Source organism: Phyllostomus hastatus, unplaced genomic scaffold (genome assembly GCF_019186645.2).
Source record: "Phyllostomus hastatus isolate PE091 unplaced genomic scaffold, TTU_PhHast_1.1 phas_contig_495, whole genome shotgun sequence".
Lineage (NCBI taxonomy): Eukaryota > Metazoa > Chordata > Mammalia > Chiroptera > Phyllostomidae > Phyllostomus > Phyllostomus hastatus.
Window position 1 is genome coordinate 3,240,105 of NW_025333895.1, and position 140,130 is coordinate 3,380,234.

Genomic DNA, 140,130 nt, shown 5'->3' on the forward strand with positions numbered 1-140,130 from the left:
CTCCAGTTCTGGAGAACAGGCCGACCCTGACACCGCAGCGGTGAAGGGCCACCCCAAAACCTCACCCTTCTCTGCGATTGATTTCACTTCCCCAAGAATACCCAGAGGACGGTCATCAAAAGGCAGCCGAAAAGCCTTCCTAGAATCTGGAACTCACAGAGCCTGCCTCCCAGCCCACAGCTCCACGCAGCAAGCCCCACGGGTGCAAGCCCAACAGGCAAGCGTGCAGCTCCACCCCCCGCCCACGAGCCCATGAGCCCCAGTCAGAGGGGTGGGGGTCCACAGGGAGGCTGCCCGGGTCCGCCCCTCTGCCTGGTCTGGATACCCTGGTTTTATTTTTATTTTCACTCTCATTCTTTTCTTGCTGGGGGCCCACAGAAGGCGCACACGCCTCCTGTATAAAGCGGCACCAGCCAAAACAAACGCACATCAGATGCATTTATTTGCACAGACACTCATAAAAACTTTACTAGACACCAAATAATTACAGGAAGGGGCGAACCTCCAGCTCCGCGGATCCCCAGCGTTTTGAAGTGGATTGAAGATAAAGATCAAATAGACAGGCGCTAGCCGGCGTCACACCCGGCCAGCCCCCCTCTCCTGGCCTGGACCCTCCCGAGGAAGGCCGGCGAACTTTCTTGCTTTTGTGAATTTGTGTTCAATTCATATAAAATGTCTTTCTGTGAGTTATTCTCGGTCCCCTAATGGGGCTTTTATGAGTCCAAATATCGTCCCCGGCCGTCTCTTTGTTCTGGAGCAAGTCCTCTGCCAGGGAAGCCCCTGGTTGTACATGGGCTGTTGAAACAACCCAGCGCCTCCATTTGGTAAGAAATGCAAAAATTCTGGAGGAAAGTGCCCTTTAAAAATATACACGTATATATAAACGGCGCCATGAGAGTCCCACACAGCTGGTTTTGATGCAATGTGCTGCACCCCTGATTCTGCTCCCTACCCAGGGTCCGGCTTGGGCAGCCCTGGCCTGGGGTCCCACAGGTTATCTGTGCAGGAAGACTGGGCACCGCCTGGGGAGGGGGGCAGTCTCCCGGGCCCAGCCCGCAGCGGCTGGGATCTGAACCTCACGTGGCCTGAAGGAAGATAGACGGCCACGCTCAGAGTGGTCTGCTTCCCCTTGGGCTCTGGTTGGAGGAGAGCTGCGGTTTCCCCAAGTCCTGGGGACTCTCTTTCATTCAATTATTTGCCAAATATTTTTAGAGGCCCACTATGTGCCAGGCACTTTGGTGAGCACTTACATTCCCCCCCCCCGTACACACACACACACACAACCTTGTAGGATAAATGCTACCCTTGTGCCCACTGTGGAGATGAGGCAGCTGGGGTGCAAAGAGAGAGCAGGACTTCCCTGAGGTCCCACAGCTGGATCCTGAGCCAGACCTGGGTGACTTTCAGGGACCTGCTCCTGACCGCTCCTGAGCCCTGGCTGGCCAGAGGAAGACCCTAGCCCTGGGCCACCTACCTAGGGCGCTGTCCCTCCCTGAGCACCACCCCGGAGCTGGCTGCACTGTTTGGATCTAAGGGATCCGGTCTCCTGACCCACCAGGGAGGAATCTCATGACTAATGACCCAGACCTTGTGCTGACAAGTCATGGGTCTGTGGCCAGAGACCCCACCGGCTGGTGGCGGGCGGGGCTGAGCTGCAGAGAGCAGAGGAACCGGGCGGCGCTGCACGTTGCACACAGCCTCCGTCACAGTCACCCACACGGTGCCTCACCAGCCAGCTCTGCCTAAAATCCTGGCCCCTGCCACCAGCCTAGAAAAGCCCAGAGGGGAGAGCGCCTGCCCCAGCCCTGAGTCACAGGGACCTCAGCTTGGACCTCTCTCCACTCACGCCTCTGGACCTCCTCCCAACTCAGGGTCTCTGAGCTCCCCGAGAGCACAAGGCCAACGCAGACACTCCACCCTGGGCTGTGGGGAGGGGACAGGGTTACTCATTACACACGGCCATCTCTTTGCTGAGAAGGGGCCTGAGCCTTTGACCACATGTGCTGGGGCCAAGCACCCCTGGGTCTGAGGAGGGGAGCGTGGGCACCTCTCCCAGGGCCACCCAGCTCCACCTCCAGCACTCCCAGGTCTCCGGACCTGGGGCTGCCTCCCTGGAAGAGCAATTCCCAACCCAGGCCATGGTTCGGAGCAGTCTGGGTCCAGTCTGGCTGGCCCTCCTGAATCTGAGTGGCTCTTGCGCAGAATGGAATTGTGGACCCATGCGGCTCATCATCTGCACCTTCGTTCCCCACCGAACTGGCGGGGCAGCACCCTCCACTCCATCCTGGCCCAGGATCTAGCCTCCAGCTAGGATTGTAAACCAAGAGGGGACGCTGGCGCTAGGCTCTGGGCAGAAAGCATTGGTGGGGGTGGAGCGTGCACCAGCCCCATGCAGGGAGGGGGCTGTGGAGCACAGGACGCTGGTCCCTCTGGCATGTGGGGAGGGCTGCAAGGCCCTGAGAAAAGGAGCAAGGAGGACTGGGGAGGTCTCAGTGAAGATGGGGCATCCACCGGATCCCGGGAGCCCAGACGCCCGCCCTGGAGCTTGTCTCTCTGGTTTTGCTTCTTCCCAAGCGGTCCCGCACGGCCGAACAGGTCTTCCCTTAGGTGAAGAAAAGCTGAAGCTTTTTCTGCCGCTGAAGTCCGAGCCGGAAGGAACCCCCTATCCGCCAGGGTCAGGGCGCGGCATCGTGGGTCCCGCGCCGCTCAGGCCAGTGGTGGGTACCGGCTGCCCCTGGCTGCTGTGGGGAAAAGCAAGGCCTCGCTCCCACGGGTTGTATCCAACTCCGGACCTAGGCCCCGGTTCTAGCACCCAGTTGGTCACATCTTCAGCAGGGGAGGAAGTCCGGAGGCGCAGGAGTTGCGATTGTGATAAAGGGCGACCGGGCCCCTGCGCGGCTGTGTGCGAAGGATCCGGGACCGCAGACTCGGCTGGGGAACGAGCGACGCGGGGAGTAGGGACAAATGGCAAGGATCAGGACCTACAGGGTGACCCGAAGTGGGGGTGGACGAATGGGTAGTGAGCAGAAAGGACAGAGAGAGGGAACTCCGGATTTCTGCACTAAGCAGCTCGCCTCCCGGACAAGGGAGGGCAGCCCTGGCCGGACTCAGCCGGCGCGCACCTCGGCAGCTGCGGGGAGTCTCTGAGCGCCACCCCTGGCCCTCCCGGCGGCTGCTCTGGTGGTGTTGACTGTGACGCCGGCAAGGGTGCGAAGTGACCTGCCAAAATTCTGTGTGCCCCAGGATACACCAGCCACCCACACCCGACGGGGCAGCCGGCACGACCCCCAGCGCAGAGCGCCAGCCAGCCGGTGGCCCCGGGGATGCGACCTGTACACGGCCGGCTGCCCCGACTCGGCTCTTGACGCGTGGCCGAGGGTCAGAGAAGTGTAAGAGGCCCCCATTCCGCCGAAAGGGAGAAGAGGTGTGGAGAGGAAGAGGCCGGGCACAGGGAAAGGGGTTAGTGAGCGATGGGGGAGGAGGATGGGACGCTGCACTGGGAGTCCGGGGTCCCGGGTGGGTCTGCAGGGACTGTGGTGGGAGAGGATTTCCAAGTGCGCTCTGAAGAAGACAAGGGTCCGGACCTGGAACCAGGACCCTCTCACCTCCTCACCCGACAGCAGCTGCAAGGACGTAGTGCTACCAGCAGAGGGCAGAATATGCCCGATCGGTCCGACAGCCCTGCGCCCGGCTCTGCGAGGCCCAGCAGCCCGCTTCTCCTGGCAGGGGCCGGCCCCCCGCCCCAGATACCAGGAGAAGGCAGCCCTGGCCCAACCTCGGTAGACCGAGGCCTGGTGTTTGCGAGGACCGAGGATCAAGGACTGACCGTATGAGAAAAACTCCACACCCACTCATCCACTGTCTTGGATATAGACCCAAATAGACCCAAAGAAACCGAGAAACACACGGAGGCTGAGAGAAACACACACACACACACCCCAAACCACCCCCCCCCAAACTCTGAGACACCCGAGCACACAGAATCATTCAGAAACTCAGAGACCCACACATACAAAAGCAACGAGATGACCCAGATACAGAAAAGGCTCCCAGACACAATACAGAGGCTGAGAGACAACGCACAAAGGCAAACATGCCCGCACAGTGACACAGACACGGGATACACACAAAGACCTCCAAAACCACGGAAGAAACAGAGGCACGGAAGGACCAAGGACCCTCGGATTCACACGCAAACACACATAAGAGGACGCAGGGAAACCAGACTCAGGGTCACACATTCGGTGCCCAGGAAGTCTGGGGACGCAGAAATACTGTATTATGTGCACGGAAACCCGGGTGTACCCGCGCGCCAGAGCCTCCGAAGCCAGACGGTCGACAAGCACAGGCGCACACAGACACACACGCGGGTGCTGGGGTGGGGCGGGAGTCCCTAATCCTCCACAAAGCCTGGCCCCTCCGCGGGGCCCCACGGCACAGGGGGCCACTTCTGACCAAGCCTCCCGCAGGCTCCAAATCCGATCCGCCCTCTCGCCTCCAGCGGGGTCAGGGGACCCGCCTCCCGTGCCCTCCGCCCCCGCCCGGCTTCGCGCCGCTGCCCCGCTCCTCCGGCAAAGCCGGGACCGCCCCACCACAGCCCTCGGGCTTAGCCCGCGCCTGCCCCAAGGTGGCTTCCCCCCTGCTAGCCAGCGAGCCTCGCCTCCGTGGGGCCCCAGAAGCCGAAGATGAAGGAAGCCGGTGCGGGCGCTGTGCGCTGCAGTCCGACGCGGCGGCCCGAGCGGCCAGCGCGGGTGCCAGGCCCGGTAGGTGTCAGGCCTCGAGAGCTCCCGGATCGGCCGCTGGGTCTTGCCGACCTTCTGCTCCCCGGTGCAGAGGCCCACTTCGCCCAGCCTCTCGTGGCGCTGTCCCTGCCGGGCGCGGCCCACGGACCCCTAGCCGGGTCCCTCAACCGCCAAAGGTCGCCTAATCTAGCGTCCAATCCGGTTTCCTTCCAGCGGCTGAATGCACGTCGTCCCCGACTTTCTGCCCCGACCTGGAGCTAACAGCCCCTGCCCTTGTTCCTCACTCCGCCTCCTTCGAGGCCAGGTTCCCGTCCATTGCCCCCACCCGTTCCCAGGGACCCCCTTGCCCAGACCTAATCGTCCTCTAAACTTCCCGTCGCGTGAACCCGGCCTCACCTTCCTCCCCTGTCCAGTGTCCCCTGTTTTTGATCCTGGGGCCCCTGCACGACGTTCGCCCACTTCTCCACCCAATCTCTGCCCTGTCTGAATGCTTCCCGGACCCCGCACCCCGATTCCGGGGCCCACCCCCTCTCCATGGGCTAGGGCCCCCCTTTGGCCCGTCCTGGGTCAGCAGCTGTCCCCTCCTGCAGGTCCACGTCCATCGGGCCCGGTAGTCAGCTCTCTCAGAGGACCAAACCCGCCCCGAGACGGCGCCGCGGCCCGGGGACGCCAGCTCAGCCCGGCGCGACCTACCTCGGCCGACAGGACAGTCTGGGTCCCCGGCTGGCGCCGTCCCCTGGTGCAACCGCTGCGCTCCCCGCGGTCCGCGCAGTCTGGCCGCGTTCGGGGCCACTCCTCTCAGCAATGAAGCTTTACAAAATATTAATAATAAAGAAGGCAAGAAAGAAAAAAGAAAGCCTTCATTCCCCAACTCCCAAATCAATTTTTCAAGGGGGTGGGGCAGAAGGATTTGTTTGCAAGGCAACCCAAACTTCTGAGAGGGGCCAACAGGGCGTTCGTCCTGGCCGGGCCTCCCGAGCCGGTGCCCTGAGCCAGGCGCCGCGAGGGGCGCAAGCTGGGGGCGCGGGGAGCCCTCCTGCAGGGAGGGGGGGCGGCGACGGCACTATTTGACGTGGAGCCGCCGGCTCATCCCGGCGCAGGGATACGAGGCGCTCCAATGAGTTCAAATGTCAGGAAGTTTGAGGAGGGGTGAGGCGGCTCCCGGCCGGAGTATCCCTCCGCCGCCAGCCCCAGCTCTAAACCGAGCGGCTCCTCGGGCGCACCATGGCACTGGAGTAGCGCGGGGAGCGCGCCGGGAGCCCCGCGGCCCGCTGCGCCCCGCCCGGGACCCCGCTGCGCCGCCCGCGCCCCCCCCGCAGCCCGCGGGGCCGCCCCTGCACCCCCGCCCCCTCCCCCGCCCGCCGCCGCCGCAGCCACCGCCGCCGCCGTCTCCTCCCCGCGGCTCCGTCTGCCGCCGCCGCCGCAACCCGGCTCCGGGGCTGACAAGCAGGTGACAGAGGAGCCGGCGCGCGTGGGTGCGAGTGCCCGGGAGAGCGCGGCGCGGACTGCAGCCGCCCCGGCCCGCCAGCACGACGCCGGGACTCGGGTCCAGCGCGTCGCCGCTGCACGCTCGCCGGGGGCAACCGGCGGCCCCAGCCGCAGCCCCAACCCCGCGGGGCCCGCGTTTTCCCCGCGCCGCGGCCGCGGCGGCGGCGGCCGCGAGCGGGCCGGCGGGCGGCCAGGCGAGCACCCTGGCTGGCGGGGCCCGCAGCGCGCCCCGCGTCCCATGGATATAGCAACAGGTCCCGAGTCGCTGGAGAGGTGCTTCCCTCGCGGGCAGACGGACTGCGCCAAGATGTTGGACGGCATCAAGATGGAGGAACACGCCCTGCGCCCCGGACCCGCCACTCTGGGGGTGCTGCTGGGTGAGTGCGGGGTCGGGACACCCGAGTGACCACGATCAGGGGACAGGGGCCTTGTCCCGAGGTGGAAGCAGGCGTCTAGACCAACTGATAAAGGAAGTGGTTTGCAGGACATGGGGATGTGCGGGGACACAAAAAACTTAAGGAGTGATCACCAGAGGGGTAACAAGCTGGACAGCCATCCTGTGGGGACAGAGGGATGTGGGGATATCACCTAGGAGGAGGAAAGACAGGACAGCTCCAGCCTCCACCCCCGCATCTTCATCCGGCCTCGGATCTAGAGATGCCTCTATGGGCGGGAGGTAGGAGGCGGGTTGCAGGGGCGACTGAGGACCCCAGCAGTCACCTGGGCAAGCTTGGGAGTAGTGCCAGGTCACTTGGGGAGGGGGAGCTTCTAAAAGAAAAATGTCCCCCGAGTCACCCAAATCACAGATTTTGGGGAGGTCGAGGACAGAAGACCACGTATGCCACTGTGGGGCGTGTCAGCCAGCGAGCGCCCCAGCCTCACCTCGCCTGTCTCGGTCCCAGCCAGCTACCCCGCGCCGTACCCGTTCTCTTACGTATTAAATACCAAGCGCTGGATCTCCGGAGAAGGGGAGAGCACAGCGCCGAGCCCAGGCGGCTTCTCGGCGCCGGAGTCCGCGGACTAGGACGAACTAGCTGAGGCTGCCCGGCCCTTGGTGCGGCGGGTATTGCTCCAGGGCTGCCCTCGCCCTTGGAGCCGGGGCTGCGGGCACCGGGCGGCCGGGACTCGTTGGCCGGGCTTGTGGGCGCTGACGGCTCGGCTCTCGCCCTGTGCGCTGCAGGCTCCGACTGCCCGCATCCCGCCGTCTGCGAGGGCTGCCAGCGGCCCATCTCCGACCGCTTCCTGATGCGAGTCAACGAGTCGTCCTGGCACGAGGAGTGTTTGCAGTGCGCGGCGTGTCAGCAAGCCCTCACCACCAGCTGCTACTTCCGGGATCGGAAACTCTACTGCAAACAAGACTACCAACAGTAAGCGCCTCTAGTCCTCCTCCTTCCCCGCCGCCCTGCGCTCCAGCCTGGCCGCCCCTGCCAGGCCGGGCCCACGGCCGCCTTGCAGCCGGCTCTGTGCGCCGCTGGGCCAGTCCACGCCGAGGGCTCCGCGGGCTGCGCGTCTCGGGCAGGAGCGAACCATCCCAGCCCGGACGACACTAATGGGGTGGCCGCGAGCCTCCGGCAGCTCCTAGTTGCTGCCCTTTGTCCGGAAAACTTTCGCAGGGCCTCCGAGTTGGGGTACGGGACAAGGCCCTGGGCCGACTGGGGGATGGATGCCGCTGTCCTGGGAGGCCTGAATTGGGGACCAAGAATTGATTTCCAAACGAAGGTAGTGCTTTAGGGAGTCAGACCCTGGTGGTGTGCTTCTCCATGCCCAAAGGCTGGGTTTGTGGGGGCTTGGGGCTCCTGGAGCAAGGAGGCGGAGAGCAGGGGTGCTGAACTGCCTGAGCAGCCCCCCATGCCCCTTTGCTGCTAGGCGCCCTACTGCAATTTTAGTCCCTGATGGAGAGAAAAGGATGTCCATCCTCCCCAAACCGTTCCATGCGGGAATTCTGTACTTACAATTTTCTTTGGCTGGAGAAGCTGTCTAGGAAGAGGACCTCAAGAAGTGGCAAACCACAATCTGGGGCTCCCCTTGGGGGTGGGGAACTGACTGGATCAGCCATCCCCAGCAGGCTTTCTGTTTTGCAAAGTGTGTGTGTTGGGGAGGGGTGGCCTGCTCCGCCCTGGTGTAGCTCAAGCCTCAGGGTTGAGGCCACAGGCTGTGGGCTGAGTTCTACCCGCTGACTTTTGCTTTTAGCTGAGACTGTGAATTTGCCTGGTAAGGGGCTTGGGGCAGATATTAGTAGATGCGCCTTTTTCCACCCCCCAGTCTGGGTTTGTGCCTGGCAGCATGATTGAGAAGGAGGCAGAGAGGTGCAACAGCCAAAAGAGGAACGTGAGGATCCCTAGGGCAACATTGTGAAGGCAAGTGGGTGCCTGTGACAACTTTCTAGTGAGGCCTGGAAAACTCTTTCAGATGGAACTGCAGGGTGGGTAGGCTGCTCAGGTGGTTGGGCGCTCAGAGGGGACTGTGTGTGCCCAAGCCGCTGGGAAAAGGCTGGGCTGCCAGTGTCTGGTGGTCGGAGCAGCTTACCTGCTCTACCCAGCGACTCTCTAAATCCAGGCCCTGCTGGGAATCGGAGCAGCTGGCGTGCTCCTCCGCTGCTTGGCTGAGGCCAGAGCCCTCAGGAGGGCATCAGGTTCTACTCTGGAAGGCTCTAGCTGAGCTCCACACTAGGGCCTAATCGGGCTGGGCTGCCCTGGTCTGGGGGCCTAGCAGGAGCTGTTTTTGTGCCTCGCTCATCTTGCCGGCTGGGGGCTCTGCGGGCAGGAGCTGGGCTCAGGTTCCCAGAGTCAGCTCTTTCACTGGTCCGGGAGCCCAGCGGAGGCCTCCCCCTCTGTCTGGAGCGCCCCGGGTTAGGCACACTGCCGTTGATCACTTTTGCCTTGTGCCCTGGGCTGATGGGGTTCTAGTTCCAGGAGAAGAGGCTGCCAGTCAGCTCCGCCACAGGCAGGCGTAGGGACGCACAAATGAAATGAGGAAAGTGGTTTGGGGCAAGCGTGGTCGGCAGCTTTGGGCCGGCCTGGGAGCAGCCCCTCAGCTGGGCTCAGCGGCGTGCAGCCCACCCACGTCCCGCCGTCCTGCAGCCCTCATTGCTGTGCCTGCCCAACCTGAGTGGGGCCCTGGCAGTGCCACTTCCCACTCAGCTCAGCCACCAGCCTGGTCGACTCAACACGTGGGGACAGGAGGCCCAGGAAACTGGAAATGGGCCTCCGGGTCATTTGTGCGGGTTTCTGAAATTGTTGTGCACGTTGGCACTGCTCCTTCCAACCTCTCGTCCCAGTCTGCAGGTTCTGCCCCCACCCCAGCCCTCACCTCCGCCCCAGTCGTTGCTAGAGCTGCTTTTTAAAACAAGGAGAGGATGATACCCCTGCTTCTTCAGAGCATGGAACTGTAAAATCACAAAATCTGCACTGGATGTTACCCCTTAGAGCTGAGGGACCCACCCCCTCATTTTACAAAACAATTAAACATTTGCGATCGCTTTGTCAAAAGTATATTTGTTTTAAAAAGGAAAAAAGGCTCCCAAGAGCTTTCTTCTTCAGGGCAGTAGGGGTGAGCTTGCGAGTGAATTTTGGAGGAGGGCGAATCCCAGGTCCCGAGCAGCGTGTGTCCTGCAGGGCTGCAGCCTCGGGGCGTGGGCATCCTTCACCGCCCTCATGGTGCACCCTCCGCCCTGACCTCCTCTCTCTTCCAGTACCGCCAATTAGCTACCTGCACTGGGCGGGCTGGTTGGGAGCCCAGGAGGGGCTGCTAGCAAGACAGTCCTGGGCACAAATTCCCGGGGCAGGTCTCGCTCCAGCGTCTCTCAGGGGCAGTTGGTGCAGCCAGGCAAGCAGGGGCTCACAGGAAAGCAGTGTTCTTTGCACAATACAAATATATTTCACGATTTATTTTTTTTTCTTTGAGGTTCGCAGAGGCATATTTATTGCATCTGTGCGTAAATGCTTTCAGACGAGAATCCAGGCAAGTGGGCACAGAAACGTGCCTTCTCGATTTTGTCTTGTCTGTGCGTCAGCGGTATTGGGAAATTAACAACCCCCCCCCACCACCGTAACTTTTGGAAAACGTGTCCTCCCCGCGAGGAGCAGCGGGATTTGGTTCTTAGGAAGAGGTGGCTGTTTTTATTAAGCTCCCTTTCTCCACTTGGATTTGTTTTCAAAGATCCTGGACACCTAGAAGTGTAGCATTTATTTTACGCACCACGGGGGTAATTAATTGACATTCGGACGAATTTAATAGCATTTGATAAACATCCACAGCACGCCCTGCACCGCCGAAAAGAACGGGGGGAGGGGGAACGGCATTTGGCATTTTCACACATAACTCGAAAGTCTCCTTTTTCTCCTACGTGTTTTTTTTTGAGGGGGGGCCTCCTTCTAAGGAAAAACCCAGAAGCATCGGATTGTTCTGTGCCCGAGGCTCTGGCCCCTCGGCAGCCGGAGCTCTTCGGGCAGAAAACCGGGCTAGAAACCGGGAGGAGATGCGGCCTCCAAACGCGAAATCGCGAGCACCCCTCTCCTTCCTCCACCGGAGTACACATGGAAAAATGACAACATACCGTCCCCCAGTTTTTTTTCTTGGCGGTTCGGCCAAACAGAATTATGTAACTCTTTTCTTGCCGTCTGTCGCTTGTCTGGAAAGGGTTTGTATCCTGAGGAGGTGGCGAATTCCTGGAGGAGGCTCCGGAAGGGGGGAGGGTTGGCGGGAGAGTCCAAAAATCTGTCACAAAATGGAGTCTGATCGCTTGTAAGACAGCCCCGAGGTCTGGCGACCGAGACTCCGCGGTGTGCGAGCGGGGGCCTGCGTGCGCGGAGAGACGCGGGGCTCCCGCCGGGGCCGCGCACCCAGCCCGGGCTGGCGGCGCCCTTCCGCCAGCGGGGCCCGCGCGGGCGCCCTCGCCTCTCCGCCGCAGTAGCAGGGCCCAGCTGAGCCTGCGAGGATCCCCTCGGGCTCGCCTGCCCAGGTAGGGTGCGCCCACCTCGGCAGGAGGGGGGGGCAGCGACGAGGCTTTGATTGAGTTTCACAAAAAAAGCCGTCCGAGTCCGGGGTGATTTTTTTTTTCTTTTTTTAATTTACCCCAGCTGGCTGCACGGAGCTCCAGTGGCCCAACCCCGCGCTTCCCAGCACATTCCTTTCCTCGGAAGTGTTTACCCCGGGAAAGGCCTTCCTGGGAGGCTCACCTCCCCTCGGAGCACCCGCAGCGGCGGAGCCCGGGTGTGGTGCAGAGGAAGAGCGGAGTCGCCCCGTCTTTTCTGGGTGCTGCGTCTCCCAGCTCGGGAGGCCTCCCATAGGCCTTCCTGCGGGGTGCCAGTTACCAGCAGGACCCCCTCCGCCGGTGGGTACCCCAGCTGGCATAGTCCTCATCCGACTCACTCAGGGCTGTGGACACCCCTGCCCCCAGCCTGGGGTGAGGGCCTGTCCGAAGAAATGGATCTCTTTGGAAGGAAGGGACATCGCGTTGCCTTATGAAAAAGGCCTCCGTAGTGCCCTCCCCGGGGATCTGAGGGCTGAAGGGCGCACTCTGCCAGTCCGAGCCTGGGGACCCTCTGGCCCGCGGGAGGGCACCTCTCCGTTGAACCTCAGCACCTTGGCTGCGGGCAGAAGGGTACGCAAAGGCCTTCCTGCGGCTGCAGTCGTCTGCTGAACGGAGGCATTATTCACAGCTGACTCCTGGCTCACCCTGTATTCCCCAGGCCCTGGGCTGGAGTAGCCTAATTTGTTTGCCGGCTTTTTTCTCCAGTGGGGGAAGCAGGTTGTGAGGATCTCCTCTGGGGTATGTGATTAGTGGCCCTGGGCTTCCTCCCTCCCTGCCTGGCAGAGCCAGGGTAAGGACCACACAGCCCTGGCACCTACCTGAGCCTCTTCTGTCAAATGGGGACATGCCCACCTAGGGGAAAGTATTCTTATAAGGATTCGAGATGATGTGGCCCAGAGGACCTGGCATCTTGTTGCCTGGAAATTATTGCTATTACCGGTACCACCTTCAGTGTGGCGAGGAGTGCCTCGTCTTTGAGGACACGCACGGGACTGCCGTGGGCTCCGCTTCAGAGAGAGGTGCAGCTGGAATGTGGGGCTCGCTGGGCGCCTCTCAATGCAGGGAAGATGGGGCGCCCTGGGCACTGCTGGGAAAACCATTCCCTTTGCTTGGGACACTGTGAGGGTCCTGCCTCCCTCAGTGATGAAGAGAGCTTTAGACTCCGAGGCCGACCTGGGTTCACATCCCAGCCCCAGCACTCAGCAGCTGTGCAACCCTAGCCAGGTGGCTGCCCGTCTCTGAGCCCTGGGTTCTCCATCAGCAAGCTGGGGGTGTTGATGTCACTGCCCAGGGAGTGGTGAGGAAGACACGGGGCACCTGGCGGGGCTTCAGGGAGTGTCTCTATGTTCCCTGGGGTCCAGAGAGGCAGGACAGCTTCTGACCGTAGGGGTGACGTGCAGCGCCAGCTGTGCATCATCAGGAAGGGCAGACAGTGGCGTGGGGCTCGACGTGATGCTGGCCTACTTCTCCCTGGGAGCCGAGGTGGGCGGGTGTTGGACCAGACAGAGCAAACACCTTTCCACGGGGAACAATTAGCATCTGCAGGGTCTCGTTTGGAAAAGCATTCTCAATATTATCATTTCACATTTGGACGACTGTTTGTGCTTATTGCTTTTGTGATTCAAGTGACTGAAAATAAAGCTCAACCAACATCTGGGAGGCTGAGGGGGGAATTCAGAAGAGGGGGCATCTGGGGGAGAGGTCCAGGGACCTGTGTGTTTCTCAGAAAGGAGATGAGGTTTAAAAGGTCACCAGGCCAAGCGGTCAGAAGGCTCCTCCAGCCCAGGGAGGTTTTTTGGTCCACCGTGGGCTGGTAGAGCCTCCCCAGAGCACTTCTTCCTCTGTCCTGTGGCCCAGAGGTTTTTAAAACAAAAAAGGGAGGGGGGGACCCGTCCCACTTTGGCATTAGTTAGGCTGAGGAATGGAGGATACTCTCAACGGCAGGAGTTATAACTTCCAATGTGTTGGCCACCACAGTCAGGCCTCAGCTTCAGGGGAGGGAGGAAGAGAGGGGATGGTCCGTTCATCCAAGGAGCCTGGGCAGGCTGCCGGTCAGTTGGGGGTGCAAGAGGACCCTAGGCCCTAGGCTGTCTGGCTGACCCAGCCCTCTCCACCCCCTAGGTTCTGTACTGATGGCAGCAAGGAGCAAAACCAATTGTATACATATATACATATATATGTATTTTTGCCACTGCAGTCAGGAGTGGGGAGGCGGTGGTGGGGAGGGGAGGGCCGGGCTGAAACCCGTACTTGAAAAAGTTGATTCACAAGGCAGAGGAAGCAGAGTGGCAGACGTTTGCCATTTCATCGGCCGGCTGGTGCTCTCCATTCATGTCATAAATGTCTCCTGTCATTTGAAGCCAAAAGCAACATGATTTGGTTCCCCGGTGGCCTATAGGGTTTTCTCCCCCCCTTTTTTTTTGTAGTAAATGTTTATTTGTTAATAATCTACTTTAAACAGCCTGGCCTTGACCTCGAGTCTCCTGAAGCATCCATCTTCTGTCCGAAAAATCTTTCAAAGTTTGTGTAGTTTTGGGGGGAAGGTGTAACTGACGGGGCAGTGAAGGGCCTGTGTTTGCTTTAACTACCGCTGCGTGGGGGAGTGGGGCGGCATAAGGGGCCACTGTGCTCGGAATGGCAACTTTCTTGGGTTTCAGGCCTGGCTGACAGCACTTCCTCGCTGCCCTGTACCTTTGCTTCTCCTGATCAGTACAAATAAATTTCTGCACGGGCCCTTCCTTTGTTATTCCCGGGGCAGTGTTCTATCCATTTCTGTTCAGCTTCTTGACTGGCAGCTGCTGGACCTGCCTGGTGGCCCCTGGGGCCCTGAGGGGGGTGAGGGGGAGTGTAGGGGTTCAGAGGATGTTCTTGGACATTAGGGGTGGGGGAGGGCTTTGTCTCCACCGGGGGGGCCCTGGCTCAGATAGGCCTGGACCCAGAGTGCCGGCCACTGGCAGAGCACCTGGCTGGCCCTGCACTTGGCGAACTGGGGGAAGTGTCGCTGAAGGAAAAACCCGGATCCTGGAGTCTGGTTCCAGAAGAAACAAAGATGTTTGCTTCCTGGCCTGCTGGTGCTGCGAGAGGTTTCCCCGGGAACTGCGAGGTGACCGCCAGCCTAGGCGGATTCTGAGGGCTGCCCAGAGCAACAGAGGTGCCCACCGGGGCTGGCGGGAGTGAGGAGCCCACCGAGCTGCTGGCCAGAAGCAGAAAGCAGAGTGAGCATGCAAGAACACAGGGCCGCCTGCCGGCAGCTGCCCCCCCCCCCGCCGCCCCACCCCCCACCCTCCAGACGCCTCTATGGAGCGCTGCAGCAGCAGCGGTGATGGGAGAGGAGGAGCAGCAGCGCTGGGCCGGGACAAGCCGGGGCTGGGTGTGACTGCCGTTCCCCTTTCTCCTGCCTCCTGCTCTCCACGGGGACTCAGTGACTTGTCATGTGACCAAATGGATTGCCATAGTTACTGAGCGGCCGGGGTGTGTGGGAGCCCGCCCAGGCCCGGAGTGCGGAGCCTGTGGAGATGGAGAGGACCGAGGTGCTCCGGGGCCACCTCCCTCCTCCAAATGGAGGTCCCCCTCCGCGGGGCACATTTTCTCAAAGGAAAGAGCAAGATTGCAAGGACAGATCTGGGACGGGAATGGCGCTGGCTCCTGCGACACAGGCTAAGGCCTCTTCTGGAGCCTCAGTCTTCTCCTCTGTGAAATAGGGCTGATGATTCTCTGAGGATAAAGGGAAACAAATGCAAAGGTGCCAGCCTGCATTGGGCATTCGGTCAATATATGTTTCCTGCCTGCCTGCCTGCCAGGAAAGTGAGCCGGAGACGCCCTGCTTGGCAGGAATGCATTGTCTGCTTTGCGTGGGCGGCCCAGAGAATGTAGCCTCCAGAACAGGCCTCCACGAGGGGCCTCGCCTGCCCGCCTGCTCCCCAACCAGGTCTGGGGCCTGTGTTTTGAAATGTGCCCTGGAACAGGGAATGGGGCAGGGCAAGCTGTCCCAAGCTGGTCCCTGGAGGCAGGCAGGCAGCAGCCTATGGAGGGACCCCCAGTGCTCCTGAGGCACTAGGTCTCCTTTTCCCCAACAGGCCAGCGCAGATGCAAACTCTCGGGAGCAGAGCCTTGCTGGCCCCAGAAGGGCGGGTCACAGGGGTGCCTGTAGGAGGAAATGCAATTGTTCTCGCGTGCGCGCCTGCGGCTGTGTATTGGCCTCTGTTGCTCTAGCTCCCTGCAGAGGCGAGGAAACTGAGGCTGAAGGGGTTAAGGAGCTTCCCCCAGGTCCAGAGTTATTCTGTAGCAGATTTTCTCCCAGGCTGGGCGAAATCCCAAGGCGGATGGCGTCCCTAAATCCCGTTCTGACCTTCCCAAAGGCCCAGATTCCCACCCCGGAGAGTTGGGATTCTCCCTGGAGCGCCCACCTTGGAAGGTGTAGGGCGATAAGCGCCCTAGGGTTGGGAGGGTCATTGCCCTCTTCATCAGAATGCCCTGTAGGGCCAGCCTTTGCTAGAAAAGGGAAAAGGTTAGAATAACTGCCGCTCTCTCTGTGGGAGAGCTTCCTTGAGGCGCGGCACACGGGCGGGAACTGCCGTCTCCATCCGCGCCCTCTTCCAGGCCCACCTCGAGGAGGGGGTCCCGCCCCTCGTTCTCCCTTTCCCCGCCTGGGGCAGCGCGGTGCACCGGCTCTTTGGCTCCCGGGCTGCTCGGGCCGAGCCACGGGCGCCAGCAGCGCCAGCAGCGGTTGATGAATTTCGGTGTCACCAGGGGTTTAGCCCGGATTTGGGAACCGCGCGCTCTAATACGCGCACACGGTCCTGCCCTTTCTAAAGCGCAGCCCTTTCACCCAGCCGCTGATTTATGAAGGAACTCGATCCCAGGACGGGCTGGGCTGGAGCTGGGAGCCTGGGGCCCTGCGACAGCCTTCGTGCTCCTTCGCGGTTCAGGGGCCCTGGGCGGGCCCGGGTGCTCTCTTGGGCTGGACTCGGGGCCCTCTGCCGGACGGGGCCTCCCGCGGCTCCGCAGATGCCCGTCCCCTGGGAGCCACTTGGACCCGCTGGAAGGGAGCGAGGCTGGCGGAGAGAGTTCGCATTTTCATTGGGAATGAAGCAAAATCGTTGCCCCTCCCCAAGCCCTCCCGCCGACCCCCTGGGGCAGGCCCCAAAGCAGCAAGTTTGGGAGGGTTGTTTATCGAGGGAACAGAAAATTGAAAAAAGAGTCTAAGACCTTTTTCCCGCCTGAGAAATGTGCAAAGTCCCTGCGCGCCCGGAGGCGGCCGGGCGCCCGGAAAGCCGAGCTCTCGCAGCGAAGGCTGGGCGACCCCAGCCCCCACCTCCCGCGCCCAGCCTCTGCGCGGCTGGAGGGTGGAATTTTTTTCAGATTTGGTTTGCAGGGGGGAAATGTGGTTGTATCAATCCACAAATATTTACTCTTAACAGACTTGTATCTGTGGAGATTTCGAACAAAGACAGTTTAGGGGGATTACAAAAACCCTAAACCCCGTTTTTCTCCCGGACTTGGCGCTTTAAATGCCAATCACAGGCGAGCTATATCCAACAGCAACGCGGGAGGCGGGCAGGGTCGGGGCCGGGTGGGGGGGGCTGAGTTCAGCCATTAAATGTAACTTTTCATTATGAAAAGGATTTCGCCGGTTTTATCTTCTAATAAGATTATGTCACGAACACAAGTACCTAGGACGGTGCTGAGTGACAGGGCTCTGTCGTTTAATCACAGGCTGCGCCGCTCGAGCCGCGGGGCCCTTTGTCCAGCGGCGTGAACGACGGAAACTTGCCGTCCTAATCCCCTTATTCATGTCAAGCAGAGAAAAGAAGGCGAGCACCTTACAACCGTGTCCCCTCCACCCCTTCCGAGGGCAGGAGGAGGGGGGCCCCCAGTCCTGTCACCCCCCCACCCCAGCCTGTCCTTCCTGAGCGCCTGGGTCTCCTTCGCCGGTCAAGCGTTGCGGTAGGGGGTGGGAGAGGGGGTTGCTTTACAGGGGCCTCAGTTGTCAGCTTCTGGAAAATGGGGGCAGCAGCCCCGAGAACAGACACTGGTTGCGGGAATTTTGTGCGTGTGTGTCCACTGATGGAGGGCAGGGCCGCTCTGTTCCCTCCTCCCAGGAAAGGTAGCCCTGGGGGTGCACACCCCCATCCCCAGTAAAGCAGAACGGACAGACATTCAGAGGCCCCGTGGAGATGCCAGGCTGGGGTCTTCCGCTGGGCGGATTTCGTTGGGTCGCTGGGACCAGTGTTTCTGTGCTGGTAGCCCTCCCGAGAGTCTCCTGGGGGTTGACCATTCCAGCTGCTCACTCAGCCCGTTTCTTCTGAGGGGGAATTCCTTTGTTCTGCCCCCTCCCCAAACTCCCCCACCTCAGGAAACCCCGCTTCTCCGCTGGGTGGTGGTGCCTTTATTCTCGCCACCACGCCGCTTTCGCTACCCTTGTCCCGCAGTTTGCAGGCATTTCCCGCTGCGCCCAGGCCGCGCAGACCAGCTGGGTGCGCCAGCGGCCCCCTGATGCGGGCGCCCAGCCCGAGCCAGGCTGCCTGCTTGGACCACGACAGCTCCGGCTGGCTGAGCGGCGGCCGCAGGGGGGACTTTAGCTGCCCGCGCTCCCCTCTAGGCACAGCAGAAAGCCACAGGCTTCGGAGAAGCTGCCTGCGCAGGTCCCGGTCGCTGCACGGACTGAAAAAGCCAAGAGCAAAACCAACACCCAGCAGATGAAACCCATGCGCCCCCACGGCTCCACTCTGCCTCCCCCAGAGGACCAGGCTGGCCACCTGTGGGCCAGCGTCTGGGGTCTCAGATGGGAGGTCCCGAGTCGTCAGAGTTGGAGGGGGTGCTTCTGAGGAATGCGCCTCTTAACATCCCCAGCTCCTTGGCATCCTTTTAAAGCTCTCAGGCTCTGGGCCGTGCTGGGGGCAGCCGCCCGGGGACCCCGGTGTGCCCCGGGAGCGCCCTGGAGACGCCTGGCTGCACGCAGTCTCCTCCCTCGCCAGCCCGAGCTCCATCCAGCACGGGGAGGACTGGGCTGAGAGCAGGGTGTCACCTCGTAAAAGCGACAGGCAAGGGCTGTTTTATGGGGAGGGAGACGGGGCAGGAAGTGATGCTTCCATCTCTGGCCAAACTGGGACAGGGAACCCCATCTGGGAGAGAGACAACTAGGGGGACAGAACAGGTCAGAGACCCTGGGCCGGGGCCAGCGGCTACTAAGCGTTGGGCAGGGCCAGACCAGAGCCGAGGAGGAGACCGGCCTACGGACCGAGAACCAGGGCTCACCTCCCGCCTGTCCTCTCCTCCGGCAGAGCCCCCTCTGCGCTCTCGGCCTCAGCCCACAGCCCCAGCTCTGCCTCCCAGGCGGGGGGCGGGGGAGAGACTTTCTCCCTCGAAACACTTGATACCAACTTTGTTTTTTTGGCAAGAAAAATAAGCCTTGTTTGGAAAGGGGGGGGCGGCGGTGGTCGAGTGAGCCAGGGAAGGAGCGAGCCTGCGGCAGAGCAAACTTTGCGGATTAGGTTTCAGAGCCTCCGCCCCACCCCCAGCCCCGCGGCGGTGATTTGTGTGCGGGGGTCTGTGACCCTGCGAGGCATCAAACGGCCCGCGGGAACCGGCCGAGTTCAGAGGGACAGTGGGCAGAGGGGCGTCCTAAGACAACGCAGATGGTTCATATCAGCCCCGCCGGGCCAAGCCCTGGGCTCCCAGCGTCTGCCCGCCAGCCCGGGCTCCTGGGCAGGGAAGAGACCCGGGGTCCTCAGGCGAGGCCGGGGCCTGAGCCGGAGCGGTAACAGTGCAGGCAATGCCCAGGGGGCCCCAGGGGAGAGAAGGCCAGTGACGGAGTCCCTCCACCGAGGTCTGACCCTTCTTGTCTGCCTAGAACAGCCTCTGTGCACTGACTGGTGGGAACGGACGCCCTCCAGCCTCTGCCCAGTGGCCAGTGTGTGCACCCCACCCCTGCCCCCGGGGACAGCCCGTGCTCCTCCTGCTCACAGGGCCCCTCCCCCAAGGACCCTTAGTAGCATTTTTTTTTTCCCAGCCAGGTGTCCTGCCTGCAGCCTGTCTGCTGTGCTGGGTTTGGGAAGCCCCCACCTCCCTCTGACAGTCATTCATTCATTCATTTGCTCATTCATCCATCTACCACTGCAGTAGAAGCCTCTTTCCCTCCCTGCCCTCTTGTGCCCTGCTGCCTGGCCCGGGCTGACTCTGGAGGGCTCTTCTCCTTCCTCACTCCTCGCCCCACGGGAAAGCTAAGAAGGAGGCTCACTCATACCTTGGCCCAGGGCCTTTCTTGGGCGGTGGGGCCCATACCAGCCTTGGCCTCTGAGCCCGCTCCCCCCTCTTCCCAAAGCCGTTGGCACCAGCAGGCCCAGGCCTCCCTGCCTGGGGCTTCAGGCCTGGCTTCTTCGTGGCAGCCAAGGGCTCTCTTCAGTGACCACGGTAGGGATGCAGCCGGGCCACGCCCGCCACCACGCCGGCCACTGCTGCAGAGTGTCCCGGCTGGAGGGCTCTTCCAGACCCTCGTAGAAATGGGGCAGCCGAGGCCAGGTGTGGCCAGGACTTGCCCCAAAGCTCACTCGCTTGAGGCAGGAACTCCCGTGTGCCCACTGCCAGGGTCGGGGTTTCCTCTGTGGCAACTGCACAATTCTTTCTAGAACCCTCTCCCGGGCTCTGGCTTTAGCAGTGGCCTGCTCTATATTCTCCCTGGGCTGAGGTCACCGAGAGGAGAACTCCTTCGGTCACTGAGACGGGGTAATCGGTGAACCTCCATGACAAAATGATGGTTGGGAGCTTTTTGGGTAGCATGGGCCATGTGGGTTTGGGACTTGTGTGTTCCAAATTGGGAATCGAGGGACCAGAGCTGGGTGAGCCCACTGCCCCCTCCCAGCATCCCTCCTCCATCCTGCCCACGTCGGACACCCAGACACCCTGGGCTTGGCCCTTCCCCTCTCCAGCAGGCCGGGGGGTGGGGGGTAGTGGGCTGCGGGGACCTCTCGGGGCTCCGGCTCCCAGGGTCCCTACCCCGGGGGAGCAGCGGCTGGGTCATCTGCACACAGAAGACACATCTGTCCTCCACATGTTGGAGGCCAAGCAGAGGACATGTGGTTTGGGACGTGTTATCTTAATCATATTTATTAGCCAATCCTGAAATTAAAAAAAAAAAAAAAGAGTTTGATATTGTTACCATTCGGAAAAGACCCCTAAAATCTCCCGGGCGGCAGGCAGCAGGGGCCGGCAGCAGGGGCCGCCCGCAGCGGACAGGCTTCCTCCGGCCGGGACCAGGACGCGGCCCCGGGAGCTCTCGGGCCGCGCCGGGGGCCTCGGACTCCCCGCGCCGAGACACGGCGCTCACGGCTCTCGTCCGCCGTCCTCCCTCCGCGCGGAGATCTGAAGCAGAATTAATTACCTCTGCCTTGACTGATAGTTGTTCTGTTGGAGTATGGTTCTAATCCTTATTAACATTCTCTAAAGTCAGGCATGAAATATGACTTTTACAACACACTCTTTGGCATATGTTTTTCTTTCCCGGGATATTTTTCAGGCTATCTCCGCGCGCACTGCTGTTCATTATTTTTGCCATAGGTCTGAAGTCGCCGGCCCCACCGCCGGCCCCGCCCGGGGCCCCGCTGCGCGGGCGGAGGGTGGGCACAACACGTCTCTGCGCGCCACGCAAATTGCTTCTGATTGTGGAGCTTTGAGTATTTCCCTCCATCGTGTTTTTATTAAAAACCCCAGCAGCGGATTTACCCTTGATGGTGTCTTCATTTAGGTTGAGAGAAAAAAAAAAAAAAAAGCAAAGCATGGGGTTCCCCTTTCTACAACAGTATGTAAAGAAAATAATTCTTACGACCGCAGAATTACCATCCAAACCTGGTTCTAGTAAAGCTGGCCCTGCTTTGACAAGCCCAGCAGGCTGGGTGCTTTTTTTCTGAGCGTTCCAGCTGCTGGGGAAAACAGAGCAGGGAGGAAGCCCACGGAAGCCCGCGTTCCACAGGGGACTCGGGGTGCCTCTCAGGAGCTGACACTTCCCAAGTTCGTGAGCTGCCGAGGGGGGCCTGGCTGCAGGGGGCTTGCTGACAGGCAGGCCCGGCCCAGAGAGCACGGAGCGGCGGCCGCGACCGTGATAATTGCAGCGAGTGCTTCGTGAGCGCGCATGTTCCTCAGGTGCCACTGCCGTAAGCGCTTCCATCCTTTCCCTGAGCCGGGGCCTACGTGCCATTATCATTTTCATTTTCGGAGAAGACAACCAAGGCACGGAGACGCTGAGTAACTTGCCCGAGGTCACACAGCTAGGAAGTGGGCCTAGGATGGGAGGGCAGGCATTCTGTCAGGAGAAAACCTCCAGCAATCCTTTGGGGGCAAGGGGGGCAGGTTCCGGCCCCTTGCCGAGTTCAGTGCCCCTCCCCGGCCACCGTGCGGGCCCCCCAGAGCTCCCTGTCGTTTGCCGAATGAATGCCTCGTAATCGATGGCCAGTGTTCACTGCCCGCTGCCCGTGACACGGGTTCGAGGGGGCTAGCTCACTGAATCTTCTCACCGGCCTGGCGCGGGCATGATGATTATTTTCCGTTTTGCAACACTGAAGCTGGTCCCTGCCCAAGGTGACACAGTTCCAGATGGCAGTGATAAGAGCCACCGTCTACCAGGCACGTGTCCTGTCGACATGCAGGCCCAAGCCCTCGGCACTCCCGAGTTTCTGATGAGAGTGCCTGAAAGCTCTCTCCTTTCCCCTGGTTTCCAGGTGACAGGGCCGGGGCTCGGAGAGGCGAAGGCACACGCCCAGGGCCGCACAGCCAGCTGGGAGCGGCACCGGCGTGGGGTCGGCATCTGCAGGTGCCGGGACTTGCCCCTCCTCAGCCTTGAGGGACCTGGGTCAGGGGAGCGCTTGAACCAAGCCTTCTTGGCGTTAGATGGGGCATGTTTTAGTGTTGAGGGGTGTCCGTCACCTGCCTAATGCCAAGTGGGCGTGGCATCATCCCATCCTCGCCTGACTTTATGGGGGCGGCCGGAGGGGGGGTGGTGGGGAGCTGGAGCCAGGTAGCCAGGGAGGAGCTGGTGGGACTCACATTCAGTGTTCCGGCTTTGGGGCGGCATTTCTCCGAAAGAGACTCTGAGTCCCCACCTTTGTCATCAGCATCGTGGCCCTCGTGCACGGCCATCCCTTTGAGCCTTCCGAGTGCTTGGCAAATGCACCACGACAGCAGGGAGGCTCGGGGAGGGGAAGGGATGTTCCCAGGGTTGCACCGTCAGGTGTAGTTGGCCACAGGGATGTACCCTCCTGCCGTGGGCAGGGGCAGGGGAGCAGGCCCACCCCACGGACAGGAGCTTGGCCAGCCCTCAGGGGCCGCCTTTACCCGTCTTGCCTTCTGGGCTTGGGCTGAGGGTCCAGTAGCTCGGGGCAGGCGCTGTCTGCCCTTTGAAGGGGATAGCCGCCTGAGCGTGTCACTTTGAACTGCAAGGGGGCCTGTGGTGAGGGCTTGGCCCCCTCCCACGTGCCCCCTCCGCCCACCCCTCCAGGTCTGGTTCCAGTCGGCGGGCCTGGAGCCAGAGGGGCAGGCGGGGCGGCGGCCCCCCTGTGGGATGTCAGCCTGATAAGTGAGCAGCGGCAGACCCCGGGAGGGGGCCGGAGCTGGCCGCCCACTGGTCCAAGCAGCCGCATGGCAGGAGTTCAGGCCGGTCACTGCAGTGCCACCCTCCCACAGACATGCCCGTGTGGCTGTGGAGAAACTTCTCCCCGAACGTCAAAGATTTAAATTAAAATAACAGTAATAACGGTAATAAAAATATTAACTGGTAAGAGGAAACATCTTGCCCTGGGGCACAGGGAGTATCGTGGAATCAGCCGCGTGCTCTGCTTGGTGAGGGCTCCTGGCGGGAGGCCAGGAGGGGTGTTAGGTAAGAGACCGGTGCGCCAGGGCAGCCGATCACCAGGAGCTCACCAGGAGCCCGGGGCAGCTGCCCTCACAGGGCTCCCAGGCGAAGCCGGCGGGGTGAGGGCTGGGGGCAGAGCTGAGCAGGGGTCATGCCAGCACAGCGCCTGCACCCGGAAACGCCGGCCTCTTCTCTGATCTTGTGACCCCGGAGCCGATGCCTGGGGAGGCCGAGGCCTCAGCCAGACCCTTAGCCACGCAGACAGAGGCGAGATGCCGGCGCTTCGGAGCCTCCGCGTGCAGAGTCTCGTCTGGGCTCTGCGGTTTGCTGGCTGTGGCACCTTCAGGTGGCTGCTTTACCGCTCCGTGCCTCAGTTCCCGCAAAGATGCTTGAGGACCAAACACCTGCCCTGGCGCAGCGACAGGCTCCACAGGAGAAAGCGGAGGCGGTGTGCTCATATGAGGCATGTGTGGTTCTTGCTGGTACCGTTACTGATGCTCCCGCAGTCCTTTGTGACGGGCCTGCGCAGGCATCTGGTTGGGGTTCCGGGTCAGGCGGTCTCCTTGCTAGAATTCCCTGCGTGCACCGTGCCTCGGCTGGGACCGGGCGTGATGCCTACGGAGTAGGGGCTTGGTCAGTATTAAAAGAAAGTATGAGGGATTAGCAGCTTGGGGGCTGGACTGGCTGGGCTGGTCCCCAGGCTCAGCCTGTTTCTAGTAAGTTCCTTAGCCTCCCTGAGCCTCTGTCCCCTTGCTGGTGAAATGGGCTGGCTTCTGGAGTTGTTGTATTAAATGAAGTGACTCCTGCAGAGAGCCCTGACGGTGAATGGGAGCTATTTTTGTCCGTGGGAAGGGCCATGGGCAGGGGTCTGGGTGGGTCACAGGACAGTGAGAGTCCGTGTGCCAGGTGGCCCTGGGAGCTGCCTTGGGGTGGGGCCGGGGGAGGCCGGGACTGAGGCGGGTTTGGGGAGGGCAAGCCAAACAGGGTCCCCGGGAGCCAGAATGCTGGGGGTTAAATTGGTGGCCCAAGACAAGGGGGCTGAGGCAGTGCGTCTGGCTGGAGGGGCTGCCCAGGGGCTGCTGGGACCTGGGGCTGCAGGCGGGAGGGGGCGGTAGCTATGCAACAGGGTTCGGATCGCATGCTGTGGGCAGGAGGGAGCCATCGAAGGTTATTGGACAGGGGAGTGACAGGACGGGAGAGGCACTTTATGGAGATGACACGGGCAGCGCGTGCATGGGGCTGGAGACTGGAGACAGTCTCTTTAGAGGCGAGGGCAGTGGAGGGGACGGGAGAAGAGCCGGACTGGAGCCAGTTTAGGAGGCAGCGCTGAGGACCGAGGGGAGGGGGCGGGGCAGAGGGACAGTCGGAGAGGCCTGGGGCTCACAGCCGGGGTCATGGGACCCTCGGGTCCCCAGCACTCTGCCTGGTCCCAGCCAGGGTGACCTACTTGGCTGAGCCCTCGGCGATCCCAGCGCTGTGGACATGTGGTCAGCGCGGTCACTCGGGCCCTGCACTCGGAAGGACTCTTCTCGTTTAAGGCTCTGCTGTCGCCCTCCTGAAATTCTTAATGCTTTCTGAACGAGCACCCTGGGTTTCCGTTTTGCACCGGGCCCTGCAAACTGCGCAGCCGGGCCTGGTTCTCTGAGCCTCAGGCTCTGGCCTCTTGAAACGGAGGCCTGAGCAGGTCTGAGCGAGAAGCAGGCCCGTGGGCACAGCGCCCGCCCTGCCCGCGGGCCTGAGGCTCGTCCCCAAACGGCCTCCTCCTCCTGGCCATGCACTTGGCCTTCCGGGCCTTCCACAGTTGGCCCCGCCCTCCCTCGTCCTCTGTGCTCAGCCACGAGTTCACCTGCTGTTCCCCACACACCTCCAACACTTGTCCACATCTGGGTGTCGCTCAGGCTGTTCGGGGGTGCAGCCTGTGTTCCCCGGCTTCCTCGTCTTGTCTGCTTCTGGAACAGCCCATCTTCTCGGAAAGCTGGGCGTGAATCACCAGTTTCAAGACGTCTCCCTGGCTTCACACTCCACCCCCCGCCCTTCGCCAAGCCTTGGGTCTGCCCTGCAGTGCTTGTTAAACAGGCAGGTTCCTAGGTCTGGGGATGGACTTGAACTGTCGGAGTGAAGCCCATGAATCTGCATCCCTGGCAGGCCCCCTGGGGGTGCCTGTGTACACTGAGGTCTGAGAACTCTGCCCAGGGCCCGCCCAAGCCTGGCCCAGGGCTCAGTGCACTGAATGAATGGATGAATGAACGAATGGGGGAGCCACGGTGGTCTCCCCAGCATCAGCGGGCGGGTGACTCTGGGTGGACAGGTGGCATGGCAGCACGCGTGGGTCCGGAGGGCCGTTGGGAGGACACCTGGTCCCTCCTGGAGGTTCTAGCTGGGTTGAGGCTCTTCCCTCTCCTGGAGCCCCAGGATGTGGGGGCCAGAATGGGGCGTGGGAGAGCAAAATGAGGACCCTCTGGGAGGCAGGGAGCGAGAAAAGGCCAGGGGGGCCCCTGGCATCCTCCATCCAGCACTCCCCAGCCCGCCCCTCCCCATGCAGTTCTCTCTGCACACAGTGTGGCAGCAGGGTGGACTAAAGGTCTTATTTTTTATTTCTGAAACCTTTGCACTACGCAGGCGCGGAGTTAAAGATTTGCATCGTCACACTAAATCCTGTCAAACCTGTGAGTCCCCATTTCAGAGAGAGGGCCACTGAGGAACAGAAAGGGGAAGGCAGCTGTTCAAGGTCACACAGCTTCACTCAAACACTCCACCAGGTGGCCTCCGAGATGCCGCCTCCCCCTTGCAGCTCCTGCTGTGAGGGCCGGAAAGCACCTGGCACTCGGTAGGTGCCCAGTGCATGTTTGAGGACAGCAGGGAGGGAGGGAAGAGGTGGACCCAGCTCGCTTCTGTGACCCGAAGGACACTTGCTTCAAGGAGCAGAACCGGATCCAGCCAGACAGGCCCCGGGGCATGGAGCGGGGAAGACGGAGGCCAGCAGCAGGTCACCGTTGTGATTTTTGGTTGCCCGCCTACTGCAGCAGCCCCTGTCAGTCAGCACGCCAGGGCGCCAGGCCCCAGGCCTCCCCGATGCCACTTCCATGAGCTGTGCTGTCTCAGACGAGTCCCTCGGCCTCTCCGGGCCTCAGTTCCCTTACCTGTAAAATGGGCACAATGCCTCCTCCTGTCCAGGTCCTTGGTCGGATTAACAATAGGATATGATGTGAGGCACTGAGCGCACAGCTCCTATATATGAAGTCCAAGGAAAAGGAACGGCTCCTGTACATCCCTTCGCAGCTGCTGTTATTGTGGTGGTCATTGCTGTGTTTGTTACTGGTAAGAATTCGAACAGAGCACCCCCAGGAAGGCCAGTCGACCCTTCCAGGCCCTCCAGAGCCTGGCTTGGCCCCTTATGTCCCCTCCCTCGCCCTCCTTGTGGCCAGCCCCTCTCTCCACCACCTCCCGTGGCTGCGTCCCAGCCAGGTCTGCTTCCAGCCCCTGCGTCTCCCTGATGCCCCCCCCACCACTCCTCTCCCAGGCAACTGCTTGTCATCTGCTTGCTCACTGCCCACACGCCATTGTCACACAGGGGAGCAGGCAGAACACGCTGGGGCTCTCACAAAGGCAAGGGGCGCGGGCTTTGGCGATTGGGGACATCGAGAACAGGTCCATGGGGAAGTAGATGTAAGAAGTTTGTGAAAAACCAGCTGCGGTCGGAGGAGCAGCTGTGGCGAGGGTCCTCCGGGCTGAGCGTGCAGCTTGGGCAGAGGCGTGGAGGCCGGCAGGCCCAGACCACGCCGACAGCCTCAACACGCAGTGCGTGGTGACACAGCACAGTCGCCTGTGAATCACCTTGGAGATTCGAAGGAAGAAGGGAGTGTTTCAGAGCCCGGCGGCTCTGGTCTTGGTTCCCTCGCGCTCTGCCCCTCAGCTTCAGTTCCTTCGCCCGGGACGGGGTGGGCTGAAGACCCCCGTCAGATTGCCAGCAGGTCAAGAAGTGGTGGCTGCCGTTCACCGTCACTGTCATCCTCGTGGTCCTCTCAGCAGCTGCAGCTGAGGAAACCGGAGCCCAGAGAGGTCGCGTGGCCGCTCGGAGGTCACCCTGCTGGGAAGTGGGTGGTTTGTACTCGGGCCTGACCGCTGATAGCTCCTGGAGCGGCACTCGTTGGTGTCACGGGCACTGCCTTCCATAAGAAAGGGGGCGAGACCCTGAGGCCTGACTTGAACCCAGGCAGCCCGAGCCAGAGCCTGCCCTGTGGTGCTGGCCCCTCGGGGGTGAGCAGTGGGGGCATCCACTCCCACAGCCCAGGACGGGGCACTGGGGGTGACCAGTGACAGCGAGATAGCCATTTCCTGCCAGCGGGCAGCCTGGCGGCCCCAGGCTTCCCTGGATGTCCTCCCTCCAGCGCCCGCCCTCAGTGGCCCTTCTGCAGGCCCTGGGCTCACACAGGAGCTGGGACCCCACCCGAGTTCTTCCTGGTGCTCACAGTGAGGCTGCCGTGTGCCTTGTCCCAGGCACTGAGGACCTGAGTCAGACGGCTCTGCCCCCGACGAACTCCCTGCCCAGTGGGGGCCGGGGAGGCGTGTGCCTGGCTGCAGCTCGCCACAGGCTCTGCTGGAGGAAGCACGGGGCGCTGAGGACTCTGGGAGCAGGACTCCTCTCCCAGACTGGGGGGTGTGGAGGAGGGCTTCCTGGAGGAAGAGCTGTCCACGCTGATGGCAGAGGGGTTATCTAGGTAAAGAAGGGAAGGGAGCAGCTTTGGGGCAGAGGGAACAGCGTCCTGTTCAAGGTCCTGGAAGTGGGCCGTGGTGGGGGAGCAGAGAGAGGTCAGATCACACAGGGCGTCAAAGGCCGAGCCGGGGAGCGTGCCCTTCACTCCAGGGGCCACTAGGAGCCATGGGAGGGTTCTGAGTGGGGGAGTGCCCAGTTCCCTCTGGAGCGTGAACTGCACCCGGACTGCCGAGTGGATCTCGGGGGAGCAGGGCAAGGCTGGGGAAGGAGCGGCAAACGTGGGTGCCACGGCCAGGCAGCGCTCAGGCGAGTGCACCTGCGTGCCTGCGGCCCCGACTCCGACGGGCCAGCGTGTCTGGGCGTCAGCGGACTGAGCTCCATCGGGGCCTGGCCTGTGAAGGGGCCTTGGTGACTGCGTGGGGGACACCCGTCCGCGGACACCGGCCACCCCTGCGTGTCCGTGCGCGCCTCCCTCTGGGCTCGGGGCTGTGTGGGTCAGCCATCGGCGGTGCTGGTGTGTGCGAGCGAGGGTACTGGCGTGCGCGCGTGTGGCAGGTGGTGAGAAGGCCGTGCCCCGTTTGGCCTCGCCGCCCGGCAGAGGACAGAAGCTACCGGCCTCGGGTGAACTGGCCAGACCTGGTGTGGACACCAGCCGCTCTTGACACCCTGTCCCCAGCCGGACGCTGCCAGTTCCACCTCCGATTACCGTTAGTGCCACGCTGCCTGTACCTGGGTCATCACCGCTGTCGGTCGTCGCAAAGTGTTCAACCTCTGCGGTACCTGCCCGGCTCTCTGCAGCTGAGCTGTGGGTAGCCGGTGTGGCCGGGGGGCGTGAGCACATGCGATCTGGAACAGGCGGCACCGGGGAGGCAGCCTCTGCAGAGGCCGGCTCAGAGCCCGTGCAAGGCCCAGGGCTGGTTCTCCCGAACGCTCAGTGCCAGTGCACAGCGGGGGAGGGGGCGGCGGGCAGGAATGGCACCTGTGTCAGCGTGTGTATGTGCTGCCGTGTGCCTGGACGGGCTGCTCTGCGGGGTGTCCGTGTGCCCACGTGCTCCCTCTGTGCCTGTGACAGTGTGCCTGCCTGTCACCGTGTCAACGAGCTCGAGTCTGGCCACACGCACGTTTGTATCGGCGCGTCTGCACCAGCGTGGGCAGCCGCACTGCCTGTATCTCAGCATGCGTGTGCTCACGGGCAGTTCCGTGGTCTGTGATGTGTGTGTGTGTCTGTCTCGGGGATGTCGCGTGTGTGAAGGTCCTGGCCGTCATGGGCTGAGATGGCCGGGCCTGGGAGGGGGCGCATGGTCAGAGGGAGAGGCGCTCCAGGTGTGTGTTTGGGCACGGGCTCGGGGTGACAGCGGCAGGCGGCCCCTCCTGGCCTATGATGTCTGCGGCTGGCTCCCAGAGCCCAGCCCAGGTCTGGGCAGGGAGTTCCTCTTGCCTGTGTCGAGGTCAGAGGGCCTGCGGGGCAGGGTGCCACCACGATGGCCTCCCTGGGGCCACAGAGGCAGCAGCAGAAAGTGGGCGCCCTCTTCTCCAAGGTGGGAACAGCTCCTCCCCTCCTCTTCCTCCTCTTCCCCCTCTTCCTCCTCTCCCTCCTCTCCCTCCTCTCCCTCCTCTCCCTCCTCTCCCTCCTCTCCCTCCTCTCTCTCGTCAGGTCCTGGGCCCAGGTTTAGCTTCAGAGCCAAAGGTGTAGATACCCAGGAAGCCTCCCTGGCTGGGGCCCAGACCCTGAGAGGGGGTACACCCCCACCCTGTGGCCTCAACTAGGGCACCTGCTTTGGGCCTGCGGTCCAGCAGCCCCTTCAGGGTCCCCAGGCTGGGGTCTCGGGGCCTGGAAGCGAGGAGGGCCGGATGGCACAGCGCTAGGCGGGGAAGGCTCCTGGAGTCCAGGGAGCCCCCAGCCCAGGTGAGCCTCTGCTGGTGTTCCTGGCAGGTGGGTCGGGACAGGTGTGCTCCAGTGGGTGCGCCCCAGGTGGTGTGTCCTCACAGGTGTGCCCCAGCCCATGGCCCCCAACAGGTGTGCCCTGACAGGTGTGCCCTGGCTGAGTTTCTCTGGGCAGAGGAGTGGAGCCCGCCCACTGGCTCCCCGGGCCCCCAGTCCCCGCTGGCCTCTGCAGCCAGCCCCCAGCCCAGAGCCCGCCGCCGCCACCACCACCACCGCCACCGCTGTCACTGCCCTGCCCTCGGCCCTGCCACCCTGGGGGGCTGACCCCGACCCCACCTGGCCCCCCACGTCCCAGCTCAGGGGCGCACAAAGGGAGAGGAGGGAAGAGAAAAATCGCAGAGATTTGTCTTGTCTCGGGCTGACAGCGGAGCGAGTGATTGCCAGGCCCGCTTGGCAGTTTTTAATCATTTTATCTCTGTTCTCGGCTCTCCGGGGAGACAGCCAGTGCTTAGCAGTCTGCTCAGAAAGACCTCGGGGCGCGTGGCGCAGCGGCGGCTCCGAGCTCCCATTATTAGCTGTGCTCTTCGGAGCGCGCTCCGATCTCTCCCGGGGGAGCCGGTGAAAAATTAACACGGGCCGGCGGCGCGGGCGCCCGATGTAACTGTAATTACTCCATTGATATTCCTCACACAATAGCGCTGTCATCAGTCATTTACATAAACTTTCTCTCCTCAAAGACGGGCGGAGGTGCCTAATCCTATTGGGCGCTTCCACTGCATGCATTATACATGGCGGCGGGCTCCTAGGTGAGGGGGGCGGGGAGGGGAGGGGAGGGGAGGGGAGGGGAGGGGAGGGGAGGGGACAGAGAGCTGAGAACCGGAGGGAAGGAATGAGCAGCGGAAGGGACTGGGAGAGGCCGAGAGGAGAGGAGGGTGTGAGGGAGAGTAGTTGGAAGAGAGAGATGGAGAGAAGGGGAGCTAAGGGCCTGCTGGGAGGGTGCGCCCTTAGTGCCAGTTTGGGGCAGAGGTTGAGCCACCCTGAAGTGGGTGGGGTCCCCATGGGCTGGAGCCCAGCGAGGCCGGGTCCTACTTTGCCCAGTGAGGGTCCTCCTGAATCTAGGGCCAGCCCTGCAGGGGTGGGTGAGGGGGGCTCCTGGCCAGTCTGCTGCCCTGGGGCAGGTGAACCTGACCCTCCGGGGACCTCCAGCAGAGCCTCGCCACCCCTCCCCCCTGGACCGCCCCGTTTCACCCACTGGGGGACTGGGCCCTAAGCCCCACTGGGCCTCTGGCTCGAGGCCCTGCAGCTGGTAAAGAGTTAAAATCTCCCTGGAAATTACCCCCGTAATGACCTAATTAAAGACTTCGGGACCACCTACTCCAGGGTGAAAGCTAATAACACCGCCCAACAATAATAATCTCAGTGGAGCGCCCCCCTTTACGGCTGCAGCCGCTACCTTCCCACCCCCAGCCTGCCCCTCCCCTGGTCCTGCCCGTGCCAGCTGTTGGTGCCTGGGGAGGGCGGGGCCGAGCCCCCCCCCCCCCGCTGGGCGGGGGCGGGCTCAGGAGGGGATGGGGGGAGAGGTGCAGGATAGTCAAATTTCTGTTGCTGAATATTTAATGAAGGCTGCGCGGTTTATCTGGTCGGCCTGTCGATTTTTATTCTTCTGTCAATAGCTTCTCATATGTGGGGCTGTGATGATCTTTAGCAGGGCCTCTCCGGGGACGGCTGCCACTAAACGCAATTATGGATTTTATACCTCAATGTGTTTGATATTTCTGCTGATCTAATTTGCAGCCTGGTAGTTTATTGTTTGGCATTTTAATGGCGTTCAAATGCTATGGGAAATTTGATTTCTTTTTATAATTTCTCCTTAACGCAGTTAATGCGGGTGGGGGGATGGCCCAGATTTTAGAGCTGAATGTATAGAAAGGAGAGACAAGGAGCACACGCCCAGTGTGTGTTCACGTGTATGTCCGTGGAAGGGGGATCTCCCTTCGAGCCCCAGGGCCCGGGGTCCTGCAGGCCTCTGGGCGGGGGGCCAGGGGTGGCCGGTGCAGGGAGCTGGTGCTGAGGTGCGGGCAAGCTGCCGGTGGCACCCGGGTCTCAGGCAGAGGAGCCAGTGGGCGGGTCGCCCTTCGCTCCCCCCGCCCCGAGCTCCGTGGCCTGCAGGCCTTGTCACGGGACCTCTCCAGGTGGCTTCTCGGTCGCTGCCCAGTCTAGTTTTTGAGCGGCTGTGGAGTCAGGGAGGCCATCCCTCCATTGCCACCGGTTTCTGTGACCCGTATCACGAAGGGCGGGGTCCACACCAGCCCTGAGCCTTCGAGACTGGGGGTGACTGTGACACACCCGTCATCTCTAACAAGTCCTGGTGAGGCCTCAGCCACATTCACCGGACATGTCCCCTCCCAAGTCCCAGGGCAGGGGCGTCCCCACCACTTGAGCCCCTGCCGGTACCTCTCCTTCCCTGCCTGTCCTCCTTAGGAAGGCGTGGCCGGACCCGGGTTCCTAGAGGCCGTGCTGGCCCTTCGCTAGGCTGGAGCACAGCCAGGAGGACAGAGGAGGCCCCCCGCCTCCTCGGGGCGGCTCCCCCAGCTGAGCCACCTTCCTCCCGGACAGCGAGTCCGCAGGCTGGGCGGCTCCTCATGCCCAGGAATAGCCTTCCGCAGCGGCAGGACAGCTCGGGCCGGCCCTCCCGCCGCTATTCCAGACTTTCTAAAACGTGTTCTGGGGGGAAAGACTCTAGAAAGGCCTCTTCTAAGTGGCCTGCCTGCAGGCGAGCAGGGGAGATGGTGTGAGGCAGGTGGACCAAGCCTCTGTCCTGGTTGGCAGGGCTCCATGGGGCAGGGCGGGCAGCCTGCACGGGGAGGGTCTGTCCAGGCCCCCCGTGGCCTGCAGACCCCAGGTCCTGGGGGGGCAGGGCCCCTTTGCCGGAGCACAAGGCAGCCGGGCGTGCAGGGCTCTGGGGATGCGGCAATGACTCAAGCCGCGCTCACCGGACACGCACTGTCTCCTGGCACCCTCAGGATGTGTGGGCACCGTTACTATGACCCCATTTCCCGGGGGCGCAGACTGAGGCTCTGAGAGGTTGACAGCCCCTGCCTGAGCTTGTAACTCACCAGGGCCAGGATCGAAAGCCAGGCGCGTGTCGCCTCAGAGGCCCCTCCCCCAGCTGCGGTGCCTGACAGCGGGGTCCTCCAGTGCTGGCCTGTTAGGGAGAGCCAGGCCCCCGAGCCCGTCAGGGTTTCTTCTTCTCCTGCCCTTTTCCTCCCCCCTCTTCTGGCATCCCCGGCTCAGGGGGGGCCCCTGCCCTCGGAACCCCCTGGGCTGCTGGCTCAGCCACGTAGGTGCATTCTGTCTTTGGGGGAAGTTGGTTCCTTTCGGAAAGGAATGGCCGTCCTTGCCATCCTTCTGGGGGACTCTGACCTTGCTGTTTGCCCCGGGTTGCTGCTGTGTCCAGTCCGGCCCCCACGTGGCTGCTGTCCTTAATACCAGTGCCCCTGGCCGCTCGCCCACTCGCCCGTGAGCAGTCGTGGCAACAACTCACACTCAGATCCCCGGCCAGCCCCGGGCAGAGCAGGGCACGCACATGCTCCCCCAGCCCCACGAGGCAGGGACCGGGACCATCCCCGGGACGGGTGGGGGCTGAGGCGCAGAGGGGACACACTCCTGCTCACACCCCGCAAGCATGCAGAGCTCCCCTGCCGCCGCCCTCCCAGCTAGAACAAGTGTGTCGTCACCCAAGGGCTTTCTCGTGTGTCTCACGTCCCCTAAGGGCCATCGTGCCCATAGGTGTGTCCCCGGCAGGGCAGGGGCTGGGTTTGTCCGGCTCCTCGTCTCTCTGCTGCCACCAGAGGGCCTGGCACACCCCGGGTGCCAGAAAGGTGGTGGTTGAGCAAACGAATGGGTGGACGAGAAAAGCCCTGCAGCCCGCGCTCGGGGCCTCTCCTGCCCGCCGTTCTCAGGTCTGGGAGCTTCAGGGGAGATGCTGGCCCGGAGGCCGGATGCCAGCGCTGCTCACGGTTCTCTGTCCACGCGGCCCTCAGGCCCCAGGGCCAGCCCCTCAGCCCCACCCCAGACGCCGGCTCTCACCCCCTGTCCTCACTGTGTCCTCCTCCGAGAATAAGGGTCCCTTCCTTCCACGATGTCCTGCAGGGCGGGCCCTGCCTGCTCTGGGCGTCCCCGCCGCCCCTGCCTCATCGCACGGCTTTGCCACTGTCCCTGCTGCCCTGGCAGGCAAAGCTGTGCCCCTACAGCACAGACACGGACTGAATGGATGGGTGGAAGAAGGAAATGGTGGGGGGCTGGGGGGCAGAAAGGCTGCTGGTGGCCGCCTCAGACAGCGCCCCACCCCAACCCCGGAGGGCTGGGACAAACCAGTCTCCTGCTAGCTCAGAAACGCCCATCCTGGGGGCTGGGGGGGGCGGGTGGGAAATGGATGGAAACTTTGTCTCTGGAGTGTGGGCAGGACCCCGTCAGCAGGTGGGGGTAAGCAGTCCCCTGGTGGCCTCATGCTGTCCCGAGAGCTGTCTGGGGTTAAGTGGCCCCCGTACCCCCAATCGGCAGTGAAACAAGACCTGAGTAATCTGATGTTCCACTTAGGAAAGAAAACAGGACTCCCCCGCCCAGACGGGGCCGGGGGCTTGGGTGGGCAGGGGACAGCCCACCAGCATCAGCTCCGGCCATCGGGGCCTGATAAGATCTTCACAGCTTGTTATCCCGGCAGCCGGGCTGGCGTGTGCGTGGCTGGGGGCGGCTCTCCAGGTCGCAGGGCCTGTTCTCCGTAGCCCGCCTGTGCAGGGTGAGGGCCGTGCGCGCACCGTGGAGGCGGCTGCAGCGGGCCTGGGGTCCCAAGGCCTCCGTCTGCCCCCAGGACCCCCCCTCCGTGGGACCCAGGAGGACGGGTGCGTGCCGCAGCGCAGCATGGCGGGTGGGCTCGGTGCGAGCCCAGCTCAGTCACTTCCCAGGGTGTGCCCGTGGGCGAGTCACACGCCCTCACTCGCTCGCTACTCTAAGTGGGGCGCACGGCCCCTGCTCCCGGACTGTTGACAGGCTTTAGTGACATCCTGTGTGTCCCTGACACAACCGAACAGCTCCACACAGTAGGGGACTGTGTCATTCCTGTCATCCACCCCAGGCGTTTTCGGAGGGGAAAGGGGTGTTATTAACAGTCTGCCGGGACTGTAGACGTCAGCTAGGACTGTCCCAGGCATCCTGGGGTCGACAGCCACCCACCAGTAAAGCACTCTTCTGCAGGTCGGGGACAGGTGTGTCAAGGTGGGCTACGGGCACCCCCGATCTTTCCCCAGGGCTATTGGCAGGCAGAGGTCTGCGGAGGGGTCCATCCAGAAACAATGCTGTGTAACGTTCACAGAGCGCCCGCTGCACGCCAGGTGTGGTGTTTTCATATGGACTTGTCACCGTAACCCTGTGAAGTAGATACCACTCTTATGCCCACTGCACAGACGAGGAAACTGAGGCTCAGAGAGGTCAAGTGACTTGCGCAGGTCTCACAGACAGGCAGGGGCAGAAGCAGGGCCTGAACACAGGTCTGGTCAGCTCCCAAGGGACAGACGCTTCCCTGGACAGCACTGCTCACTTCCCCGCCCGGCCAGGCCGGCCCCTCGGCCCCAGCCCCGGCAGCAGAGAGGAGAGGAGGCCGGGCTGATAAAGGGCCATCTGGAGGCCAGGTGGGAGCCATCTCGTCCTGCCAGGTAACCAGCCGGGCGCTCCGTGCCCTGCGCCCACCAGCAGGGCATCCGCGGAGCTGGTTTCCCAGGCTGGAGGGTCTCCCCCAGCAGCTCCGCAGCTGTCGGGGTTAAAGAATGAGACAGGGAGGGAGATCCATAAACTGCGGTTTGCAGAACCTGTTTGCTGGGTGAGCTATTGATTGACTGGAGGGCTCCTCCCAAGTCAGCGTCTACGCTTAATGGCCACAGAGGACGGTGGGGTCAGGCACGGACAGGGGGAGGGAAATGTTGACTCCACCCCCCCCCCCCCCCGCCAAACAGCCCTTCTGGGCCTCACTGTGGGGGTGCCCTTCCCGGGCGGGGCCTGCCCGTGCCATCTCAGAGTAGTTTCCCCTGGGGGTCCGTTCACTGCCCCTGCCGCGCCCCGTTTCTGCCCCTGCACCGCAGGACTGCGGCGTGAACAGGCAGTGGGAAGGATGGCTTCGCCTACGGCTGAGCTGAGCGAGGACCCCGCCTTGCACTTCCTAGCCCCTCTCTGAGCCCCCTTCCTTTCCTGTGAGGGGAGACAGCTACCCATTTTGCAGGGACCTGGGGGATGCAGAGGCTCGCCCTGCTGGGCTCCAGGTGGGTGCAGAGGGAGGCTCCTGGGTGTGGCTCTCTGCCCCCGGAGAGGGCTCTGCTCCCTCTCCGCCTGGCCCCGGCTGCAGGTCCTCTCTGGCCCCGCTGCATTCTTCCGGCTTCTTCTGATCTGTGCTCAGGCGGCTGGGCTGCCCCCGCCCCACCGAGGCCCCTGGTGAAGAGCCTTCCTCAGACCAGGGGTCCCGTGTCTCGGAGAGACCACCTCGCACACATCGAGTGGGCGCCTTTCTCCAGAACGCTGCACTTGGCCCTCGGCAGGCCCCGCCCCCCAGCACCTCCTGTCGCCCGATGGCCCGCTGTAAGGAGGGGCACAGGGAGGACCCCGACCTGGCCCTGTCCTCGGAGAGTACCCAGTCTGATGAGGGAGACAGATGTGGACACCGGCGACACCAGGTTGTGCTTGAGGGATGTCCCAGGGCCTGGCTGGCAGCAGGACCACTGACCCAGCCGCCCCCCGGGCGCATGGCTTGGCCAGCTGGGCCCGGACCGCACTGCAGCCCACCCACCCCTCTGAGGAGCACCGTGCTGAGTGGGCCAGCGACCCAGCCACCCAGGGCAGTCCGGGAGGGGCTGGGTCTGTGGAGGGGACAACGGTGTAGACCCTGGTGTCAGAGGCGGAGCTCGGGAGGCCGGAGGGGAGGAGGTCTGCTCTCGGGGGCCCTTGAGCACGTGGGGGGCAGACAGGTGGGGGGGCGGCCCCACATGGAGCTGGAGAGGAAGTGGGGCCTGCCCTCGAAGTCCCCAGATTCCACGTTTAAGAGTTGGAGGTGACCTCAGAGCTAGAGGGATCCTGGGCACGCAGCTGCTTCATCCAGGACAGGGCAGGGCGAAGCCGATGGGGGAGGAGGTTTGGGGAAACACCGCACCCCGGGGGTGGAAGCCCCCCCCACATCCAGCACGATTAGCACAGTCCGGGCGCCCCCCCCCCACCGCCCAGGCTCTCGACGAACGTTTCCTGGGCGGATTGTTCACCCAGCAGAGGGCCAGAATCTTGGCTCGGTTCTCCTCTCTAGAGGCCAAAGATCGCTGGCCTCTTGGCAATGTGACCAGTGGCACACCTGGGCTCCGCTCTGCTCTTCCTCTGGAGGAGAGGAAGAGAGCCGGTTTGCTCCCCGGGGACTCGGCTGGCGTCCTTGAGCAGAGTGTGGATGACGGGAGGGACGTCCGCCTGCCTGGAGAGCCAAGAGTGTGCCGGCCCCTCACCTCGTGTATCCGTCCACCTCGCCCTCTTCTCTATCCACACTCTCCACCTGGCCATGCATCTGTCCCCCGTCCATCTGTCCGTCTACCCTCTCACCCACCTCTCTGTCCATCCACCCACCCACTTACCCATCTGCCATCCATCATCCCTCTGTCCATCCATCCATCCATTCCCCCATCCATCTGTCCATCCACCCACCCACTTACCCATCTGCCATCCATCCATCCCTCTGTCCACCCATCCATCCATCTGTCCATCCACCCACCCACTTACCCATCTGCCATCCAGCCAGCCAGCCAACCACCCAATATTCGCTGAGGGCCCCTCCATACTGGCCCTCTCCTTGGACAAACGAGGACACAGTCCTGAAGCCGGAACTGACGGCAGGGAGACAGACAGGTGGCCAGGTGACGAGGCAGGCGCAGCGCCCTCCGCTCCCACGAGGCCGGGGCCGGCTCGCACTTCGGTAGGACCAGCGCCTCGGCCCCTGGGTTCTGTGTCTCGGGGATGAGCAGAGTCCGGCTCCGGGGGACGGCGTTCCCCCAACCAAACTCCCTGAGGGGAGGTAAACTTCAGCAGAGCTGGGGCACTCTTCCAGGCCTTGTCCTACACACCCACACTCAGTTCTTCTCCCTGCTGGTAACTCTCGGGCAAAATGGGACCGTGCCCCGCAAACTGTTTCTCAACCCGCACTGTTCACTTCCTGGGCCGTTCCCTGCCGGGGCCTTCAGCCCTTCCTCGGTGTCCACTGGCCCCGTGCTCCCCTAACCGGCCCCTAACCATGGACGGGGGCTCGCGTTCGGTCTCCACCCCTGCAAGTCATGCTGCAGTGAATGTCCTTGCATGGCAGCGTTTGCACAGATGCCCCAGAACTGGGTTCCAGTCGGACCGGGAGGGACGAGTGGGGGCCACCGGCTGCACCTGGGCCCCGGGCACTGTCAGAGGACAGTGTCTGCAGACACCCAGACATCTGCAGCAGCTTCTGGCTGGCCCGGGAAGCAGCCAGTGGCTCCGGGTAGCCGAAGGGGTGTGTGCGTGAGTGGGGAAGCGTGACCTGGCTGGTCCCTTCAGGACACGCTGGGAGGGGCCTGTGCTGGCCTGTGCAGCGCTGGCCCAGGCGTGAGGATGCCAGCCTGTCCAGGAAACGCAGGGGTCTCTGCACAGCCCCCGGCCCGGCTCTGCAAGCCACCCCGTGTCCCTGGGGAGATCTCCCAGCTGAGGAGCAGGCAGCCCGGGGTGGTCCCAGGCGTGGACTGGGGGACCTGTCCATGGGACTCACTCCAGGGACACAGACTCTGGTGCCCGGAGAGCTGACATCTGCTCCCAACCCTGTCCCGCTTTCTCCAGGAGCTGCCTGCTCTGCGGTCCCCTCTTGCGCTCTGGGCCCCGGTGGCTCCTTGGGTGACAGGAAGGGCGGCCTCCCAGCATATGGCCCGACTCTGTGCGGTGTGCGTTTTTATTTCTTCGGCACGTTGTGAAACTCATAACACGCGGTAATGACTTCCTCACTGTACCGGGTAAAAGGGGGGAAGGCCCTGGAAGAAAAATGAACCGTGGCAGGCGTGGACTCCATTTGTAACAATATGGAAATTGATTGTTGAGTCGGAGGAATATTTTGTAGTTTGCTTAGCTGTGCCCGGCACTAATAGCCGGGAACATTAGCGAGCCCTGGGAGTGAGTTATGGGCCCATTAAGGAGGCCTCGAGGCTCCCGGGCCTCCCCTCGAAGGCAGGTCCCAGCCCCCCGGGCCTGCCCGCCTCGGGCACCCGCTCCTCCCTGGGAGAACCAGGCCTGGCTGGGGCTCTGCGGCCGGAGGGAAATGCGGGTGCCGTCCTGGTGGAGTGGGGGGGTGGGGTTGGGACCTGGGTTCCGGTGGCAGCTCCTCTCCTTTGTCAGCGGTGCCCCGGGCCAGCGGCTGGCCTCTCTGTCTCAGTCTCCCGGCCTGTGGGAAGGCGCTCACTGCCCGCTGCTCAGGGAGCGTGGGAGGGCGGGGCAATGAGGAAAACGAAGCCAGGGCCCCGGGCTGGGCAGCCGGGTGGCTCGGGGAGCCCCGTGGAGAGAGGGGCGGGTGGGTGAGTGGGCAGAGGGCTGTCCAGCTGAAGATGGGGGTGGGGTCAGGTAGAAGGATGCTGGGACTGCCCGGGGTCTCCGAGGCTCGGGAGGACTGCAGAGGCCTCGGCAGAGGCTGCAGCTGTAGGGACCACAAGCCGGGACCAAGTAACTGGGTGGGGGGAGGTGATGACTTCCGGCCTCCGCTGCCCATCAGTAGCTTCCAGGCCCTGAGCCACCCCAGGGTGGGGCACCAGTGACTTCCTGACTTGCTCACGTGAGGCCTCCATAGGGCCCTGAGACCCCACGGATCTGAAGTCACGGTCCCCGTCCCCACCCACCCAGGACACAACTTCCCGTCCGTCCCACTATCCACTCAGTGCCTGCGTCAGATTCCTTGATGCCTCCCCTGGCCCCCACCCCACATCCTGGCCTTTGGACCCCTTGACTGTCACCCAGGCCTGTCTGTTTCCCTCTGTCCCCTTGGCCGTCCCCAACCCAGGCCTCCCATCCCTCCCCTGCACGACTGCATCAGTCTCTCCCGCTGGCCTCCCCACCTGCCCGCTGTGCCCCCACCCTGAGTCAGAGCGTACTTTTAGAAATGTCCATCCTACCTCGTCACTCCCCTGGCTTCCAGGAAGTCAGGGCCTTCGGGAACCTCCCCGGGGCATCTCCCTGCATCCCCCACCACCCGAGGGCTTGTTAAACTGCAGACTGCAGTCTGCACGCACTACCAGCTAGTGTGTCCAACGGAGCACACTGCAGTCTCAGGCTCCGTTGGTCGGGGTGGGGCCCGAGAGCTTGCGTTTCTCATGAGATCCCTGGGGTGCTGCAGCCACTGTCCTGAGGACCCTCACTTTGAGAAGCACGGGTTCAGGCACCCAAGATTGTTTCCAGCCCTCAGACAGCGGTTTCATTCTCGCCGCCACAGCTTTGTGCCTGCTGTGCATGCTGCCGAGAATGTCCTTCCCTGCTCTTTCCTCCTCTCCCCGTTCCACCAGGCCGAGGCCAGCCTGGGGCCCCGGTGCCACCTGTGACCCCTTGTCCCCGCGGGCCCGCAGCTGGGGGTGCTCGCCTGGCCGACTCCGAGTCCGCACGAGGGCCAGGCGGAAGAGACCCAGAGAAAACGCTATCTGCCCTCCCAGGCATCTGGGCCGCCTGTTTCGGCGCTTCCAACTGGGGATCTGCCTGCCAGGGGTGTGGACGGGCCGTTCGTGGGGACGCAGACCCAGGTCAGCCCTCCTAGAGGCCAGAGGGAGCAGAGGCCTCTGGGAAGACGAGGCCAGAGCTGCACCTCTGACCGGTCAGCTGGAAGGCGGGCGGGGCGGCCCAGTGTTTTGTTTTAATCACGAGTGAGGTGCTGACGTGGGCCTCCCTGGGGGCAGCGAGGGGGAGACCGGCCCGTGGGCGGTGGAGGCGCTTCTGCAAACAGTGAAGAAAACCCAAGTCAGCAGCAGCGGGGGGAGAGGGCCAGTGGGCCTGGAGAGAGGCCATTCGTTATGCCAGGAGGGTGGCTGCCCCTCCGTGCCCTGCGGCCTCCCCGCTGGTGGCTCGGCCCCCCGCCCGCTGCTCAGGCCCGGCCCCCCACCCTTGCCATCCCGGGGCCAGGGCGTCGGAGCTGCTGGAAGTTGTTGGCCGCAGCAAAACTTCCAGAGCATCCTTTCCGTGGGTGCCCTGGGCGGCCCCCGGCGGGCCGGGAAACTGCTCGCCATACCTATTTTAAACACCAGTGTAATGCTTTATGGCTCATAGAGGGATAATTACGGAGTGCAGAACCGGCTTTTATGGCCCCTCCTCCCCGGGGTGCACTTAGAGAGCAGTATGTGTCATGTAGCCAATTTAGATAATGATTCTGATAAAGATAAACGGAATTGTTTATTATAAGTAATTGGGTCTGCTAAGGCCCAGATGAGGCGGTGATGGGGCAGGATGCGGCGGGTGTGGGGGCACGGGGGCAGGGGCCTGGATGGGGCCCCGGGGTGGAGCCAGGCCCGCCCCTGTTCACTCCGTGCATATGCGTGTGTGTGTGTGTGTGTGTGTGTCTCTCTCTGCTTCCCTCCTCTCTCTCTCTCTCTCTCATTCCTCCCTCCATCTCCCTCTCCCTCTCCTCTCTGGGGCTGAGCGGATCCTCCTCCATCTGCATCCTGGGCAGCAGGCTGCTCCTGGGCATAAATAAATCATGGGGTTTTCTGTCGCGTCAGCTGAGCGGAGGAGGCACCTGGAAGGAGGGCCGGGAGGAGCGGGAGGGGTTCTGACCCGCCCTGGGCTCCAGGGCAGCCCGGCCTATGGGGCACAGACCCCGAGCAGGTCCCCGGAGCCCCGGAGGGCGGCTGGCCTCCTAGCGGGGCAGCTGGCAGGTGTCTGGGGCCGGGACGGGGTGCACAGAACCGGGGGCGGCCCAGAGCTAAGATACAGCGCTGTCTCAAGGAGGCCGGTGGCCCCCTGTTGGAGGTCTTTGTGAAGGATAAACAAAATGAAGGGCCTTTGAGCCCGTCCCCTCCCCACAACACACACACACCTGAGACCTCTAATTACGCCTCAGCCCCGGGCAGGGCCGTGGGAACGCTGCCCCTTTAACCTGCCCGCCTGACCCCTCTCCCCCGCTCCCTCTGCCGGGGCCCCCTGGGTCTCAGCGCCTGGCTCTTCAGGAAAGAGAGGGGCCCTGGAGGCCCTGCCTCTGAGAACGGAACGCACACCCCTAGCGTCCCCGAGATGAGGACTGGCTGGGCCCTGGGCTGGGGTTCCTCAGGCCGCGGCGTCTGCCAGAGGATCCTGTGAACCAGTGCCCTTGAGGGGGGCGTGGGGACCCACGTGTCGGAGTCTTAGATGCAGGATTCCACAAGTTAGCTCGAAGGGGAGGACCCTACAAATCAAGGTTGGAGCTCGGGGGACCCACAAAATGAGGGAACCCTGTAAACCGGGGTTCCCAAGGTGGGGGGCCCTATATGCAGGGTCATCGAGACTACAAGCCAGGGTGGCTGAGGTAGGGAGGTCCCTGAAGTGGAACGCCCCATAGGCTTGGGGGTCCCAGGGTCCCCACAGCAGAGGCCCATCAGACCCAGGTGTAGGGGCCCCGGCTTGGCTGCCGGAGGCCACGGCTCCCCCGGATTGAAACCCAAACCGGAGGAGCCGCCTGTCACCGTGCCTGTGATCCCAGGCGTGATTGAGAGGGGCGCAGTGGGAGGGGGGCCCCCAGGCCCCCGGGCAGCCCCTCCTCGCGGAGCCGGAGCGGCGGCGCAGCAGGAGTCTGAGCAGGCGAAAAAGCGGGGATTTTTCTCTTTCTTCTCCGCCGGCTTATCTGATCACAGCGGAGGGAAGGGCTCCCGTTCAAAGGCAGGGTCCTTATCGGCTGGGGTTTGTTTGGGGCGTGATCGCTGCACCTGGCGGGGAAGGCTTCCTGCAGGTGGAGGGCGGGTCTAGGGCTGCAGGCTGCGTGTGTCCCAGCATCTGGGAGTGCACATGCGTCTCCACGGGCGTCGTGGTCTCTCTGCACTAGTCTGTGCACTGTGTGTCTGTCTGTCCGAGTGCGCCCGTCTCCCACTTGTTCGACAGGGTGCGCGTGTGGCTGGGCACAGAGCACATCTGCTCTGCACAGGGGGTGAAAGGAAGGGGCTCAGATCCCAGCCTGGGGCTGAGCTTCCCTGGTGATGCGGGGCCCCGCACCTGCCTGGGGGTACAGACAGTGGGTACAACAGGGATAGAGGGAGGGGGGAGGGACATGAAGCTGAGGTGCAGCCCCAGGGTCGCTGATGAGGAGAAAGAACCTTTGGGAGAGGCCAGATCCGGTGAGGGGGCCTGGTCTAGTGGGAGGCGGGGGTGCAGGCAAGACTGAAGGGGAAGCCAGCTACAGGACCAAGGGCCCCCCCCGCCCCCCGTAGCGACAGAGCTGTGGACTGGCCCCAGAGTGCTGCGGGGACTTTTGTGCCGGGAGTTGACTTAGCTTAAGCCCCATCCCCCCTGCCCTGTTTCTTCCAAGTACGTGTTGGAGGAAATACAGAGACAACCCCTCTCCCCTTTCCCCAGCGTCTCCCAACGGTGAGGAACACCGTGCACAACTAAGGCACGCATCACAGCTAGGACGTGTCAGTACGATGCACTCTTACTCAGAGTTCTCCAGTGGTACGTGTGTGTGTGCATGGTGTGAGTCCTGTGCAGTCTTGGGTACGTTCTGTGTCTGCCCCCACAGGTAAGGCAGGGGGCGGTCCCCTCACAGGGGTCCCTCCTGCTGCCCTTCTGCAGCCGTACCCAGCTCCCTCTGAGCCCCATCCCAAAGCCCCCGGGGTTTTCTGTTTTGTTTAGTAAATGGCACCTCTATCTACCAAGCTCCCAAGCCAAAAACCGAAAACCCGGCATTGTCTCGGTGCCTGTCACCTCTGCTCCCCATCTCGGGCGTGCAGCCACCCAGGCCTGGGTGTTCGCTCATCCTGCCATTTCTGGAACTCTCCCCTTCTCCCCATCCCCCCATCACTGCCCTGGCTCATCTCCCCATTGTACCTGGGCCCTCCCCTGCTCTCGTGGCCCGGCTAACCCATCCCTGTGCTGCATCCGGCCACGTGGTCCCACACCCCAAACCTCCCACAGCTCCCCCGTCAGGACACGAACACAGAGCACGCTGCCAGCTCCGCCCTGCCCCTCTGCAGCCGCTGCTGTCTCTCACTCTGCCTTCCAGCCACCCTGAGCTACCCGCACCTCCACGCCCTCCTTGGGATGCCACGCCACCAAGCCGTCCCCTCTGCCGGGGCCCGGCACCCACCCCTGCTTGTTTCTCTTGGGCCACCCCTGCCCCTCTTGCAGGTTTCAGCTGGAGTGCACTACCCAGGGTGCTTTCCCAACTTCCTGTCCAGTTTGCTGGCCCTCCCCGGGCTGCCAAAGCCCACTCTGCCTCCCCTGCCCCAGACCCCTCCGTGTGTTGTCATGGTCTGTTTGCTCGCCAGTCTTCCCCAGCGACAGCAAATAACTTGAAGGCAGAGACTGTGTCTGCCTCAGCGCTGTGAGCCTCGGGCCTGTGTGGCGGGGAGCAGATGCCCGAATCCGGTCAGCGTGAACAATGAACGGATGGGTGGGCAGGTGGTAGGTACACAACTTGGCCTGGTGTCGCCTCTCCAGGTGGGGACAGACAACCAGGGGCTGGGGCCAGGGGAGGGAGACTGTTTGCATCACTCTTACGGAACTGCGGCCACCTGTCCCAGAATAGGGCCTTGCCCGCGACCCCTGCCTTCTCCCCTGTGGCCTGGTTGCCAAGGCCTGAGCAGCTGGCTCTGGAGAAGGAAACAAAGGAACAACTGCTGAGTGCCTTCTGGATGCCAGGCTCGGAGCGTGCCACCGGAGACAGAGTGGGCCCGTGGGAGGAGTAGGGAGAGTTGTGACTTGAAGTCCTGGTGCTATTGTTGCCAACTGTGTGACCTTGGGCAAGTCTCTTCACCCTGTGAGATGGGGGGGGGGGTGATGATAATATCTTCCAAATGCGCTTCCTAGGAGGAGTCCGGGAAGCTGTCGGTATGAGCCTGATAATGCTGTGATTTCATTGTGGGCTAATTCACTTTTTGGGGGTCCCTAAAAGCGCCCTGGCCTGGGGCTGAAGCCAGGAAGGGTGCCCAGCTCAGCCCTGAGGGTCCCAGCAGCCCTGACCCTCAGCCCTCCTGCAGCAGTGGCCCCCTTGGATAGGAAGACCTCAGTATCCTCGCTGCCCCAGTCCCCAGCTGGTCCTCCTGAAGGGGACAAGTGAGACGGGGGCAGTGATGGGTGGGGCCCAGGGAGCTGGCCAGGGTGCTAGAAGCTGGGGGTTACCTGCCCAGCTTGGAGGACTTCTGTCCTAAGAGGGCGGAGAGACAGCAAACAGGAAGGGGGAACCCTGGAGGTCTGGCATCGCAGACCGGAAGCCCGGCCTTGCCCCCTGAGCACCGAGGAGCTCTCCACAGCAGGAGCAGCTTGGGGGGAAGGGGGGTTCGCACTTTCGTTCACCCGTGCGTCCCTAGCACCCAGAGCAGCTGCTCAGAGAAATATCTGTTGAATGAACAGATCAACCTCGGGCAAATCATTTCACTTCTCTAAGCCTCAATGAAAGAGGGGAATATAATGCTGTTTCATTTTGCTTTGGATGTAATTCACAAGGCATAAAACTTCACGTAACACAGAACTCACCGTTTCAGAGTTTGCGGTGCCTATGGGGTCCTCGAAAGCGACAGGGGGTGAGGGAGCCACACGGTGGCTGGCTCGCCCGTCCCATGGCCGGCGGCTGGTGGCGCGCACCTGCCGCGCTCTGAGAGCGTGAGGCGGCTCCAGGATTCCTGAGATGAGAGCAGTGGTCAGACCCCTAGAGACTGCAGGGGGTGTGCGGGGGGGTGTGCACGGGGCACCCAGCCGAGGGCTGACCGAGACGGGGATGGAGCTGAGCTCTGAGCGCCCTGGCGGCCGAGGCAGCAGGGGGGACAGGAGGGAAGAGACAGTCCCCACTGTCCGGCCGCAGGAGGCTGACGAGTTCATTGGCAAGGGCTGCTTTTCCCCAGCTATCAAGTTCATTTTCTGCAGTTGTCTCAGATGAGGAGTGGAAAACAGGCAGGGGCCAAGCCCCAGCCCCCGAGGAAGTAAAATGTTGAATACGATCTTCGGCAGAGGCTGTCTCACCCACTCACAGTTTTGAACAGACCAGGGTGGAGGGCTCAGAAGCCGCTTGGAGAAGGCATGTGGGGGGTCGTTTGCTGAGGAAGGGAGGGGTGTGCTGCCCCGGAGAACTGCTGGGACCCGGGGACAGGTAGGGCCCAGGAGCCCAGCGGGAGGGGGTGGCCCAGCGCCCCTGCTCTTCCCTCGGGTCCGCGTAGCCTTGGCCGCTGGGAGCTGAGCCCTGACCAGGCCCAAAACCGCAGATGGACTGACCGCAGTGGGTCTGCACCCCAGCGCCATTGGCCTGTGGGCCAGATCATTCCCTGTTGTGGGGGGCTGTCCCCTGCATTGTAGGGTGGTCAGCAGCACCCCAGCCTCCACCCCCAAGATGCCCCTAGCACCGTGCCCACCGGTCATGACAGTCGAAAATGCCCCCAGACACTGCTGGAGTCCCCTGGGGGGCAGAATCGCCCCCGCTTGGGAACAGCTGGGCTCCAGGGACACCAGGCCTTCTGACCTGATACCTGGCTGTGGCCGCCTGTGGAGGTGCTGGGCACCGATGCCCCCACACTGCCCTCCATCCTGGACCCGGCCGGCTTTTGCCCATCACCTGACGAAAAGAGGAACCACGCTCCTCTGACGCGGCATGGCCACCTCCCAGCCACTCCTCTGGCTCCAGTGTCACCTTGTAAGCTACATGTGAACATTTTTTTTGAGTATTTTATTAAATTTTGTTCTGAGCTTTTTTTAAAAGATTTTATTTATTTATTTTTAGATAGAGGGGAAGGGAAATAGAAAGAGGAAATGAAACATCAATGTGTGGTTGCCTCTCGAGTGCCCCCTACTGGGGACCTGGCCCACAACCCAGGCACGTGCCCTGACTGGGAATAGAACTGGCGACCCTTTGATTCGCAGGCCAGCACTCAACCACTGAGCCACACCAGCCAGGGCTTGTTCTGAGCTTTTAAAAACAGGAAAACAAGCAGGGAATGGGCAACGTAAAAGCACTGATAGTGGTAAGAAGAAGCAGTCCCCTCGCAAAGGTGGACACCGCCAGCCTGGCGAAGTGGACCTGAGACTGGCTCACTGTGAGGGGCAATGACAAGAGTAAAGCACATGCGCGCAGCAACGCACAGAGAACAGCGAGAGCCTTTCTAAAGGCCGGACAGGTGATTACGTGCCGCAGAATGCACAGAACAGGCAAACGGTATGTGGGAATCTGATCTTATTTTTAGTTCTCTGCAAGCAGAACTGTGCTTGCACCCTGTACGTCTGTTTCCGGCATCACCTATGCATGGAATCGGATGCCTGCCTGCATGGTGGGGCTGCTGGGGGAGGGGGGGTTTGCCTAGGAGAGGGAAAGACCCATGGGCCGTGGAGCTCAGAAACCTCATGGGGCAGGGTGGCGGGGCAGCCGCACTGCAGAGCCCTTGCCGCTGGCACAGGGGCATGGACACCCGGTCTGCAGCCCCTGCGCCAGAGTTTGGGGAGTGGGAGGGTCTTGACTCAGCGGTCCATTCATCAGGCAGGCACTCCGAGAGCCACCGGGGAGGAGCTGGGGGTGCCGGCCATGGTGTTAGGCAAAACGTACAAAAATAAGCACGGGAGCCCCAGGGAGCCCCATGCTCTGAGAGCCCCTGAGGCCGCCCACGGGCCCACGTGCAGGCTGCTCATTGCCCAAGGGCGCCCAGCGCAGGGAGGGAGTGAGGAGGAGACTGAGACCCGTTTTGCATGTTGTTCGCCTGGTACAGGGCCGTGTCTGGCCAGAAGGAGGGGTGCCACTTTCACTTAGCATCGGGGTCCCGAGTGGGCTAACAGTCCAGTGAGGGGGTGAGCAAGGGGCCTTGGGGCTCCCCTTGGGGGAAGCAGCAGGGGGCTGGGAGATGTCTCCTCAGAAGAGGCCTGAAGGACACGGTAGCAGAGCTGGAGATTCCTAGATGCGGAGGGAGCAAAGAGGGAATTCTCAGGCGGGTGCAAAGGTCAAGGAGGCGTGAATGAGGATCCTGTGTTTGGGGAGGGAGACGCTGCCTCGCAGGAGCGGGGGGAGGGGTGAGAGAAGAGGCCAAGAGGCTGGGTGGGGGGCAGGAAGGGGTGAGCCTTCGAAGGGCACCCCAGGCCAGCTTTGGGGCTGGGGGAAGGGAGTCAGGGAGGGTCTGCGGCCAGCTGGGAGGAGCTGGTCAGCTCTGGGCCCCTCTGGCCGGCACAGGGAGTGGGCCGTGAGCAAGCCGGCCCCCATATCGGCCTGCCCCTCCCCCAGGCCTCCAAGGACCTGGGGGCACCCTGCCCGCTGACCCTCGGCCCTGCCTGCCGCCTGCCAGCCCCCTCCCTCCGGTCCGAATTCCCACCCCCTGATTAGATTTGGGGAGAACTAATTAGATATAATTCATTATCCTCAAAAATGAGATCAGAAATCAGGAGCTCTCCTCAGAAGAAGGTGGCCTCGCCCCTCATCCATCATGCCTCTAAGTAACCAATTTAAAGTCAGGCGGACGCGCACGGCGGCGTTATTACCTTGTCATAAACAGTTAGGGGAAGGCCCCCGAACGGGGCAGCGTTATAAATGGTTTTTATCACATTAGTTTGCAGTTATTTGTCATCCACTTTGCTTAAGATGAATGCCGGACAAATAATCAAATTATCAAGCCAAAACCTCAGAAAATCATTTGCATTAATTGCGGCAGGAGGGGCCCCGCGTCCCGATCCAGGGAGCCCCCTGCCCCTCTCGGCCCTGTCCGGTGAGTGGGGAGGGGGCGCTTCCCGGAAGGGGCAGGAAGCGTGGGAACTGGGGCCGGAGGCGCCCAGAGGCCCCACCAGGAGGCAGGGATGCGGGATGGGGAAGGAAGGCCTTTCCCCAGGCTGGAGCCAGGCGTTTGAGGGTGCGCATGCCGGGCCTCTGCCCCCTCAGACACACAGACACACACACAGACACAAAGACAGACGCACGCACGTACAGGCGCAGGCATAAAGAGGTACGTGTAAACACGTGCCACCTCACAGGCGCACACACTCACACACAGGCACTCTCTGTGTCGCCCGGAGCTGGTGGTGTCTTTTGTCCGGCCCCAGAAGAGCCCTGTCACGGGCCTGAATGGACCCCCTCTCCCCACAGAGCATGACGGCTTCAGGCGAATCATGCCCCAGGCCTGTCTGGTTCCTGTCCTGGCCACCAGTGCCGGGCAGGTGGTGAGGAGGGTCCCAGGCCTGGGCGGAACGTGTCCGGGGGCGCCTGCTGACCCCCTCCCAGCTGGGCCCGGAAGGCTCCCTCCAGCAGCAGCCCCTCAGTGGAGAATGGCAATTTCACGCCACCCCCAGGAGGCCCTCATGTGCCCCAGCTGGGCCAAGGATGGGCCGGGCCTGCGGGCGCCCATCCCCCTCCCCCCCGCAGGGCCTGCCCTGGCCCTCAGGCCCCTCCACATGCAGGTCAGGGCAGGGGCCCTGCGGGACCTTCTGGCTGTGCGTGGGTGTCTGCACCGGCCTCAGCGGCTGTCCTGTGAAGCGCTGTCTGCACGGGCCTCAGAGCTCCTGCGTGGGGTGGTCCACACCGGCCTTGGAGGCTGTCCTGGTGCAGCCAGGGCCGTGGGGGCTTCCTGTGGTCAGTGTGGACCCTCTTGGAGCTGCCTAGGAAGTGAGCTCAGAAGCCAGAGCAATGGGACCCCGTGAGCGCGGGCCCTTGAGCCAGGCGGCCTGGGTTGAAGCCACTGTGGGACTCTGGGGCAGCCACAATGCCCACCTCCACCCTGACCAGTGTGCCTCAGGTGGTTGCGCATCGTCCCACAAAGCTGAAGGTTGATGGTTCGATTCCCGGTCAGGGCACCTGCCTGGGTTGCGGGTTCAGCTTCGGGTCGGGGTGTGTACAAGAGGGGACGGATCGATGTGTCTCTCCCTCTCTTCCTCCCTCCCTTCCCCTCCCTCTAAAAATAAATGAGTAGAATCCTTTTTAAAAATTTAACAATGAACAAGTAAATAATAAAACCAAAACTGGACACACCTCCCGGTCACTGCGAGGGTTAACTGAGTTGGTGTTTGCGATGTGCTAGCGTCGAGCGGGGAGGCCTAGAAGGGCGCAGCGGGCACCAGAGCAGGCCTGGGAATGCCCCGGGTCAGAGGGTCAGCGGGACTCGCGTGCGCCCTCTGGGCAGTCTCCGCTGGCTCATCCCATCCATCTGCCTCCCCCCCACGCCCCCCACCACTCCGCCTAACACCCACGTACCCGGTGTGGGCCAGGCCTGCTGTGGTCCTTGGGCTGAACGGGGGACAAGAATGACAGAACAGCCAGTGCCAGGGCCTTCGGTAGGAGCTGAGATCAGAGACAGGAGCACTTCACCAGTCAGGGGTGCTCCCCAAGGACACCCCAGAAATGCAAGGCCTAAGGCCTGGGGTGGGAAGAGGTGGCCTGGAGAAGGAGGGCGGAGGCCTTTCCCCGTGCGGCGCCGCCCCTGGGGTCGGTGCGGACACTTCACAGCCAGCGGCCTCTGTGGCCGGGGAGGACACTCGAGGCAGAGTGACTCTGAGGCCAGTGTGGACGCCCCCTGACGCGCAGGCCAGGGCCCGGTTCCGAGCAGGGCAGGGTGAGCCGCCCGGGATGGGGCAGGCAGACGTCTCCCGGGCAGCTGCTCCGGGGTGGGGGGGGGCGGGTGGGTGGAGGGCTGGCGCGTGGGGGGCACTGAAGCTGAGCCGTAGCACATGGTTGCTGTCTGTTTATTGGGCAGCGAGCAGGTTTAATGGGCCAGCCTGCAGGCCATGGAGAGGCAGCCCTCAGAGGAGCTATAGAGGAGGGAGGCCCCTCCTTCCTGCCCCAACTGCTCCAGCTCAGCTGGGCCCCGGGAGCCTGGGGCTCTGTGGGGCCCAGTGGGGTCCCTGCCCGCCCCCTCCCCGCCCACTAGCCTGCGGTGGGGCCGGTGGGGCCGAGGCATTGAGCAGGCACCTGGAAATGCCAGGCCCTGGCGTGGGAGGGGTTGGGCCGGCCCCTCACTCTCCTCAGCGCCCTGAGGGTTCCCTGCAAGGTATGGCCGTAACAGCGGGGAGAGAGGACACCTGGCCAGGCACGACCTTTGCCCCGGCCCAGGCAGGCCTGCGGCCCCCAGCCCAGTGGTCCCCCGCAGCCCCCAGCCACCTCAATCACTCATTTCCCCACCCTCTGAACAGCTGGTGCTTCCAGGGAAATTACCTAATGAATCAACAATGCGGGGATTGTGGAGGCGGAATGGGCCTTCCTCCCAGCGCCAGGCCCACCGGGCACGGAGGGCACCTGCGGGGCAGCGGAGCCCCCTGCAGGCCCCCCTCCCGCCCCCACACCCCATACCCCACTGATTAGAGAAATCTGGAGTCCGGCAGACCTGGGTGCCGGGGCCAGCCCTGCGCTGCCGCGCGCCAGCCGTGCAGCCTCACACAAGTGCCCCTGCCTCTCAGCCGGCGCCACTCTGCTCCGAGCCAGCGGGGCTAGCATGGCGCCTTGTGCTCAGAGGCTGTGCAGGTTGAGAAAGGGTTCGTGCGCGGTGCTTAGTGTGGGCCCCGCGTTACAGACTGCCCAGCATCTGGGAGCCTACTAATAATACCATGACTTCACCTGCCCAGGAAATTCCCTTTAAGCCACCGTTTCCCTACCTGAGAAGTGGGGCCAGGAGCCTCTTTGCTTGAGCGTGGTGGCAGGGACTGAAATGTCACAGCCTGTGGGAGGCCTCTGGCCTGCTTTCTGCCCTGAGACCTCCTGGATCCCAGCCTGGCAGCACAGCCCTGGGAATTCCGCAGAACCAGTTCCCCCGTCTAGCCTGTGGGACTCCCACGCCCTGCTCTCAGAGGAAGGAGGCTGGCTCCCAGGGTGGGCACAGGGCGCTAGGGAGGGACAGCGGATGGGCAGACGTGGTGCTGGGGCTGGGCTGGGCTGAGAGCCGGTGGGTAGCCTGTTGGAGGCGGCCCCGAGCTGGGCACAGAGGGCCCATTGTTGCTGGGCCCGGCCGGGCCAGGCCCTCAAGGTCAGCCATTGCCACGGAGTTTCGGAGTTTCAAGAAGTGTCGTCTAGACAGGGCAGCCCCAGGCCCTGGCCTAGCCTTCCGGGGGGTGGGGCTGTGCCACAGGCGCAGCGGGAGGCTGCTACCCATGGTTCAAACAGATAGGCACAGGAGGCTGGCCTGGGGGCAGGAGTGCCAAAGCAGGAAGAACAGACAGGCATCATCCAGACACTGCTGGCTGGCAGGGACAGCATTGGCCACGATGACTCACTCGGGACCCGGGGAGGCGCCTGGACGTGGGCGTCGGAAAACCCAGAGCTACAGTCTGGACTGTTGCTGTGTGACCTGGGGCAGGCAGATGCCCCTCTCTGAGCCTCCATGGCCTCAGTGGAACAACCTACGGTTTGAAAACTCTGGGGTCAGAGACTTGGGCTCAAATTCCAGCTTTGCTACTTCCCACCGCACTGCGGCTTCGGCAGGGGACCTCTGTGGGCCTTGCTTTCCTGATCTATAAAGTGGGGATAATAATAACCTTTTCCTCACTTCCTAGATGAGATGAAATTCAAGATGTTTCGAAGGGTGCCTGGCAGATAATGATTGTGCAATAAACGGTAACGACTGTAGCTGTTGTCGCCGTCATCCGGGTTTGTTCTGGATGAAACCAGACCTGCCTGGCACGGGGCCAGCGCTCACACTCGGAAGCACCTTTTCTGAGAGCGCGACAGGGCCCTTGCCCTGTCCTTGGCCTCAGTTGCCCTGCCGGTGAAATGGATTCGCCCCAGCCCAGGCCACCCAGGAGGCCGGGGCAGCAGGCCAGGCCCTCAGTGGGGAATCCCCCACCCCAGCCTCTGCCGCCCCGAACCCGGCTATTTTTAGCTGGGTGAGTAGGAATAGTTGCTCTTATCTCTGCCTGGTATTTTTGGCATGTCCTGACCGACAGGGCTCTCTGCCCTCGGTGCCAGCAGCACCCACGGAGCCCAGCCTGAGACCTGTGCCAGCGTCTCCAGGTGGAGGGGACGCCTGTCCGGCCTCCCCTCACCTGCCTCCGGCGGCCTCTAGGCCACCCACAGGCAGTCCCGGGTCTGAGGCTTGTGGGGGTCTTACATCTGCAAAGGGGAGCTGAGCACCGGCCTCCCCTCCCCCCACGCCCTGTGCGGTTGCCATGACGATGAGCACACATCCCCCTTCACGGGGGAGCCCTGTTTGTTTTGCCCGAAGAGCTCTGGAGACCAAGTCACGTGCCTGGCCCCCCAGTCCCCCACTCAGCCCAGCCCGCTCCCCAACCTGATCGGATGGATGGCCCGGGGCCACCCGGCTGAGCAGCCATCCCCGGGGAGCCCAGGGGCGTCACCTCGCAGTCCCTTCCCGTCTCGGAGCCGCACTTCCCTCGTCTGTAGAATGGGCGTGTGGCACGAAACAGAACGTGAGACACGGCCCGTCCTAGGCGCTTGCTCATACACAGGCTGTGCACGCTTTTCACTGGTCTTGACCAAAGCCGCTCGCCTTCCTGAGCCTCAGTGCCTCCGCCTGCGAAATGGGCATGAAGGTCTGTGTGTCATTAGAGGGGTGAGGCGTGAATAAAGGACGTGTGTGTGGTACTCAACACAGTGCTTGGCCCTGCAAATGGGGATCGCTCTGTCCTCCTGCTGGTGTCTCTGCTGTTCGTCACTATCATCGCCATTGTTACTGTCGCGCCCAGTTAAGGGTGGGGTGTTCCCACCAAGCCCTCCTGCTTCTCCGTCTCTCTCCAACTCAGGGAGCTGCTGGCTGAGCCCAGTAGCTACCCCCCATATGGCCCCCCCATAACCCCCCACCACCGTAACCTGATTTGGGGGGAGGGGCCATGCAGCCTGGCACAGCCCATTGTTTGGCCTCCCTGCTCAGCTGGGGCCAGGCGGTGGGGGGGCGGGGCTACCAGCTGTGCGGTGACATTCCGCAGCCCTGCTAACCGCTGCTCCTGACTCTGGTGGCTAAATTGAGTCTCGGTTTCCTTAAAATGACTATTTATTGCTTTAATGCAGTATTGAGTATTTACTGAGTGTTGGCAAAAAGGCTGGCCCGGCGCGGGCTCCACAAGGCTGCCCGCCAGCAGGGCTGCTCCAGGAGGCCTGGGGGGCGGGCGGAGGCTCAGCCCCTCTTTTCCAGAGGAACAAAGGCCCCTCCGAGGCTCCCTGTGCTGAGCTGCAGAGGCGGGGTCACGGAGTCTCTGATCGGGACCACCCCCTCCCCTGGGTAGTCTGTGTGTGGAAGGACAAGGCTGTCCCGACACCCCCACCTGCCCCTCACCAGCCGTGGAGAATTGCTGGCCTTTGAATAGAGCAGGCAGCAGCTGCCCCCCACCAGCCCCCGGGTAGCCCACCTCTTCGGAGGGGCCAGCCCATGCCAGCCCGGGGCATCTCAGCTGTGTCCCCCTGCACAGAGACCCCCTGCCCCCACCCCCGCCAGTGAGGGGGGTGGGGCAAGGGCCCTCCCTGAGGGCTGCACCATTGTCCCCAGGGTTAATGCAAATGCTAACCAAAACAAAAAAATAAAGAAGAAGAAACCGTATACTGCGGGTAAAGGCAGACTTGCTTTCACCAGGGTTACCGCGTACAGGAGCCCGGGCCTGGCCCTGTGCTGAGGGCCCCAGAATCAGGAATCCCCGCCGCTTGGGAGGAACTACTCTTTGTGCCCTATTTTGCAGATCGGAAAACTGAGGTTTGAGAGGCCTGACCTGAACCCAGGTCTGGCTGCTGCACTCCCCGCCTTCCAGGACCCCAGGGTGTTGCAGGGCTGCAGGAGGAGGGGCGGGGCTCAGGCAGGCTCCCTGGAGGCAGTGCCCATTGCATCTGGTCCTGAAAGATGGAGTCAGTCCTTCAATCCACAGCCCCGGAGGGGCAGGGGCAGGGGCAAGGGCAGGCCAGACGGAGGGCAGCTTAGAGCCCAAAACAGGTGGGCCAGCGAGGATTCCCGAGTGCCGGGTGGCGGCGCGGGGCTGACCGAGTGCCTGGGACCAGGTCAGGGAGAGCAGGTCTTTGTGTGGCTGGAGCCTCACATCCACTTCTGGAGAGAGGAAGCATTCCTGTAGTTGAGGGGGCGTGGCGAGGTGAGGGCAAAGAAAGCAAGGGCAAAAGGAAGGAGGGAAGCGGGGCAGGGAAGCTGACAAGGCACCCGCAGTGACGACAGCGGCAGCTAGTGTGTCTGCGGCCTCCCTCTGTGCCGGTCCGAGTGCCTCGCTCATGTGGACAGTGTGGAGGGCGAGCCCGGCCGGCCGGGGACTTTGGAGCCCAAGCGGCTGCTCTGTCCTTCCACTGAGCGGAGAGGCCCTGAAGACCTCTGACAGGTGGCCGTCTGACTTGTACTCCCGACGAGTCAGGAGGCAGGCGGGGCAGGTACCCAGGGACAAGGGTCTGCCCAGGTGCCACATGGGCAGGATGGGGGGGGCGGGGGAGGAGAGGTCCTGGGTCCTGCCCTCCACCCTGGGCATACGTGGGGGTCACCGGCAGAAGAGCCGGTCAGAAGGAGGCAGTGACGCATGGGGCTTTTTCTTTCCTTTTACGTTATAAAACCATTGTTGCCGGCTGCAAAGTCAGTCCAGACAAAGCAGAGGTAAGTCAAGACGGGACAGTCCTCCCCTCCACCCCCTTCCCAGTGGCAGTCGGTGGACTAATGGGGAACAGCCTGGGCCTTGGCCTTTCCCGCACGTGCGCAAGCATGTTCCACACACACTAGGTTGTTTTTCCTGCTCGTGGGACCACATGTGCTCAGTACTTGCTCGCCCCACTGAGAAACACGCTAAGAACGTCAGGGCACATGGATTTACCTCGTTTTTGCAGCCACGATGCAGGGAACGGGTGAGCAGTGCTTTATGAGCCCGTTTCCCCGCTGACAGCCCCGGGGGCCGTGGCCAGCACTTCGAGGTCACACACACACAGCGCGTCGGCAAACGTCCTGGCACGGACGGAGGCCCGTGTGCACGCGTGCCGCCTGACGGGGGCTGGGTCCGTGCGGAAATCCGTGTGTGCTCGTGTCTCCTGACGGGAACTGGGGTGTGGACCCGCTGGGCTGGGCTGTCCTGGGGGCTCCGGAGCAGCCCAGGAAGCAGGCGGGTAAAGGGGTCTGGGGCCCGGGGATGCAGGGGAGAAGGGGGCTTGAAGGAGGGGTTGGTGCTGCACAACAGAGGTGGTGGCTCAAGGGCTTTGGGCACAAAAGTGACAGGCGAAGCCATAAGAGGACAGAGCCCCGGAGGTCCTGGCCTTTGAGAGCCGGTGGAGAACCAGGAACCTGCCCATAAGTGGGAGGAGGCCCAGCCCACGTGCTGTCCTGGTTTCCAGAAGGAAGGGGTGTCTACGACGTGTGGCCGATGGCAGAGGAGGGCATGGGCTCAGATGTGCAGCCCTTTGCACAGTCCTGGCACGTAGTAGCTGCTCAGGGAGCCTTGGCCGGTTGAGTGGACGAATGAATGAATGAATGAATGAGCGAGGCCCCCGAGTCTGGAAGGCGTGTGTGTCTCAGCCGAGTGGTAGCCTCGGGAGAGTGGAGGAGGCTGAACCCAGGCTGGCTGGGGAAGGAAGCACGGGTGGAGACGTGGCAGCAGTGGGGGAGGGGACAGAGTCCCCCCGGAGCGTGGTGGCCAGGGAAGGGGAGAGGTGGGCAGGCTGAGGAGTGTCCAGGCAGGTTAAGAGAAGAAAGACAAGGAAGAAATGCGGGGGAAGTACATTGGAGTTTGGGGCTCAGGGCTAGGGACTGTCCCTGGGGCCGAGGACCTGCAGGGACCTCACTGTCGGGGGCGGGGGTCACCACCTCACTGTGTCTTCACCAGAACCCTGCAAAGGCGGGTGACAGCCTCCCACTTTACATATGAGGAAACTGAGGCTCTGGAGGTGGAGTCATGGGCCGAGGGGCCCAGAGCTAAGATGAATCCACGTCTTCTGGACTCCCAAGAAGCCCCTGCCTCTGCGCCCCCACCTCTCACCCCCACCTCTCACCCTCACCCAGGGCCTCCCGGGGTGGTGCTCGGCGAGGGGCGATATTCAGACGGGGAGCGGGGAGGCCTCAGGGGACCGGTGCCTTCTGCCCACAGCTCGGGGGAAGCCTGCGCGCTTCCACTCTCTTGTGAAAGCCCCCCGATGTTCCCCCTGGGCGAGGGACCCAGGTGCCGGCAGACCTGTGTGCCGTGTACAAGCGGGCATGGAGCCTGCACGGGCCTGGGCTCCAGCCCAGCCAGGGGGCTCTCTGGGTGGGAGGAGGGGGCGGTGGGAGTGGGGAGGGAAAGAAGCTGGGAGGGCATCCCCAGCAGGCGGCAGCCCCGCACAGGTGATGGGGTGTAGGCAGCGGCAGGAAAGCCGAGTATGGGGTACCAGCAGAAGGTGGGGACTCCCTGGGGCCCTAGATAGGCCGGGGCAGGGCTGGCAGGGGGCAGGCACAGGGATGGCCGGCTCTCCTGGGCAAGAGGACGGAGGGAATGTTGGGAGTGGCCAGGAGAAGGTCACTTGCAGGAGCAGGAGGAGCAGTTGGGGGGGCACTGGCCAGGCACTCCCGGCTCTGCCTGGCCCTCCAGCCCCACCCGGCAATAACGCGGCAGCTGCTCGCAGGACAGCCAAACCTTCCTAGGTGTTTTCTCCCCAAAACAGCTTCACTCAGCATGTTGCTGAGTGGCCTACAGTTTGTGGTTGTGCGTGTGCATGATGTGGTGCCCGCATGTCCAGGCGTGTCCCTCGGCACCTGTGTGGGTGTGTGTGTCTTTGTTTTCACGTGTCTCTTTGTGTCCTGTTTGTCCTGCATGTTCATATTCTTGTGTGTTAGTGTGCGCCCGGGGCTCAGTGCTCCTGCGTGTGTGCCCGCAGGTGCATGTGTGTGTCCCTGTGTAAGTCGATGGCGTTCTAGTCGCCTTAGGCACATGTGACTGTGTCCACATGGGTGTGCCCACAGGCATCCGTATGTGTCACGGTTACGTCCCCGCGTGTGTCTGCCCTTGTGGGGTCACGTGGCTCTGGGGCTGGGGCTCCGGTGTGCCGAGGGCAGAGAGAAGAAGGTCACAGGAGCCCAGAGCCCCTGAGAACCAGGCAGCCGCTTCCCGCCCCCAGGGTGACCTCCCAAGTGCCCCCGGCCACAGGGCCAGGCGGGGGCCACAGTGACCGTGGCAGAGGGGAGGGCGGCCGGTGAGAGGGACGAAGCCTTCAGAGGAGGCTGAGGGCAGGGCTCCTGGGCCAGAGGCCGACGACAGCCGTGGGCAGGACCTGCCTGAGAGACAGCGGCCGGGCCCCCAGCCCTGCCCCAGCCCCCACCTGCGTCTTTCCCAGAAACCTGGCCCCGGGACACCCTCCCCAGACCGAACGCCCAGCAGGACCGGGTGGCCCAGAGCAGTCCCCTGACCCTGGATCTGGGTGACGCCCCTCCAAGGGGAAGACCCCTGAACCAGCCCCAGTGGCCTCCTGTGGGGAGATACTCGACCACATGAGTAGAGTTGCCCCCACAGTTGTGTGTGGGTTTGCGAGCAGTTGTGCGTGGGTGTAAGTGTGTAAACTCGCTCGGAGATCACCCTGTAGACACAGTTGCACACAGGTGCAGTCCCAAAAGGTGACACGCGCTGGTGTGCATGTGAGCGTGTGGACAGTGTGGGCGTGCACTCCTATTTGTGTGTGGGCACAGACCCTCCTATCTGCAGGTGTCTGACCCGCAGAGGTCGGTGTGAGTGGCCGTGTGTGTACAGATGCGTGTACACATAGTGCCGAGGTGCACAGGCGTGTGTGAGTGGACGTGGGTGGGGCCCTGCAGACTATCGGCGTGTGCAGTCCAGCTGTGTCCGCACGCGCGTGTCCAGGGACATGTGCGTATGTGTGGAGTCCTGGGCACCGGGGTGGGAAGTTGTGTAACGGGTGAGTTTGCGTGGGTGTCAGTGGGCTTGTGCACACACAGAGCTCTTCTCCCAGGCCAGGCCCGCTGCCACCACTGTGGCTAGTTACCGGGGGGACGGCCGGACAAACACACAGCGGGGGGCACTCGAGGTGGCGGAGTGGGCACAGGGGACGCACGGGGTGTGGGCGCCTCCCCAGCTCCCCCGGAGCTTGGCGTCCGGGCACATTCCTCGTGCCCGGCTTATCGGCGCCGTGGGGGACTTCAGTCCCCCCACAGCGGACCCCCACTCTGTCCGCCACCACCGCCACCGAGGCCACGGCCAAGCATGAGCTGGGGGGAGGGGACCATGCTCGGAAATCGACCATAAATTTCTCAAGATGCTTTAATTTTTTAAAAGCCCCAAGTAGATGCTTTGCATTGCGAGAATCCACAACCATCGGCTAAACGAGGTGCGCGGGGAGAAGCCCCAGCCAGGCCCGTAGCCCGCCCCTCCCCGCGGCCGGCCCCGGGCTCAGCTGCGGCCCCTGGCCCGGCCGGCGGGCGGCCGAGGGGCCCATCTTTGTTCGGAGTGGGGCCCCGGCTGCGGAGTGGCTGGGTAAACAGTCGCCGCAGTAATCGCAGGCTGATTCCAACTAATTAAATCCTGCGCCAAGAGCCCACTCCAGCTCGTATCCCGAGAGGCCGCGAAAACACAGACACCCCAGACGGGGCTTTGCTCCAGGTCGGGTCTGGCTCTCTTAATCCCGTATCTTTTGAAAGATAGGCGAGCCCCGGGATGAGGGGTCAGCGGGCCTGCCCCGCTCTGAGCGGTGGAATTTTTCAATAACCAGCAGCTGGGTCACCAGGCACACAAAGGCAGCGCAATATCCTGTGGGCTTACTCGGGAGAGAGCTCGGGCCACGCAGAGCCAGCTCCCTCCAGGCCCGGGGCAGCACCCCCCCCCCCCGCCCCCCGCCCCCCAGCCGGGGCCTCCAGTGCTGAGAGGCCGCCTGGCCAGGCCTCCGCTCCGCTCCCACAAGGACACAGAGGGCCGTGGTCCTTGGTCCGCAGCCTCTCTCGCCCCCTCCTCCCAAACCGGGCTTCCAGGCAAATTCATCTTCCTTATTAAAAACCAGCCTTGGTGCTTTCAGGCCCAGCTGCGGCCGCAGGGTAGCCTGCCCAGGGCCCGGGCTGCTGGGGCCAGCCCCACCTCAAGGGACACGGAGACTCCTCCTCACTCCAGGAGCCCACCTTGCACAGGGCAAAGGTGCCCAGCTCTGGAGGGGAAGACCAGGGTTCAAATCCCCAGGGGGCCGGCCTGCCTGAGGAGACCCTGGTTCCGCCATGCCCTGGCTGAGGACCCGGGACAAGGAGCTCACTTGTCCTGTCTGCGAAATGGGGCTCGTCGGTCAGTGTGAGGCTCCTGGGGGGAGCGGGTGAGTGAGGCTGGGTGACCAGGACATGGCAGCTCCCTCTCCCCTCCCCCAGCCTCGGTCTCCCCCGCTGTATGACGGGGGCCAGGCCCCGGGGAGGAGCGGGGTGCGCCCATCCCCTCGAGGGGCGCGCACACTGTAGAGGGCTGTCCTCGGTGGGGATCACGCAGCACATGTGAGAGTGATTAGAAGCTGCAGAGCGCCGCTTGATTTTATTTTATTTTTTCCCAGGGAAACAATAGTTGCCCCTCTCCCGAGTCTGGAATGCTTTCCACCCCGGGTCTGGGACCCCTCATTTAAATTGGCTGCGAAGGGACAGGCGCTATGAGCTCGGGAGGAGGTAGTTAGGGATGGAGAGCCGGGGCCCAGGAATTTACAATCCGTTACTTGAGAGGTGTCCTGCCTCCCCCTCGCCCGCTCCAGGCCTAGGCAGGCCCAGAATGCGCCGTAAAGATGTCACATTGGGGGGGGTGCCGAGGAGGGATCCAGGGCCTGGCCTGGGGTGGGGGGTGGGACACAGCCAGGGAGGGACAGGATCCTGGCAGCTGGGTGGGCCTGGGTGGGTGGGGGCTTCCCTCCCTGAGCCTCAGCACCCCTGTCTCGCAGGACACGGAGAGGGCTGGGTGTGCACCCCTGCAGCCCAGTAACACCGCTGTGAGGCAGGTGACAGCCTAGTAATGGCGAGCTCCCCGGACCCAGGGGACAACTGGCACAGGCACTCGGTCAAAACTGTGCCCCTCTCACTGCCCGAGTGCTCCAGGGACTCTGCTCACATTCCAAGCAAGCCACTCCTCTGTCCTTTGCCAGATCACACACAGACCCTCCCTCTTACTGGGGGCTCTGACACTTGGTAGCTGTGACGCTTGGCACAAGGCCGAGCCTCGCTTTTCCCATCTGTGAAATGGGCCGCCGTGTGCCCTGCCTTCCGGGGTTGAAGGGGCGTGGGGGAAATGGTGCAGGAGCCGGCCCAGAGCCGGGCACAGGCAGGCGCTCCGCCGGCCGCTGCTGCTGTCAGGGCCGGGCCCCTCCCAAGGGAAAGGGCATCTGAGGGAACCTGGGGTTGGGGGGGAGCTGGGCCACCGACAGGAAGGGGGGGCACAGAGTGCAGGTGGCTGGGCACGGTGGGTGCCTGACATACCAGGTCCCACAAACAACTCCCCCCGCCCCACACACACTGGGAGGGTCAAATCGGCGTACTGCGTAGCAGACTGACGGTGGGTCAAAGGTGGGGACCTCAGCTGTCAGGGAGAGGGAGGACCCAGGGGTCACTCAGGCAGAGGTGAGGGCGGCTGTCGGCGGCCTCAGGGAGATAGAGGCAGGGGAGGAGTGCTGGGACACGGAGGTGGCTCTGTCCTGGTGTGAGGAGGAGGAGGAGGGCGATGGCAGGACTGAAGCCCTGAGAGTCCCCATCAGGGGGCCACATCTGCCCTGAGCTGACCCAGTCCCAGGAGATGACTTGGGGTACGAGTCTCCAGGCACCCCAGTCTCACCGGGTCCCCCGACTCTGAGACACTCGGTGTCTGCTCCTGGCAGAGTCCGAGTTGGCCGCATTGCCCAGAGCCCCTGGTGACGGGGGCCGGCGGGGCCCGTCAATGTTGCTATCCCCATCTCCTGGAGACCCCCAGTCCGCAGCCCTGAGCAAGGACAGTCCTCGGAGGTGAACCTTGAGGAACCTTGTGCTCGGGGGTGGGGGGTGCAGCGGCGGGGGAGGGCGCACCCCGAGGGGAGATGCCCCGCCAGCGTGACCTCGGGGGGAGGGGGGCAGAGTAAACAGCCACGGCCCGTCCTCTCTGCGGCCGTGGCCAGGTACACAGGCCTGTTTGGACAGCTGCCTTGTCTGTCCCTCTGTTTGGGAGATGCTGGCTGATAGATGGGGGTGGGCCAGCGGTTAACCCCTCGCTGCCCGCAGTGCCGCGTGCTCACCGCCTCCCTCTGTGGGGCTCAGCGGAGCCAGAGGGTGGTCCTGGCTGCCCCCACCCCGCTTCTCGCTAGGGGATGCCTGTAGCTCTGAGTCAGGGACAGTGGCTGAAGGACAGAGTGAGGAGGGCTCTAGGGCGTGGACAGTCTGCCCTCACACCAGGGGCCAGGGGCAGAGGTGTCTCTCCCCGTGAGGAGCAGGGGCAGGAGCTGTCCACCCAGGGCCCTCCTCCTCACCCACACCCAGGCCCTCGGAGCCTCGTCTGCCTGCGTGTACTAAAAAGCCAGCTGCCAGGCCTTCCCGGGGCTGCTCAGCCCAGTCTGGAGGAAGGGGGTTCGGGCCACAGCAGCAGGCCACTCCACGGTGTGGGAGATGGGGTTCACACCAGCTGGGGGGTGGGCGGTGCTGGGCTCAGACCCACGCGGCCTGAGCTGGGGGGACCCGGGGCTGGAGGATGGTGCGGATGCTGCTCTGGGTGTCCGCGCACCTGCTGACTCCACGTGGCCCCACCCACCACCAGGTGTCCCCCCTCAGCCACTACGCCCCCATCCACCAGGCACCACAGAGGTCCAGAGAGCCACCCCAAGGCTCCCCCCCACCCCACCCCCGTCAAAGGCCAGCCCACCTAACACCCTATGAGGCTCTCGGATGACTCAGCCCTTTCTCCCACTCCCGCACCCTGGCCGGCCTGCCCCTCGCACCCGCGGGGCCCCAACTGCGGTCCCCTCAGCTGGCCCCCTACTCCCATGCAGTGCTCCCCCAACCCTCGGTCCCCGCTCTGCAGCCAAAATGATCCAAGTGTACATCGCTCCAGCCCCTCCCTGCTTCAGACGTTTCAGTGGTTTCCCGAAGCTCCTGAGAAGAAGACGAAAATCCTTTAAACGGCCCACAAGGCCGTCCACAGGGCACGGGGCAGATACACGTGGGCCATCCACAGGGCACGGGGCAGATACACGAGGGGCTGCCCACCCCGTGGCTTGGCGGGCGGCTGAGGGGCTCCAGGCCTAGGGAGCGGTCCTCTCCGACTGGTCAGCAGGTGGGAGGGGGCAGAGGGGGATGCAAAAACAGTTTGTAGAGTAAATTAGCATGTGAATGAAACAAAAAAAGCGGACAATAACCCCAGCCAGTTCTCATTTCAAAACCAATAGTGAAAGTCGGGGCGGGGGATGGTGGGTGCGCACCGGCCTGGGCAGCCTTACGTGCGTGTGGAGGGAGGCTCGGGCGGAGGACGGGCTCAGGGTGCCCCCCGGGGCGGGGACCCGGATGGCGAGGGGTGGGTGGAGGAGACAGAAGCGGACACCTTTGTACACTGCCATGTGAAACCATTACCTAGTCAAAAAGAAATTCTCTGATTCTTACAATGCCAATTATTTTAAGTCCCCGCACACTCAAGCAGGCTCCCGCGACTCTCCAGCCTCCTCCTGTTCCACGTCACTCCCCCTCCCCCGCACACCTCCCGCACCTTTTGTTTCTGCTTGATGGCTCTTCCCTCCGGGGGCCTGGGCGCTCACTCTTGCTTGTGTTGCCTGGCCTCCCCTGGCTGGTCGTCCTCACCTCTGTCTCAGCCCAGACCCGTCTCCAGGAAAGGGACCTTTCCCACATAGCACCCCCCCCCACAACCGGGAACCATTGCACCTCACTCTCTATTCCCCTGTCTCCCTTCTGGGCATGTAGGTCCGCCTGGGCCAAGCCCACCTCTGGCTTGCCCACTGCGCCCCAGCGCCCAGCACGGCTCCCGGCACACAATAAGCACCCCATTAGTGTTTGGGGTCTGGGTGAACTGACGGGGCGGGGGAGGTACGCCCTGGGAATTCTGAAGAGGGGCCTGTGGTGAGGGTTGGGACGCGCCCCCCTCAGCCCTGGAGCCCTAGGAGTTTGCCGCACTCACAGGTGGGTGGCGCTGTAAGCAGAGGGCAGTGCAGGCGCAAAGCCCCAGCAGCTGGGTTTCGCTAGCAATCTGTCTGCCAATCCCCGCCCCTCCACGCCCAAGCTGTGTGTCTGGGGGCCAGGTACCGTCCCTCCCTGCGCCTCGGTTTGCTCCTCCGCCAAACGGAGGCGACGGCAGCGACCTCTCGGCGTCGCCTGGGGCGGGGTCGGCAGACCCCACCGGGAAGGCGCGCACGCACGCGGCGCAGGATTCAGTGCTAGGGGAGCTGCGGCGGGCGCGGAGAAAGGGTTAAAGCCAGGAGCTTTTTAATTGTCAAATGACTGCGGGCGATTAGCGCTGGCAGCTTCCTCAATAATCGCTCTTCTCTATACCTGCTGGGAGCTTAATTAAAAAACAAAGAGGCTCAATTTAAAGGCCATTACTATGCTAATGCAGCCGGGCGGGCGGTGATTAAGCGGCTCTGGCGGGCGGGCGGGCGGCTGGGGCGGGGCGCCGGGCGATCAGTTACCCACTAAACAGACCGTCGGGCGGCCATGCGCGGTGGTGCCCGGCCGGGACCCACCCTGATCGCCCCTTGCCCGCCCCCAGCCGGCGGGAGCCCCATAGCTGAGACCCAAGGAGGTGGTCTCCCAGAGCCTCTTCTTACTGGCTAGCAAAGGGGGTCGGCTATGGGTAGGAAAGAAACGCCCTCCACACTTCCAAGGACTCCTCCTGCCGAATGTCCCCTCCTGCCTCCCACCGACGTTGAGGCCGGATCCTCTCCGGCACCCACGTCTCAGGTTCATCTCAGGCCCCTCCGCTGGGGGCCGGGCTCTGCCCACAAGCTGTGGCTGTGCCCTTGCCAAAAGTCAGCCGGGCACCGACAGGCTGAGGGCTGGGAACAGGTCTCAGGCTCCCCAGCCGCCCAGGCAGTGGCTCCTCGGTCCAGACCGCCTTCCAAACTCCTGGAGGGCAGGCGGACCCACCCGGGTGGGGCCCTGGCTCTAACTCACAGGCTGGGTGACCTGCGTAAGGGGCGGGGGGCTCCTGTCTCCCAGAGTGGTCCGGGAGTGGTATTGGTGGGGTCCTGCTTGGGATGCTCTGAGCGTAGGGCTGGGCTGGTTCCGGCGAGTTCGACGTTTAGAAGTGCATACCAGGGCGGGGCCGAACCCTTGACCGCAGGAGTGTGTGTGTGTGTGTGTGTGTGTGTGCACGCGTGTGGTTGGCGGTGGGGGGGGGAGCGGTGATCCAGATCTCATGAGAGAAGCTGGGCAGCCAGGCCCTCACTGCCTTGGCTGACACAGTCCGTGTCCTCTGCGGCTGCATTAGGAGAACAGGGGAGGGGGTGGCTCTTCTCGCCACTGAAGGGCTGAGTTGCTGGGTGCCGTGCTTTGAGGGCTGCTTGGACAGACTCAGACTTGGGGTCTGCGTGTGGAGAAAGAGCTGCTGGAATCGGGGGTTCCGCCCAGGACTGGGAGGTGCTGGGCCCCTCTCTCTGAGTCTCCGACGGGCCAGAGGCAGCACAGTCGGTCTGTGCGGTGTCGACACCCTGCATGTTTCCAGTGGCTGCCGGGTGAAATCCGTGACCGTGATCGGAGACTGCGGTCATTTTATCGGTGACATTGAACACCACCCTCCCTGAGCCTGGCAGAGATGTTAACTTGGGAACTGAGCCGGTACAAGGTACCACGGACAACAGTGAAACTGTCCACGGTGACGTGCCACTGGCTGCCAACCAACCAGAGAGGCAAACCTTGGTCATCCGCGCGGTGCGGTACGAGCACAGACCTGACGACAGAGCCAACCTTTATTGATGTTTTCCACGGAGAATGATTTATCTCCATGAGGATAATTTTAGTAAAATGAAAGCGAAAACGGGAAAACGTCGTACATTACTTAACTGAGCTAGAAGAAAAATTGATTAAAAACACTAAATTGCCTGGATGGGGTTTGTTCCGGAAAGCATGCGCTAGCCCTGTTCTGGCCCAGCCTGGAAGGTTCTGGTCTGCGCCCAGGGCGTCCAGAAGCCTCGGGGTCAGGATGACGAGCCAGACGTCGGCGGGGCCCTGGATTTCTCCCGGAGGCCTCCCTGTCCCCGACGCCCGGAGCGCGCAGAGGGGCGCTGGCCCTGTGTCTCCTTTCCCGTTGACCCCTCATCTCCTGACGCAGCACTCGGCCTTTGGGGGGGGGGGGGGGTAAACACTCGCGGAACCGACTCATCCTGTAGCAAAAACCTCAGACAGCAGTTTCTGCTTTTGAAAGTTGGAATTATGGCATAAGATCTGGCACAGAGCCCTTCCTGGGTGGCTTAGTTGGTTAGAGCGTCTGTCCAATATGCCAGGGGTGCGGGTTCAATCCCAGGTCAGAGCACGTACAAGAATCAACCAATAAATGCATGGATAAATGGGACAGCAAATCAGTTTCTCGCTCTCAAACCATTTTTTAAAAGATTTTACTTATTTTCAGGGAGGGAAGGGAGGGAGAAAGAGAGAGAGAGAAACATCAATGTGCGGTTGCTGGGGGCCGTGGCCTGCAACCCAGGCACGTGCCCTGACTGGGAATCGAACCTGCGACACTTTGGTTCGCAGCCCACGCTCAATCCACTGAGCTACGCCAGCCAGAGCAAACGATTTAAAAAAAAGAATTAAAAAATAAGACTGGCATAGAGCACGTGTCTTGGTATGTGTGGAATAAATGGATGGGTGGGTGTACGGATATGTGGCTGGCTGGCTGAGAGGATGGATGGGCTGGGCGTGTTGGACAGCTGGGCAAGTGGATGGAGGATGGATGGATGGATGGATGGATGGATATCTGGCTGAGTGGCTGAGTGGATGGGTGGGTGGATGGGTGGATGGAGTGGCTGTATGAGTGGGTGGTTGGATGGGTGGATGGAGTGGCTGTATGAGTGGGTGTATGGATGGGTGGATGGACGGATGGGTGGGAACAAAAGAAACCTGATCTGTCCTCTTTAGCCCAACGTGCAAGGCCCCCAGCTTGACCCTTCTCCTGTCTCTCCTGTGCTCCAAGCTGAGTGACCCGCTGTCTCCCTAGCCTTGTCTATGGGCTCCATTTTCTTCTCGCCTTTGCTCTCTTTCAACCTCTCCCTCCCAGAATGGTCTCTCTGCTTCTCTCCCCAACACACAGCCCAGACTCGGAAAGCAGACACACCTCTGTTCCCCTCTGAGCCCGACCACTTCCCCATTCAGTCCTTTGCACTTTTCGTGGCCTCCTTCTCCAGGAAGTCTTCCATGAACCCAACCCTGCCTGGATCCCTTCAGGTCCTACCCTAGATCCCTCAGCCCTCCCTGGGCACATGGCTCTGGGCGAGGCCTGTTCTGCCCACTCAGGACCCTGGAGGTGTGGGGGCTGGGTCCTCCTCTTCCACCTGTGTCATCAGCCCCTCGCCTCTGTAACCTCGGCATGCCCAGCTGCAGGCCAGGCTGTGGGCCCACAGCTCTGAGCTGAGCAAGCAAGAGCAGAGTCATTCCCAGTGGTGAGCACCGGGGTGGGGGTGGGGGGACAGGAAAGGGAGGGCTTCAAGCACAGGGAGGTCCAGGAGACAGGCAGCGAGGCGGGAAGAAGCAGCAGGAGCTCCCGAGTCCCAGCTTCGGTCCCAGCTGACGAGCTCTGAATGGCTGCTACCCTCTGAAGCATCACTTTCTTCTCTTGCGAAAAGAGGGTGGCAGCGCCCGCCTCTCAGGGGTCTTCTGGGGGAGGGGCCCGTGTGCAAACAAGGCACAGGGCGTGGCATGTCAGAAATAATGAATCTGAGTAAGTAACAGCAGCGATAATGATAACGGCCGCTGTACTTGGCAACGAAGAGCTGGTGACTCAGGGACATGGAAGAAGGGCCCCTGGGATCAGCTCGGCGGGTTCGGGCGAACGTGAGAGGAGAAGGCTCCTACTGTGAGCCTGGCACGGGCTCCGCTTCCCAGGAGGTGTCTGAGGAGGGTTCGGTGGGTGAACCAACACCTGAAGCAGTACAGGGACTGAATTCGCCAGTGAAGGGCAGAGAAAAGCGGAAGCGTGGCAACGCAAGGGTTAATGAAACGGTGCAGGGGAGCCCTCACTGGGCCTGGCCAGGAGCTCCCGGGCCCTCCCATGCCTCCTGGCCCGGTTTTCCTACAACTCTTCTGGTCTGGAGGGCGTGGGAAGGACTGTCAGAGGGACCCGACGCTCCACTTTCCACCTCCTCTGGACCACTGACTCCCCTGACGTCTCCAGAGGAGCCCCACATCTCCAAAGGGAAGAGAGGCTCCCGGGGCAGAGTCTGGGCACCTCCCAGGATCAGAGTCCCAAAGGTGGCAAGCCACGTGCCCACAGCAACTCCTTCTATTGGAGTGTGTCTGCGTGAGAGTGTGTCTGTGTGTGTGAGAGTGTGTCTGTGTGTGTATGCAGTGTGTGTGAGAGCGTGTCTGTGTGTGTGTGTGTCCACCCTGGCAGCTCCTAGTGGTGTCTCTAGCTTGAGCCCCCGGAACCCCAGACCTGTGCCTGCGGCCGCGCCAGACACACCCACATGGCCGTCAGAAGGCAGCTCAGACAGACGTAGCACGTGCAGACTCGCACTCTCGACGCTCTCCTCCCCCGCCCCGCCTCAGTCTCCATGTCACTTCATGGCGACTCCATCCTCCCGGTTGCTCAGGCCCCCAGACCCCGGACTCACCCACGCTTCCATCCTGCCACATGCTCCCGGGTCCCTGCCTTCAAAGGGCACCCCGGGTCTGACCGCTTCTTAGTACCTCGCCGGCTCTCAGCCAGTCTGAGCTGGCATCATCTTTTGCCTGGATGACTGACAGAACCTCCCAGCCCATATCCCTGCTCCCCCAGGACACCCCCACACCCACAGAGCTGCTAAGGGACCCAGTTAGAGTGTCCGTCGGATCACATGCCCCTTTGCTCAAAGCTGACCACGTGATCTGTCTCTTCCATCGCTCACCTGTAGCGTCTCCAGCCGCACGGGCCTCTGGTCACTTCTCCCACATGGCAGCTCTGCTCAGGCCTCAGGGCCTTTGCACTTGCTGCTTCCTCTGTGGGGAGGATGTACCCCACGCCCCCGATATCTCAGGAAGCCTCCTACTACCCGCCGTGAAACCTCTCCCATCCCACCGCTCTTCCCTGCTTCGTTTTTCTTCATCTGCCCAGTCACGGGCCGTTAAACTCTGCATGTGCCCTGTGTGCTCGGATGTATCAGTTTGTGGCCTGTCCCCTGCCTAGTCCAACAGGATGGAAGGAAGGGGAAGGTTTGGGAGGGACCGTCCTGTTCTATCTCCGGCCTCCAGGCAGCTTCTGGCACCGTAGTGGGCGCTAAATAAATGTGCGGACTCGGGGAATGTGTGGACCCCGGGGTCCAGGCTGTGCCCGTCCCTCCCTGGTCCTGGCCCTGGCCCCTGACCTCCCACCCTGCCCCGGGGGCTCTTCACAGTGCCCTGGCTGGGATCAAAGGGCTGAGGAGCCTGCCGCCCCGCACAGCTGGGTCTGCGCCCCGCAGGAAGCGCCGGGGCAGCCCTCCCGGCAGGCCTGGCCCCGGCGCGGCGAGGCTGCGGAGAGGCCCTGCGAGGCCCGCGCGCAGGCGGCCCCGTCCGAGCGCCCGGCCGCGCCGCCGCGCATTCCAGCCGCGTGATTGACGCGCGCACCGGGGCCCCTGCCTGCGGCTCCCGCCGCCGCCCGCCTGGCCCGCCGCGCCGCCGCCGCATCAAAGCAGATGTTTGCAGCTGGTTTGAGTTGGATCCCCATCAACAGGCCCCTTTTTGTCTCAAAATAAAAAACAGCTACGCCCGGAATGATAAGGACGCGGCAGGCACGTGGGGGAGATGTCAGCGAGCTGGGAGGGAGGAGGCCGGGCGGCTCCCTCAGCCTGTTCTCCCCCGTCAGCTTCTCCAAGTGACGGGCAGACTCGAGCAGCAGGAGTTGGACCCCCGAAGGTGTCCAGGGCCCTGTCCCCGCAGCTCCTGTGGACTCCAGCCCAGCCCTCAACAGGCATCTCACAGACGTCACGGTTCCCGGGCGATGGGATGGTTTTCCCGCACATTGAGCAGGGACCTGCTCCGTGTGCGGTGCCCCTTCGTCCTGGGGCCCTCAGCACCGGTGGCCAGGCGGGCGCGGCACAGAGAGGGTGGACGTGTTAGCCTTCCCACGGTCACCTGGAAGGTGGGCATCGTGGGGCCGGGCTTTCAGACGGGAAAATGGTTCAGGAAGTGTGGTTGGCTTGCCCCCAGGTCCCACAGCTACTGCGGGGCAGACCTGGGATACAGACCCCCAGCCAGGTCCGCCCCCAGAAGCAGGTCAGCTGTGTGTCACGGCGCCTTTCTCAGAGTCCCCAGCTCTCCTCCAGGTACACTCTCATGGTGTCCTTTGCTTTCCTTTCCTTTTCAAGATTTTACTCATTCATATTTAGGATGGGAAGGGAGGGAGAAAGAGAGGGAGAGAAACACCCATGTGAGAGAGAAATCTCAATCAGCTGCCTCTCCTAACACTCCCCGACCGGAACTGAACCTGCATCACAGGCGTGTGCTCCAGCTGGGAATCGAACCTGCCACTCTGGCTTTGCAGGATGACGCCCACACACGGAGCCACGCCGGGCAGGGCTGGCATGTCTTTCTTGGCCTCCGGGCTTGCAGAGCAAACCCCATGAGATTACTCATCACGTAGCACCAGCCCCTGCGGTCCGCCTCCGTGGGTGTTTGCTGGGGGAACTCGAGAAGGCGTGGCCAATGGGGACAGGGGGCTGGGGTTCTGGGAGCCAAGCCTGGTGGTCCCCATGGAGGGAGTGTCCGGGGACTGTGGGATCGGGTCTGGAGAAGCCCTGCTGTAAACCAGGCCCAGGGCCTGCCCGGTCCCTGGCGTGGCCCAGGGGAGGGTCCGACAGAAGCCCAGAGCTCACGGGGACAGACAGACAGGGAGAACTCAGACCCAGCTAACAGTGTGATCAGCGGCTTCAGACCAGAGTGAGAGATGGGGAAGGGAAGGTTCCAGAGCCCTCACCAGGCATCACGGCGAGAGACTGGGGGGCGGAGTGGAGCACACACCCCGGCCGAGATGCCCTCCGTGCCGGGCGCTGGGCTAGAGCATCTCACTTGGGCTGAAACACCCGGACTCTCAGTCACCAGCTGAGGGAGGCGTCGGCACCCCCATTGTATAGAAGGGGAAACTGAGGCTCAGAGAAGGGATGTGAATGTGCCCAAACCACACCGTTGGGGCTGGAGATGTGGGAAGTCACACCTCTGAGAGTGGGGGGGCTGCGGGGCATTGACAAGGAGCCCTCGAATGAGCAGGGGAAGGAGGGGACACAGGACAGAGGGTCCGACTGGCCCTCTGTGAGTCAGGTGTCCAGGCCGGGCCCAGTCGCCTGTGGTCAGCGGAGCCATTTCACACCAATACGGCACCCGGGGCTTTCCCCTGGCAGCGGAGATGGGGGCGCTGCGGGGCTCCCAGCCCAGCAAGAGTCGTGCATACAGCTTCGTTGGTGGAAAGGACCCGACCCCAGGTCGTACAGTTGTGAAAGGGGTGGGGCCAGGGGAGGGCGAGTCCACTTGTCTTGTCACCTGGTAGCCTTCTCAGACCTGCCCCCACCCCAGAAGCAGAGCACCTAATGGCCCCTTGTCCCACCTGGCTGCTCGCTCCATTTCCCACAAGGTCGATCATTCATTCAACAAACCCTCGCCAGCCACCTCCTCAGTGCCAGAGCCCAGGAAGGTGAGGGTGACTTAGACCCAGTTCCTGGTTTCTAGGTCAGTGGGGGCTTCAGACACACAAATATCTGGGTCTGTGGCTATCAGGGAAGGCTTCACAGAGGAGGTGGAATTTATAGTGGGTCTTGAAGGGTGAAAAGGAGTTTCAACAAGAAACAAGGAGAGAGAGAGAAGATAGGCCTTGGCGGCAGATGGGATTGTCGGTGTTAAAGAGGCAGGAGGGAACTTACGGTGGCCCAGGAGCCGTGAGCAGCCTGGCCACCCGGCAGAGGACCTGAGGCCGGGCGTGACAGGGCAGCGTGGCACGGGGCCTTGCGCACCGCAGTTGGGTGGCTGGACTAACCCTGAAATCATTGGCTCCTCTTGGACTGAGAACCCAGCAAGGGGCTACACGTACCGTAAACTTCGGTGATGGGGTGTGGGGTGGGCGGTGCAGCAACCAGGGTGCTGGAGAGATGGTGGCAGGGACCGTGACCCCCACGCATTTAACCCACCCCACGCGCCCGGCCGTTACCCGCATTGGACAGCGGGGACACAGGGGCTCGGAGAGGGAAAGGAACTGTGTCAGGTTCCAGCACCAGGGAGGGGCAGAGCCAGGGCCCCGGGCCTGGTGCACGCGTGCCGTGTGGTCCAAGATCCGCACATGAAGACCCTGGAGGAAAAGAGGAGATGCCCGAGCCCCCCCAGGATGTTAGCAAACCAGTTTTGTCAGAGGCAGAAGAATCAGCCGGCCATGTGCCTCCCTGCAATTGTCAATGGTTTAAGAGAAATTAATCGATCAGATTTGTAATCCATGTTCAGATGCACCGACAAAAACTGGCTTCGGGTTTTGTTTACTAGTTTGACGAGTGTAACAAACGGAGCATTAACCGAACACTCGGGGAGTGGAGTTAAGTTACAGCCCGGGACTGTCCGGGGAAGGGCGTCTCTAAAAGGGGACTTTTTGCCCCACGGTCACTGTCGGTCCTGGGTGGGGCGCTGTGTGTGAGGGGAAGATGATCAGTTTGGTTTAAGAAAAAGGCAAACACTCAGCTGCAGCTACTGGGTACCAGGCTCCCACTGAGAAGTGAGCTCTCAGGGTGAATCCGGCCGCTGCCCCACGGCGTCCAGAGCCTCAGGGCAGACAGGCGTGGGTGTGGTGCTCGCAGCGCAGGGCGAGGAGACTGACAAGCGGAGGAACCTCGGGTGCACAGAGCAGGGAGGCTACTATGTGACCTTGAACGAGCACCCTGCCTTCTGCCCCTTGGTGGGCTCGCCTGTGAAATGGGGAGGGGAACAGAGTCCTCCCTTTGGAAGTTCTGCACGTACTGAGCCCGTGCAGGCAGGCGGCAACCGCGCTTTACCGGCGCCCAGTAGTGCTCACGAGGCAGAGAACCGCGTGCCAGGAGTGCTCCGCCCGGCTCCAGCCACGCAGAAGCTGGAAAGGCCGGTTCAGAGCCCAGGGTGCTCGTGAGAACCAGGCATGGGTGGGATCTGGAAACCCCCCGGTGTGGGGGGGCCTCTCTCCAGAATCTCAGAGACTCCAACGAGGGGGACCGACAAAGGCGTGTTGGGCCCACGTGGGACAACAGAGAGGCAGACACCCGCTCCCTCCCAGCAGCCCCGTAGGTAGGCGCCGTCACTCCCATTCCAGAGATGAAGAGACTGAGGCTCAGAGATGTTAAATGTCTTGACCAACATCACACAGAGGAAAAATTATGGAGCCAGGGTGGGAACACAGGTGCTCCCGGGCCCCAGCCCTCCCACGGTCCCACTTACCGTCCTCCCACCCCTCGCCCCCGGACACAGGATACTGCCTTCCCAGGGCAGGTCGCCGGGGCTCTCACCAGACCAGGGTGGGGGTGGGGACTGCCTGCCCTGCTTCACAGGCAGAGCAGGACGAAGTGGTTGGTTCCATATTCATTCAACAAACATGCATCGCTCACCTCGGAGTGCTCGGGGCCTTGTGCCAGGTACCAGAGATACGGAGGTGAGCAAGGCGAAGGCGGACCTGGGGATGTGTCCACCGGAGTCCCCTTTGCAAGTGCCACAACGTGGAGCAGGGCGGCGGGCGGCGTGAGGACAGGGAACTCGGAGACGGAGGCACCCGCCTACCTAAGACTGGAGAGGAGAAGGCGGGCTTCCTGGAAGAGGGGCCGCCCGAGCCAAGTCCCTCCACGTCGTTGGCGGGTGTTTGGGGCAGAGATCGGGAGTAGAGGGAACGGCAGCAGGGAAGCGCGAGGAGTTCACATGAAAAGCGGGGGCGGGGGCTCTGTGGGCTGCGGCGAGCCCACGCGCCCGTGACGTGATCACGAAGATGTCCTGCGGATTTAGAGCTTCTGGACTGGGAGAGGGTGGGGGGTGGCGGCGGGGAGGTGGGGGGACACTGGGAGGGCAGGCCGCTCCTCCGGGGCCCCCCACCATGCCCTGACCCCCGGGCTCGTCCTGTCCCTGCCTCCCACCTCAGTGTGGGCAGCGGGGACACTTCCATCTGGAATCCCCAGCACAAGTCTCGGGAGTGGGGACTATTGTCCCCATCTTACAGGTGAGGAAACTGAGACTTTGACCTGCCCCAGGTCACACAGTCACAGAGCGGGCAAGTGGCTGAGTCAGGACTGAGACCAAATTAGGGCCCTTCGCACCAGGCTGCTGTGACCCTGGGGGGAAGGGGGGGCTGGACGTCCTCCCATCCCCGCCAGCTCTGCACCTCGGCTCTCCTATGGCCTGCCCCGCCCACTGACCCCTCCCTCTGTGCCCGTGCTTCATACTGACAACTTACCGCGTGTTCACCCCGAGAAGCAGGCAGTGTTGATGAACCCATTCTACAGATCAGTAAGCTGAGGCTGGGGCGGGGAGGAAATGACTTGCCCGGCCACCAGCCAGCAGTGGTGGAATCAGGCATTGGGCCAATGCCAGTGCCACCTTCCCGTGGCTGGGTCTGCTTCTCCACCAATCCCTCCATGGTGGGAGGGGCTGAGGGGGCAAGGAGGGGACCCCGCTGGTGCCCCGGCCCCTCCCACGCATGCCATCAGCAGCTCTTACCCCTGCGCGGTAGACAAAGGCACCCCATACTTGGGAGCGAGTATTTCATGTGTCCCCCCTGATGTTTTATTGGGAGGAGAGATGCTCAGAGACCAAACGGATGGCACATTCCCTTTATAAAGTGTGCGCCGCTTGTTTTATTTCCCGGGTTTTTGCAATCTAGATAACAGATGATGCCCCGAGTGGCTGGCGCTGCCTCCGTAATGGCGGCACTGAGCCTTTGGAGAAGTATTAATAATAGATTGTGTTGATGAGTTTGGAGAAAGTAGCAATCGACCCCCCGCTGCCAAGGCATTAGCGAGGCTGTTCTGAACGAAGGAACGCAGGCTGCACGGTGGCAGTGGCGGCAAATGCGGGTCACCCCCCCTGCTGCCCCGCCCCCCCACCTAGGAAGGCCTCCCCTGGGGAGCCACCCAAGGTGTGCTGGCCTCTGCTGGAGCCCCTGGCCCAGCTGGCACAGAGATGTGGCCAGTGCCTGTCCACTTGGCCACCGAGGCCAGCTGCAGACCTTAGTGGGACCCCTAGGACAGGAGGTGGAGGGTGGGGAGGGGCAGTGAGGGTGGCGGGACGGAAGCATCGTCCATGCCAGAGCAGCGGGTTCTGCAAACCTGGCTCCTGCCCCGGCCCCTTGGCAGAGCCGGGCCGGTCTCCGCCCGAGGCCACCGTGGACAGTTGGGCAGGGGGTAGCCCGAGCAGAGGTGTCCAGGCAGAGGGCCGAACTGAAGCCGAAGTCCAGCTCAGGCTCCTCGCGCAGAGTCGTGCACGGCACAGGCTTGGGGTACGGGCTTGGGGTGCAGTGGGGTCCGCTCTGCAGGGCAGGAGCCTCCGCCCACCCCAGACCTTCACTCCGCTGCCTCACAAACACTCCCTGCGGCCTCCCTGAGGCGCAGCTGGAGCAAGGCCCTGCCTTGTGGGACCACCAAAGAGCTGGGAGCTGACAGGGGCTCAGCCTGTCACTCCGACGTGGTCCTCATTCACCCAGTTACGTGCCTAGCGTCACTGAATTCTGACGACTGCCCTTGGGGGGTGTCCTGTTGACACCCCGCTTTATGGCAGAAGGAACTGAGGCTGGAGCAGCTCAGGCCAGCATAGAGGAGGCCACTTTCCCCTGACTGGGCCATCCAGGAAGGCTTCCCAGAGGAGGCGGTGTTGGAGTTGGGCATTGCAGGATGAGTAGGAGCCTGCTGGGTGGACTAGGGGGGCAGCAGGGTTGCCAGGGGTGCCCCCACTTGGAGTGCCCTGGCCGGGGCTGGGGCAGGAGGCAGAGAGGCCCTGTCCAGCGCGCCTGACCCGCTGCCCGTGGGCGGGGCCGATGGCAGCCCCGGGAAGGGAGGCGGGCCGAGGGCCGGAGCTCACGGCGGTTCGGCGGCGCCGATTACGGGAGAATTGCAGCTGTGATCTGCGCCTGCGGCGGCAGCGGCCATAAAGAGGGATGGGATGCGCACAGCGCTCCCAAGGTGGCGCCCACAGACGTGGCCCGGGGACGCGGGGAATGAAAAATGGTTTTAATTCCCTCCCAGCAGCAATAATTTGATTCTTCATAAATTTTTCCATCAAAGTGTTGTTGAGGCCGAGTTCCCACAGAGCAGGGCACGTGGCGGGGGCGGGCCACCGGGAGGAGCGGTCAGTAGGTGCGGGCAGGGGCCGGGCCGAGCTGCTCAGGCCTCCCTGCACGCCCCCACCCGGCCCCGCACCGGGGAGGGGACACGGGTCCGCTGTGTCCTGGAGGGACAGGATCCGCTCCAGGCTCAGCATCCGCTCCCTCGTGTACTGCCCGTGTGGCTCTGAGCAGGTGACTGCACCTCTCAGCACCTCAGTTTCCTAAGCCCTGCAATGGGATCGCTGGTGTTGCTGTCTCACAGGGCGGGTGCAGGGAGTCCATGTGTTTCTGCAGGCAAAGTGCTTAGAGCGGCGGCTGGCAGGCCCTACGTGCTCAGTAAATACATCTCTTCCTGGCGGCAATGCTTAACACTGAAGAGAGGCTTCAGCAGGTGTTAGCCAAGCCCCGGGCCAGAGAGAGAGAGAAAGGCCAGCGCGATGCTGCTCTTCCATGGGGCACAGCCAGGGGCCGCCAAGGGAGTGAGAAGAGGCAGGGTCAGGGAGGGCCCTGAGTGCCAGACTCAGGAACCAGTGTTGTCCTGAGGGCACTAGGGAGCCATGGAGGAGTCTAGAGCAGGGAAGCAGCACGGCCAGGTGTGTGTTTTGGACAGGTCTTCCTGGCTGTCACCCTGGAGGGTGAGCTGAAGGGATGGAGGGGCCAGAGCCCAGGGAGAGGGCTGGGACAGTCACTCCGAAAGGAGAGGAAGGGCCTGTGCGGGGTGGTTGGCTGGTCAGGGTGGGGGTTGCTTGGATGTGGGGGTGATGGAGGGGCAGGGAGGAGGAGGAGTGAGTCCTGAGTGCAGGTGGAGGGGCCTGCGGGCCGCCTGCCCTTCCCCTCAGGGCAGGGGCAGACCTGGTTCTGGGGAGAGGTGGAGGCTTACCTTGTATTCTGCCCTCTAGTGGCCACTGTGTCTCTGAGTGGGAAGGGCCCTGAGCCAACACGCGGGAGAGACTGGCAGCTCGGGGCCGAGTGCCCGGTGCCCACCCCGGGGCCGCTGGGTCCCGTGAGCCAGAAGAGTAGGGCTGCAGGGTCCTCCCCATACGGCTCGGTGCCCAGGGAGGGTTTCTCCTACTTGGCCTGGAGGGTCAGGGTGGTGGAGGGAGAGGCTCTCAGTTGGCAGTGGCACCTGGGAGGGGCCCCTGAGCCCGGCTAACGCGCCCACTCTGTGCCCCCGCAGGCTCTTCGCGGCCAAGTGCAGCGGCTGCATGGAGAAGATCGCCCCCACCGAGTTCGTGATGCGGGCGCTGGAGTGCGTGTACCACCTGGGCTGCTTCTGCTGCTGCGTCTGCGAGCGGCAGCTGCGCAAGGGCGACGAGTTTGTGCTCAAGGAGGGCCAGCTGCTGTGCAAGGGGGACTATGAGAAGGAGAAGGACCTGCTCAGCTCTGTGAGCCCCGACGAGTCCGACTCCGGTGAGCCTGGCCAGGGGCGCCGGCAGCAGGGTGGGTGGCCGGGCAGGGTGCCGTGGGGGGGGCGAACCTGCCGGAGAAGCACGCTCATGGCCCCGGGACCTGAGCTTCATGCAGACAACGCACCGCATTTGTACTCAGATGTGTGCTGAAGCATGCACGTGGACACACGCACATGTGCAGGGCACGTGGGCATTGATGTGCACACACGCTCCCACGGGCACACAAATGCACCTGCAGACATTGCCATGGAGGCACGCATACCTGTGCAAATGTGTGCACGCATGTGATCCCAAATGCACGTGCACAAGCACACAAAATGCACAGGTGGGCACCTGTGCCCAGGAACATACATGGATGGGCTCATGGACATGCATGGATGTGTGCTCACATGCCCACACATGTAAAAACTCATGCCCAGGTGTGCAAGCACACACATACACATGCACACGTGGCCCAGCACACACACATGCACAGTAAGCACTGAGGCATATAGCTACACACACATTTATCCCCATGCTCACATGCACTGGGTTGCACGTGTGCACGCACACACACACACACACACACACACACACCCTGCTCTCTGGCCCTCTGGGCTCACCCTCCCTCCTCCTCGCCTTGGGCGCCACCACGGCACAGTGCTGCGGGGTGTCTGCCGGCGCTAGGCCTGTGGCCGCTGATGTCGGAGAGGCAGGGACCTGATGTGTTCTCTTGTGTTCAGTCCCCCAAAGCCTTCAGCAGCGGGGCCAGCAGCCCCAAGCGGCTCCCTCGTTCCCAGACGGGAGGGGGCCTGGGGCTCTCTGTGCTGGAGGGAAAGACCCCATTTCCAGGCGCCTCTCTGCTCTGACCCCCAAGGGACTGTGCCAGTGGGCAGCCCTCCTGGCAGGGAGGGCCAACCAGGAGAGAGTCTCGAGGTGGGAAAAGTCGGGGGTGGCTGGCACCTTGTCATTCCTGGGAAACTGGAGCAGGGAGCAGGGTGCAGAGGTGACTTCCTCTGTGCCAAGCCCTTGGGATAACCTAGGGCCATGGGCACAGCACCGGCACAGACTGCCAGGACCCTGGGTGGAGGTGGTGAGTCCGCCCATCTGTCCCTCTGTCCGTCCCTGGACAGGCCACCACCCTGGCCGGGCCTGTGGCTGCCTGGACTCCTGCGGGGGAGCAGAGGCTGGCCAGGTGCTAGGAGGGGTCTCCCGGGGAAGAGCCCATCCACAGGGCTCACACGTGGAGAAAGACGGGCCTGGAGAAAGGAGACCAGTTTAGATGTGGGGGCAGCGGGAGGCCCGTGGCTGGGGAGGCTCCGCTGTCCACCTGAGCCCCGCGACTCCGGAGCGTGGCAGCGGCACCATGGGTGTCTCTGGGCAGATGCATGCCTCTGCATGCACGCGTGTGGGCGCCTGCTCAGGTGTGCGCACGCCTGGTCGTCCTGCCTGTATGTGTGCGTGTGTGCATGTGAATGACTATGTCTGTGAGCTGCATGTGCTCAAGCCTTGGTGGGCCCACGTGCCGGTCTGTGTGTGTGAGTGCCGGTGGGTGAGTGCGCGCGCGCGCGTGTGTCGAGGTCACGAGCGCTCCCGTGTGAGAACATCTGGAGTGTGGCCTCTGCCTGTCAATTCCTCGTCCCTGGAGGCTCCGGGGAAGAAGGTTCTCTGGGCCCCGGGGCCTGGCTGGCGCTGGACTAGTGGAAGTGGTTTTCCCAAAGGTTAGCGTTCTGGACGGGGGTGTCCAGGGCGCCAGAGGCCGTGGCAGGTGCTGGCGGGAGGCCATGGGGTCCCATTGGGTAGCAGGCTGCACGAGGGGGCAAGGCTGATGGCCCGGACTGTGTCCCCCACAGTGAAGAGTGAGGACGAGGACGGGGACATGAAGCCAGCGAAAGGGCAGGGCAGCCAGAGCAAGGGCAGCGGGGACGACGGGAAGGACCCACGGAGGCCCAAGCGGCCCCGGACCATCCTCACCACCCAGCAGCGAAGAGCCTTCAAGGCCTCCTTCGAGGTCTCCTCCAAGCCCTGCCGGAAGGTGAGGGGCGGCCGGGAGGGGCGGGGTTGGCCCACCCCTGCTGCCTTTCCCAACACCTCCCCTTCCACTCCTGCCGGCCTGGGACGTCCCTCCACCTCCCCGCCCACCCATCAGCCCCCCCCCCCCCACCTCCCCAGGGGCCTGACCTGTGTCCCTGGTTCCCTGGCTCTTGGCAGGTCCGGGAGACGCTGGCAGCAGAGACGGGCCTCAGTGTGCGCGTGGTTCAGGTCTGGTTTCAGAACCAAAGAGCAAAGGTGAGCGGCCACCTGCCGTCCCTGCTGGGTAGAGGTGGGGGGCGGGCAAGTGGAGTAGGGTGGGGGGCAGGAAGCAGGGACTGGCACGGCCGACCTGTGTCCTCTGCAGATGAAGAAGTTGGCGAGGCGGCACCAGCAGCAGCAGGAGCAGCAGAACTCCCAGCGGCTGGGCCAAGGTGAGCCGGGGCGGGGCCAGGGCGGGGCCAGGGCGGGGCCGGGGCCCAGCTCAGCCTCTGACCACGAGAAACCTTCCACTCAGGCTGTCACAGCTCAGGGCCCTGCTGCCTTGGAACCAGCTGGGCTCCGTGGGGAGGTGGCAGCGACCACAGGACGCAGGAGGAAGGGCATTGTGCTGCCCCATTTCACAGATGAGAAGACTGAGGCCCAGTGAGGCTCAGGGACCTGTGGGGTCACTCGGCTAGTGAGGGACGAAGCCGGGCCTCGGCCCGGAGTGCGGGCCTCCTAACTGCGCGTCTCCCGTGACCTTACGGCCCGCTGCCCACAGTGGCATCCAGCAGCAGAAGACTCCAGGGAACTTTCCAGAGAAAGTTGGCAGGGAGTGGGGTAGTCGGGTGGGCTCCTGCTGGAGGGTGAGGGGCCAGTCGAAGGGGCAGGAGCCAGCCCCGCTCCAGCACCAGCCTTTGCCAAAATGCTGTTTCCACATCTGGGGCTGGGGCTGGTCTGCTAGGCCTCCTGGGGACCCGGGACTGCTGAGTGGGGTGGGGTGGGAACCCCAGAGCTGCCTGCTCCAAAGTGAGACGGGGCTCAGGGCCGATGCCAGGGCCCCTCTACCCAGGACTCCGGGCCTGTGCCCCCTGTGGAGCCCAGCTCCTCCCCCGCTCTCCCCCGTCCCCTCCCCCCAGACAGCCCAGATTCCAGAAGCTGCAGGCGCCGCCCCAGGCCTCCCAGCCAGCCCTGAGTCCCCCGGTGTTCCCAGCTGGCCTCCCTGAGAACACTCCTCAGTCCCCTTGAGCCCGTCACAGCCACACTGCCCCTGCGCCACGGGGCGCACACCACCCCTGCCCCTCCCCCACCAGGTCTCAGCAAGCAGCAGCACCACCCACCCATTGACCTCTGACCCTTCTCGTCGCACACACACTGCATGTGCTCAGTGTCCCTCGGGTCCCTCTGAGCCAATTTCTCTCACATCTCATTCCCCCTGGTAGGGTAGGGACCCCACGCCCTCCGCCTGACCTCCTCCTCCCACCGGCCCCCACCCCTTGTCCGCCTTCCTAGCCCTTCTGCGTAGCCCCCCCTGGCTTCAGCGGGCTCCCTGCAGCCTCCGGCCCTCAGCCCACGTCCCGGGTCTCAGCTCCTGTCTCCCCACCCAGGCCTTCTCCCTCCTCACGCTCCCCCCCGCCCACAGCCGGCTCCCTGCTCCCCCCTCCCCAGGCAGTTTCTCCCCTCCCTGCGGCTGCTGCCCTTCAGCCTGGCCAGCTGCCCCCTGCTGGGGCCTGTCAAACACCTGCTGGCTCTTTAAGGCACATGCAGGGGGCGGCCTCTTCCTCCAGGAAGGCTTTTCTGGGCCCCACCTGGATGCCCACCTTGATGCCCCCGGATGTAGGGTGCTCACTGCACCTGCTTAGGGCCTGTCCCCCCACCCTCCTGAGGGCTGGCCTGAGCTCCTGGAAGCAGGGCCTTTGGAGGATGGGAGGAGGAGGCAAGGGGGGGGCTCCGGGTTTTATTAAACTGGTTCTGGAGGAGAAGCTGGCATGTGTCAGGGGTAGGAGGCTTCACTAACTGGGCTCAGCGGTCCTGTGGGCCCAGGGGGGCTTCAGGGTGTCGGGGTGTCCCTGGAGAAGGTCAGAGGGACGGCTGTGGGCCAGAGGACACGTGGGAGGTCTGTGGGGACCCCTGGGGTTCACCGGTGGGGGCTCCCGGGCTTCCGGGACAGGGCGGGCGGGACCGGCGGGTGAAGGCATCCTCTGCCCCCAGAGGTCCTGTCGAGCCGCATGGAGGGCATGATGGCCTCCTACACACCGCTGGCCCCGCCGCAGCAGCAGATCGTGGCCATGGAGCAGAGCCCCTACGGCAGCAGCGACCCCTTCCAGCAGGGCCTCACGCCGCCCCAAATGCCAGGTGACCACATGAACCCCTATGGTAAGCCGCCCCACCCCCCTCCAGCTCCAGCTGCGCCCCTGCTCCCTGCCTGGCCCGGCAGGCCCAGGGCCGTGACAGCCCCTCCGCCCAGGGCCCACAGAGCCCGCGTGCCTCCTCCTGACAGGAAGGGGACACCCTGGAGACCCTTTCTGCCGCCCCCAGCCCCCCTGCAGGCACTGCCCGCGGACCCTTCTATCCCTCCCTCACCTCCGGCCACACAGCCCAGAGGGCCGACAGGGTCCCCAGGAGCCTCTGCCCACACTCCCACCCTGACACCCGCTCTGCTCCCCAGGGAACGACTCCATCTTCCACGACATCGACAGCGATACCTCCTTAACCAGCCTCAGCGACTGCTTCCTGGGCTCCTCCGACGTAGGCTCCCTGCAGGCCCGCGTGGGGAACCCCATCGACCGGCTCTACTCCATGCAGAGTTCCTACTTCGCCTCCTGAGAGCCAGCTGGCCGCACGGACGCTTGGGCACGGGCCCCGGGTGGGACCGCGGGCCGCCGCGGCCGGCCTCGCCGCCCCGGCCCCGCCGCCTGCGCAGACTCTACAGACAGCCATACGGTGCCGCCTCGGCCAGCCGGGCCTGGCTGGAGTGCCCGCCGGGCGCAGCCGGACGGGCGGGCGGGCGCTGCGTCCTGCCCGCAGAGACCGTGCCGCCCCCGGGACCAGGGCTCTCGGACAGCTACTCACCTCCCAGCCCCACCTCGGCCTCCATTGCCTCCTCTCTCCCCATCTTTTTTGGGAAGCTTAAATTCTCTCTATTTTTTTAAACATCCTCTCTGTGTCCAGCCAACCTCCGTGGCCCAGGCCTAGGCCAAGGCAGGGCCCTTGTGCGTGCCCCAGGACGACGGTGTGTGGTGCCTGTCACCTGTGAGACGCCGTGCACAAGTACCCCGGGCCAGCGCCCACCGCCCCTTCCTCCCCGGGCAGGCCCGCAGCCCAGGACCACCGCCCCCAGCCAGAGCCTGGAGCGGGGGTGGGGAAGAGCCTGCCAGACGCCCTGAGGGGGTCACTGGGGAGCCCAGACCAACATGGGCAGACCGGCGGGGACAGTGACACAGGTGCAGAGGTACGCACACTCAAAGGCACACTGACGCCGACACTCACAGAGACAGGGAGACACTGAGAGACAGAGGCCCCTGGGGCAGCCCCACCGGGTTAGAAAGGGGGAGGCCAGACGTGGCAGGGGACCCCTCTTATACAACAGGAGAGGGAGGAGGGAGGGGCGGGGGGCGGGGTGGCTCGGGGCAGGTGGACTCAGACGTCCAGCGGCCTTGGCCCAGATCTGGGCCGGGCTGTCTGAGCAGGCAGGGCGGCCGCCAACCCGCTCCAAGGGCAGAGACAGGGCGCTCAGGCCCAGGCCGAGGCGGGCCAGGCGGCAGAACCTCCAGGCGGAAAGGGACCTCACAAGCCACCCACTCAGCCCTTCATCTTATGCTTGGCTCCTGCCAAGCCTCCTCAGCCTCTCCTTGCATACCTCCTGAGACGGGGAGCTCACTACTTCATCAGGCCCCCAAGTCAGCTGCCCTTTTCCTCTGAGCTTACCTCTGCCTTTTTCTGCCCTGAGTCCGTGCTTTTCAGAGGCAGATTTTTCCAGACTCTCCAGCTCTTCCTCTTAAAACTGTACCCATGGCTGGGCTGTCCCGCTGGGGTGTGGAACAAACATAACCCAGTCTTCCCACTGATATCAGCCAGCCAAAGAGAGCAGGCCCATCACCTCCCCAGCGTTAGGGGCCTTGCCTCTGTTCATGTGGCCCGAGGTCCAGTGAGTGGGTGAGACCCCAAACCTGGGAGGCTCACCCTGCCCTTCTGTAAGCGAGTCCCCCGGCCATCGCACGCGTGTGCCAGCCAAGCCACACCTGTGTTCTGCATGTGTGTGGTGGGGGCCGGCGCTGTGCCTCTCGCCCACGGCCCACGGACCCCCAGGGCCTTTCCCTGTTTGGCACGGACACCCCGTGGGTGAAGCATTCCAGCTGCACTTGCAGCCCCGCTCTGTGCCCTGCTGGGAGCCATGTACACTGCATCCAGCCACCCCCCTCCCCACGTTCACCCAACTCTAACCCTGCCCGAAAGGAAGTGAGGTCAGGCTGATGGGCCCTGCTCTCAGTGACCCCTGGAGGTCACTGTGTCCTCAGCCAGGTGCTCGCAGCCCTGCCTTTAATTCTAACTTAGAGCCCTAGGCTGCCACCCTGAGGTCTGCTGGTCCAGCCTTTGAGCAAATGGGACGATGGCTGGCTCTCCGCCTCTGGGCCCCTCTGCCCAGCCCTCACCAGGACCCTCCAAGGGCGCCAGCCTGCTCTGTGGCTTTGCTCCTCTCTGCCGGGGAAACCTCTGTCCCTCCAGAGCGACCTGGGCCTGTCTCCCCACCCGTCCTGGCTCCTGGGCCCAAACCCCACCCTGCGTGTCACCAGGGCAGCTGTCAGAGGGTGGACACAGCTCAGTTCGGCCCTCGCAGCCGGCCCGGCCCTTCTGGGTTCTTCTTGTTCCACACGGAACTTCCACAGGGCTCCCAGCTGATGCCCTCGGCCTTTCCGGTGCCGCCCGGCCCTGGGCACGTGCTGGTTTCGGAGGGAGGCTGCCTTGCCCCGTTTGCCTTTACACAGCCCGACCAGGGGGCGGGGCCGGGGCGGGTGCCCCACGGCATCCCCCAGGAGACCTGGCCTTCTCGCCCGGACTCTGGGGTGGGAGGAGCCTCAGGAATGGGTCATCTAGTCCTCCACCCACCCTTATTTTGCAGCCAAAAACTCTGGGCCAGGAGAGGGGTGGGGACCGACCAGCCCTCTGACTGCCCGTCAGTGATGGGCGGAGCTGAGAACAGGGGGGAGTGGCCTCCAGGTGAGGGGCCACTCCGGGGCCTCGCAGACCCCGAGTCTCGCCCGGGCTCCGCCCCCGGCCAGGGGCTCGTTCAGGGACACCCACACTCACGACCCACAGACTGTCAAAGCCAGAAGGGACCTCAGCCCTTCATGCCTGAGCCACCCCTGGGCTGTGGTTAGGTAACTCCTTCACTGTCCTCGGGGGCTCGCTGCCCCCAGCACCCCCCGCCCCTCCCCTCTGAGGCTCCCCCAGACTCTGCTGCTCATTCTGCCCAGCCCTGGGCTGGGGGGTGGGGATACAGAAGAGCAAGACGTAGGGCCTTCGAGGGGCTCTCCTGAAAGGAGAGACATACACGCTCTGTCCCAGACCTTGCTGAGGACCCATTTCTCAGATGAGGAGCCTGAGGCCCAGAGAAGGGGGACGTGTTCGGGGCTGCCCAGCAGAAGCACGCAGAGCTGGCAGGCTCGCTGGGGGCTGGGCAAGCTGAGAGGAACACGCTCTTCCCACTTCACGGGAGGAAGTGCAGCCTTGACTTGGGGGGGCGGTGAGTAGCCAGGACCCCATCCCCTCCAGGGAGCAGGACCATCATCACTGTGGTGGGTCGGGGGGCGGTCCAAGGGAAGAGGGAAGAGTCTGGCCCCTGGAGGAAGAGGCAGAAAGTGGGCGTTGGGCAAGGAGACTGCTGGGGAAGCTGAGGCTCCGAGAGGAAGGACTCTGCCCCAGGTAACACAGCGAGTGACGGCAGAGGAGGGATAAGGAGGGCCAGTGCCCAGCCAGAGCCTTGCCCGCCTTCTGCATGGACAGAGGGACACAGTGGTTCCAAGGGTCAGACCGTGGACCCAGCAGAGCCTGTAAGAGAAGGGGTCTGGGCATCCTGGGAGACTTCCTGTAGGAGGCAGCAGTGGGTGGCGGGGGAGGTGTACCATGTCCGGATGAGCAGGGCCCAGCATGGGGCTGGGGCAGGCTCTTCTTTAGGGGGCTCGCCTGCCTCACCCAGCCCTCTGGAGCTGCTGGCCCTCTCCCTTCCCACCCAGGGAGCCCTGGAGCAGGGAGAAGTGGCCGAGCCCTGCGTGGCCTCAGCCCGAGCTCTGAGCACCCCCCGGGGTGAGGACCTCACCTCCGTCTGGGAGTGCCCACAGCTCTGGGGCTCGCTCCACCCGGTGGGAAAAGGGTCCATGCTCACACGCACACGTACGGACACACACTCGCACCCGGACGCACATGGAGGCTCACAGACCCACACTCCCAGGCACACGCCGCCTGGGGGCTGGGGGAGCAGGAGGACCCTCCAGCCTCTGGCCCTTGGAGGAGGTGCCATTTCCAATGAGCCTCTTTGCTGGTGCCCCCCCCCCACCCCACTGGGGTTCCCCCAGGAGCCCGCCCAGCTGGGTGTGGGGACCCGGCCACTGGCCATTCCTCCGTTTCCCTTGTACAGACTCTCACTGCCCACCCGCCATCCCCAGACACATTTTATTTAATAACTTGTCATTGTTAAATTATTTATTAGCGTTTACCACATCACCACCCCCACCCTGCCTTCCACTCTCACCTTCAGCTCTTCCCACAAAAGCAGAAAATGGAAACAACAACAAAAAATGAGACATCAGTATATTTGTAAATAAACCAACCTGTACACGCCTGTGGTGACTCTCCTTGGGGGGAGGGCCGTCCGGGCCCAAGCCAGCCCTGCAGGAGATGTTAGCAGGTCTCCGTGGCTGCCGGGGGCAGCAGGTCAAGGAGGAGGGCTTGGGGTCCCTGGTCTTGCCCAACCCATTGTTTGTCCTATTCCGTAGTCCGCACCCCCACCCTCGTCCTATCCCAACCGTGAACTGTCTCCATCCTTAAAATGAGCACATCCATCCCATTTTACTCCCCAACACTCATTCATTCGTTCATTTTTTCACCCAACCAATATGAGGGGACCCTTAAGTACTTGCCGCCAGGCTGAGAACCAGGGCTTGGCGGTATCTGACTCCAGGGAGTAGACAGTGTGGTATGAGCCCAACTGAGGTACAGGAAGGCCTTGTTACAAGGTACCCAACCTCATCTGGAGGGGCGGAGCACCCTGGAAGGCTTCCTGGAAGAAGCTTCATGTCCCGCAGAGATGCAGTTATGCAGCAGGGCAGGGACTGGATGACACTTCTCCAAGTGTCTGCGAGGGCTCCAGGCTTGCACAGACCTCACAGGCAGCCAAACTCTCGCGAGTCTCCCGAACAACAAGAATAGCTGAGTTTGGGGGCAGAGAAGCAATGAGGCCGGAGGCAAGACTAGACCACGCAGGGTCTTGCTGCAAGTGGGGAACAGGTCCAGTGAGGTCAGGATGGAGGCAGGGAGGTCCGCTGAGTCACCTCTCTCACCTAGGTGACAGCGACGATGGCTTTGACAAGTGCGGTGACAGTGGGGAGGAAAAGGGGGACAGGTTCCCAAGACACTGGTGAGAGAGGGAAAGCAGAGCCACACCTGGGCTCCTTACCACTGGGATGGGAGTTCCAGAACACTCCGGCGGGGGCGTGGGAAGCTCTGGGTCTCTGGGAGCATCCAAGTGGACCCGTCCCAGGGCCGGGCGGGGCCTCAAAGGGACCAGAGGCTGAGCAACAACCAGGTGTTCAACAACCAGGTGAGTGAGCTTGCCCAAGGGAACGCGACATGCAGAAGCAGAGGCCAAACCCCGAGTATCAGGAGGACCTGGGCCTGGATCCAGGGGAGATGGCGGCCAGGGCAGAGAATGGGTGGAGATGGCAGAGGCTCAGAGGAATTTGGCTCTCCAAGTGTGTTCCTTGGAGTCTCCAGGAACTCCAAGGTCCTCGAAGTACCTCGAGGAGTGCCGGCCTGTGTGTGTAAAGAGCTCCCTGGGTGAGTCGGCCCAGGTGCCGTGAGCACGGAGCTGCAGGTATTGGCGCGCTGCGTGCAGCCGGGGCTGCCCCCGCAGGCTGTCCTTATCTGCGTGTGGATGGGCGTCTGGTGCTGGTGAGGCTGTTTGTAGGTCCACACACCGGCCTGTCACCGTACCTCTCTGTCTGTCTGTGCATCCGGGAGGCCTCTCCGCCTCTCGGCCACAGACCCGGTGTCCCAGGGTTCTCTCCCGGCCCCGCCTCCATTCCGCCTTCGCAACAGCTTCTCTCCCTCTGCCTGTGGGCACCAGCGCCCCCTGGAGGCACAGTCTGTCCTGCACCCTCTTCTGCCGCCTCTGGGTGGTTCTCACAGCCACATAGCTTCTGGGAATCTAGACATGTTGTGGCCCTCCAGTTCATTTCCTCCTTTGCACCCCACAACACCCTGAGAGGCAGGTATTAAGGTCTCATGTTTCAGAAGGGAAACCGGAGGCTCAGAAAGAGACAGCAACCGGGTCAATGTGACAAAGCTAACATGGGGCAGTAGAACCAGAGTTCAAAATCAGGTTTGGCTGCAAAGGCACGGCCTCGACACAAACCTCCACCCCCCACCCCACCCCCAGCGGCCTCCCTAAGCCCATGCTCTCTGGCCCTGTGGGCTCGTCCTCCAAAGCCAGACCCAGAGACCCGGGGAGCAAGGAAACTGTCTCCCACCTTCAAAGTGGCCTCACCGAGGCTCCGAGAAGTTAAGTCACGAGGCACAGCACAGTGGTACAACTAGACTGGGTCCTCGTGTCCAAGCCCCAGGCCTAGGCTTGTGTGAGAGTGGCCCCCCAGCTCCCCCAGCCCCTCAGCGGCGGGCCGCCAGCTCTCTTGCCTACAGCAACCGTTTAAAATCCTGTCACTAAAAAATGTGGTGGTGGGGGGCTGGCAGGGGAGGGGCCATGCTAATCCTTTGCTCCCAGCCCGGTGTCCTGCCTGTCCTTTCCCCCTAGCTCAGAAAGCAACATCTCGGGAGGGGGAGGAGATGTGGGCTGAGTCTCAGCAGGCAAGAGAGGAGGAGGTGGTGCTCTGTCTCGGACAGGACAAACACTCGCCGGGTTCCCGCCAGTGCTAGTCACAGACTCGCCCTGGACGCGTGCAGTGCAGCTGGCCTGCTGGGCAGCTCGACGGGCAGAGAGCTAGAGGCCGCGAGGCTGCCGGGTTCAGCTCATCGCCTCTGGGAGCGGGAGCAGCAGCCCTTCGGGGAGACAGGTGGAGCACCGCACACTGTGCTGAGCCTTACACATCTTGCTTCACTTTCTCCTCGCAGCCCTGGGGGCGGAGCCATTGTAATGTCCACCTGACAACCGAACACACTGCTCTCCCCAGTTCTTCCCAGGAGCTCGCATCCTGCAGACGGCGCTCCTCTGCCTCCGATGCCCCCTTAGGCCTCTGGCTGTCCCGGGCCCCACGCCAGGCAGGCCTGCACTCTGGGCACTGACAGACAGGGGCCTCTGCTATAGCTTTGACTTCAGAGCCACCCCCGGGGCTTGACTGGAGAACAGAGACAGCCCTCTCCCCCACCCCCGCCGGGATCGCTCATCCCTTTGGTCTTCATCCCTTGCTTGGCAGACCTCCCCAGGCCACAGACCTGCCTGGGCAGGGCGGAAAAAAAGAGGGGCAAGAGAGGCCAAAGGACTCAGAGCAGGTGGGTGGCAGGGTGCGTCAGTTGTTCCTGGAAGTCAAGGACAGCCTCCTGGAGGTGGGAGCAGCCAGAGCACGTGCTCAGAGGTGGGAGCTGCCGGGGAGCGGTGAGGCGGGGCGCAGCCGGGTTGCAGTCAGGGAGAGGGCAGGAGGTGGCAGCCCGTGCTGCCAGTGCCCACGCTGGGCCTGCCGGCGGCCGGTCAGGCCCTTGTGGTGGGAGGATGTCTGGCGCACTGCCCGCCCTCTGATTTGGCGGGACCAAGTCAGCACACAGAGACTGTGAGGAGTGCAGGTGAGTGTATGTAAGGCACTCATTTGTGGCCTAAAGAAAAATAATACACACAAAAACTCCTGTACCCACTCCCTAGATAAAGAAAATGTACATTTTTTGATTCCTCAGAGCTCCCGATGTCCCAGGAGCCTCTATTTCTTCATTTGGAAAATTCTGGTCCAAGTCAGAAAGGAGTAATGTACAGCAAGTTCTTAGCACAGAATCTGTGGGATGAGCCGAGTGGCAGGCGGCCCCTCCTGCACCTCCCGCCTGCGGCAGAATACCCAGGTGCGCCTTTCTATGGGCAGCACCCCACTGTCACACCTTCCTTATCAAAGCTTGGGGCACTTGAGGACTAAATTCCCAAGACAGACCAGAAGCCACTTGGCATTTCGCTGCTAAACCTGCAGTCACCCATCAAGCCACGAGGTGGCGATCGGGAGTCAGGCAGGTGAGAGCCCGGTCTTGGCTGGGCTCAGAGATGGTGCGTGGATCGCGGAGCCTTCGGATTATGGCCAGAAGGGGAAAGAGGGGAGGGAAAACCTTCCCCGTCGGAGGCTTCCGTGTGCCAGGTACCGTGTGGGCGCTTTATAGGGACGATACCGGGCATTCCTCACCACAATCCCAAGGAGTAGGTATGAGCGTTCTCGTTTGATAAGAAAGAAAAGTAGGCTCAGCGAGGGTAAGTAACCTGAGGTCACACGGCCAGTACATGGCAGACCTGGGGCAGTAACAGACCGACACGCACGAGGAGGAAAAGTAGGGAGGGGATGGGGCTAAGCAATAGCCTCTCCTCCGGCACCTGCGTCAGCCACTCCCAGCCTGTTTGGCTCAGACGCTGACTTCTTACACGGACCTGGGGGACGGGCACTGCACCACGCCGTTTTACGGATGTGGAAACTGGGCTCAGGGAAGCTTAAAGCCTCCGGAGGCTGCTTATCCTCAATGCCCTGGCTCCCGGGGAATCAGCCCTCTCTGAGCCCAGGGGGAGGGTCCTCCCAGGGGTGAGGAGAGAACCACTGACCTCCCCCTACTCCCTCCCCCCCAGCCCCTGGTCCTGCCGGCCCCTTCTCCTCCACCCCTCCGCAAGGGAGGTCAGCGGGCTCAGGCCCTGGCGAGGCACCGGAGGGGAGGCGCGGGAGGGGGCTCCCTCACCGGAGCAAGATCCAGGTCCCCCTGCAGAGTGTGCTGGCCCCCACGGACACGCCCCCCACAGGGGAGGCGGGGCACCGCCCGCAGCCTCCCATGGGGGTCTGTGTTTCATTCTGACCATAGTGACCCTGGGACGTACTAATGGGGGCAACTGACCTGGCGGGGCCCCGGGGCTCTGGAGTCTGAGAGTTCCCCACCCCGCAGTCAGGGACTGCGTACTGAGTCCTGTCCCAGCTCTGCCACTTACCACCCGTGACCTTGGACAAATCTCCGTTGCTTGTTTGTTTTTTTAACAAACTGAAAGGCGAGGACAGAGCCATCACAAGGGTCACATGAGTAAGTGAGTCAGGCCCAGGGTTCATCCGACCCCAGGCACTCAAAGAGTGGGACTATGGGGGGTGCCCCTCACCTCTGCCCACCCAGGAGGCTAAGCCTCAGCCCAGACCGCTGAACTGCAGGGGCCGAAGGGCCCTGACGGAGGTGTGTGGAGCCGCCCCTGGCTCTGGCAGTGGTGAGGCCTCCCCAGCCCTTTGGGCTCCAGAAGCTCTTGCCTGTGACAGAGCCTTCCTTTCCTCATGCTCTAGGCTGGCAGACACCTGGGCCTCCTGTGACCTCAGGGGACATGCCAGATGAGTCATGGGCAGTGGGAGCGTGTCCCTGCCGGTCAGCCTGGCCCGAGTCTCCTGGCCCAGGCCTCCTGGCCAGAGCCCTTCATTCCCTGTGACTGGTCCTCCCCTGGAGTTGGGCTGTCTTCCTGGATCACCAGTTTCAGGGATGCTGGCAGCTTTATTCCTTACCACAGGGGGGAGCCCTAGAGACCGTGGCCAAGGCACAGATGGGTGAAGAGGAAAGATGGACGCAGAGGGAGGCAGCCCACGCCTTCAGTTTAGGGAGGCGTTAAAGGACTAACAGATACACGACTAATAAAGTCTTTTCTTGCTCAAGCTGGTTGGAGTCCCTGTCACTGGCCACCAGAGTCCTGACTAAAACCACACCATGTCCCAGGGTTATTGGGGAAAGGGGATACGATTTCCAAGATTTTGGCATAAAAATGAGCCTGCAAAAATTTTTTTAAAAAGGAGCTAGGATAATTCTCCACGGAGCACAGCAATGGCCTCTATGCCTCTCCCACCCCCAGTTCTGCAGCATCACCCCCCGCCCCCACCCCCTTCTGGTTTCTAGGCATCGTGGTGTGTGGGACTTGAACGTGCACAGATTCTGAGCTGCTGTTTAAGGGGAAACACCGTTGAGGGCCATGTTTTCTGCAGATACCGTTCGACTGGACATTGTCCGAGATTCCTAAGAACAGATGAAAATCGTGATCATTGGCATAAAATTCACAGTGGACATCACATAGCATCACTGCAGGCGCAGTTCCTGCCTGCTGAGCTCTGGTGGCCACAGACCTGCCTGGTGTGGGGTCCCCTTGGGTCCTCCACACCCCTCCGGTTCACCCTCAGCTGGAACCGGCGGGTCGTGCCCCGGGGCCAGGCAGTGGGGTACTTCGTAAGCCACACACAGTTCCGCTGAAAAACGTGAATTATGACACTGAGTTCCTAATAAGCAAATGATCGGGTTATACCCACCGCAAAAGTGTCCACCGACAGAGCAGCTGGGGCGAGGACAGAACCCCGGAGTCCTGCTCCGAGGAGCGCCGTGAAGTTGCAGCTCCGGAAGGAGGCAGCTCGCTCACTCACCGCAGCTGTTCTTCCTGCTTGGAAAACGCCCTGCCGCCACCTGGTAACCACGACGACCGCCGGGAAGGTGATGATGGCCGCTGTGCGTGTGCCGAGTATGTCCTGTGGGCCAGAGCCTTGGGGCAGTCTCATTTCATCCTGACTCAGAGGGGCACTGTCCCCATTCATTCTACAGGGGAAGGAGCTGGTGCAAGGTCAGGGAGCGAGTGAGTGGCAGAGGCTCAGAGCAGGTCACCAGTGTCAACACGCAGCCCCGCCTGGAAGGCAGGTCAGGACGGACCAGAAAAAGCCCCACATTTTTGGTAGCTCTGCTTTTCTAAGTGGTGGGACGGGGCTTCACCAGACCAGGCCCCAAGCTGCGGGATGGATGAGGAGGCCCCATCCCCGGAGAGAACTTGACGGCAGGGCTGACGCGTGTGGCCCACCCTAAGCTGCTGCCCAGACGTTGGCCGGAGGGTTGGCTCAGGCCTGCCAGGACGAGAGAAGCAGGGAGAAAGGGACACTGGCCGCCAGAAAGCCGCCTGCCCTCTCGCGGGCCTCTCGCATCATTGCCTTGTGCCCACAGTGGATCCGCAGAGCTCGGAGGGGTCAGCAGCGTGCTAGGTTCACATAGCCAGTCCGCCCGGAAGAGGAGATGGGGGAGGGAGGGGAAGAGAGTGGGTTCCTTTTCAGGATTAAAGCCCTGCCCCCACCCTGAGGCTCCAGGAAGGAATTTTGTAGATTCAGAGTCTAGAAAGTTGATGGACATCGGGCTGCTGAGGGGAAGAAGAAGGAAGAAGCAGGAAGAAGTAGCTGGGTGGGGGGACGGGGGAGGACGTCCATGGGGAGTCCAGATGTAGGAGCAGGTGTAAGAGCTGGGACCCCCCGGGGCCCTTTCCAAACCATTGCAGAAGCAGGGGCCTGCCTCAGTGGGGACCCCTCAGGGAGCTGGGGCCCTGCCTGGCCAGCAGCGCCGATGCAGAGAGGACCCTCCTACCCCTGAGCAGGAGGAACAGTGAGACAAACCACTGTGATTTTTTTCCCCTCTGCCTTTTGGCTCATCTCTGATCCCCTAAAACCATGTCTCATTCCGTGCGGTTGTTACTGAGCTTTATACCAGGGATATCACAGTCTTCTGCTGCTCTGGGTTTCACGTGTGTTCTAGTCTTGCCCACCTTCGCCCACAGCGTTGCGTGTCGTCCTTACTTATTGCTTATTTATTAATTCTCCTCTAGCAGGTACTGGTTGTTTCCAGCTTCTCACTGGAATGAACTGCAACGAGTGTCCGTCTACGTGGCTCCGCGAGCAGGGTTTTTCCAGAACCTTCCCTGGGAGGGGTGTCACTGGGCTGCCAGCATAAGGCAGGGTCAACTCTGGGAAGCAAAGTCAGCGCTTCCCAAAGTGACTTTACTATTTGCAGCCCCGCCAGCAATGCCTGAGTTTCTGCAGCTCCCCATCCTTGCCAGGACTTACCAGTTTTGACTGTTTCAAATGGCGTTCATTTGCTCCTGCCTTGTTAGTAATGAGGCTGAGGACCTATTCATTCAATGCATATTCTTCATCTGTGTTTTGTTTCTGTGAAGTGCCTACACATGTCTTTTGCTCAATTTTCTTTTGGGTTGTTTGGTTTTTTCCTTATTTACTTCTAGGGTTCTTAATGTATATCTACAAATAAATATGTTACTTTTAATATTATATATATATGCAAATCCTTTGCTAGTTGTATGTGTTACAAATAATTTCTTCCAACTTGTAGAATAGAAGTTCTACATTTTAATGGAACCTGATGTATTTTTTAGGGTATGCTCTTTCTTTGTCTTATTTACAAAATCCTTCCCTACCTGAGTTATGAAGACATCCTCATATATTTTCTTCTTAAATTTTGAAGTGTTGACTTTCACATTTAAATTTTAGATTGCTTTATGTACCAGCCTAAATGCTGTATTTTTCTGAGCTGTTTTGTATGCAAGTACAGAGAAGAACGATTCCGTTTTCATATTATCTTACATCCTGCCACCTTGATAAACTCTTATTAATTCTAAGAGTATCTCAGTGTGTTATTTTGGATTTTTAATCTAGATAATCATATCATCTGGAAATGATAGCTTTGCTTCTTTTTAAACAGTATGCCTTTCCTTCCTTCCTCCCTCCCTCCCTTCCTTCCTTCCTTCCTTCCTTCTTCCTTCCTTCCTTCCTTCCTTCTTCCTTCCTTCCTTTTCTTCCTCTTTTCCTTGTTCTTTTATAATAAACATGTTGGCTGGGACTACCAATGAAATATCAATTAGGAAGATATTAACTGGGTCCTCATCTTGTTTGGTTAAGAAGAATGCTTTTTGCCCTGGCTGGTGTGGCTCAGTGGATTGAGCACTGTCCCGTGAACCGAGAGGTCGCTGGTTTGATTCCCGGTCAGGGCACATGCCTGGGTTGCGGGCCAGGTCCCCAGTAGGGGGCGTGTAAGAGGCGACCGCTCAGGTATCTCTTGCACATGGTGTTTCTCTCCCTCTCGTTCTCCCTCCCTTCCCCTCTCTCTAAAAATAAATAAAATCTTGAAAGCAAAAAGGAATGCTTTTTAATTTTTTACCACTGTGATTTTGCTACTGTTTGTTAGTTAAGGAAATTCCTGTATATTCCTAGTAAGAATTTTAATCATAAAGGATGTTGATTTTGATTAAATGCTCTTTCAGCATTTAACCTTTCCTCTTTCAACCAGTTAATGTCACTGCATATCTTTACATAGTTTACATATAAATAACAATATACAACGTGTAATGTATGATATATAATATGATAATTATTATAGATAATATATTGATGACATCGTCTATATTGATATTGGTGATATATGTTACATTTTTTTTTCTCACCAAAACGAGACAAGCACCGGGTTTGATGACATCCGAGGCTGACAAGCACCGAGGTGTGACTGTCACTAAACCACCCTTTCACCCGCAGTCTAAACCCATTTGGTCATGATTTTTAGCTATTTTGCTGCATTCAGTCTCCTACTACTGTTTTTAAATGTGTGCGTCTAGGCACATGGACAGACGGACGAGGTTGTTCAGATCTGGAAATGCAAGTTGCACTGAGTTCTGGAAGCGAGCTGAGGGGGGTTCCCTGCTTCCTACACTCTGCAAAAGTGTCTGTAACATTGTAATGTTGTAATGTCTGTCTCTCTGAGTGCTTGAAGTCATCTGGGCTTGGTGTTTGCTGAGTGGAAATACTTTAGCCACCTAGTTAGTTATGTTTAGTGGCTGTGGGACTGTTCAGGATTTTTATTTCTTTCTGGTCAGTTTTGATAAGTTGTGTTTCAAGGAATTTGTGCCTTTTGCCTGTTTTTAAGTGTATTAATGTAAAGTTGCATGAGATATCCTCTTTTTCATCTTTTTAATTTCCGTTCTACCTGTGGCATTATTTCCTTTCTCATTCTTAATTATTATTTTTATGCCTGTATCTTTTAAAATGTTGCCAGATTTTTACGTATTTTACTAGTCTTTCAAAGATCCAATTTTAGGCTTGTTAATTCCCTCTACTGTATATTTTTCTATTTCATTAAATGGTAACCTTTCTTCTACTTTCACTGAGTTCTCTTATACTTTTTAGCTTTTTCAGATTTTCTTGAAAAAAAAAGCATTAAAGGCTCTAAATTTCCTTCAAACCACCATTTTTGCTGACTTTCACAAGTTTTGATACACAATATTTTTATTCAGCTGTAAGTACTTTAAGACCTTGCAGTGTGATTTTTTTAATAATTTAAAAACATGGAATTTTTTTTCACTCACCATTTTATCACTGACATTTAACCCAGTTGTGTTTTAGGTTACAGAAACATGACCTGTATGATGTCAGTTGTTATAATTTGGTGAGAACTGCATTATGTTCTACTATGTGGTCACTGTTTATGAATTTCCCGTGTGCATGGAAACACTAGTGGTATTCTCTAATTGCTGGGTTTAGGATTTTATCAACATCTATTTGTTCGAGTATGTAAATTGTATAGTTTAAGTGCTCCATATCTTAATTTTTTCTTTGCTTGAGATAGTAATAACTTCAAGAGATATTGAAATCTATAATAATCATGGGTTTATTGAAATTACTCTGTAGTTCTATTCATTCTTGCTTTGGGTAATTTTGAGGCTATTTTATGAGTTGAGTCATTTTATCTTCCTGGTGCACTAAAAATTTTATCATAATTAGGAAGTTCCTTTATGTCTTAGGATAATATTTAACTTAATAACTTTTTTGATACTAATAAATGATCCCAATTTTCCTTTTGCTTTTATTTTTCTCATGTATCATTTGAATACCCTTATTATCAGCCTTTCAGTGTCCTCATGTTTTAGAAGTGGCCCTTAAGAGATCACATAAAGCTGAATTTAAAATATAGTATGTCTGATAAATCTGTCTTTTAGCTAGTTTAGCACATTAGTGTTTTTTAAGATTAGTGATCAATTTTCACTTGTATCTGCCATCTAACTTTGTGCTACTTTTAAAAACACCTATCTTTTCTATGGTTCTTATTGCTCCTTTCTTACTTTTTTAAAAAATTGAAGAATTCCCCTTGTATTTCTTTTCCTCTACAAACTTGGACTCTTTTTTTTTAAGATTTTATTTATTTATTTTCAGAGAGGGAAGGGAGGGAGAAAGAGAGAGAGAGAGAAACATCAATGTGCGGTTGCTGGGGGCCGTGGCCTGCAACCCAAGCATGTGCCCTGACTGGGAATTGAACCTTCAATGCTTTGGTTTGCAGCCCACGCTCAATCCACTGAGCTACGCCAGCCAGGACTCAAACTTGGACTTTTTATTCACCATTTCTTCTTGTGTATCGGACTTTCCTTTTGAGATAATTTTCCTTTAGTAAAAGCCTGACGGGTGAATTCCCTCAGTTTTTGTTCACATGAAGATGGCTAGTTCTCATCCTCAAGAGACACTAATGCTGAACATGCAAGTCCAGGCCAATAGTTATTTTGTCTCAGTATTTTGAAGATATTTTCTCCATATCTTATGGATTTCTCTTGTGGCTATTGATACCTCTGCTGTGAATCCCAGTGCAATTTTCTTTTGTAATGGATTGATTTCTTTTCTCTGGTTGCTTGGAAGATCTCTTTACCTTTGGTCTTCTGCCAGTTTGCCACACTGTGTCTAGGTGTGGGTTCCGAAAAGTTCTGGAAAGTCCTCAGCCGTGACCTCTTCAAATACTACACCTCCTTGGCTGAATCTCTTCTTTCCTCACGGGGCTGGGGTGCACGCTAGGCCTTCTCATTCTTCCTCCCACCTTTCAACCCCTCTGTTCGCACTTTCCATCTCCTTTGCTGCCTGTGCTATATTCTGGGTAATTTCCTCAGATCCATTTTCCCGTTCATAATTTATCTCTTCAGCTGCATCCGATCTGTTGAACCCATCTGAGGAGATGTTTATATCATCAATGATCATTTTCATGCATACAAGTCCTATTTAGTTTGTTTCCAAAATGTTGGGCCTTTTTGGAGGGGCTTTTATTCTATATTCATTTGTGTGTGTGTGTGTGTGTGTGTGGTGTGATTCCAGCTTGTATTTCTCTACACATGTATACGGGACTGTTTTGTGTTCTGTGCTTGGTAGTTCCGACAGCCAGAATGTGTGTCTGAGATGTCGACCCAGGTTGTTCAGTGTGTTGCTGGCTCTCTCGCACAGTGGCTTGTTTCCCTGCCACTGGGTGGTCGCTAACTGTGAGTTCACTTTGTTGTTGGATTTCACCTGTGGGAACCCTTAGTAAGGGCCTCACTTGAAGGTGCGTTCCTACTCAGGTGCATCTATTTCTGTCAGGAGTCAGGGACTGCCGTTGTTAGCCTGGGACTACGGACCCCCCTCCCAGAGGCCCTGGGTCCGCGCAGGGGTATCAGGCTGAGCTCTCTCTCCTTGCCTCCGCCCTGGACCGGACTTGTCCATGTCTGTGCTCACTCCAACCATTAGCCCGACTTGCCTGCCTGCCTCTTCATTACCGTCCCCTGCTGTAGTTTCAGTTTCCCATTGTCTCGCTGTGTTTTTCTTGGCAGGAGGTGTTTAGAATGTGGAGATTTTCTTTACTTTCTAACAAACCCAGCAATGCATTAACAGCAAAGGCTGGTGTGTGTTATTTTTGGAATTCGCACAAAAAATCCATGTGAATTTCAGCGGGAGCGCCTCGCAGAGCGCAAGTCCGCCGTCTCGCCAGAGTGGAAATCCCAGGATGCTATTGTCACCCCCATTTCACAGACGAGGAAAGCCTGGGAGGCTCAGAAAATGAAGTGTCTTTCCCAAGATTATCACACAGCCAACCCGTGGCAAAGTCCAGACCGCAGTCCACGCTGTCGGACTCCACAGCCTGAGCCTCAGAGTTAAATCAGGGGTGTGCTGCTCCCCCTGAAAGAAGACACCTGCTGGCAGGTTTGCAGCCTAGGGAGCATGGGGCACAGGCCCGGGCCAACACTCGGGGATGAACCCCCAAGCTTCCGCTGTGGGGAGAATGAGTAGAACCAGGCTGGCCCCGGTGGGCAGGCCCCAGCCATCCAGCACCAGCCGCCATCTCGCCATCTCCGCGGGCTCAGCCTGCAGCTCCCACCCTGGGAAGGGAGCCAGCAGGCGCTTCCTGCACTCAGGTTTCCATGACAACCAGTCACCCTAGACGATGAGAAGCAAAAGCCACAGGCAGTGAGTGCAACATTCCTGAATCTTGACTCCTCATTATAGGTGGGTCTTCTGCAGCCTTGGGGGCTGTGTGGAGGGGGCTCAGAGGAAAGAGAATTTGCAGGAAGGGGTAAGGTTCAAATACGTCCACAATGCCACTCACCAGCCCTTTTCTCCTTACCCGCTCTCCAATCATGATGGCTCCAGGGTCCCAGGTTCAAGGAAGTCCAGGGTTTCTGGACTTCCTTGAACTCGGGGGTGGTCTGAGACTAAGTCCCAAACAACACCAGGTTCCCCCAGTGAGGGTCCCTGCCCTCAGCGAGCCATCCGTCTTGTGCAAGACGCAAACAGGTTCTAGCAGCTCATTCTAGCCAGGGGACAAGGCTCACAGAGGCCTCGAGAGCACGGAAGATGGATTCCTTTCTGGAAGACTTTCCAAAGCGGAAGTGCTTGAGCTGGGCCTCAAAGGCCGAGGAGGACTTAGCCCAGCAGAGGAGGGAGGGGAGAGCATTCCAGGCAGAGAGAACCACACGCAGCAGGCTCAGAGGCGTGAAGGAGCAACGTCAGTTCAGTGCGGCAGGGCGAGGGAAGCAGGAGAAGCGGCCGCAGAGGCGAGCCAGGCCAGAGCTGGAAGGACCTTGCATACGATGCTGCTGCGAACTGTGGCTTTTTGCCTGCTCGCGGCAAGCAAGCAGCCGACACGGCCCCAGTGCCACCCCAGCACCGAGGATGGACGGCAGCCAAGGAACCCAGCAAGGAGCTTGTGGCACTGGTGCAAGGACAGACCTCGATAATGAGGACGATGACTGTGGTTGCAGGGACACGAGGGAAGGGGGCAGATCTGAGGGACGTGCAGAAGTGCAAAGCAACAGGCCTTTGGGGGAGACTGGATGTGAGGCCTGGGGGAAGGACGGGGCTGGAAGGCAGAAGCAGGGGTGGGAAGAGAGGAGGGAACAGGGGAGGAGCGGCCATATCAAGCCCTTGCTGGGTCATGTGGAGGTGACCGATTTTCCTCATAAAGATGCCAGTGGTTGAGCTCCCTCGAGTGTAATATCCAGGACATTTCTTCTCCAGGTCAATGGAGAAAAAGAATGTTTCGGAGCCTTCTTCAGCCTGGAGGCGTCAGCAGGCTTCAGCTACCAGCTGGGCGGTCATGGCTGCCGTGTGCCCTTGCCCCCACCCGACACACAGCCCCTGCTCTGACCCACCACCCCGCTGCCCCACCGGCCCTGCGCCGGGTGACACAGCCGCTGGTGTCTCCCCCCCACCGCTAGGCCTCTGGCCCCTCATTTCCCAGGCTGGCGGAGGCAAATTTCTGTTCCACACCCTGTTTCCTTTGGGTTGTGTGCTTGTCGCAAAGGGGTATCCGTGACCACTGGCTTGTGTAGCCTGGGCTGTATGAATGAGAAGTAAATTATAGAGAAATCGAGGTGATGATTGCCAGCCTAAGAGAGGTGGCTCTGGGGCCTGGCAGAGTTGTGTGCAAGCCCGGCCCCCGCCCCCAACTGGCCGTGACTCCCAGCATGCCTCTGCACTGGACGGGAGGCTCGGATACTTACTCTTCGCCCTTCTGCTCACGCTCTTCTCCCCCCTCGCACCCCCTCTCCTGTTCACGCCCATCTCCTGTTCACGCTCCCCTCTTCTCTCCCACGCCCCTCGCCCTTCAGGCCACACGTCTCTCCTGCCCACACCTGCATGTAATCCTCATGAGGAGCCATAGGCTCCTGAGCGAACAGTGTTGGGCCCAAAGGCTGCCCGCTCCCTCTGCCCTTCACCTCCAGCCCCCAACCGGGTCTCCAGGCGGGTGCCAGGCCTGGCCATCGGGGACCAGAGCTGCTGCCTAGCTGGTCCGCGGCACCGCTGCACTGGTGTATCTGACTCTGATTCAGGACTTGGGGGCACCATGCTGCCCCCAGGGAAAGAAAGCTGGGGCGGGCTTAGCAATGCAACTGGGGCTCCAAGGCTGGTATCCATTTTTGCTCCTTTTATCGCCTCACCCAGCAGCTCCCCCTTACCCTCCTCACCCCAACACACACCCCAAGCTCGCTGACAGTAGGAGGAGGGAGGTGTGGCCCACGAAGGAGCTGAGGAAAGGGGGCGGGGCAAGGCCTGAGGACCCTCAAGGGCAAACCTCGCCCCCTGGGTCAGGACAGCTCAGATCCCCTCCAGGAAGGTCCAGGGAAACCAGAGGGGAGTCTCAGGCTGAGCGCCCCGAGGAGTCCGGGCGCCCCCGGGCCTGATCCGCGCCCCGCCTGGTGGGGCCACCCCTCGGCTGGGGGAGGCGCCCAGGCCCAGCACCCGCTTCCTCCCCGGGGCGGGTCCGTCGGCCACAAGCCAAGCGCCGTAAAATTTAAAGAGGTGAGAGAGACACTTCGCAGAAACCTCAGCAGCGCGGGGAAATGAAATAAGGCCTCCCTTCGGGGCGCCCCCCACAACCCGCGCGGCCCGGGCCCGGGTCACCCTGGAGGGTCCAGGTGCGGGCCCTGCGCTCAACACCCCCACCCTCAGAGTTGGGGTAAGGTCACGCTGTCCCCCCACCCCACCCCAGGCTGCCCCGCAGAGCGCGCGCGAGAGGCCAGGCACCCCGGGATCTATCCGCGCCCCTGTAGCCTGACTAGTGCGCCCCAGGCTGGGGACGAATCCGGCCTCTGTCCTTCGTCCCTTCCCCCACGTGGAAAGGCGGACCCAGAACCACCCGCCCCCACGCTGGTCCCGGAGTCCACGGTGCTTCTGGTTCCTGCCGCCCCCTCCCTCGCCGCGCCGTCGGAGAGCACCCCCACCCCCACCCCCACCCCCGCACAGTCCCCGTGATGGATGGAGCCTTCAGGGAGCCCGCGCGGGCGGGCCGGGCTCGGGCGGAAATGAAGAGGATAAGATCTGCGAGCCGAGCCGCCCCTGACACGGTGATATCCGCCTCGCTCGCAGCGCTCCGGGTGATGGATGGGGCAGAGCAGAGCCCCCTCCACAGCCACCCCCCTCCCGCGCAGCCCCGCGGGGCGGCCAGCGGCGGGCCCCGGGGTCCCCGCCCCGCGACCCCGGAACCCCGCCCCCGCAACCGAGGCACGCGCGCGCGCCCCTCCCAGAAACCCCGCCCCGCGCGGCCACACACGCCGCGGGCCGCCTCCCCGCACACTCAGCCCCCCCGGCGCGTCTGGCCGTGCCCGCGGCGTGCGGGGGACTGTCCCTCCTCCCCTGACACTCTCGCAGCAGGCCCCCCCACCCCGCAGCGCTCACGGGAACGAGACTGCCCTGAGCGTACACCACGCCTTACACACTTGCCCGTGCGGCTGCCTCTCGCCTGCGCACACGCACACACATCCAGGCAGGCTTGACCCTCTCGCCCTCAACCTGATGTCCCTGGCGGCCCCTGGACCACTCAGGAAAACGGTGTGACCACTGTGAACCGCAGCCCTGGGCGGGGCCCGGGGTGGGGGGTGGGGGGGGGCGGCGGCCGCGGTCTGGGCGCGCGGGAGGCGGGACAACAGCGGCTTCTGGCGTTCAGGATCTTGTTTCTCCACCGAACGGGTCAGGCTTGGCATGAACAGAAACAGCGGGCAGTGCTGCTACTGTCCACACAGGCCTCCCTGTCGGCGTTGCCATGGTTACCATCTCCCTAGCACCCTCTCTCAGCGACATCATCGTTACCATGGTTACAGGCACCCCATTCCCCTTCCTCTGCGCTGCTACCATTTGCTTGCCATCCCCACGCACCCATCACTCATCCCCTCATCCTGCTCATCAGCTGGGGATGCAGCTGCGTGAGCCGCCGCCCACCTTTGGGCGTGCGTGGGCGAATGGGCGAGACAGGGCAACCAATGGCCTTGGACATTCTGCAGAGCTCTGAAGAACCTTAGGCCTTGACACGTAGGCGGTCTGGTAGGAAGGACACTCAGGGCACAACAGGCGTGGAGGGCAACAACAACAACAACAGAACAGACAGGCGCGAAGCCATCGGCAGCCTCACCACCACCAGGAGGTGCTGCTCCGTGTGCTTGGTGGAAGATCTTGAATGACCCCACCTTCCCCGTGGCGTGGCTCTCGGAGCCTGCCAGACCTGGGTCGCAATCCTGACTTTGCCACCTCGGAGTTTAGGGACCCTGGGCGCGTGATTTCTGCACAGTGTCGGTCACTTCAGTCAGTGCCGTGGAAGTCCTTGTTTTTCCTCTTGTAACCGTGCAAAGGAGCTTCGGAGAACCCCGACGTTAACACTTTTGGCCTCTAGGAGGAGCTCAAGTCCCTCTCCTCCCTAACCTACCTCCTAATGCCCAAGGCCAGAGGAACCCTAGGTGCGTGGTGGTTAAGGCCCAGGGTATTACCGGAGGATGAAATCCGGGAGTGGGGCTGTGCTGGAAATCAGCGCCCCTGTCTGCATCGCCTCCTTTGCCCGTTGTCCGTAGGAAAGGAGTCAAACCCTGGGGACGTGCTAGCTGTGAGGTGGCTAGGGCTCACCCACCTAGGCTCACTCGCCTGGTGATGTGACCCAAGGCATTAGATGATTTTTTCTTTTTTACTATTTTATTTATTTACTTTAGAGAGAGGGGAAGGGAGGGAGAGAAGCATAGACGTGAGAGGCAAACAATGATCGGTTGCCTTTCCTGCGCACCCTGGCTGGGACACAGTCTACCCGGGGACGGAACCCAAAACCCAGGCATGCGCCCTGCCTGGGAATGGAACCGGCGACTTTTGGCTTTGTGGAACGGGGCCCAATCAACTGGGCCACACCAGGCAGGCCTGGGTGACCGTTGTCCAACAAGAGTTCCCCATCAGAACCAACAGAGAGAGGGCTTTTTTGAAATGTGGATGCCTGGAGAAAATCCCGACTCAGCAGGTTTGGGTTTGAGTCCTCAAAGAAGCTCCCCCCAGGGTTCTGACGTGCGCCCTGGTTCATTTCCCAGATACCTGGACTGCTCAGGCCCCCGGCCCAGCTCTCAGCGGGCATCTCCGAGTCTGTCCGGGCAGCTCCTCTCTCCTCTCAAGGACCCTCCCCTCAGCCCCAGGGCAGTTCCCACAGCTTCCGTGTTCTTCCGGGACTCGGGTGATCCATCCAGAAATGGGCAAGGGGCCCAGCCAGCATCAGACTCCCTCTTTGGGGTTTTGAGAAATTATTTCATTCGAGCTTTAAATGGAAAATATTTCCTATGTATGGAGAAGAGAAAGTCATGCAATAAAACCCTTGTGCTGGCACCCACGTGGAGCGGTCAGAAACACTTTGCCGTCTCACGTCTGATTTTGCTCTTCCTGGTCCCTTCGTACGTACGACTTTCTTCATCGCTACTTAGTCACAGGCAACTGTGTTTCTTAACTGGTGTGTGCCCCGCCCATTCACATGTTATACTTTTACAGTATGGAGGTGTCCATAAAAATATAGTGTTACTTTCGTATTTTAATATTTAAATAGTTACCCTAGACCATTAGGTACGTATTTACACAAGTGCAATCACTTTCAACTCGTTCTCAACATTATTTCCTCATATTTGTCCATGTTGATATATGTCACTTTTGCTTATTCATTTTACCTAGGAAGAGTAGCACGTTGTATAAAAATGCCCTGATTTCTTCATTCACTTTAGTGTTGGTAGACGTGGTTGCAGTTGCAGAGGACCCTGCCTGAGCGTCCTCGCGAGTGGCTCCCTCTGCCCGAGAGCACGATGTCTCTGGTGCACAGACTGCGGAGCCGAGTGGCCGGGTCTGGGCAGTGTGCGTTGTCAAGGTGTACTTCCAACTGGTCTCCAAAGTGGTTGCACTAATTTACTCTCCCACCACCCGTGCGCAAGAGTCTTCATCTCCCCACGTCCTCACTAATCCCTGGTACGCCCAGACTTTCACATTTCCATCCACTGGACCGAAGTGAGACGGCATCTGACTGTTGATCTTTGCTTATGCTTCCCCAATTATTAGTGAAGTATGCTTTCCTTTTTATGGGAAGCTGCATTTTCTCCTTGGTGTCTTAGCTGTTTGTTCATGTTCTTTGTCCGCTTTTCGGCTTGTTTGCCTTTATTTTATTAGACTGGAGTTTTTATGTAATCTGAATATTAATCCTTTGCAGGTTTGTTTTTTTTTTTTACTTTGAACATATTTTCTCCCCCTTTGCGGTGCAAACATGTCATTAAATTTAGGATGTCTTTCTTTATATGTAGCGGTTTTCACATAGGAATAGACAAAACAATGAAGCTGAAAGGAGAGACTAATTTATCAGTCTTTTCCTTCGAGGTAGGTAGTTTCTCTCTCTCTCTCTCTCAGTATTTGCCTAAACAAGACGGTAAGATCTCCTCTAATACTTTCTTCTAATTCTTTTACAGTCTTTGCTTTTTGACAGTAGCCTCCGAGTCACCTGTATGTTTACACGCGGCCTTCCCTGTGTATTACTTTATATATTGGCTCCGACTCAGACCCACTTCCCACTGATTTCCGAAACTCCCTGTCATGGACAGACTCTCCGCACGTATGTTCGTTTCTGGGTTCCGCTTTCTGTTCTGCTGACCCGTTTACCCCGCGTCTGTACCACAGGGTTGTGATGGTTACATCTGCGTAAGAAATCTCGATATACGGCAGGTGCGGCAGCCTGGCCAGCTCTTCACCACACCTGTTTCCTCTCGTTCCTGGGACCACGGCTGGACTCCCCGTCACAGCCTCCCTCGCGAGTAGGCGTGGCCACGAGGCTCAGTTCTGGCCAATGAGGTGAACGGAAACAATGTGCTCCACTTCCAGGCGTTGCTTACAAAACCTACCCCCCACCACGTGATCCTTCCTTCTGTTTCTCTTTCGGCCAGCTTGATGCAAACTTGCATGGCGACCTTGAAAATCGGGAGCCCAAACTGGAAGGAACCTGGGTACACGAGTTGCTGCTGGAAGGAGGGCGGCCCACGGATCAGGAACTCCATGTTGGAGTTTACACAGGCCAGAAATACACTTTTTATCACGTTCGATCCTCACACACGTTGCGGTTGGCCCGCCGCAGCAGCCAGAGTGGCCCTAGTGCAGTACGGCGAGGTGGCCCTCTGACCCTCTGCACTTCCTCCTCTCCACGACTGTCTCGGCGGCTCCCGGCTCTCTTCGCCGCAGGAGTTTTAAGATCAGTTCACCACATCCCTTTAAAACGCCTTGTTGTGTCCTCGTTGGCATGCCACTTAATTTCTAGGTTAACTTGTAGAAGCTTGCTATCTTTCCATTCACAAACACAGTCCACTTGTTTAGATGTTTATTTGGTGTTATTAGATCTTATTTGATTAATTTGCATTAGATCAATAAAGATATATCATTTATCCTACACCTCGGTCTTGTGTACCTTCTGTGACATTTTCTCACAGTTAATGTTGTTGTTATGGTGAATGAAATATTTTTCTTTCTCACATTCTATGGCCTAATTGGTTGCTGCTGTTATATAGAAACCCCAGTGTTGTTTGAATATGTATCATGTACCTGCGACCTTGCTAAATTTATCAGTTCTAGTAATGTGTAGTTTTGGATTTTCTACATAGAACATCATGTAAAAGATGCCTCCACTTGCTACTCCCTCTGCCTGGAATGCCCTTACCCCGGCTGTTTCACCCCTACAACCTTCAGGCCTTTGTTGAAATACTATCTAATCTCTCAGGCCTGCCCCGCCCCCTGTATAAAGCAGCACACACACGCATATGCAGCATTCTTTATTCCCCTTACCCTATGTCATTTTTCTTTTTAGAACTGATATGGGTTATTTTGCCCTGGCTGGTGTGGCTCAGTGGATTGAGTGCCGGCCTGTGAACCAAAGGGTTGCCGATTCGATTCCCCATCAGGGCACATGCCTGGGTTGCTGACCAGGTCCCCATTTGGGTGGGGGCATGTAAGAGACAACCACACATTGATGTTTCTCTCCCTCTCCTTCTCCCTCCCTTCCCCTCTCTCTGAAAATAAATACATAAAATCTTTATTAAAGTATTGGTTTATTTTTATCTACCTCCTCCACTACAGTGAAAGTTCTACAAGAGCAGTAACTTTGTCTGTTTTACTTATTTCTGTATTTCCCAGTGCCTTGCTTAATGGATTGATTGATTGATTGATTTTTTAGAGAGAGGGGAAGGGAAGGAGAAAGAGAGGGAGAGAAACATTGATTGCTTGCCTCTTGCACATGCCCCCTGACCTGGGACTGAACCCACCACCCAGGCATGCGCCCTGACCGGGAATGGAACCTGCGACCTTTCGCTCTGTGGGACAACACCCAACCAACTGAGCCACACTGGTCAGGGCAGTCAAACTTATTCTTTCCCTTCCTATCCATGTTCTACATGTTTTTTTTCTGGGTTTTTCTTTTTGAGACTTTTTTAAAAAAGAGCAGTTTTATGTTTACAGCAAAATTGAGAGGAAGGTACAGAGACTTCCCATAGGGCCTCCTGCCCCCACATGTGCATGGTCTCCCCCATTATCAGAGTCACTTGCCAGAATGTTTTATTTCTTTATCCAGGGTAAACTGACAATGACACATCATAATCACCCAAAGTCCACAATTTACCTTAGTGTTGTACAGCCCATGGGTTTGGACCTATTTCCATCATTATAATACCACAGAGTGTCTCCACTGCCCTAAAAATCTCTCCCCGCCCCCACTCACAGCGAACACTGATCTTTTTGTCGTCTCCACAGTTTCGCCTTTTCCAGAAGGTCGTCGTATCATTGGACTCGTGCACAGTGTGACCTTCTCAGACTGGCTTCTTTCATCACGTAAGGTTCCTTGATGTCTTCCTGTCCTGTCCGAGTCCTGGATTTGGGCCTAACAGCTGTGCAGTCGTGTCTCGTTGTTGTTTCAATTTGCATCTCCCCAGTGACATATGATGGGGAGCATCCTTTCCTATCCTGATCGGCCATCTGTGTATCTTCTTTCGGGAGGTTGTATTAAGATCGTTTACCCATTTTTTAATTGGGTTGTTATTTTTCTTAATGAGTTTTTAAAAATTATTTTAGGGCATATATTTTACAGAATGTCTTTTTATTTTTAAGATTTTTAAAATTTATTTTTGGAGAGGGAAGGGAGGGAGAAAGAGAGAGAAACATCAATGTGCGGTTGCTGGGGGCCATGGCCTGCAACCCAGGCATGTGCCCTGACTGGGAATCGAGCCTGCGATGTTTTGGTTTGCAGCCGGCGCTCAATCCACTGAGCTACGCCAGCCAGGGGTCTTAATGAGTTTTAAGACTTCTTTGTCTATTTTGGATAACAGTGCTTTATCAGAGGTGTCTTTTGCAAATGTCTTCTCCCAGTCTGTGGCTTGTCCTCTAATTCTCTTGGCACTGTCGTTGGCAGAGCAGAGGTTTTCAGCTTTAATGACGTCCAGCTCAGCGGTTACTTCTGTTATGGACCATGACTTTGGCGTTGCACTCTGTTTTCAGTACAAAACCAGAGGGATGGCTTCTAATATTTGGTAATGTTAAGAGCTTTTTAATATATTCATAGCATTCTAAGAGTTTAAATATTTTATTTTTTTATTTCATGGTTTGTCTCCATCGATTGAGGTTTGTTTTTAATCTACACTAATGTGGTGAATTTCACCAATAGATTTACTAATATTAAACCATCCTTGTTTCCCTGGGATAAATTTGACTTAGTGTATATTTAGTATAAAATTCATTTTGTCAACATTTTAAAAGGAGTTTTGCATCTATGATCCTAAGCGAGACTGGTCTATCATTTTTCCTTCTCACGGGTTTTTATAGCCCTGGTGTCAAGGGTACTTTAGCCACACAAAAGGAGATGAAGGTGAGAGCTTATTCTCTTTCTATTCATCGAAGAGTTTAAGACAGGAGTTAATAATTTCTTAAAATTTTGGTAAAACTGACCTGAAATATATCCAAGTTCTGATGTTTCCATTGAAGGTTAAATTCTCAAGTGGGTATAGGTTTACTTGATTTTTTTAGATTTTTCTGAAGCTAGTGTTGATCAGATGTCTATTTCACACAAGTTTCTAAATGTATGGACTCAGAGTTGTTGAAAATATTCCCTTATGATCCTTTTCTTCTCTACTGTGTTTGTACTTATGTCTCTTCTTAAAATTTCTCTCCCCCCTCCCTTCATTAACTTTGCAAGAGGATATCTAGTTTATTAACCTTTTGAAAGAACTAACTTTTGATTTTGTTGATAATTTCTACTGCTTTGTCTTCTAGTATATTTTCCTATTTTCTTGAGTTGAAAATTTGGTTCAATTATTTTCAGTTCCTTTGCTTTTCTTACTAAAGGTATTTTAAGGTTATAATTTTATCTTCAAGCTCCACTTTGGTGGCAATCCACAAGTTTTGGCATGTATTGTCTAATTGTTCAATTATAAATATTTGTACTTAATGTTATGATCTTCTTGAATTCATCAGTTATTTCCACTCTGGCCAGCCTTTTATTATTAAATTCTAATTCCATAAAGTCTGTATAATAGTGCTTTTTTGTTATTATTTTCAAGTCTTTGTTTATGTGCTAGAATAGGTCTGTATTCATAAACATTCTGCATATGCATGAAGACTGTATGTATCCTCCATTTGCTACATTCAAAATTCTACATGGGTTCCTTATATTATACTTGTTAATTTGTTATCTAGTCTTTTTTTCTTTTTAAATTATACTTTATCGATTATGCTATTACAGTTGTCCTGATTTTCCCCCCTTGCCTCCCTCTACCCAGCACCTCCTACTCCCTCAGGCAATGCCCCCACCATTATTCACGTCCAGGGGTCATGTGTGTAAGTTCTCTGGCTACTCCGTTGCCTGTACTGTGCTTTACCTCCCCTTGGCTATTCTGTAACTACCTATTTGTACTTCTTAATCCCCTCACCTCTTCACCCATTCTCCCCCTCCCCGCTCCATCTGGCACCTATCTGGTAACTAACTTACTCTCTCTTACTGCTTTTAAGATTCTCTTTCTCTTTAACCTTTGGCCTTTTAAATATGATGTGTCTGGGAGTGGGCCTCTTTGCATCCATCATAATTGGGACTCTCTGTGCTTCCTGGACTTGCATGTCTATTTCCTTCACCAAATTAGGCAAGTTTTCTTTTACTTTTTCCAGATAGATTTCCAATTTCTTGCTTTTTCTCATTTCCTTCTGGCACCCCTATGATGCAAATGTTGGAATGCTTGAAGTTGTCCCAGAGGGTATTTATACTGTCCTTATTTTTTTGGATTCTTTTTTCCTTCTTGTTCTGTGTGGTTGTTTTTTGCTTTCTTATGTTCCAAATCATTGACCTGATTCTTGGTTTCATCCACTCTACTGTTGTTTCCCTGTAAAATTGATCTTTATTTCAATAGTGAATCCTTTGTTTCTGACTGGGTCTTATTTTATGATGCTGAGGTCCTCACTAAGTCCCTGAGCATCCTTATAACCAGTGTTTGGAACTCTGCATCTGATAGATTGCATATCTCTTTTTTCTGGAGTTTTGATCTGTTCTTTCATTTAGGCCACGTTTCTTTGTCTCTTCATTTTGGCAGCCTCCCTGTGTTTGTTTTTATGTATTAGGAAGAGCTGCTTTGACTCCGTGTCTTGGTAGTGTGGCTTAATGTAGTAGGTACTATAGGGTCCAGTGGCACAGCCTCCCTTATCACCCAAGCTGGGTACCTGAGATGTGCCCTTCAGGTGGGTTGAGTACACCCTCCTCTTGTAGTTGAGCCTTGGTTGCTGTTGGCAGATTAATGGGAGGGATTTACCCAGACCAGTCAGCTGAAAGGGCTGTCTGTGACCACTGACCACCAACCTCCCCCCTCCATGGAGGATCAGCTGTGCAGGGGCAGGGTGGTGGTGGTGATCCTGTGTGGTCTGTAGCTGTCCTTTGGGTGTGCCAGCCCTGGGGTTTTCTGGGTGGTGCAGGCCAAGGTCAGGCCCCACCTGTTTTGCCTGGAGCACCCTGCCTGAGCAATAAAGCAATCTGAGCTGGCTGCTATTTGTGCTGGGCTTAGAAATTCCCAGGTGAAGCCAAGCTGTGAATCTAACCTGACTGCGCTAGGGCTCACTGAGGCCAGCTGTGGCTTGTTTGATAGGATTTAGGAGCCAAGGCCAGTGTTCTTTAGGAAAAGCAGCTTGGGTGGGCCCGTAAGTTGGGTGGGGCAGAGCCTCTGGGGATCTCCAAGGCGGGTCAGATGGCGTTAGCTAGGTTGATGGAGTCTCGGGTACAGCACCAGCTTGCCAGCTCCGTGGGGGGAGGGTTTAGAAAAGGGACAGTGGCCTCTGCTCACCTTGGTGGCAGATAACTTCAGTTCTTTCCTGTATACCACTGGTGCCTTTCAAGCTGCTACCCGGTGCTGGAGCTCAGAGGGAGTGAGTCTGAGAAGGTGAGTCCATGTGTGGGTTAAGAGGAACTGCTTGGGGCTCCAGCAGTTTCTTCCACTGATTCAATCCCTGATGGTTTTTGCAGCCAGAAGTTATGGGGACATATCTTCCTAGCACTGGAATCTTGGGCTGGGGGTAACTGGTATGGGGCCGGAACTCCTCGCTCCCAAGATATTCCTCCTGAATTTTTATCCACATGGGTTTGGGACCAGCCTGTTCGGTGTCTAAACCCGTCCTACCAGTCTGGATGGATGTGGTTTCTTTATTTCCATAGTTGTCAGACTTTCATTCAACTTGATTTCGTGGTTGTCAGACTCCATTCAGCTCGACTTCTGATGTTCCTGAGTGATGGTTGTTCTGTATTTTAGCTGTAATTTTGATGTGGTTGTGGGGGGAGGTGAGCCATGCCTGCCTACGCTGCCCGCTTGCCTGGAATTGACTATTGTTGTCTAGTCTCCTTTATTTTCACTAGGTTTTTTTTTTCTTATTCCATCTGAAATGTGTTAAAATCTCCCAGTATAAGAAGTGGTTCTTTTTTTTGCATTATCACCTACTTTTCTTAATGCTCTTTTCTGTAGAGTTTATTTTTGTTTAGTATTAACATTGCTATACCAACTCCCTTTTGGTTAGAATTTACTTATTACTGTAGATTTCTTTCCCTACTTTTACTACAGCCTATCTCATTTCTGTAGGTTTGTCTCTTGGAAATAGGCTATATAGGATAGCTAAATTTTTCACCTAACTTGCAAAACTCTGTCTTTTAGTGGGTAAATTTAATTTATTTACACTTATTGTGATTATTTTCTTTGGAATTATTTTTAACACTTATTTAGTGTCTATGTATGACTCTTCACTCTGTTTTTCTTTACTGCTTTTCTGGTTTCAATTGAATTAATCATTTCCCTTTTATTGGTTTATAAGTTGTGTTTTCTATATATTTTATTTGAGTAGTTAACCTTACACATCTTGACATAAATAGCTGATGTAACAAAGGTGAGTAAATAATCAGTATCTCTATCATTTTCCATAATAACATATGGACTAATCTATTTAATTTATGTATCAGCTCCATCGTCTATTTTTTTATAGTCTAGCATTCAGTGCCACCACATTTTTAATTCTCCCATTAGTTAGTTAGTTGCTTTACAGCTGAGGCTTACCATATTTTATCAAATCTAGGATGTCATCAATTACAAGAAACACTTATTTTATGTACCTCCAAGAAAAAGGGGGGTGACGTCAGCAAAAATGAAAATGTAAGGACCTCTGAAAATCCCCTCCTTCATAAAAGCAAAGGAGAACACTGGCCATATTGTCCGAAACAACTTTTTCAGGACTCTGGAAATTACCCAAAGTCTGACAGCTATCTGGGAAGCATTTATTGAAGAAAGAGACACAAGACCAACAGGCGAATCTCAGTAAGAACAGCAAGCATTACAGCACTGCAGAGGGAGGCTCCCCCCCCCATCCCTCCCTCCCCACTCTTCAGTAGCCCCTTCCCTGCAGTCACCGTGGGAACCAGCAGCCCAGCCGGTGCACTGGAAGGGGCGGAGTGGGCTGGCGGCCCCTTCAAAGGCCCATTCTCAGGGGAAGCTCAAGCCACGAAGATCAGAAATGGAAGAGGAGAAAGCACTACTGAAGTGACAGAAATAAAAAAAGTTGATAAGGGAATACCATGAACAAAGTAAATAATTTGGAGACACATTCCTAGAAAGACACAAACGATGGAAACTGACTTATTTAAACAGCGGAATGTCCGAACAGGCCTGCGAACAAGAGACTGACTTCGAGATCAGAAACTTTCTGCAAAGGGGAGCCGAGGGCCAGGCGGCCTCACTGGTGTGTTCTACCAGTTTTTAGGGCCCTGCGGCTTCTCGGCGCCCTCCAGCCGTGACAGGAGACCTTCTTCTTCCGAGGCCTGGATTCAGCCGGCATGGCCGTTCAGCCTCTCGCAGGATTCGACTTTAGGTCTGGTCTTCAGAAACCTCGACCCGCAGCTCCGGGAGATACAGGTTTCTTTCAGCACAGACAAAAATGCTTCTTGTATCTTGACCCACTTATTTTTATTTTTATTTTTTATTTGTGTTAATTCTAGAGAGAGGGGAGGGGAGGGGAGGGAGAAAGAGGAGGAGAGAAACATCCATCGGTTGCCTCTTGCACACCCCCCCCCCAACTGGGGACTGAACCTGCAATCCTGGCATGTGCCCTGACTGGGAATCGAACTGGCGACTTTTTGATTTGCAGGATGGCCCCATAGGGGCCAGGGTTTGACTCATTTCTTGATCTGGGGATTTTAAATCCTGAGCTCATCTTTTTCCTCCAAATTTTCCTATGCACTAAAAACCAACCAACCAACCAACCAGCCAGCCAGCCAGCCCCACAGTCTTGATTTAAAGGGGAAATAAATACCCTTTATTTCCACTGAACTGCTCCATGGCAGTAGCAATTGGGTCAGAGTCTTGCCACTCTTGGCCTTGACTCCGGGGGTCTAAAGGTGTTCATTTAAATCATTGCTTCATTATTGCACGCTGTGGACCACAGTGACCCCTTTATCCTGGCAGCAGAGTCCTTGGTGCCTCTCAGCCCATTCAGCGTGGAGAACAAATGCCAGGTCCCTGGAGGTTCTGCTCCCACCCCAATCACTGTACCCAGCTGGGTTCGGCCAGAAGCAGAGCCCCCGTGAGTGCTCTGGGAGACGGATTTAACATGGTAGGGACCGGGGTCGGAGCTGCGGAAGGGAAGGCCCAGAAGGATGAACTGGACGGTCAGAGGAAGAGTCTCTAAGCCATCTGCCTGACGCTCTGGCCTGGCGGAATCGAGGAGCCCAGCCCACGGAGCCACGGGCGTGGGACCGCAAAGCGGGGCTCAGGGGGAGGTCCGTGGGACGCTGGTGCCCCGGAGCGGCTACCTCCCCTGGGAGTTCACTGCTGTGCATCCTGCGCCGGGCCCGGTACAGAGAAGAAGAGCCGGTTGTGGGACAGAAAAGGAGGCTGGGCTGGGGCTCACGGACACCTCGGCACCCGTGTGGGAGAGGGAGTTCGCAGCTTGCCCAAGTCCACCATGGAATACTCCTGCACAGGCAGTATAACGGCTCTGCAGCTCATAAATGCACGCGTTACCATTTCAGCCATTGACTGCAACCGATTTGCTCCGTCAAAACTCCGTATTGCGGAGAGAGTGTGATTGGCTCAGCTTGGGTCATGTGTCCACACTGGGTCCAACCGGCTTGGCCCCAGGAGCACAAGTCACCTGGTAACACCTGGCTGGGTTCCCTCCCCTGGGAACAAGGGGACGTTCTCAGAGAAGAGAGTTAAGGCATAGCTTAGGCATAGACCCCTCGCCTGGCGTTGTGTGAAACCGGGAACCTTGGGGAGGGGTTTGTTATCGACGGGAGGGGCTCTGCTCACAGAGGGAGGAGAGCTCACACTCCACTCCGGGGCGCTGGGATGGCAGGAAACGGGGCGGGGGGGGGGGACTGAAATCCTTGTCATCCACTCGATGGATTTTCACCAGGTGCCACCCGCCGCTTTAGGCCTCAGAACGAGCACAGTGCCAGCTTTCCTGATGAGTTTACAGATTAGGAAATGTTAAATGGTCGAGGCCTGACCCCGAAAGGGAGGAAATATCAGAAGAGAAGTGGAGGCCGGTGGTACCCACAAGACAAGTAGCTTTTCCCCTCAGCAGACCCCAAAGGTCACCAGCAGCGTGCTCATCGCTGGGCCCGTCCCGGGTGAGCCAGCCCAGGGTTCACACGTGTGCTCAGAAAACTCCTCCTAAATGTCTGTTGTCACGCGAGGACATTGTTCTGGGTTCTCTTAGGTCTGGTCAGGCAGGTGCGGCCACCAGAGGGGACACAGGAGAGGCAGGGGACGACCAAGTTCATTCTACCCACGGGTCCTACAGAAACAAAGTTCTGGGGAGCGGGCTCAGCCAAGCAGGTGGGGAGTCCAGAGAGTAAGGGCCTACAGGCAAGTGCCTTTACTGGGGGTCACGGTGGGGTACACCGGAAAAGATAAAGGGGGTTTCGCTGGTGTGTTTGAAGGTCATGGTCAGGAGAGAGCAGAAGGGGAACTTGTAGCGGAAGCCAACCTTATCACACCGGTACACCTGGTCACCTGTGGACACCTGGGCCGGTGCTCGCAGCCTGTGTGTTGAGGAGGTTGAGGCAGCAGGGGAAAAAGTGTGTGGGGGGGGAGAATTATGAAAATTTCAAATTTACAACAGAGTTGGAGAAAGGGCCGGGGAGAATGTGAAAGAGAGGGCGAGGCTGAAATGACAGTTACTCAGGGTAGTGGTTTGAGCTCGGTGGATGGATGTACCCAGGGTCTCCGCTCCGTCCTCCCTCCCTCCTTCCCTTCCACTGCCCCTGTCCTCTCCCCTCCCCTCCCCTCCCTCCCCCCTCCCCGCACCCCTCTCCAGCAGAGATGAGGAAGCTGGGCAGTCTGTGGCTCAGTGGTTAGCCGTTATATATTACTAGTCACATATTTTACACTCGGCAGCATGAAAAAAGGGACATAAAACTGCAATTAAGTGTCTGAACTGTTGCTATTTTGGAAATTAAAACAGCCTCCATTATCCTCGGTGCAACTCCGGTTACTGACTCAGGGCGGAGGAGCAGTTATCCCAGCACTTTCGCCGACTTCTTCCCCATAAAAACTCGTTGTTAATGGGTCCCCGGGGACCTCTGAAAATAACAAGATCTGTAATAAAGAAATTAATAACATGCAGAGCAGGCCGCAGCTAAAAAGCTTTTTAGAATATATTAATGGTTCTGTTCTGAATGAGGCATATTTGCACCCAAATACCTCCTGTCCTTGACTTCTAGTCGGTGCCAGGTAGGGGGGGCAAGCCGCCCCATGGAGGGGAAGGGGCCACCCTTTGGAGTCACCTCCCTGCAGAGCAACTGGCGATCCTCAGGCCACACCTCCTCGGCTCCCTGCTGCCCGTCCATCTCCTTCCGTGCCCCCCTCTCACTGTCCTGCGCTCGCTCTGCCGTTTCGCCATGTTCCTTCTCTCCGTTACTGTCTCTGGGCCTCCAGGCTGGTTCTCGTTCCTTCTCTCCTCCCCTCGTCTTGGTGTTTTCTCTTTTCAATTCACACCCTACCCCTTCCTCAATTTTTCTCCAATTAAATGCTTCTCTGTGACTTTTTTTTTAAGATTTTATTTATTTATTTTTAGAGAGGGAAGGGAGGGAGAGAGAAAGAGAGAGAGAGAGAAACATCAATGTGCGGTTGCTGGGGGCCGTGGCCTGCAACCCAGGCATGTGCCCTGACTGGGAATCGAACCTGCGACACTTGGTTTGCAGCCTGCACTCAGTCCACTGAGCTACGCCAGCCAGAGGTGTCTGTGACTTTCTACATTCCTATCTATCATCTACCTACCTACCTACCTACCTGTCACACACCTATACGTCTGTCCATCCAGCTCTTTTCCAGTCACCCTCCGCGGACCTCTCGGTCTCCCCTCCTACTTCCCTGCCCATGCCCATTGGCCCCGGCCCTGCTGCTTCCCTCTTCCCCTGCCCCAGTCCCGCATCTCTCTCAAAACTCCACACACTCTCTGTGTGAATCAAAAGCTCCTTGCCCTTTAGTTCATGTAACACACAGCTAGGATTTTCCTAGCAAGAAAATGCTACTGCCTAGAAAGGGCCATGTTCCCCTGGGGTGCCGGGCTCCACTCCGTGAGGGGCCAGGAGGGCCTCTGGGGGGCTTGAGATTAGCCTCAAGCTGGAGGGGCGATTCGCCACGGCTTGCCTTCCGCCAGTGTCAAGGACAAGAGCTTTGGAACCGGACAGCCTGCGCCCCAGTCCCGTGTCCTCACGTCTTCACTGGCTGTGGGACCTTGAAGCAGATTGCTGCAACATTGAGTCTCAGTTGCTTCACCCGAGAAATGGGGATAACAACAGGGAGGTAAATAATGTGGGCCCGTTTTCATAACCTCCCACAGCGTGGTCAGTGGAAGACAGAAAATGCGACAGCAGAATGTTTTGCAAGTGACTCCGCAGCCCCTCCTATCACGCAGTGGGGCCGATTCCCCACGCTCAGGACCTGGGCTGGTCACATGACTTCTGTCTCCAGTGGAATCCAGCGGAGGGGCACTATGCCGGTTCTGAGCCCGGCCCGCCCTCTGGGGACTCCTGCCATCGCCATGAGAATAAGCCTGGGCTGCTCTGCTGAGGGGCGAGAGCCACGTGGGCAGAGACAAGCTGTCCCAGCTGAACCACCATGGGCCGCCAGCCCCCGGCCACCAAGGCCACTACTACAGACCCGCGAGTGGGCCCAGCCCAGGTCAGCGGGGCTGCGTTGCCAAGCCCAGCCCAAGTCACCCACCCACAGAATCATGAACTAAGTAAATAATTTTTTTTTTACACCGTCTTAACCCTTGGTAAGTGCGCAGCCCAGGAGGATTAGGTGTATTCTCACCGCGGTGCACCAGGTCTCCAGAACACTTCCCACCATGGCAACCTTTCGCCCTGAAAGGCACTCGATGCCACTGAGCTGTGCCCTCACCAGCGGTTGAGGTGATACAGCTCGAGTGGCGCGTGTGGTCTCGCGGTTTCTCCACACCCTCGCCAGACTCGCTGAGCTGGCAGCGGCCTGGCGCCCGGCCTGGCACCCAGCAGTCCCTCCCCGGTCAGGGAGACCCCTCCCCCGACTGTGCCCTCCTCTGGGCCTGTGCACATGCCACGCCAGGCACCAAGGAAACAGTCTGCCGCGCCACGTTTCCCTGAATCTTCCAAGCGCAGCCCTGGGCAGGGGGGCTTCGGTTGTTCTTCTCTATGGGCGGAGAAACTGAGTCTCGGAGAGACGTGGTGCCTCCCTCCGCTCCGGCCACCCAGGATGTCGCGGCCAGAGCAGAAAAGAGTTCTCCTCTCCCGCCCCGCCCCCAAGGACTCCCCTGTGAGACCTTCCACCGACCCGTTGTCCCTCATCAGGTATTTATGGTTCCGCCTGTGAAAGGACAGGCCATCCTGATAAGATAGAAACATTTTATGGGGTAACAAAAATACAGATAAAATTTTATAGTGCAAATCAGGAGGAGGAAAGTATTAAGTTCCACAAACACCTTTAAATTTTAAACAGCCCCATGGCAGGGTCCCTGGAGCCAAACTTAAATAATGGATCAGAAAGGGGATAAATCTCCCCGGTCCCCTGTGTGACAGTGAGAGGGACCTGATCGACAAACAGACGGGGGGGGGGGGGGGCACGGCGGCCGCCCGGCGCAGCACCGGGCCCTGGTGGGCCGCAGTGCGGGCAGAGAGAGCCTTGTCTTTATTGTACTTATAAAATATACATGGCCCTTTATTGAATTGCCTGCTGTCGAAATCTGCAAGAATGTTATTGCCTTTTACTGTCCTGGAGAGAAGCAGAGCAGCAACATCTGTGTAATTTCATAAGATGCAGGAGCCATAAATCTGATTGTGCCGGATATAAGATCGATCGTAAAAAATCACACATTGAACGGAGATCGGGATGCTGGGAAGCGGCGGGGACTGCGGCAGCTCGGGGGGCGATGCTCTGCGCCCACCGCGGGCGGTCCCAGGTGGGGTTCTGGGCAGCAGGTGCTTTGGCGAGGCAACGCCTTCTCTGCGGGGTCAGAGCCTCACTGGGGACCCTACGTGGGGTCAAAGTCCTCCACGGCCAGTGGGAGACCTGCCCACAGGAGGGGAGCCAGAACTGGAAGGGGGGAGGGGGCCAGGATCCACTGTCCCTGACAGATAGGATGCAGACACACTCAGTCACAGTCACCCCCAGTATCAGAGACACACTGACCCACCTAGGGACACAAAGGTACAACCAAGGCACATTCACTCCAACCCCTGTCCCAACTCCCCCGCCCCCGCCCTGCACACCACCAACCACCATGACCCAGTTGCCTGATCCCTGCTATCACTTGCTTTATATCTTCATAAAAAGCACAATTATCTTGAATATATAGTAGATATTGGGGATGGAGACAACAAATACAGCCCCTCTGTTTCCTCGGACCCTGGAACCATGAGCGGACCGGAGGGCACGCACGGCAGAAAGAGCCACTCCGTGGACCCCCTCCTGGGCCTCCAAACAGAACAGCCCCACCCCTTCCCTTGCAGGCTGACCCTGCAGGGCCAGAGCCTTCCCAGGAAGCCTCCACCCTCTGTCTCCGGCAGCCTGCAGCCTCCCGCAGGCAGGAGGAGGGCAGCATGAAGTTCCTCCCCCCAAGCCCAGCAGTGAAGTCTCGTCTCCCCTGGGGAGGAATCAGGGAGGGACGCACAGGGGCCAGGAGCGTCGCTCCAGGAACCGGCAGTCCCCAGGACGATGGAAGTGTCTCCATCCCCGGCCTCTCCCCTGAGATGCAGTCCCAAGGAACTCCTCGGAAAGTGTGGAAAGATGGGAAAGGTTTGCCCAGGTCCTCTGGGCCGTCCGAAGGCCTGCAAATGACCTTTTCCTGCCAGTCAGAGCTGTCCTTGCCCCAGAGCCGTGTGAGCAGGGGTGCGATTTTGGAGCACAGGAAGAGGGCAGAGATAAGAGTCGGTTGCTCCCAAGGGGATGATCTTCCAACAGCACTCACTCACCTGTCACTGCAAAACGAATTACCCCCAAACACAGGAGCTTGAAGCAAGAGCATCTGTCCATTCGCAGCTTCTCGTAGGGCTGGAACCCCACGAGGTGTGGCTTAGCCGGGCCCTCTGGCCGGGGGGCCTCTCACGGCTGCGGTCCCCTCAGGGCTCAGCTGGGGAAGGGCCCACACCCGACTCGCTCGTGTGGTTGCTGGCAGCATTCGGGGGCTGCTGGCCAGAGGCCACCCTCACGCAGTGCCCTGTCACAGGGCCTCTCCCACAGGGCAGCCTGCTCCGTGAAGTGTACGCGCCGCGAAGGCACAGAGAGAGAACACCAGCGAGACAGAAGTCCAGTCTTCGTGACCTGAACCCTGGCAGACACACCCATTGCTTCTGCCATATTCCGTTCATTGGAGGCAAGTCCCCTCCAGGAGTGGCGGATACACAAGAGGATAAATACCAAAGGCGGGGTCCCTGGGAGCCACGTCAGAAGACACTTATCACAAGCACTTTTTCTAGAAGCTTTTCTTCCCCGCCACAAGCAAGGCCCAGGAGGATCCCTGGGGCCCATGGCTCAAAGCAGACCACACTGAGAAGGCAGGCATGGTGAGGCCAGACTGTGAGCGTGGCCAGAGGCTACTATGACCAGGACCAGAAAGAGGCGACCTTGACCAGAAAGGGATGACCCTGCACTCAAGAGTGGGATTCTTTACATCAAAGCCTTAGACCAACCCTTGGGGGTGGATGATGTAGTTCACCAATCAGCCACTGCAAATCTCATTTTCCTTTGCCACCTTCCACTATAGACCAGAAGGCTGTTGCTTTTTTCCCCAGCATCCCTTGCAACCAGGATAGTTACATGATTCCGTTTTGGCCAATGAAACGTAGTATTCTCAATGGTTGAAGGTAGGAAGTAGCTAGCACCATCCAACTCCTCCTCCTTCCCTCCTCGGGACGACACACTTGCCATCTGGGGTGGTGGCAGCCACCCTGTGACCATAAGATGACAATTGCACATGACAAGCCTACAGTGATCAAACATCACGGCACTGGCATAAAAACCAGATCTACAGATCAGTGGGACAGAATAGAGAGCCCAGAAATAAACCCACTCCTTTGTGGTCAGTTCATTTTTGACGAAGGAAGCAGAAACATGCAGTGGGGTTAAGACAGTCTATTCAATAAACAGTGTTGGGGAAATTGGATAGTCACATGCAAAAAAAAATGAAGTTAGTCGACCTTCTTATACCGTACACAAGAATAAACTCAACATGGATTCAAGACTTAAATGTTAAGACTTGAAACCATAAAAATCCTAGAAGAAAACAGACAGTAAAGTCTCTGACATTTCTTCCTGTAGCAATATTTTTTCTGGTCTATCTCCTCAAGCAAGGGAAACAAAAAATAAACAAATGGACTACATCAAACTAACACACTTTCACACAGCAAAGGAAACCATCAACCAAGTGAAAGACAGCCCCCTGAACAGGAGAACATATTCACCAATGATACATCTGATAAGGGGTTAGTATCCAAAATTTATAAAGAACTCAAACAACTCAACACCAAAAAACCCACAAACAATCCAATTTAAAAATGGGCAAAGGATGTGAACAGACACTTCTCCAAAGAGGACACACAGATGGCCAATTGACACATGAAAAGACGCTCGGTGTCACTGACCATCAGAGAGATGCAGATTAGAACCACAATTAGGCATCACCTCACCCCTGTGAGAATGGCTACCATCGATAAACACACACACACCCACACACACACACACACACACACACAAGAGCTCTCGAGGACGTGGAGAAGGGGGAACCCTCGTGCACTACTGGGGGGAGTGCAGACTGGTGCGGCCGCTGGGTGGCAGTCCCTCACAGAACGGAACTGCCTTAGAAGCCAGCGACCCCACTTCTGGGCACACATCCACAGAACCCGGGACACCGATCTGAGAGAATATAAGCACCCTGCGTTCGCTGCGGTGCCATCCAGAATCGCCGAGACTTGGAAGCAGCCCGGGTGCCCACAAGCAGATGAGCCGATAAAAAAGCCATGGTACATTTACACGATGGAATACTACTCGGCTGTAAAAAGGAGGAAATCTTACCTTTTGTTCCAGCGTGGATGGACCTAGAGGGTATTATGCGGAGTCAAAGAAGCCAGTCGGAGAAAGACAAACACCACAATTTCGCTTACGTCCGGAATCTGATGAACAGCACACACAAACAAAAGAGAAACATGCATATCCACAGAGAACGGACTGAAAGCGACCAGAGGGGAGAGGGCTGGGGACTGGATGAAACGGGTGACGGGACTAAGCAGGAAAAAAGACCTCAGAGAACAGACGACAGCAGGGGGCTTACCAGAGGGACAGGGAGCCGGGCAGGCAGGAAGCAGGGATAAATGGTGACGGAAGGAGACTGGACTTTGGGTGGCGAACACACAGTGCAATATACAAGTAATGTATTATAAAAGTGTACATCTGAAACTTATAGGACTTTATTAACCAATGTCACCCCAGTAAATTCAATTTTTAAAAAGATGACACCCATGGGGACATAAAAGCCCACCTGCTAAAAATACTGAACTAGAAAGACAGGAGCCCTGGCTGGCAGGGCTGTGTCGGTTGGGTGTTGTCCCTGAAAGTGAAAGGTCGAAAAGAGAAAGGTTGCCAGTTCAAATCCCAGTCAGGGCACGTGCCTGGGTTGCAGGTTTGGAACATGTAGGAGAGGCAAAACCCATCCATGTTTCTCTCTCACGTTGATGTTTCTCTTCTTTCCCTCCCTCCCTTTGAAGGAAGGAAGGGAGCGGGGGAGGGAGGACGGACTTTAAAGCCATCACTGAACGGTGGGTCAACCACCACAAGCAGCCACCTTTCTCAACTTCATTTTGCATGAGCAAATAAACTCCTCTTTGTTCGAGCCACTGTTTGCGGAGTTCTCTGTTGCCGACACAGCCAGACACATCCTCCGTCTGGATGGGAGCGGGAGCCAACCGACACAGACGCGGCTGTGAAACGGGTGCCCCTTCTGCGAGGCGAGGCGGCGCACTGGCGTACAGATGCGAGGAAGCAGAGAGGCCAACCCGTTTTTAAAGGAATGCTGTCCAATTTGGCAGGGGTGTCAGAAAACGATCATTCTTCGGTACTTTGGGCGGAAGTATAAACTGGTTTAGCCTAGTGAGAGTAATTTAGCCCTATCTATCATACAGTGAAGTACATAAACTCTCTGACCTGGAAACCTCGTGTCTGTAAGTCTATCCCGCAGAAATAACCGTATGCGTGTGTAATGTGATGAGCACAAGAACGTTCACTGTAGCGTTGCTTAGAAGAGCAAAGGCTGGAAGCAACGGCGATCCCCAGCAGCAGGTGCGCAGCGACGTAGGTGCTGGGTGAGGTCTGTGCCGTGCAGCCTGGGAGCCGCTGGCCGCCTGTGGCCACTGAGCACTTGCAGTGTGACCAGTCCGAACTGAGACGTGCTGTTAGTGTAAAATACATGCCAGGTTCCAGACATTTAATATTTAAACATAATGTAAAATAGCTCAAGAATTATGTATTGTTTACAAGCTGAAATGGTAATATTTTGGACCTGTTAGGTTAAGTAAAATGTATTGCTCAAATCAATTGCACTTGTGTTATTTTCCTTTTTTTCAGTGTGGCACTAGAAAATTTAAAATTATGTGTGTGGCTCCTTATGTTTCGATTGGACAGGGCTGTCTTAAACATGGAGGGACTGCTACATAACCTCTAAAAGAGGGAGGGAGATGTGAACGTGCACTTGGAAAAATGTTCACAATGTATCGCTAAGTTAATAAAGAATCTGTACAGCTAGAAAACTAGTATGGTTCCGAATTCGGAAAAGGAAACCAGTGAGAGTTATGCATGTAGAAAAAATTCTTTTTTTTTAAAGATTTTATTTATTTATTTTTAGAGAGGGAAGGGAGATAGAGATAGAAAGAGAGAAAGAGAAACATTAATGTGTGGTTGCTGGGGGTCATAGCCTGCAACCCAGGCATGTGCCCTGACTGGGAATTGAACCTGCGACACTTTGGTTCACAGCCCGCACTCAATCCACTGAGCTACGCCAGCCAGGGCTGAAGAAATTCTTAAAGAACATATTAAGCCACAAAAAGTGGTTTCTTTGGAGTGAAATTAGGGTCTTACTTTTTATTTTTTTACGCTGTTATTTAATTTTATTGCATGTATTTCTTCTGTACTTGATGTGATTTTTAATGTAGTTCTTCTGTGTTTGATGATTTTTTTAAGATTTTATTTATTTATTTTTAGAGAGGGAAGGGAGAGAGAAAGAGAGAGAGAGAGAAATATCCATGTGCGGTTGCTGGGGGCCGTGGCCTGCAACCCAGGCATGTGCCCTGACTGGGAATCGAACCTGCGATGCTTTGGTTCGCAGCCCGCGCTCAATCCACTGAGCTACGCCAGACAGGGCTTGATATGATTTTTAATGGGAAAGACACGAGAGTAACAGCAGCAAAGTCGCAGCTGCCACGTTTTGGCCACGGACCCTCATGCAGTCTAAACCAGGCTTCTGAAAAATGCAGCAGGGCGGGTCGAGGGGAAATTGTAGGCAGGCCAAGTGGGACGAGGGGGCAATCCCACGTGACACTGACTCAAGGAAGACATCCAGCCACGATTGAGACACCACTCCAGCCTCTGGCCGAACCTGCCCACTGCTTCGTGTTCCTGCCCTCCTGCTTGAGGTGGCTGGAGCCACCACCAGGCCCTCCTGAGGGGACACGAGATGTGAAGGCCCTGAGAACTGCCATTTGGCAAAACTGCACGCAGTCCACCCACGTCAGCGGCCTCAGTTGAGGCTTATTTGGAAGCAACAGGAGTCCACCTCCGACCGGCTTAGGAGGAAAGTGAGCTGATGGTGCTGCAGCGTCTTGACTCTCGGGCCAGAGCTTCGTGATTACGCAGAAGGCTTAACCAGGAGCGGACTGCCTGCACCGATGAGCCTTCCCAAGGCCATCTTGTCTTGCAGCCTGGTGCCTCCCCATCCTCCCATGCCCATCGAGAAGTTCCTGGACATTCCCTGGCCCAAGTCACTGTCGCCAGGGAGTCCCTTAGTGAGCATGGCCTCGGGGGGCCCCCCACTTAGGTAGAGTGCGAACAGGTCTCAGTAAGACCGCCGTGGGCTCAGTGTGATTTGCTGTTGCCTTCTTCAATTCATTCTTCACTTTTCAAAGTGCCAAGTTCAAGAGCCTCCCTCCTGTGTGAGGGTGCAATGGCTGGAGCACACGAAGTCTGCAGGGCCACCTGCCCCCGAGGCTTTGTCAAGGACTCTCTCTGAGGCATATGCTGTGTTCTGAGATATGCAGGCGGGACCCATTATGGCACCTGTAAGGAAGGCCCCGTTCCCAACGCCAGCTGAAGGCAGGGTGGCGCCTCCTGCAGGTCTGCTCATCCTTCACACCTGCTGCGTCCAAACGCTACCTCGCGCCCTAGTCGGTCCTGCACTTGCTTGGCGTCGTCTTCTTCTCCTTGCATTTTTTCACATGTAATTTTTTACAACTTTATTAAGATACCTTTACATACCCTAAAATTCACCCATTTGAAGGGTACAGTTCTGTGGTTTTATTATAGTCACAGAGTTGTTCGATCTTTACCACTAATTTTAGGACATGTCCACCACCCTAAAAGAAACCCCATACCTGTTAGCTGCCAGAGCCCCGTTCACCCCTGACCAACAGCCACTGGGAACCACTAATCTACTTCACGTGTCTACAGACCTGCTGTTCCGGACGTTTCCTGCCAACAGAGACATTTCCTGCAAACAGTACCCCACTATGTGGTCTTTTGTGACCAGTCTCTTTCACTTGGCATATTTTCAAGGTTCATCCAGGTTGTACTGGGTTGGCCGAAAAGTCTGTTTAGTTTCTTCTATAAAATAAAAGACACGTTTTTCATTTTCACCAATAACTTTATTGATTGGGATATTCTGAGTACGTTGGCTAGCTCCGCATGGTATTAACACTGACTGTTCTCAATTAATGTCTCAATTTGATCGCTATCAACTTCAACTGGCCTACCCAACCACAGAACATTATCCAGAGAGAAATCTCTAGCGTGGGACTCTGCAAACCACTTTTGACACATTCAATCAGTCACAGCACCTTCTCCACACACTGCACGAATCTTCTTGTGTGTGTGTTTCAGTTGCATTTTTACCTTTCTTGAAATAATAAAGCATAATATGCTGAAAATGATGCTTATTTTCTTCCATCTTCAATATTAAGATGGCTACACAAAAATTCACCAATTTTGATGTTTTTGTTTAACACACGCTGATATGACAGCTGTCATGATACAATCTAACAAAATTGTTTTGAATAAAGTTAAAGACAACTAACGCTGCTAGAGGCATCTCATGGGGAAAACTGAACTAACTTTTTGGCCAACCCAACAGCATGTATCAATACTTCATTCCTCTCTACTGCTGAAGAACAGTGCACATGCGAACACAGCATGTTTTGTTCATCTGCTCATCAGTAGACGTATGGGCGCATCCCATACTTCGTGGACATTACTGATAATGCTGCTATGAACATCCATGTACAAGTTTTTGTGTGAACATATCTTTCTTTTCTCTTGGGTGGGTGCCTGGCAGGGACACTCACCCTTCCCTGAATTCTGGAGCTTCCTGGGCCACCCTTCCCCTTCACGTCCACAAAACAGCAAGGGGGGCCCTCCCCACGCTTCCTCATGGTGCCGCGGCTCGCTGACTCTCCTGGCCCTGGTGCGGCAGGGATTTCTGAGGGGCACTTATGTGCTTTACAGACCCACCCCCTCACGAACTGGCCTGCGGCTTCAGGGGCTTCTGCCCACCTTCCCTTGCAGCCTGTCGCCCCTTCGTCAGTATACTGTGGCTCTCCCCAAAGGTGGACACGGGCACCTCCTAATTCTTGCAAAGCACAGCGAAGGCCGAACTGTAGCACTTGGAGTTTTCCTGAAACCCGGGGTGGCACAGAGCTGATGGGCAACATTAAGACCAGATGTGCACAGAGAACCGACGGAGGGGCCCCGCTGGAGGCAGAATGCAGCCAGATCCGCTTCTCTCCCCCCAGGAGGGCGGACACGTCATGTCCTCCCTCCATCCACGGCTCAGTGTAGGCGCAGATTAAGGCCTGGCCAACGTGTTCTCCATTTTCTCCCTCTCCCCTCTCCTCGGCGATCTGCCCCCAGGCCCCCCAGGCCCAGGGTGGAGGTGAGGAGAGCCAGGTAAGGAGAGCAGGAAAGCTATTACCTGACTGTTCTGTCAGGGGCTGCCGTCACGCTCTCCAGGCCTGGCAGGAGTTCAAAGCTGAGTTTCTTTCTCAGCTCTTTACATGGGTTCTTCAAAGGCTTGCAATCACAGGGTTTCTCCCCGTGGTTCTCCGGGCCCAGGCACATGCACTTCTCTTCTGGCTGCCAGCACACTCCTCCCCCAGCTCTGAGGGACAGCTCTGAGGGACAGCTCTGCTCTACTGTGGTGTCCAGGGCTCCACACAGCCCTGCTGATCCACCAGAAGCATCGTTGTGTCCTCAGCTGTGACCGAGCACGAGAGTGAAAACCCCTCCCACAGGCCGCTGCCAGCAGCCAATTGGCTCTGGGATCCAGCAGCCAATGAGCCCCTTCGGGCCCTTTAGATGTCCAGCTGGGACTCAGACACAACGGCCCTCGGGGCCATAATGTCAGCGGCTGCAGATTAAGCTCTCCACGTGGTTCTATTGAAACCTCTCCACCAGCTTCCGGTATGAGACAGGTACCGCCGGCCTCTCCCACATCTCCGTCACACCAGCAGCGCTCTCCACAAGTCACCCCACAGATTCTCTCCTGGTAGCCACTCTCCTGCCCCTTTCCTGTGCTCGGTGCCGTGAGAGGTGAGGAGGCTGTCTAACGAGTTTCTCACTAAAAACTCCGTGCAGGTCCCGCAGGGCATCTGGTCTCCTAATTCCTACTCGGATGTGATGTCCATGGCTTAGGGCGTGGCCACAACCATCATTTCAACACTGTCATTCTGTAACACCGCTGTTGGAAGGGCCACATGAGAACTACAACTCCTGGGAAAAGCTGCTAACAGTTTTCAGACAGATCGAGTAAGTTACTGTCAGGGGAAAGAGTGACACCTTGTCAGTGAAATGTCATTTCATTTACCACCCTGAATGGGAAGGAGAAAACAATTAGGAGCTCTGAGGGGAAATTCCACACCCAGCAACACTGTACTCATGTGAGAAGACAAAAGGCAATCTCAGACCTGTACCACCAATATATCCTTTCTGGAAAAGGGACCTGAAGAAGCATGTAGCCAAGATCAATAGTTTATAAAGTGTGGTCCGCAAGAACCATCAGTAGGAAATCAAAGCTGTTAAGCCTTTTCCTTTTTGATGGCTCAGGTACATTTTATTGGTTCTCTTTAAGAACTGTTAAGCTTATAGATAATTCTAATTAATGGCTGACATGCGAATTTTTACGCAATCTTTCAAAAAGGACTCTTGAAATATAAGACATATACACTAAAGAATTAATAATATTGCATCATTCACTGCATATGTTGATTTAATAATGTTTCTAAAGTGTAGATGGTAACGAAAGGCACACTGGAACATTCTAAAGGCCAAATCTTGTTGGGAGATTATGGATACTTAAAATTTTGACATTGTTGCCCTAGCTGGCACAGCTCAGTGGATTGAGCATGGGCTGTGAACCAAAGGGTCACCAGTTTGATTCCCAGTCAGGGCACATGCCTGGGTTGCAGGCCAGGTCCCCAGTGGGGGCCATGCAACAGGCAACCACACATTGATGTTTCTCTCCCTTTTCTCCCTCCCTTTCCCTTTCTCTAAAAATAAATAAGTAAAACCTTAAAAAAAAACTTTGACATTGTTATTAGCAACATAATTTTAAATCTTTGTTAATTTTTTTATGTCGTTCACTTACTAAGGTCTGCTTTATGACCTGAATTCATAATTTTACTGGTGAAAAAGCACACAGAACAAAGCAAAAGAGGAAAGATCAAGCCAGTATAAGTCAGTTAAAGAAAAAGAGAAAACCACAAAAGTAAAGGAAACAGAAAGTAACACGAGATGTCAAAAACAAGACCAATTAATTGACACCTGTGAAGTTGTAATGATTAAATTTTATTAAAAGATAAAGATTCTCAGAGACAGCGAAAAAGAAAAATATAGCCCTAGTCTTGGTCCAGTTACCTCCTGCTGAGTGACAAACCACCCCAAAACTTTGTGACTTAAAACATCGCTAAATTGTTATTTCTCGGGAAGGGCTGCGAGGAGTCACTCATTCTGCTGCACTTTGTGGGGCGCTGCGCAGGACCGCTCAGCCCAGGAAGACGTCACTCACTCACACGCATGCGTGGCGCCCACTGCTTCTGCCCTCGGCCTCTCTGCCTCCAAGAGCGATGTTGTCAGTTCAGATCACCGTTTGAACGTCCCTCAAACATGGCGGCCGGCTTCCTGGAACACAAGCGGAAGTTACTGGCCTCTTATTTAAAGGCTAGGCTGGCCCTGGCCCAACGTCACTTCCTCCGCTCCCTATTGGTCAAAGCAAGATCAAAGAGCAAGGAAATAGACTCCTCCCCCTGGTGGGTGGAGCGACCTGTGTTTACAGGGCAGGAAAGAATTCCAATAAACGTTTTTTGGAGATGGTCTACCTCCATTGTGCTTTACAAGAGATCCACCTAAAGTTCCATAGTTATGACAGATTTAAAGTAGATAAATGTATTTCAGGAAATTTCAAATAGAATAAAGAGAGTGTGATAATGTTCATATTTTTTAAGGGCATAACTCAAGGGAAAAAGCATGAAATGAAACTGGGGGGTATTTTTTTTAACTGATGAAATAAAGGTATATTCACCGAGAAAATATTGTAATGTTCATTGAACACTTACACAGATAATTCTATTCACCTCACAACAGTTCTGGGAGGTAAATGCTGTTCTTTGCCCCATTTCACAAAGAACCTGAGGCTTAAGAGAGATTAAGTAGGTCATCCACACCCATGTGTTTTGCGGGGGCAAGAACCAAGGTTTGAACACAGGTGACCTGACACCAGAGTTCCTGCTCTTACTCACTGAGGAACTGATTCTGAATCTGAATCAGACCAGTGGATAAATACACTGAAAAGGATATAGTATAGAGCAAACACTGAAATATGAGGAGACTTTCACAAAATCACAACCCGATTAGGGAATTTTAAAACATCTGTTGCAGAACTTAACAGGTCAAATATTTTAAAAATAATATAGACCGTCTAAATAACAAAATTAACAAGATTGTTTTAATACATCTAGAGAGCATTGGAACACGGGATATCCTTTTTCCCAAATGCTCACAGAGCATAAAGACAGATTGATTAAGTAATGAGTCTCAAACTAAACCTCAATAAATTCCAAACAATAGAAACTACAATTTCTACCAATCAATAATAAAAAGACAAATGACTGAGTAGAAAAATGGGAAAGGATAGGAAGGGGCAATTTACAAATGAGGACAAATAAATGGCCAAAAATGGATGAAACGATGTTCAAGTCCCATACTAGCAAACATGGAACTTGAAATCAAATCAACAAGATACTTTTTTTTACACAATAGATGGGGAAATTTTTAAAATATCAGTTGATAAGAGGATAGGGAGGGATTTTTGTATTATGCTGGTGGAATATAAATTGATATGGCCATTGTAAAGAACAATTTAGAAGTATCAACAAATAGTTTAAACATATATGACTACTTCATATAGCAACTCAGTTTGCAAAATTTACGGTGAACTACTGCTGCTGGCTGAGATAAAGTAAGTTACTACAGCCATCTCTCTTGCTAACTGCAACAAAATACAAAAGGCAACTAAGAACTAAAAGTAGCAGGTGGATTGGCAAGGATGGCCAAAACTTGAAGGAACTCTTATGGGGTGTGTTTCCAGGGTTTTGTGCCTCTTTTATCATCTGAGGGTGGCCCCGATATAAAACTACACAGCAGTGCAGACAGCAAAAACTCCAAGGGAAACCCATTTTCTCGGACAGAATTGGAAAAAAAGAGGCCTCTGGGAGTCAGAGAGTGTGGGGCATCTCTTTTTCTCTCTTTCGACCTTTTCTGAGAACAGAAAAACCATAATTAATGAAATCAAAAGCTGATTCTTAGAAAAGGTAAAGACTATCAGAACCTACATGTAAGCCAAAGCCATACTCATTTATGACCTCAAATGCTTCTATTGACCAGAAAGATTACAAATAAGTGAATCAAGCATTCAACTCAAAGAGTTAAAAGAAGAAAAACAAAAGTAAGTAGGAGGAAAGAATTAGTAAATATGAAAGCAGCAACTGCCTGAGTTTGACTCTCAGCTTCACCACTGGTTAGCTGTGTGTCCTTAGTCAAGTCACTTAACCACTTTGCGATTCAGTTTCTCCATCTGTGACCTGAGGTGGCACAGCCCCTAACTCACAAGGTTGTTATGGAGATTGAATGAGTCGGCAGAGTTCGGAATAGTACTCAGCCCAGAGTAAACACCATAAATGTTTGCTATTGTATTTCTCTACTGCTAATGTCGCCATTCAACCTCTGGCCAGTCTCATGAAGAAAACAAAGAAATGAAGCATAGAAACATATCATGACTAAGCTGGAATTTTTAAGTAAGAGAAATACATTTTAAAATTATAAATGAGCACTGTGTATCACTTTATACTAATATATCAACTGTTCTAAGTAAATAGATACTTATTCCAGGAAAATATACATGACTTAAATGGACTCATTAGGAAGAAACCAGAAAAGACAAATAATGTAGCAAATAACTTTAAGACAATTGTCAAAGGCCCTAGGACCAGATGGTTTTACAGATGAATAAGTAAAACATTTTAAGAATAGCTACTGCCTAAATTCTTTCCCAATGTTTCGAAGCACTGAAGTACACTAAAATACATGGGAAATTTCCAGTTCATTGTATGAGTCTGTATAATGCTGATACCAAAAGCAAATAAAGCACAAAAATTAAAACTTTGTTGAAAAGTCTCACCTAGATAAATCAGCAAATAAAAATATATCAGCAAATAAAATATCTAAATAATAGAGCAGCAAATTAAAAATCAAGTAAAAAGAGTGTCATATCATTACCAGGTTTATTCTTGGAAAGCAAGGTTCATTTAACTCAAGAGTGTGGGTTTTGGAGGCAAACCGCCAGGTTTTGAATCTGGCTTCACCACTTACCAGAAACTGGCTGAGGGACCCAGATAAGTAATGTGATCTCTCTGCGGTTGTTTTCTAGTTTGTCAATGTAAGTAATAATATCTACTTCATAGAAATGGAGGAATTAAATTAGAATAATTCATCCAAAGAACTTCGCCAAGCATGTGGTACATAGTAAGAATTCAACAATGGCTAGATATTACTATTCATTTTTAATATAATTTTAAAACCCCTTGATAATGCCATTGGCTTGAGCTGTCCACTCAACTCAAGTTTCTGAACCCATTCAGAAACTGTCTTAATTTCTTTCTCTCTTTTTTAAGATTTTATTTATTTACTTGTTAGAGAGGGAAGGGAGGGAGAAAGAGAGAGAGAGAAACATCAATGTGCGGTTGCTGGGGGTCATGGCCTGCAACCCAGGCATGTGCCCTGACTGGGAATCAAACCTGCGATGCTTTGGTTCGCAGCCTGTGCTCAATCCACTGAGCTACGCCAGCCAGGGCAGATGTCTTAATTTCTGAATGGGAAGAGTGGAGAGGAAGGCAGAGCAGGGCAGGAAACTCAAGGAGCAGGGGGCAGAGGGTGGGTCCCCGTGTTCCCTGCATTCTTCCAGCCCAGTATCCCTAGGCTGCTTTGAGATAATTAGTATCAAATAAACTAGGGATTGCTAGAACTGCCGCCCCTGTCCTAGAAGTCTCAGCCAGCCTCAGAACTCAGAATGGTCTCCCCGGGATATGTGAGTCATAACAGAAACCCACCACCAGGAGGCAGAAAACTACAGCCAATGCTGGGGCACCTTGGATGCCACAGCCAGACCCTGGGAGTGCCCGGCCTGCTGGCAGTTCTGTGTCCCCTTGTCTGTTCCAGTCTTGCGGTCCTGCAGTTTACCCCATGGGATATCTCTGACCACGTTTATTGCACTGTAGTGGAGTTTTACTACGCACATTTAAAAACAGAAAATGAAATGACCACCTTCATAAATATCTAAACATCATTTACTCAAATTCAACTGCCATTTCTCTTTTTAAAGAAAACTCTTGGTGAACCAGGCATGGAAGGAAATAGCCCTGCAGTGAGACAAACTATTTGTTCCGGAGATCCCAGCAAACATCGCACTTACTGCTGACACAGCAGCGCAGCACCTCACGCGTGACCCTGCCTGAGCACGGTTCCAGGAGATGTTAAATAGGCATGAAAAAAAAAGGTAGATGGTCTAATCGGTTGAAGATACCTTAGATAGTCTTGGACAGCCACACGGCATCACGTTTTCTGATTATCGCTGAATTAAAGAAATGATTTTGTCTGTGTTTAACCCAGCATATTCTAAAGTTATTTGGACCCAGAACATTTTTTTTTCCTCAATAAATTAGCATCCTGCCGACCAGCATCCTTTAGACGGTAGTTCATTTGGAGACATCGCTTAGGAGTCTTCCTACTCAAGGTAGCAGCACTTCCCAGGAACCTGCTGTCACAGCTGTTACTTACCCCCACTCTGAATGCATCAGAGAAGAGACTTAGGCAGCAGCAAGAAAGGAGGGGTATGCGTATCAGCAAGGCAGAGACGAAATGATTATTTTGCAGGTAATGTGTGTGTCCACCGGAGAAGCCGAGGGGACACACTGAAAACCTACTGACTCATCAGAGCACTGAATACCGAAAGTGACACAAGGTGATACATACACCAAGACCGATGTCTGTCCTATGCACCAGCAGTGACACGTTAGAAAGCATGGGGAGGGGGGCAGCAGAATACACTCAGCAAAATGTGTGCAAAGATGTGTGCCGAAGGAAATTTTAAAAAAGAAACGAAGACTTAAATCAATGGAGAAATGGACCATGTTCTTGGACTGCATTGCAAAATTGTCCCTTTTCCCTCAAGTAATCTATAAAATTGATGCAATTTCAATAAAACCTCCACAGGATTTTTTTTTATCTTGAGAAACTAATTTTGTGGTTCATCAGGAGGAGTGAGGGCACAGAATGGTCCCTGACCCCTGAGACATGGCTGGGCTTCAGGGACCCCCCTCCGAGGGGAAGCGAGTGGGTGCCTGGGTACCCCAAAGACTTCTCCAATCTGATGTCACCCATGATCTTTGCAGGCACTTCCGGCTCCACTTAAAAACACCGGACACAGGCTCTTCCCCTACTAACCTGATCCTCCTCTAAGTGTCCCCTCGACCAGAAAGGCACCATCCCATTTCCCGTCACTCAGGTCAGAAGCCGGAGGTCCCCGACCCCTTTGCTCTGTCCCCTCCCACACGTCCGACTGACATGAAGTCCAGTCGGTTTTCCTCTGTATATTTCTCAGATCTGTCCCCTCTTGCCCACCTCTGTTGCCCACACCCTCGTTTACGGAATGGTCCTCTCTTGCCTGGACCTCTCGGACAGCCCCTTTGCAGGCACCCTGCCTGTGTTTGTCACCCTGCGGTAGTGACCTTCAGCAAACGCAAACCTGGTCAGGTCACTCCCCTTCCAAAATCTCCCACAAGACAACGAGGCTCTGCATGGTCTGGCCGCTGCCCACCTCACCGGCCCGTCACCAACTATTCCTTTCCTTGTCCTCTGGACCCCTGACCCAGGGGCCTCCCTCCACGTCCTCGAGCACACCCCTGCCATCCTGCCCCGGCATCACGCACATATCTCTCCCTCCTCCTCCCTGGCTGCTCTGCCAGGGCCACTGTATTGCGCAAAACAGGAACGCAATGGTTTCTATGGCAGCGATGCCCCCTAGAGTTGTGCAGCAGGAGCGGCGCTTACCACCCTGCCTTCTCCCGGTGAATGCTGACTCACCCTTCAGAGCTGGGCTCAGCCCTCTGTGGGGCCGGATCAGCTGCCTGCTGCTTGCTTTTACTGTTGCCAGTTCTGTGCAGTACTTAGTGCAATGCTAAACACATCGTTTATTGTAGAATCATTTGAAGGCAGCTTTATTGAGATATAATCGGTATGTAGTTAAGTCATGCCCCCTAGAGTCAATCCCCTCCCTGACCCAAGGCCCTGGAACCCCTGATCTGGCTTCTGCAGCCACAGTTCTGCCTTTCACAGGACGTCATGCGGATGGAATCTGCAGAATGTGGCCTTCGAGTCTGACTTCTTTCACTTCCTTGTTGTCTAATAATCCAGCGTGTGTCTTCCTGGCCAGGACGTACAGCGGTGCACGGTGAGGACCCATGTCTGACTACGTGACTACTGTTTCACTGTAGCCTACCTCGGTGTTTCTCCACCTTTTTGTTATTATTATTATTACTGCTCTTCTAAGGAGAAAATTTTTTAAAGATTTTATTTATTTATTTTTAGAGAGGGAAGGGAGGGAGATAGAGAGAGAGAGAAACATCAATGTGCAGTTGCTGGGGGTTATGGCCTGAAACCCAGGCATGTGCCCTGGCTGGGAATTGAACCTGGGACACTTTGGTTAGCAGCCCACACTCAATCCACTGAGCTATGCCAGCCAGGAAAGAAAATTTTAATTTAATGTAAATTCTCCGTGATGAGAGACATCAAACACTAAGGACTAAGGCGTGTGGAGTGGGGTTGAGCTTTGGAGGGTCACAAAACACTGTAAGAGCTAAATATTTTTTCACCCTTCAAGGGTGAATTTTCATCCCTGGAAGGGGGTATCACCCACACAGAGCATGCATGGTTTAGCACATAGTAGGTGCTCAACCAATGTGTGCAAATGAATGAGTGAACGCTTACAGACATTGCCACGTGGCGACACCTCCCAAGGGAGCTGGCTCATCTCATGGGAAGGCACGGCTGGGTTGCAGGCCAGGCTAGAGTGACTACACCCCCAGATGTGAAAACTCCCGCCTTCTTCTCTTGAAGACCCCAGCAGCAACTGCCGAGCACCATGCCAGTGGCCTCAGAAGTGGGGCCCAGCATCCAGGCACTTAGGACATAATCAGATTTGTGCTCTTGAAACAGATGGAAGAACAGCCAATAAGAGGCTGTTGTCATCACAGCAAGACATGAAGGTCACTTGCGCGCGACTGGTGGCAGTGGGGAGAGAGACAAATGGCTGTCCTTGGGAATGATTTAAAAATAGAATCCACACACTTGGAGATGAGTTATAGAAAAAGGGAAGAAGGTGGACAACCATGTTTCTAACGCGGACATCTGGGGAAATGGCGGTGCCATTTACTGAGCTTGGACGCCCGGTTAGAGGGGGCTGACAGGAGTGGGAAGGTCAGTCATGGACGCTTAAGGTTCAAGCGTCTTTGGGTGAAGCGTCTTTGGGTGAAGCGTCAAGTGCAATGTCTGGTTGGCTATTGCATGCCCAGGTGAGATGTTCAAGAGAGCCCACTGAGCTGAAAGCAAAGATGCGGGAATGGTCAGTGTAGATGGCGACCCGGGCCGTGGGAGTGAATGACCTCTTCGCAGAGCGTGGAGCACGAGAAGAAAAGACGGTGCCAGGCAGGCATGTGAAGGGCTGGAAAAAGAGGCTGGGCAGTGACACTGACCATTACTCCCGAGTTAACATCTAGGTTGTATTAAGTGTTTTTGTCATTGTTATTGCGTTCTGTTTTGTTTTGCTCTTGCTGCTGTAAACAGCTCTGTCATTAATATCTCCGTGCAGAATATCTGTGCATGGAGATATTTCTGTGTTTAGGATTGTTGTCTTAGGATTAAATTCTTCGAAGAAAAATTGCTAAAGGACAAGAACATTTATATCTAGTGATGTATTCTGCCGCATGCCTTCCAAAAGGGTATCATCATGCCTTCTGGTCGCCGAAATATGAGAGCACGTTTCCATTAATACATGCATCTTCGGTCATGGCCTTAATCTGTGCTATTTGGATAGGGGAGGGAGGGCAGGACTCTGGACGGAATCCACAAGATTTGGCGATTGATGAGACACAGCAGAGGAGTCAAGGATGAGTCTTAGCTTGTGCACTTGGGCTCCTGAGGGGATGCCAAGGTGAGCCACTTGGAGGAGTGACTGGTTTCGCATAAAGGCGGTGAGTTCAGTCATGGCTTCTTGGAGTCTGAGGGACATCTGAGGCATCCAGAAGGTCAGATATCAAAGGTCCATGTGTTTGCAGGTCTGACGCTCAGAACAGACTTGGGTTCCAGAAGGGGTGGGCTGCAGTAGAGTGTCTGACCCGGAAGTGGCGTGGAGCATTCAGCACCGGGGACACATTTCAGGCCACCCTGGGACCCCCGCATCCCATCCTCCCGCTCACCTCTGGTTTCAGCCACAACCGCGATGGACAGTTCTATCAGCTGAGACTGACGGTGTCCAGCCTTAAGAGTTCTCTGGGCTTCTTCCCCCTTCTCCAGCACCTCGCTGCGTGCTCAGGCTGCACTCAGCCTGGACATGCAGGGAGTCAGCTCCCCTGCGGACATCCTCCCCCAGCCTCTGCCGTGGAGGTGGGAGCCAATGGGCCAGTGCTCTGCCCCCGTCCCTGGGGAGATAACTTTGGGGGGTGGGGTGGGGGACGTGTTGTGCACACGTCACAGAGGCCCTGGAGGAGTCAGTTTAGCCCCTGCTGCCAACGGCTGCAGTCTCAGTACCGCCTCCTGACAGTGCCTTCCCATCACCTCCCTGCCCTGTTACTCCTGGGGTCACACCCCAAATAAGCTACCCACACCCCGTCTCAGGCTGCGCTGCAGGAGGCTGCAGAACGCCCTGGCCTCCTCGTCCTTGCATACCTGCAGGGCAGATGTGTTACAGGGCAGGGCCACTGTGCCTCTTGTGGGGCCAGCTCTTTTGGGGGAAAGGGAACAGCCGGAAAAACACTCAGTCTAAGCTGCCCGAGGTCGGTCTGCTCATTCCTGCAATCCAGACCCTGAGCTCTCTCCCCAGAACCATAGTCTTTACAAAACAGTCTCCTGGAGGGTGTGCAGTCTCTTTCCCCCAGACAGTTGAGGGTGCAGGGTGGAAGGCAGGTCTCCAGCCCAGGATGATGCTCTCTCCAACGGCGATGGGTATCTCTGCCTTCTTCCTTCCTCTGTATTGCCCACCTCCCAACCAAGCCAGTGAGCAGGCCCTTACCCAAACCTAGGAGGGCCCTCCACCATCATCTGAATGTCTTCCCACCCACCCCCATCCCCTACCTCGGGAGCTCAAGCCACTCACCTGTCCTGGACCAACTGCAACAGCGCCACCTTCAGGCCACTGTGGAGAAATGTATCCCCTGAACCCTAGAGGGTGCCTGGATTAGTCTTAGGCTGGGAGGTGGGATGGGCAGGAGTGGGGAGCATCTACCATTGCAAGCGGATGCTGTCGGGCACCTCATTTCATCTCTCTGAGCCCTGATGGGAAGTGAACTTGGCAATCCCTCCTGGGGTGGCCATGAGGATAGAGTGAGATAATCACATAACACACCCAGGATGTGCCTGGCCCCTGGCAATGACTCAGTGACCAGTTCCAACGTTCGATGACACACTTGTTTGCCTGGTTTGCAAAACCCCAAACGGCCAACAGTGTGCGGGGCTTAGGAACGTACTGGAGCCCTTGGGCCCCTTTTCTGCCGTTCTTCGCTTTTTTGCCTCGGACCTCAGAGGCACAGCATTTGATTGTTCACCGTTTTCAGTTCAACCCACAACCGTGGCGGCCACACCTGATTCCTCTCGTGCTTTTGTTTGCTTTGTTTCTGTCCCTTTCGTGCCCCTTCTTGGGCCCTCTCCCTTCCTTCCCCCTTCTCCCCACAGGCAAACATTTCTCTGTTGTCAGTGTGTGAAACGGGTGTGTTACCAGGACAATATGGGCTTATATATGTTGTAGCATATCTAAGTAGTATGTGCCAGACATCTTTGTTTGGCCTTACATTTTTATAGTCTGCCTCTGCTGATACGCAGCATTCTGATTCACTCCACGGAACCGCTGCCTGGTGTTCATCATTTGCATACGCCCCTATGATTTTTATCCACTCCTTTATGAGGAGGCATCTTGATGGTTTCCATCCCTCAGATATTACCAATCAATGCTTCGAGGAATATCCATGGGCAAGTGTCTTTGTCTACCTGTGTGAGAGATGCTTCGGAGTGCGTGCCCAGAGGTGGGATTGCCAGAGTGTGGGGCATACGCTCCCCACTGTGGCCCCGCCAGTTCATGCTCCTGCTAGGACAAGGGCTCCTGGGCCCCCGCATGCTCACCGTGATGTGCCCGTCTGATGCTTCTGAAGGGGAGCTTGCTGGCCCCCGCCTCTCCTTTTCTTCCCTGGCTGTCCCGCCTTCAGAGGGAAGGGATGCTGGCTCCTCTACGCCATGGACTCCATCACCTTTTAAGACAAGTGGCTCCAACGGCTGGGGGACCCCACACCTCATCACTCACCGTCGTCTGTGTGCAAAAAAAAACTTGGTCACAGCCAGCCAGGCGAGGGATGGTGCACGAGCCTGAAGACACGCCCAGGTGTGTGGCCAGCCCCAAGACGGCCCTGGAAATTCCATCCATACTGAGGGGCCGCACCAATCCATTGACTGCAGCTTGCACACCCACCCCTGCTCCCTGGGAAGAAGAAACGTGTGGCAAACAGCAGCCGCGTGGGTGAGTTTGTCTGGGCTGCTGTCCCGATCCCCGTGAGCAATTTGCTTCGTTGTTTCTGGGGCATGTGGGGCCACTGTGGCGTAGGACAGACTAGGGTGTGGGTCTGAGTGGCAGTGTCCTCTTCCAGCTCACGTTTCTCTGAGTCTCTGAAGTGCTTTTGCATCTGGGTTTTCAGAGTCACAGGCTCTGAAGTCAGAATGTCCTGGGTTCAAGTCCCCACTTAGCTGCCTCACGTGACTCTCGTCGATGACAATGACGTAGCACACGAGAAGATCTCAGCGGGGTTCCAGGCACATGCTAAGCCCCGCAAATGACCATCTATTAATAATAACTGTCTATAACATAGGAAATACATTTTCCACTTTACAAATAATAAAAATGACTCTCAGAGATGCTGAGCCACTTGCAGGAAAGGAGAATTCAAACTCAAGTCTGTCTGATGATCGGTTCCTATCTCCCTGGGCAGCCTGACTTCAGAGACTCCCATCGCCTGCCAGACCCTCGGGCTGAGTCCAGCCCCGGATGATGGGCCTCTGGGTCCTAGAGTCCTCCCCAGGGTGGGCAGCAGGAGTCCCTCAGGGAGTGGGAGGCCCAGGGCAGGCCCAGAC

The 140,130-nt window shown here is 58.3% G+C and overlaps 1 protein-coding gene across 2 annotated transcripts; it reads left to right on the forward strand.

Moving 5' to 3' along the window:
* The first annotated feature begins 6,468 nt into the window (after positions 1-6,468).
* Positions 6,469-82,643, forward strand: LMX1B (LIM homeobox transcription factor 1 beta). 2 transcript variants are annotated; one of them, XM_045846371.1, is made up of 8 exons: positions 6,469-6,607; positions 7,411-7,597; positions 77,348-77,580; positions 79,412-79,593; positions 79,770-79,847; positions 79,957-80,023; positions 81,783-81,947; positions 82,240-82,643. In XM_045846371.1, exons 1-8 carry the CDS (start codon positions 6,469-6,471, stop codon positions 82,395-82,397), a joined length of 1,209 nt encoding a protein of 402 aa, XP_045702327.1. In that variant the 3' UTR covers positions 82,398-82,643. The 2 variants fall into 2 exon arrangements, with proteins under 2 accessions (XP_045702327.1, XP_045702329.1); XM_045846373.1 differs by having other exon boundaries at positions 81,783-81,926.
* Positions 82,644-140,130: the final 57,487 nt, after the last annotated feature.

Bases quoted from the DNA above. Each gene is read 5' to 3' on its own strand.
- LMX1B (XM_045846371.1), top strand. From the start codon at position 6,469: ATGGATATAGCAACAGGTCCCGAGTCGCTGGAGAGGTGCTTCCCTCGC. The intron at 7,598-77,347 runs GTAAGCGCCTCT...GTGCCCCCGCAG, and splicing joins TGCAAACAAGACTACCAACA to GCTCTTCGCGGCCAAGTGCA. The intron at 81,948-82,239 runs GTAAGCCGCCCC...TCTGCTCCCCAG, and splicing joins TGACCACATGAACCCCTATG to GGAACGACTCCATCTTCCAC.